This window comes from Ranitomeya imitator, chromosome 3 (genome assembly GCF_032444005.1).
Source record: "Ranitomeya imitator isolate aRanImi1 chromosome 3, aRanImi1.pri, whole genome shotgun sequence".
In the NCBI taxonomy this organism is placed as follows: domain Eukaryota; kingdom Metazoa; phylum Chordata; class Amphibia; order Anura; family Dendrobatidae; genus Ranitomeya; species Ranitomeya imitator.
Window position 1 is genome coordinate 38,883,384 of NC_091284.1, and position 144,179 is coordinate 39,027,562.

Genomic DNA, 144,179 nt, shown 5'->3' on the forward strand with positions numbered 1-144,179 from the left:
TAGTGAGTGCAGCTCTGGAGTATAATACAGGATGTGACTCAGGGTCAGTAATGTAATGTATATACACAGAGACTGCACCAGCAGAATAGTGAGTGCAGCTCTGGAGTATAATACAGGATGTGACTCAGGGTCAGTAATGTACGGTATGTGCACAGTGACTGCCGCAGTACTGGGCGTTCTATCACTGAGGGACACTGGATTTATGGCTGTTAAGATGTCAGAAAACTTTCATTTGGTGAGAACTTCTAATTAGTTCCCTCTATTTTTGGAGGAAAGTGTTCTGTACATTACATGTGCTTCTAATCCTGCCTTCGGCATTACGGCTCCAGGCTTTTCTCATGAGGCTGGAAGTCCCCGGAGGTGATGAAGCCACCAGTGTGAGAGCTTTCAAGGTTACCCATATCTCTATCTGAAAAAGTCACCAAACACTGAGCTGATTACTAAGAGTGGGAGGAAGGCGGTGGGGACAAATCTGTCCTCAAGGAGTTCTCTGTAGGAGAATGATGTACACATGTACACACAGGCATTTAAATCAGGAGCCCAAAAGCTACAGACTACCTCCACCCAAAATAGGGTCCACATAAGAGCCAGCTAAATTACCAACATAAGTGCCAGCTAAATGACCAACATAAATGCCAGCTAAATGCCCAACATAATTGCCAGCTAAATGCCCAACATAAATGCCCAGCATAAGCAGTGCCAGCTAAATACCCAACATAATTGCCAGCTAAATGCCCAACATAAATGCCCAGCATAAGCAGTGCCAGCTAAATACCCAACATTAGCAGTGCCAGTTAAATACCCAGCATAAGCAGTGCCAACTAAATATGCAATATAAGAGCCAGCTAAATGCCCAACATAAGTGCCAGCTAAATCCCCAACATAAATGCCAGCTAAATGCCCAACATAAGCAGTGCCAGCTAAATGCCCAACATAAGTGCCAGCTAAATGCCCAACATAAGCAGTGCCAGCTAAATGCCCCACATAAGTGCCAGCTAAATGCCCAACATAAGTGCCAGCTAAATGCCCAACATAAGAGCCAGCTAAATGCCCAACATAAGTGCCAGCTAAATGCCCAACATAAGAGCCAGCTAAATGCCCAACATAAGTGGCAGCTAAATTCACAGCATAAGCAGTGCCAGCTAAATGCTCAACGTAATTGTCAGCTAAATGCCCAACATAAGTGCCAGCTAAATGCCCAACATAAGCAGTGCCAGCTAAATGCCCAACATAAGTGCCAGCTAAATGCCCAACATAAAAGCCAGCTTAATGCCCAACATAAGTGCCAGCTAAATGCCCAACATAAGTGGCGGCTAAATGCACATCATAACCAGTGCCAGCTAAATGCTCAACATAATTGCCAGCTAAATAACAAACATAAGCAGTGCCAGCTAAATGCCCAATATAAGTGCCAACTAAATGCCCAACATAAGAAGTGTCAGGTAAATGCCCAACATAAGCAGTGCCAACTAAATGAACAACATAATTGCCAGCTAAATGCTCAGCATAAGCAGTGCCAGCTAAATACCCAGCATAACCAGTGCCAACTCAATACGCAACATAAGAGCCAGCTAAATGCCCAACACAATTGCCCATAATATGTAAATAAATTGGGCATCCTGGACAGCGCAAAAGCATTAGCGTTCTTATGCCCCGCTCGGTACTTGATGGTAAACTCGTAGTTGGACAGCTGGGCCATCCATCGCTGTTCCAATGCACCTAGCCTTGCGGTTTCCAAGTGAGTCAGCAGATTATTGTCCGTGAACACAGTAATCTTCGCCGAAGCCAGGTAGTGTTTGAATCACTCGGTCACAGCCCAGACAATGGCGAGAAACTTGAAGGAACTATAGTTGTTGGGGTTCCTTTTACTAGGACGAAGCTTCATGCTGGCGTAGGCAATCACTCTCTCTCTGCCTTCCTGCACTTGTGACAGCACTGCTCCCAATCATACAATACTGGCGTCAGTGTAAAGTATGACTGGTTGGTCATAGTCAGGATAGGCCAGGACTTCATCTCCCATGAGAGCCAACTTCAACCGGGTGAAGGATTCTTCTAGCCTGCTGTTCCACTTGAACAGAGGATTCTTGTTCTTGGCCTTCTTGGATTGGCCCACTAGAAGGTCTTGCAGGGGTGCGGCTATCTTAGTGAAGCCCTTGATGAATCTCCAGTAGTAGCCTACCAACCTGAGGAACTGCCATACTTCATGAATGGTGTTGGGTTTTGGCCAGTCACTGATAATAGTGACTTTGTCAGGGTCTGGTGCCACACCTTCGGCGCTTACAATGTGACCTAGGTACTACACTCAGGGCTTCAACAGGTGGTACTTGGATGGCTTCACTTACAGGCCAAAGTTTGACAGGGCTTCGAACACCTTGGCCAGGTGCTTCAAGTGGTCTTCATAGGTTTTAGAGAAAACGATGACATCAACCAGGTACAACAGAACGGTTTCGAATTTGTTATGTCCTAGGCGGTTCCATTAACCGTTGGAACGTTCCCGGTTCATTGCAGAGCCCGAACGGCATGCAGTTGAACTCGCAGAGGCCCATTCGTGTTGTAAACGCTGTCTTCTCTTTATCTGCCTCTGCCGTGGGAACCTGTCAATACCTACTGATGAGATCTAACGTGGAGAAATAGTTAGCGGATTTCAGTGCAGCTAATGATTCCTCAATCCTGGGTAATGGGTAGGCGTCCTTATGTGTAATGTGGTTAATCTGCCTGTAGTCAACACATATCCTCATTGTACCATCTTTCTTTCTAACGAGGACTAACGGAGCTGCCCAGGGGCTATAACTGTCTCTGATCACCCCAACCTCCTTCATCTCCCATAACATACCCTTGGCATATTGATAATGAGCTGGGGTACAGGCCGGTACCTCTCTTTAATGGGCAGATGATCTCCGGTGGGGATATGGTGTCGGACCCCTTTTACCTGCCCAAAGTCTAGAAGGTGTTTGCTAAAGACCGGCTCATATTCTTGGACCACCCGGTAAGCCCCATGCAAGGGGTGGAGTCAATACCTATCTGCAGCTTCTGACACCTTCAGCTGTTCTGCAGAGCCATTGTCCTCTGACTAGTCGGACGGGACCAGGGGTTCTACTGCCTGGATTGCGTTGTTACTGACAGTGAACAGCTTAGCAAGGGTGGAGTATCAGGGTAGTTTGACCTCGTTTTCCCCACAATTCAAGATGTGTATAGGTACCCTCCACTTATGGACATCGACTGCTCCTCTGGCTGTCAGGATGGTGGGCCTACTATCAGAGTACAAGGGCTTTACCAGGGCCTGGTAGTCTTGACCCCTGAGGCCTATTGCTGCTCGACACCAGATTAACATTTTACTCCTTAGGGGTATTGCAATTGGGATTGGATCACTCACTCTGACACTGCGGCCTTCTCCAACAGACAGTTCTACCTGTTGTCTCTGCACCAGGGCTTTGATCTCTTTCTGCAGGACCTGTTGCTCACCGGAACTGGCAGTTTCGGCTACCTGCTGCAATAAAACAATGACCTCGCCAAGACAATTTTCTATCACATTTGTACCTAAGGTCATCATTGGGTTACATTCTCGCCGGTCAATATCTATAATTATCAGACCTTGGGCTTTCAACTCTACTCGCCCCACCTTAATAGTCACCTCCTTATACCCCACTTGTGGCAAAGGCTGACCAGTGCTGGCAACTATTGTTAGATCATTATCTGGGCCGCGGGTAATATCAGAGTCAGCCCAGTACCGTTTATAAAGAATATATGGCATAGTCGTCACCTGGGGGCTGGTGACCAGTAAAGCATTCATCGGGATGCCATCAATCACGACGGGCAGGACCGGCCGTCCTCTGACATACTTGTCTTGCCAGCTTTGTGGGCCTGGTCGTCTTACTCCTGGGGGTTGGCCCTCTGCCCCAGGGGTTGCTTGTTTAAATTTCAGAATCTTGCGATATGCCCCACCTTGTTGCAGCGGCGACAGATGGGCTGTCCGTCCTCATCGTAGTGTAGGGGATATAAATATGTTATTGTTCCCTCTTCTCCCCAACCCCTTTAGGTGTGCATAATGAATATTATTAACGTGTTCGTACACGATGGTACAGCTACACATAAAGTGTATTACCACCATGTACAAGAGCATCGCTATACTGTCTGTATATTGCTCTGTATATATATATACAGTATATATGTTTGGCACACTTTGGTTTAGGGAAAGTTTGTCCCCGGGCCCAGTATAGTGATAGGGGCGTAGCGTCCATAGTTGGCCATTGGAGGGGGGCACTGTAGCATATGGTTAGAGTAGGAGGGGCACAGTGGCATAAGAATAGTTAGGCTTCCTGGTTGTAGTCAGTCAGGGCCTGGGCACCCGTGCAGCTCATAGGGCTGCCTGGCCCGAAGTCACTGTGCCCCGCAATGTCACAAAAGAGGGGCCCAGCATAGAGCAGCTTGGAGAGAGGTTCCTTTAGGAGGAAGAAGTGTGGCAGTGCTGCGGACGCAGCTAAAGGAATCTGTCCCCATAGAGAGAAAGAGAAGTTTGTTCAGCTGGGCAGGACAAGCAAGGTGTGGCAGATTTTTGCCTGGGAGGCAGTTCTTAGAACCAGGCCGAAGCGGTGTAAGACTCCCCCATGTGGGAAAGAATTCCGGATGGAATAGATTCAGCGGGAGCGGAAGATACGGTCAGATCCGGGGCTGAATATAGAGAAGGAGAGGACCGGGCAGGGACAGAGAAGAAGGTACTGACTGTGATACCCAAAGTGCCTTTATTTGAGCAAGTTGTGCTGAGTAAACAAGTCCATACTGAAGTAAAGTCAGAGTGTGTCTCCTTTATTTCGGACACCATCTGTGAGGAATACATCCCCGTACCGGGCAAGTCCAAATGGCACAGAGAGTCAGCACGGAGGTAACACAGCAGAGAAATGTGAATTTATGCAGGAGGGTGTTCAGGGAGTGATACCGGGATTGCTGTCAGCCATGGCTACCTCCCTGGCCTCCCCTTCCCACACTTGGCATATGGCGGTGAAGCCGGCGCAGTGATGAAGAAAGAAGAAAATGTTTTGGACGTGACTGACGCCGCAATTTCAGGATGTACGGATGCCCTGGAGTCGGCGTAAAACCTGGATATGACCGTAAATTTACTAAGAACTGACACAGCAAGGATGGCGACCCAGATGGCGATGAGTGGCACCAAAAAGAAGGACTATTGCTATAATTGTACCCTCTGTGGGTGTATCTGCGCTAAAATGGCGCGAAGATCCTTTGAGCGACGCCTCTGGAGGATGCGCTGGAAAAATTTACCTCCATGCCTACTCAAGCGACTTTAAAAGGAATGGGAGGAGCGACGGGAAGTGACCCCACCCTGGAACAGGTGGGGCCCAGAAGAACATCATGGGTGCAGCTGCGCGGTGTCATTATGGGATTCGGCATCGGCAGGCATGCATCTGTCCTGTGGCGGTGGAGGAGTGGGCCGCATTGAGTGTAAATGGCATATAGAAGATACTCAGCACACTCCAAAAAATCTGATGCAAAAGGGTGTTTAATACATACAGTATTCACAAACGTTTCGGTCTGCAAAGACCTTCATCAGCGTGCTCTATAATTTGAGCCAGTCATAAAAACCTTAGTCCTTTATTTACGAATACTTTCCATGGACAAGGTGTATGTATAAGGGCAGGACAAATGTGGTCATGCAGGCAAAAGAACAGGACTACGGCCGTTTCGCGTATAACACGCTTCCACAGGTCCACATACAGTATATACACAGAGTAGGTAGATATATAGATGTCAGTCACATATACAATTAGTACAGTGTCTGTGCAGCTTACCGTACATGTATTTTATTACTAAATGATTATTTTTCTGGAAAAAAAATTCTCGTGGGCTCCAATGTAATTTTCCAAACCAGCAGAGGGAAAACCGATGGCTGGGGGGGGATTTTTCTAGCCCGTCAAGGGGGTAATACGCATAGGGGGACCACCCAAAAAAAAATTACGTAGGGTCCCCATATAATTAATAACCAGCAAAGGCTATGCAGACAGCAGCAGGCTGATATTAATATATTAATATCCTAGGAAGGGGCTGTGGATATTGGCCCCCTCCCCTCAGACTGAAAGCATCAGCTCTCAGCCACCCAAGAGAAGGTGCATCTCTAAGATGCGCCAAATCTGGCACTTAGCCTCGCTCTTCCCTCTTGCCCTGGTGCAGTGACAAGTGGGGTGATAGTTGGGGGGTTTATGTCACCTTTGTATTGTCAGGTGACATCAAGCCCAGAGGTTAGTCATGGAGAGGCGTCTATTAGATTGCTCTGCTGGTTTTCCTCTACACGGCACTGTTGATTTCTGGGATTTTCTCATGGTCCTGTCACCGCACCTCTGCCTCCCGGGTCCTGCTTGCTGGGGGGGTTGCACTCCTGAAGACTGACAGTTCAGGCAGAAGGTGCTTGATCCCTGCCTAGGAAGCTGGCCAGCGCTAGGCAAACAGAAGGACACTATAGAATAAAAAAATCCTTTTTCCTGAGAACGGAGAGAGTTTTTCATAAAAGATAAATTGCAAAGTTGCTTATTTTTACCGACACTTTTTCCAATTTTTACCCATTTCATAAAATGAGACAACCACTTTTTCTGGTTTATCTCCCTCCTAAAAATACAAAATATAAAAGAGATCAAATATCTTATATACTCCAAAATGGTACCAATAAAAACTACAGATCGCTGCGCAAAAAAAAAAAAAAGCCACCAATCTCTCACAAAGAAAAAAGTAGGTGTAGGATTGCTGCTTCCAACAGATGGTGCTATAGAGTTCAATTTGCACATGAAAAATACAGGAAAGCTATATATCTTGGTACCGTGTTAGCCGGTAGATAGAAAAATATTTAGAATCGAGAGTCCTCAGTGGTTGATTAACAGTTAGCCATTAAAAGGTATCAACCACTGAGAGGACTCTCAGTTCTAAATATTTTTCTCACATGAAAAATAAAAACTCTAGGGGTAGTTTTCTTTTGTGAGAAGAGAAGGAAGAGAATGAAAACGCAAAAAAATAGAAATTGGCTGCATTCAGATTCAAAATGACACTTTCAGGTGCGGTTTTAGCGGCTGTAGTTGTCCCTGATCACCGGCAGGTGTCGCTGTCCGTTCTAGGATCCTGCAGCGGTACTTACTCCGTTCCAGCAGCAGATGTCGCTGTCGCCTAATTTCCAATCAAGCGGACAGCGCTGCAGTGGTAGTTGTCATCAGTCCCCAGCAGATGTCGCTGTCCGTTCTAGGATCCTGCAGCGGTACTTACTCCATTCCAGCAGCAGATGTCGCTGTCGCCTAATTTCCAATCAAGCGGACAGCGCTGCAGTGGTAGTTGTCGGCAGTCCCCAGCAGGTGTCGCTGTCCGTTCTAGGATCCTGCAGCGGTACTTACTACATTCCAGCAGCAGATGTCGCTGTCGCCTAATTTCCAATCAAGCAGGCAGTGGTAGTTGTCATCAGTCCCCAGCAGATGTCGCTGTCCGTTCTAGGATCCTGCAGCGGTACTTACTCCATTCCAGCAGCAGATGTCGCTGTCGCCTAATTTCCAATCAAGCGGACAGCGCTGCAGTGGTAGTTGTCATCAGTCCCCAGCAGATGTCGCTGTCCGTTCTAGGATCCTGCAGCGGTACTTACTCCATTCCAGCAGCAGATGTCGCTGTCGCCTAATTTCCAATCAAGCAGACAGCGCTGCAGTGGTAGTTGTCGCCAGTCCCCAGCAGGTGTCGCTGCGGCGCTGTGACGTCAGCGTGCGGTAAGAAGTTGACACATTGGATCGGGCGATGTTCCGGCCGCCGCAGACGGGTTTCCGACAGTGATGTCATCGTGATTGACGTCCCTTGCTGCTGACGTCATGGACCAGGCCCTGCGGGAGTTCGCTGCCCACCTCGGGGTGTGTGAGGAGGCCCCCGGCTCTCAGCTGGCCGGAAACGACTGGGATTTCCTGGATATCGATATGGCGGCCATCGACCTGCGCTCCCTGCCGATGTCCGTCATCTGCTGCAACCTGGAGGTCGGGGTCTTCTATGACGGCCGCTGCAGGGTGAGTGCAGTGCGGGGGGATGGGCGCAGATAATGCCCCCCGAGCCCTCACTGTGGGGATATCCTATGGAGAAGCGACCCCCGCCCCCCTGACCCGGCCGAGCTGGTGAATTAGTGTTATCCATTGTGATGTTCCTCTGTTTATTCCTCCTGGAAATGTCTGACTTAAAGGGACGGTCCAGCCCTGCACCGACGACTGATCTATACATTTGTCGCGTATAGTCGCCCTACCTGGTCCAAGATGGGTGATTCGGGGGTCCGACCTGTCACTGCGGAGGGCGCATGTCACTTTTCAGTGCCGGAGTGGACTGTCGCGTTAATTAGGGTCAGTCAGGTGGTCGAGAAGGGTCCACAGTGCGGCCTGGGGTCAGGAGAGCCGCCGTCCAGTCCGTCTGCGCCCTTATGGGGTAACCTCCCCCTCTATCCTGTATTCATGCATCCTATATAGGGATCGCCGTATCTTGCCAACCGTTTTCATTTAGCCGCTTAAAGGGTCTTCCCATCTCCAAGACCCTATCCTGATATGTTCTAAGTGTAATAATAACAATATATTACCACCTCCTTCCAATTAGTCATGTATAGTTCTTCTGATTAGCTATGTCTCTTTCTTCATGTGCAGGCACCGCAGTAGCAGGTAACCATGGTGCTGCTAGCTGTCATTACATCAGTGGTCGTAACCATGGATACCTAATCTGCTGCAATGCCTGCACATGAGGAAAGAGACATAGCGAATCAGAAGAACTATACATGACTAATTGGAAGGATGTGCTAATATATTGTTATTATTACCTATCAGGATAGGGTCTTGGCGATTGGAATGGCCCTTTAAATTGCCCCTGACAACAGGATTTAAATGACGCGGTCATCCCGGCAGCTATTGTCCCCTTCCCCTCCCATCGGTCACTGTCGCCGCCATCTTTGTGCTCCCATAAAGCCGGATTTCATAGAGGACAATAATAAAAAAAAATATAAAAACTCGTAAAAATAAAATCCCCCAATAGTATAAATTTCCAACTGACCCCTTTTCCCAATTGAAAAATAAAAATAAAAAATGTAAAATAAATGTTGTCCGGTCTGTAAAAATCCAATCGCGGAAAAAGTTTATTTACCCGTACGGTAAAGCAAATATTAAATAAAAAAAAAAACGAATCAGTCAGGAAGGGGTTAAAGGGCCCCGTAACTAGATCCCTGTGCTGTTCTTTGTCACCTGATGTGACCCCTTACCTTAAAGGGACCTTCACCCTGCACCAGGGCATGCTGGGAAAGCTTCACTATAAGAGCGTGTCAGGAGGATTGTGGAATTATGGCTGCTGGTGCCAGACCCGGACCCCGATGCTGCCAGTCACGGCCCCTGGTTGGGAGGGCACTGGCGGAACGACCCCTCTCCTCCCCCAACATCTTCATCCTCTTAGAAATGTGTTCATAAAGTGACAACTGGGCGTTACCATTTCCACTTAGATGTACCCCCTCACACACCAGCAAAGATCACGTTGTGTCTCCCAGAGCTCATGTGAGCGCTGCAGCTAATCAGTGGCTCCTGATGGGCTGCAGCGGTCAGAAGAGCATCGGGAGCCAGTGTCTGGGAGGGGGGAATACCGTGTGTCTTCTTTGGTATATATTGGACTATAGTATTTAAAGGGTTACCAGCATTTTTATTTCATAAATCGATATTACATGTGAAAATAATGGCCTTTCTCACCCTCCCCTGGTCCAAGCAAGGGTCAGAGCCCAGCGTCTGGTATTGTCTGCAGCGTTATAATGACGGCATGAGCTCACTGATTGTCTGCAGTGCTGCTGAAATGACATTAATGCTGCAGACAATAATAGATGCCGTGAGCAGCGGAGACTCTGCGGTGGACCTGGGGAGGGTGAGTAAAGCCCAGTTTTGTTTTTGTTTTGTTTTTTTGTTAAACTACCACCAACATTGCAAAACCCCTTTTAGAAGGGGGAGGGGGTTGTACAGTATCGGGCACTCTTTTAATTCCCCATATAATATCTGATGGTCTGGAGGATCTCGCCGTGGACACCAGAGGGCGCTGTGTGAGCATGCTCTTGGCTGGCAGGACACTATTTGGCTGGGATAGTAATCCTAGTTCTTGTAGTGCCCGTGTATTTGCAGTAGGGGGCACCATCTGCCTTATTTTTTATGGCACCGCATAAGAGGGGGAGATGTATTTATTAACGCAGCGGTGACACTGGTGTGCCTGTATAGTTATTACATATCCGACCTTGCCCAGAATTTTTCCCAAACAAAATCTGCCAAATATTGAAATTGGGATACACCGGGTAATATAAATAAGTTGACGCACAAGATGGCGGTGGGAAAAAAAAAGTCTTATGGCGCTGGCCCTTTAAATCACTGATGCTCCTGCACAGCTGGATTGCGGATCAGTGTGCGAGAAAATCCGACCGAGAACATCTGAGATCTCCTAATAGGAGAAAATAAATATTTCCTGCATTAAATATTAACATTGCGGGGAGTTAATGGTTTCTCGTCTCCTCTTCCTCCGCTTCAGCTGGAGTCTGTCAATTTAACTCCTTCTTCTCTGTTCTCCTTAATTTGCTGCGATCGTTCAGGTTCTGGATTACCAGATGCTAATGTTCTATCAGTGTAGATATGTTCCTGCCGGACCACCATAGTCCTCCAGGTCAGGCTGATAACAGGGAACAGTAGCTGGCTCTTTGGTGCACGATGGTCCGGTGCAGAGGATTTAAGCAAACGCTCTCTCCAGGGACTTCTGGGAGGCTCCTGAAATAAAGGAAAGGCTCCTGGACGCCCAAGAGAGGAAGTAAATCCGGAAAAAATAGGGGGCGCCGTATACTCCTTTTGAGGGATGGATTTTGGTCCCAAATCTCACATAACTGTCAATAGTACCAAACGGGCCGTAACTTCCGAATTTTTCGGAAATAAAGGGACGAGCGAGGTTTACATGAACTCTGCCCAAAAAGTGGGTAATCCCAGGGCAGTTCTGGGGGTGTACTGACTTCTCTAACCAAGATTTTGGTATGTGTGTCGTACAACCTCACCCACCTTCAGAACGGGGTCTACCAATAGTGAGGTATGACGTGACCGGAAAAAGTGGCGCTCCGTGTAAGGGATCCTCCCGGATGCAGGGTGCTGTCATGGGGAACATTTCTAGCGTAGGACTTGTAGATGTGGGGACTGAATGACGAGGGGCTTGTGCTCTTGCCATATGGGGGTGATGGAATTGGCCTGGCGGTCTGCTTTACTGATTCTCATAGAAGTGAATGGTGAGGGCTATGCACACGCACGCCCATGGAGGCGGCACATTGCCCCTGGTGGTGTAGAGGACTGGAGATGTGAGTCTACTCCAGAAATGGCCATGTCATAAATGCACCTTTTAAAGGTTGAGCGACTCTTATGATGTGTTGTTGACTGGTGGCCCCCCAAATGTGTGCACGGCTGGCAGGTACCCCTGGGCATCATCCGCTCTGCCCACCCTGATTTTGTAGTCCCTGACCAATATGATATGGAGGCGCATGTGACCGAGGTTGCCCAGGTTGCTCTTTTCTTGCCACCCATCCTAATTCCGTCCGTGCCTGGCTCCACCGCTCGCCAATATCATTAATTATAAACTTTTCTCTGAGTTTCCCTTTAATTAGTGACTTTTTTCCCCCTCCGGATCTGCAGGTCGTCGGCCATTGTGACATTTTTCCTTTCCATTTATCCGTCACCGGATTCATTCCTCTCCTGAAATTGTTCCATTTAATATAATCGGAAAACTCGTAATTTACAGCCGATTCGTGGAATGGAGTCCTGCCCGATTCCATTACTGAATGACTCCGAGGTTAATGACGGAAATAATTCTACTTTATATTTATAAGGTGAGGTAGATGTTCTGCTGATCTGTTCCTGGGGAGGGATTGCTGCACACGCTCCACTATTCTTACCCCTCGCATATTTTGGGATTTCGTACCCTCTGTGTGATGACGGAGAGGCGACCAATGCGTTTTATGCTCTTCGACCACTTTATAGAAAAGGAGCAAATTTGTATTCGTGCCGAACATCCAGACGCCATGAAGGTGCCGCGTTGTGGCACATCGCGTCCGCTCCTACCCTGTCGTCGTATCCCACTGCGCCCCATTGTATTCTGGATATACAGATCTGTAGACTGCGCTCGTAGATCGCCAAGACACCTGTCGCCTTATCCTACTGCGCCCCATTGTATTCTGGATATACAGATCCGTAGACTGCGCTCGTAGATCGCCAGGACACCTGTCACCTTATCCTACTGCGCCCCATTGTATTCCGGACATACAGATCCGTAGACTGCACTCGTAGATCGCCAGGACACCTGTCACCTTATCCCACTGCGCCGCATTGTATTCTGGATATACAGATCCGTAGACTGCAGTCGTAGATCGCCAGGACACCTGTCACCTTATCCTACTGCGCCCCATTGTATTCTGGATATACAGATCCGTAGACTGCGCTCGTAGATCGCCAGGACACCTGTCGCCTTATCCTACTGCGCCCCATTGTATTCCGGACATACAGATCCGTAGACTGCAGTCGTAGATCGCCAGGACACCTGTCGCCTTATCCTACTGCGCCCCATTGTATTCCGGACATACAGATCCGTAGACTGTAGTCGTAGATCGCCAGGACACCTGTCGCCTTATCCTACTGCGCCCCATTGTATTCTGGATATACAGATCCGTAGACTGCAGTCGTAGATCGCCAGGACACCTGTCGCCTTATCCCACTGCGCCCCATTGTATTCCGGACATACAGATCCGTAGACTTCGCTCGTAGATCGCCAGGACACCTGTCGCCTTTTCCCACTACTCCCCATTGTATTCCGGACATACAGATCCGTAGACTGCAGTTGTAGATCGCCAGGACACCTGTTGCCTTATCCTACTGCGCCCCATTGTATTCCGTACATACAGATCCGTAGACTGCAGTCATAGATCGCCAGGACACCTGTCGCCTTATCCTACTGCGCCCCATTGTATTCTGGATATACAGATCCGTAGACTGCAGTCATAGATCGCCAGGACACCTGTCGCCTTATCCTACTGCGCCCCATTGTATTCCGTACATACAGATCCGTAGACTGCAGTTGTAGATCGCCAGGACACCTGTCGCCTTATCCCACTACTCCCCATTGTATTCCGGACATACAGATCCGTAGACTGCAGTCGTGGATCGCCAGGACACCTGTTGCCTTATCCTACTGCGCCCCATTGTATTCCGTACATACAGATCCGTAGACTGCAGTCATAGATCGCCAGGACACCTGTCGCCTTATCCTACTGTGCCCCATTGTATTCCGGATATACAGATCCATAGACTCCAGTCGTAGATCGCCAGGACACCTGTCGCCTTATCCCACTGCGCCCCATTGTATTCCGGATATACAGATCCGTAGACTGCAGTCGTAGATCGCCAGGACACCTGTCGCCTTATCCCACTGCGCCCCATTGTATTCCGGACATACAGATCCGTAGACTGCAGTCGTAGATCGCCAGGACACCTGTCGCCTTATCCCACTGCGCCCCATTGTATTCTGGACATACAGATCCGTAGACTGCAGTCGTAGATCGCCAGAACACCTGTCGCCTTATCCCACTGCGCCCCATTGTATTCCGGATATACAGATCCGTAGACTGCAGTCGTAGATCGCCAGGACACCTGTCGCCTTATCCTACTGTGCCCCATTGTATTCCGTACATACAGATCCGTAGACTGCAGTTGTAGATCGCCAGGACACCTGTCGCCTTATCCCACTACTCCCTATTGTATTCCGGACATACAGATCCGTAGACTGCAGTTGTAGATCGCCAGGACACCTGTTGCCTTATCCTACTGCGCCCCATTGTATTCCGTACATACAGATCCGTAGACTGCAGTCGTAGATCGCCAGGACACCTGTCGCCTTATCCTACTGTGCCCCATTGTATTCTGGATATACAGATCCATAGACTCCAGTCGTAGATCGCCAGGACACCTGTCGCCTTATCCCACTGCGCCCCATTGTATTCCGGACATACAGATCCGTAGACTGCAGTCGTAGATCGCCAGGACACCTGTCGCCTTATCCCACTGCGCCCCATTGTATTCCGGACATACAGATCCGTAGACTGCAGTCGTAGATCGCCAGGACACCTGTCGCCTTATCCCACTGCGCCCCATTGTATTCTGGATATACAGATCCGTAGACTGCAGTCGTAGATCGCCAGGACACCTGTCGCCTTATCCCACTACTCCCCATTGTATTCCGGACATACAGATCCGTAGACTGCAGTCGTAGATCGCCAGGACACCTGTCGCCTTATCCCACTGCGCCCCATTGTATTCCGGACATACAGATCCGTAGACTGCAGTCGTAGATCGCCAGGACACCTGTCGCCTTATCCCACTGCGCCCCATTGTATTCCGGACATACAGATCCGTAGACTGCAGTCGTAGATCGCCAGGACACCTGTCGCCTTATCCCACTGCGCCCCATTGTATTCCGGACATACAGATCCGTAGACTGCAGTCGTAGATCGCCAGGACACCTGTCGCCTTATCCCACTGCGCCCCATTGTATTCTGGATATACAGATCCGTAGACTGCAGTCGTAGATCGCCAGGACACCTGTCGCCTTATCCCACTACTCCCCATTGTATTCCGGACATACAGATCCGTAGACTGCAGTCGTAGATCGCCAGGACACCTGTCGCCTTATCCCACTGCGCCCCATTGTATTCCGGACATACAGATCCGTAGACTGCAGTCGTAGATCGCCAGGACACCTGTCGCCTTATCCCACTGCGCCCCATTGTATTCCGGACATACAGATCCGTAGACTGCAGTCGTAGATCGCCAGGACACCTGTCGCCTTATCCCACTGCGCCCCATTGTATTCCGGACATACAGATTCGTAGACTGCAGTCGTGGATCGCCAGGACACCTGTCGCCTTATCCCACTGCGCCCCATTGTATTCTGGACATACAGATCCGTAGACTGCAGTCGTAGATCGCCAGGACACCTGTCGCCTTATCCCACTGCGCCCCATTGTATTCCGGACATACAGATCCGTAGACTGCAGTCGTAGATCGCCAGGACACCTGTCGCCTTATCCTACTGCGCACCATTGTAGGTGAATGAGGCTGCAGTTCCAGGCATGGCCACTATGTGGGCTTTATGGACAAGATGAAGACCCCAGTCCTGGTTGTCCTTACCCCGTGGCTGCAGCAGATGTGAGCGGCGCTGATTCCAGCTGTTCCCGTGTCATTACGGAGCTGGGTGCAGCGCCCTCCTCTCGCAGCCTCTGATCATATATTTAGCTGGATCGGACTTTTGAAGCTAAGATTAGTCAGTTCTCTGTAAAGTTACGCTAGGCAGCACATCATAGGCAACACACCAGTTTCCCCTAACCACAGAAGGAACAACATGTTTCTGGTTTTCGGGGCGCGGCGTGCTCTGCTGCGGCACCGGGTGGGATGTTCTGCAGGTCACATCTGTACATACACTCACATGGATGAACGCCGTCCTGGGCTGTGTTCACACAGGGTGTTTATGCACCCAAAACCTGCTCCCTTGGCAGTAAAAAGGCTCCATTTTTAGTTGCTTTTTTCACCAATTAGATGCGATTTTTCTACTGTACATGTTTTATTCACCAAAAACTCTACAAAGGTGTTCGGTGCCTTTTTTTCATAGCTTTCTATGGCTGAAAAAAAGCAGTAAAAACGCTGAACGATTTGACACGATGCAGATGTAAAAAACGCAGCACTTCTCAAATTCTATCAAGAAAAACCGATGTGTGTGCATGAGATTTCTGAAATATGAGCTTTTTGTAGTACTGTGAAAAGCAGCCTCTTATTCACGCAAAAATAGCTGTAAAAACTCTGCCTTAGGGCTCCGTTCACACGTTGCTTTCTTCCTGCAAAACAAAAGCTACTTAGTTTCAGCAAAAGCTCTGTGATTTCAGGAATCTCACATACATGCTTGGGTTTTTTTTTTTTCCCCCTGACTGAATTGGAAAACCGCAGCGTTTTTAAAAATCTGCAGCATGTCGAATCTTTGAGCGTTTTGACAGCCTTTTGCAAAAATGCATTTAAGCGTTTTTACAGCTTTTTTTTGGTAAATAAAAGTAACTTTATTAAACGTAACGCAAATGCAAATATGCAATGTGGGAATATATCTTTGCAATCAACAATGGCAGTATTGTGTCCTTAAAGGGGTGGTCCAGCAAACGAAAATTAAAAGCGCTCAGACAGGTATGAAAAATGATCAGGTGCTGAGTGACTCCGGCGTGCTCGAAAAAATGTTCGTTGGGCAATTCCTGCACGTGACATGAAGCCACGGGGACTCGAACATATTATTCGAGCACGCAGAAGACACTGTTGGCACCCGAGCATGCTCAGATAACACTTTATCGATCAGCACTAATGGGTAAACCAACGTCGCCCCCCCACCGCTCCCATTCTGATGGTTTCCCGTCCTGGCCGGTCTCTACTTCTCGACTCCATCTCCACACATGAACGATTTATCTTTTATAGAACATCATGTGCCTGGCGATTTCTGACTCTGCCGGCGGTGAGATGACTCCGCTACCGTCCATGTCCTGAGCCCTTCTCCCGCCATCTGCGCCTCCGTGCTGACACTTCTTTTTCCACCTTCCATCATCTGGGATGAAGGTCAGGTCTCTGTGAGCAAAGTGTTTGTTTTCCATCGGAGGGATCATTGACCCTTCCTGCCCTCCTGGACTCTGCCCAGGACTTGTTTTTTTTTTTTATCTCCCGTCAATTGTTTTACAATTTTTTTCCATCCTTACAAACTAATAAAAATCCCGAGCACCAATCAAGATGAAAGGCTAAAGAGTGACCTGAAGAAAGCCGGAGAGAAGGTGGCATGCGAGGGCTTTCTCATACCTCGTGCTCCATATCATCATCATTATGATTATTATTATTATTATAGCGCCATTTCTTCCATGACGCTTTGCATATGTATTTCGGGTTTTCTGTCCTTATAGTGAGATTTTCGTTCATGCTTTCCTAAGCGCCGTGTATGTTCTACGTTTGCCATATAGAAATAATAGGACTCTGCAAATAGCTTAGAAGGGGTTCTATTTATTTATTTTTAAAATGTCTCCACGGTAACAGACTACAAACAAACCCAGTGTAGTCTGACGTGTGCATATCTGTAGGATCTGTCAGTTACTCGTCATTCGCTAGGTTAGGCCCCTTTCACACATCGTTTTTTTGCTATCAGTCACAATGCATCGAATTATGAAAAAAAAACGGATCCGGCGGCATCATTTTTTCTCATAGCGATGGATAGCTTCACGTTTTATCCGTCGTTCGCCGGATCCGTCGAAAATTGTTTGTCCGGCAGCCGCAGACAGCAGACAAAGTAACGTTTTTTGTCTCCGTTGAAAAAACGGACAGCGACGGATCCGTCGCTTGCTAGAATGGAAGCCTAGGGGCGCCGGATCAGTGAAATGATGGAATCCGGCGACGGATTCTGTTTTTTTTTTTTTTTTTTTAACTGGGCATGCTACGATTTTTTTCGGATCCAATTAGGTAGCACCCCTAGTTGGATCCGTCGAAAAAACGAATCCATCACATCAGTTTTTCACATTCTGCGACGGATCCGTCGATCTGTCGAGTCAACGGATTGTGACTGACGGCAAAAAACTGATGTGCGAAAGGGGCCTTAGGCTACTTTCACACTTCCGTCTTTTCAGATCCGTCGCAATCCGTCGTTTTGGGCAAAAAACGGATCCTGCAAATGTGCTCGCAGGATGCGTTTTTTGCACATAGACTTGTATTCGCGACGGATTGCCACACGTTGCGTCCGTTGTTAGACGGATCCGTCCTGTTTTGGCGGACCGTCGTCACAAAAAAAGTTCAATGTTATGTTTTTTTGTCCGTTGTGTCCGCCATTTTCTACCGCGCATGCGCAGCCGGAACTCCGCCCCCTCCTCCCCGGACTTCAGAATGGGCAGCGGATGAGTCGAAAAACTGCATCCGCTGCCCACGTCGTGCACAAATTTCACAACGTACGTCGGCCCGACGCATAGTGACCGACCCGTACCGACACAAGTGTGAAAGTAGCCTTAGAGAGAAGGTAGCATGGCTGCATGATTAGATTAAACCACAGGAGCTGATAACCCAAAACGACAAGATTTGTTTGTTTGGGGAATATTGGAGCAAAACAGAAAAAATCGCTGCAGACCATAAACACCAATTTTTTTATTTTATTATTTTTTTATTTTAAATCTAAGTGGTTTAAGGATAATGGGAGCCATCACTTGCCATAAATATGTAAACTATTTACCTGGTGTAGATGCCGCCGTTCTCCCGAATCCGACTTTGCCGACCCCTAAATCTAGTTTTGTTAGCCAAGGGGGTGTGGTCTTTAACGTTTCTCTATCCTTCATGAAGACTGCGCCCACTTGTCTAACAAGACTACATGTGTATACTTGAAAGTAGAAGCCATATCCCAGGAACAGAGGCGCAGGCGCAAAATGACGCCAGATTCAGGAGGACAGCGGCGTTTACACCATTACATGTTTAAGGCGAGGGACTGGTCCTCTTTAAAGGGGTTGTTCACTTGAGGGTGAATTTCCATCTCAAACATTCTGTAGATTTGCCATAAATGTCTAGTTAATGTATGACTTTTTGGACCCGCACCTGTCTTTCCTTCACGGCTACCCCCACATAGTCCAGCAAATGTGTTCAACAATTTTCAGAACTCCCATAGAAGTTAATGGAGAGAGCTGTGCATGCGCGCAGCGCTGTGGAGTCTGTAAGCCAAACACCGACTCCACGACTCTGACTCCCGTAGGGATCCTGGGGGTCAGATAATCCTTTAATGTACAAGTCTCCTTTAAGAGCAATGAACAGCAATTTTTTTTTTTAAATTGATTAACCCTTTGTTGGCTTCAATAATTTTTTCTTAGAATTTAACTGGTTGTAAAACCTGCGGTGTGATTACATTTTAATTGCTCGCAGCTTGTGACCACAGCGTGCACCGTACAGTACAGTCGGCGTCACCTAACCCGGGGCAAGAAGCGGCCAAGTTACCGCCGTCCCGGAGTCGGCACCGTCCGACTTTCCACGCCTCTCAATGAAACTATGCAGCTTTTTAAATCTAAGCATTGGGGGGCGTCGTAAAATCCCACCGAATGGAAAATCACCTGCAGGACGGCAATGTGTGTCGCGTTCACCGGTAGCGAGTGCGGACGGCGGCGATGCATCAATACCTTCTTATTCATTGCAGATCTTGACCTGGATCATTTACCGGCTGGCCCCCGTCCAGAGGTTTCCACCTCGTATTTTCCATGTGTTCCTAATAATTTACCCTTGTAAAATCCTCGCTACATTACGGCTCATAAATCTAACCGCGGTAACATAGGAAAGAGTGATACCTAGGGGGAGGTGTGCGGAGTACCATATCGCTTACATTCTTTTTTTAAGGCATGTTCACATGGGGCAGAAAATCTGCAACATATTACATTTAATTAAAGCAAAGCGGATGGAATTGTAACAGATTGCTGATCGTTTGGTCCCCATACTTGTTGCATGTTGTCAGTAGCAGATGCCCCGGTATCCACAAGAAAATGTGGGCTCGATGGGTGGTAGCTCGCAACGGGTTAGGGGGCTCAACATGATGTCTGGTAGCTGGCCACAGAGTCTCATCAGCTGGTAGCCCGCCATGAGAAGACTTGACTCGATGGCTGGTAACCTGTCACGAGGGGAATCGACTCAATGGCTGGTAACCCCTGATGAGGGGACTTGACTCGATGGCTGGTAACCCCTCACGAGGGGACTTAATTCAACAGCCGGTAGCCCGTCACGAGGGGACTCGACTCAACGGCCGGTAGCCCGTCACGAGGGGACTCGATGGCCAGTAGCCCATCACGAGGGGACTCCACTCGATGGTCAGTAGCCCATCACGAGGGGACTCAACTCGATGGCCGGTAGCCCGTCACGAGGGGACTCGACTCGATGGTCAGTAGCCCATCACGAGGGGACTCAACTGGATGGCCGGTAGTCCGTCACGAAGGGACCCGACTGGATGGCCGGTAGCCCGTCACGAGGGGACACGACTCTATGGCCGGTAGCCCGTCATGAGGGGACTCAACTCGACGGCCAGTAGCCCGTCACCAGGGGACTCGACTCTATGACCGGTAGCTCGTCACGAGGGGACTCGACTCGATGGCCGGTAGAAATGAAGGGACTCGATGGTCGCTAGGCCGCCTCGAGGGGACCGGACTTGACGGCTGATCAATTTTGATTATTGGCGAAAGATTGGGAATGATCAGGAGGTAACGCTCGTTCAGCCAATTATCAGTCCATGTAAAACCTCCAGTAGCCCTTAGCTGCCTCCCGGGATCATTTCGCGCTCGCTCTGTGCAGATTTTGGGTGTAAGGACCATTAGATGTGCACAGAATGTTCCATCAGAGATCTCTCATGCACGGTCACATACACAGATTTGCTCTTTGTGTACAGAGGATTCATCTCGGTGGTCACATTTTTCTGCCAGACATGATTTTTCCAGCCTATTTCCATATGATGACCTTCTCAGTATGGAAATCTAAACAGATACATGCAGATAGTCCTTCCATTCACGGCTAGTTTCCATTATTTGGCTATGACTTTATTTTTTTTCCTTAATACATTTCTGAAATGCAGATTTATTTATTTACTTATTTGCCTTTACAAAATTGCATCAAAATTAAAAAAGTAAAAGGGTCCGGTAACCTGAGTTTGGACTTTTTGGGACCTTTAGTGACAAGGCTGTATATCGTACCCTTTAGTGATTAATTAGTTTAGTATAAAGGAAACCTCCCTTTAAGGCCAGTGTGAGAGAAGGACGGATTGCAGTCAGGTCATCGAACCTGTTGGATCGCCAACTTAGTCAGGTCCAAAATCCACTGTTACATTCAGTACCAGGCCTAAAGTTTAAGTCTAGCCTTAAAGGGGATGTCACTTTAAAGCCGAATGTAGACGTCCGTGAAACACGGTCCATGTACGGAAAAAATAAAGTTCTACAAAAATGGCGTCCTGCAGAAAACAAGCTCTCGTATAGGCATTGTTGGAAAAATAAAAAAAAGTTATGACCCTTGGAAGAAGAGGAGATAAAAAATGAGTGCAAACATGACGATTAGCCCAGTGAAGCAGAGGTTAAAAGGGTTATATACGGTATATATTTTCAACTGTTTTCTCGCAAGGAGTGAGGCTGAGCTGCAATACCACTCACAGCCTGGAGACAGGGGTGGCGCTGTTTGTGAAAGTTTTAATCCTAATATATGACCATGTTCTCATCTAGAGGGTGATAAAAAGTGGGTGTGGGTGAAAGATGGAGTTATTTTAGGAACTTTTAGTCAATTACTGTCACTTATCAGTGTCGGAGCCAAGTGGTTACGCCATATCTGTCTTAAGTAATGCGAATATAATATTAAATGAAGTTTTAATTGCTTGAGCTCGCATTCCTGAAAGTGTGAAGCCGAAACAAACATTGTAGCTCGGGTATTGAAGAGGGACCGGTGACATTTTCCATGAGGTCATCATCGCGGGAGCTCGCTCATTAGAGGTGTGTCAATGGAAAAAATCTCTCCGAGGACGGGCCTTACGCCGTTACAAGCTTTGTTGTTTGGCATAGCCGACTGCTAAGTAATTGGAAAACCAAATTGCAGGGCTTGACTCCGTGAGACTGAGGTTAGGTTATGCAATCACAATGTCTGGCCGCTCCGGGGCGAGATATAGAAAGAAGCCTCTTTTTGTTGTCATACCTTGGCAGCCTCGGTGCTGCGGAGGATTAGGTGCTGGTCCTCGGGGCTTATTGGAGGGTTTCCATGTTTGTTTCCTTCGTAATTGTTCGTAAGATAGGTGAGGTTGTACAGGGTTAGAAAAACATGGCTACTGGTGTCCAAACAGCACCACACCTGTCCACTGGTGGCTTGTGGTATTGCAGTTTTGCTGCAGACATGGGAGGAAAGCCTGGTCATGGGAGGAAAGCCTGGTCATGGGAGGAAAGCCTGGTCATGGGAGGAAAGCCTGGTCATGGGAGGAAAGCCTGGTCATGGGAGGAAAGCCTGGTCATGGGAGGAAAGCCTGGTCATGGGAGGAAAGCCTGGTCATGGGAGGAAAGCCTGGTCATGGGAGGAAAGCCTGGTCATGGGAGGAAAGCCTGGTCATGGGAGGAAAGCCTTGATGGGGGAGGAAAGCCTGGACATGGGAGGAAAGCCTGGACATGGGAGGAAAGCCTGGTCATGGGAGGAAAGCCTGGACATGGGAGGAAAGCCTGGACATGGGAAGAAAGCCTGGACATGGGAGGAAAGCCTGGACATGGGAGGAAAGCCTGGACATGGGAGGAAAGCCTGGACATGGGAGGAAAGCCTGGACATGGGAGGAAAGCCTGGACATGGGAGGAAGGCCTGGACATGGGAGGAAGGCCTGGACATGGGAGGAAGGCCTGGACATGGGAGGAAGGCCTGGACATGGGAGGAAAGCGTGGTCATGGGAAGAAAGCCTGGTCATGAGAGGAAAGCCTGGTCATGGGAGGAAAGCCTGGTCATGGGAAGAAAGCGTGGTCATGGGAGGAAAGCCTGGACATGGGAGGAATCCGAGGAAAGCCTGTCACCCCTTTAATCACAATAATCAGTAGATAGAATAAAATATATTCCTAATCTGTCATTTTTGTGTTTCTATTATCTAGTGCGCCCCATGAAACCGGCCGTGTGCTGCATGCAGATGAACAAGACCTAGGAGACCTCCCCATTATGTGAACGCTCTAAGTTGTCGTCTCTCATGGGTCTGTCAGTGTGAATCTCCGGACCTGATTTGGGTCCCAAAATTTGGCTTTATTGGCCACTTAGACAGGGAATGTTGACTCCTTCTTTTAAAGGGGTATTCTGGTTGGGTAAGTGATGACCTTCATTATTGTTGGAACGGTGCACTCTTCACCCCATTAGGATGGAGTGACAGTGTGCTTACTCCACCGCTACTACTGTAATTGCTGGAGCGTTGATCTCTGCTTTCTCCTGCCATCCCATGAATGAATGAAGTGGTGGTCCCACACGCACACCGCCTCTCTATTCTGATGGGTAGAAAAGTGACCCTTTACGGCGATCGGTGGCGGTGCCATCAGTCGGACCCCCGCTAATCGATTGTCGCAGTTCTTGTGAATAAGTGATGGCTTCTTCCAACCAGAATAGTTCAGAAGCGTGAAGCTCGTTTTCTACCTGGCTCTTGGGATGAGCTGTAACTGTAGATGCAGGGTAGGACCCCTTTGATTGCGTCCCATCGATGACTTACTGTTTCGCCCGGTCGGTGTCCATCTCCATAAATGTAACTCCTATCTGAGATCGGCTTGTAAATCGCTGTAGATGCTGCTACGAGCCGCGCTCTTGGATCCCGCACACTTTTTCCATCCGCTTCAGCAGCAGCTGGTTTACATATCACTCCCGAGCCTTTAACAAGCTGCCTATATAATCAGTGTTTCCATGAGGACCGCTCTATTTTCTATCAAACCCCAGTGACCGAGCCAAAATAGCAGGAAGTCTTAAGTGGGGAGTATCGTTCCCGACTCTTTCCTTTGTTGAGATTCTTGGTTTCAGCGCTCGGCGAGCAGATAAGATTCATGGATGTTGTTTTTGTCTTTCCTTTCTATATCCAGGGCGGCACAGACACAGTATCTATGCATCTTCCCCATAGCGCCCGTATACACCAACTCCAGGGTGATGTGGGTCCCTGATCGACTGTCTGTGGGGCGCTCTTCACTTTTGATTTTTCTTCCACCTCTCTATAATGCATTCCTTTTTTGATCACAAAAAATGCACCAGGGCTTGTTGTTTTTTTATCATGTGAACTGTAAGTTTTATCATTCACATATTGGAATCCATAGGACTTTTATCTTCGTTTTTTTTTTTTATATATTTTTGTACTTACGTCTGCGTTAAATAGAAGTTATTAGCTCAGAAAGTTGTGCACTAGTGATGAGCGAGCGTGCTCGGATAAGGTGTTGTTTGAGCATTCTTGTGTGCTAACCAAGTGTCTTCTGCATGTTCGATAAATATGTTCAAGTCCCCTCGGTTCATATATTGCGGCTTTTTGACAGCCACAACACATGCAGGCAGGGCTATCGAGTTGGTAAGCCAAACCTCCAACTCCTCAATTTCCATGACACCGAATCAGACTCCACCAAAATGGGCTCCGACTCCTCAATTTCCATGACACCGACTCAGACTCCACCAAAATGGGCTCCGACTCCTCAATTTCCATGACACCGACTCTACTAAAATGGGCTCCGACTCCTCAATTTCCATGGGTCCGACTCCACGACTCTGACTCCACAGCCCTGCATGCAGGGATTGCCTATTTGTTAGGCAATTCCTGCATGTGTTGCGACTGTCGAACAGCCACGAGGCATGCAGCCGCTGGTACTCGAAAAATCTTTTCGAGCACGCTGAAGACACGCTGTTATCCGAGCACGTTGGGTACGTGTCAATCCCATCAGCACCCAATTTCCACCCTCTTAAATGCCACTATCTCAATATTAAATGGCTGCTATCCGAGTTACCTTTGATTGCAGCACTTTGGCTCCTGTGCTGGCTGTTCAGCACAGCTGGCACCTGCGCTATATGGAGCAGGCTCGATCCCTGAATCCTCTCCATTCTCGCATTGTGCACATGGCACATGCCAGGATTTGCTTAGTGCTAGCCCAGCTCCCCATTTATTCATGGTCAAAAGGTGTTGCCACCCTTTAAATTATTCCAGAAACGGTAGTATTTTTCCCAGAAAATTATTGCAATTACACATGTTTTGTTATACGCATGTTTATTTCCTTTTTGTCTATTAGGACAACACAAAAACAAAAAAACAGACAAAAAAAGGCAAATTGGACATACCGTAATTTCGCACGAAACTCCAAAAATGGACCTGACAAAATTGTTGGCACCTTTCCTGGCCGCTGATTTGAGATTTCAATTGGCCTACAGATCCCATCATTGTGTGCTACAAACACAATTATGGCCATACAAAACACCATTTTATATGGGCCGAGGATCACTCTATAAACTTTAGGATTTGGCTAACTAAATAACTAAAATCAGAAAAGGAAAACTACATGTAATCAAAATGTCCAAGTATCTGGAGATTTGAAGAAGAATGTTACCAGTTAGCAGCCCTTGGTCAATAAGGGTTGGATGTGGTTTTGTTTTGGATAGTGTTTTTTTTACCTATTTTATACCTTATGTTGTCCAATACACATCTGGCCAGAGATGTCTGGTAGTGACAGGCTGTAAATTGGGTTGTTTTACAAGATTTCAGGCAAAGTTAGGCATCTCTCCCTGTGCAATCTAAAGGAAGCGTCTTATAGACCAGGAGGCGCAGAGAAGATTGATTATATAAGTTTGTGAGGAAAAAAATATTAAAGGGGTACTCTGGAGAGAGAAAACATTTTTCTACTGTCCCTGCCTTCATGAACTATAAAGATGAGATGCCCAGTGCAGTTCTATTATCTTTAGAACACTTGCAATTCAATGTGACAGGAGCTGCTCCTCACTGCTTCCCACTCCCATTTTGGACATTACGTCATGCAGCAGTGTGAAGCTCCCTCTGTGAGTACTAGCCTGTCCGAGAACAGGGGGCATGCTGTTATCAGGAAATTGGCTGGCATGGTGCTGCACTTCTGTAACGTCTCAGACTGAAGGGGGAGCAGTAAAGAGCAGCTCCTGTCACAGCAGTCCCCTGATAATGTCTCCTTGTCTGCAGTCTGAGATGAGGCGGTGTGTTGGGGGCATGGTCTGCCCCCTCTTCTCGGACTGACTGTTACTCACAGCGGGGAGCTTCATAATGTTATATGACGGAACATCCCATCCGTTAGGGGGGAACAGTGAGGAGCAGCTCCTGTCACACTGAATTACAAGGGTTATAAACATAATAGAACCACATCGATCATCTCATCTTTATAGTTTGAGGAAAAGGAAAGTGTAAAAAAGTGTTATCTCCTAGGAATACACCTAAAAAAGCATATAGCCATAACTTTATGAAAAAATAAAATGTTCCTAAGCACTAACAGGCAGATATTTGCTACCTACCAGCCTGTTGTGCATGGCGCCTTTCTTCACCATCACAGATCACTCGTACGGGGATTCAGCTGCCTCTGCTGACGTCACGTTAACAGAGCGGTGGCTTCTTCTCCGCTTCGCTCTATTGATAGGGCGGGGCTTCCAATGTCATTTTGGTAGCCATATTCCCACTGCCTAGCTGGGGGAGCCGGCTGTCAATCAGAATGATGCCAGAAGTCACGCCTCATCATCAGAGGCAGCCGAATCCCCAGCAGGAGCGGTCTGTACCAGAGAAGAACTGCGCTGGCCACAACAGGCAGGTAAGTAGCAACTGCCCGCCTGTTAGTGCTTTGGCACATTTATTGTTTTTCATAAAGCCCCGGATATACCCTTTAAGCATAACTTTTATTTTACTCATGAAAATCCCTGCTCCTCGTGGGCGGTCCTAACCAATGACAGCAGGGAATTGCTGATTAGGACCACCCACTCAGCGACTATGTCCAGAAATGAGCAGGAAGTTCACTTGATATAATACAAATTATTCTGAAATTTTACCCAGAAAAAAATATAGCCAGAAAATAATATATCTCTCTGCTGGGCACATTCTGCTCTATAACCTGGTGGCAAAAACTGCACACAGAAGATAAGAAGCTGACCAGAAACCACAAAAAGGAGGAACGTGCCTTGTGCCCATGCAGATGTTGTGTCTTTGACTTGTCATCGTCAGATGTAGTATACCACATGTGCTTACATACAAGCTGAGTCGTCGTTTTTTTTTTTTACTTCCTCTGCCGCTGTTTGCTTTTTTTATTTCCTCTTGAATTATTTGTGAACTAGGGAGCGTAGCTCCAGGATTGTTCTGTCCCTAGCAGGTACCGCTGTTTTAGTCTAAGCTCAAGGCTAAGTGAACCCGGAATTGATGAGAGAATAGGAAGCAAATAAAGGAATGATGCTTCTAGGGGACCGATCACCAAGTCAAGTTCCAATTGTCTTTTCTTCTTTTTTTTATCATCCAACTTATGGTTCTAGAGGTATTGGCCTTTTTATTTAGTGATAATTTTCATGTTCTTTTTTTTACTAAGGGGGCAGGGCTCATATCATTCTTTGGGGGGGTCTTTAGACTGTTCTGCATTATTGTCCTGTGACCCATACCCCCTTAAAAAGTAAGCAAAGAAGAAATTGGAAAAATAAGAGCTTCCCCCCCCCCCCCCCCCAATAAAGGCCACTTTTGACCTGGTGACGAGTTCTCTTTAATACAATTGATTTCCCTAAATGATAGAAGAGAAGTACAACTCTGTGTCCTCCCCACCCACCTTCTTATACTTTGCTAATACTGATCCTTGGGAGTAGGCTGAAAACACATACAGTACCTTCCGCGGTCAGGCCATACGGTACCTGCCATGGTGTGGCCATACGGTGCCTGCCGCGGTGTGGCCATACAGTACCTGCTGCAGTGTGGCCATACGGTGCCTGCTGCAGTGTGGCCATACGGTGCCTGCCGCGGTGTGACCATACGGTGCCTGCTGCGGTGTGGCCATACGGTGCCTGCCGCGGTGTGGCCATACGGTGCCTGCCGCGGTGTGACCATACGGTACCTGCCGCGGTGTTACCATACGGTACCTGCCGCCGTGTGGCCATACGGTACCTGCCGCGGTGTGGCCATACAGTACCTGCCGCGGTGTGGCCATACGGTGCCTTCCGCGGTGTGGCCATACCGTACCTGCCGCGGTGTGGCCATACGGTGCCTTCCGCGGTGTGGCCATACGGTGCCTTCCGCGGTGTGGCCATACGGTGCCTTCCGCGGTGTGGCCATACGTTACCTTCCGCGGTGTGGCCATACGGTGCCTGCCGCGGTGTGCCCATACGGTACCCGCCGCGGTGTGGCCATACGGTACCCGCCGCGGTGTGGCCATACGGGTGCGTGTATCCTTATACAGAGGCACGAGTCCCTCCATAGTACACGCTGAATATTGGCTCCTCACTGTATGTGTGATCTCCTATGAGTAACTTAGTGGCCTTACCCTCTATAAAACGTCCCCGCACTGATGTCTGCAGCACAACTTCATGGAAAGTTCCTGAAGTTCCTTTATTTTCTCCAAATTACATTATTTAATTATTATTGAGACATTTTTTCCGTTCCGCTTTAATTTCCTGGATTTGAGCTGAGCTCTTTTTCTTTTTCTTGTGAAGTAATGTACGGTTTAGTCGTGCTTTAAAGTCGCTGCCAATTAATCTAATCCTTATTCGATGGCTGCAAATAATCTTCTATTCATTTTTACTAAGTAATCCGGCGATCAGACTGTAGGAAGCCGGGAAATAACGGACGGTTATGTGTAAAGCTGCATTTGTAATTGTGAGTAGCAGGGATGAGGAACCGATGTAGCAGAGCTGAGTTTGCTATAGTGGTAGCAGAGCTGGTAGAGTGATGTAGTAGGGATGAGGAACCGATGTAGCAGAGCTGAGTTTGCTATAGTGGTAGCAGAGCTGGTACAGTGATGTAGTATGGATGATGAACCGATGTAGCAGAGCTGAGTTTGCAAGGATGGTAGCAGAGCTGGTAGAGTGATGTAGTAGGGATGAGGAACCGATGTAGTAGAGCTGAGTTTGCTATAGTGGTAGCAGAGCTGGTAGAGTGATGTAGTAGGGATGAGGAACCGATGTAGCAGAGCTGAGTTTGCTATAGTGGTAGCAGAGCTGGTACAGTGATGTAGTATGGATGATGAACCGATGTAGCAGAGCTGAGTTTGCAAGGATGGTAGCAGAGCTGGTAGAGTGATGTAGTAGGGATGAGGAACCGATGTAGTAGAGCTGAGTTTGCTATAGTGGTAGCAGAGCTGGTAGAGTGATGTAGCAGGGATGAGGAACCGATGTAGTAGTGCTGAGTTTGCTATAGTGGTAGCAGAGCTGGTAGAGTGATGTAGCAGGGATGAGGAACCGATGTAGCAGTGCTGAGTTTGCTATAGTGGTAGCAGAGCTGGTACAATGATGTATCAAGGTTGAGTCTGGGATGAGGAACTGATGTAGCAGAGTTGAGTTTACAGTGGTTGTAGCAGAGCTGGTCCAATGATGTAGCAGGGTTGAGACAGGGATGAGGAACCAATGTAGCAGAGCTGGCACAGTGATGCAGCAGAGTTCATTTAGTGATGAGAAACCACTGAATAGCAGGAACGAGGCGACATTTTGGTTCCCAGCACTGTGATCAGCCAACTATCTGGGTAGTCTGGCCGTGCTTTACTATTTGAGCCAGTCTAGATTACAAGGAAGGTTAACGTCACAGGAGTAGAAAACCTTGGCCCGAGGACGATGGAGGACCCAGTGCTGGAGTTAAGAGAAGTAAGACCTCCAAAGTATCTCTGTACATTACTACTCAAAAACCGCACTTGTCTGCTATGTTTTCTGAATTACTCCTGGACGATGTAGCCGAGTGGAAATCTCCAACTCCAGGAAGAATTGGTAAATGTCCCGGGCACCACAGATTCCTCCCGCTAGGCCAGCTTTCCCTTCCATCAGGGTCATGGGGCAGACCAGATATCGGAGGGAACGGCAATGCGCTTTGTTATGTTTGCTAATGACAGGTGTTATGAAGGCAATCCAGAAACACAGTGTGCTTAGCGATCAGAGCGCACACAGTGATCTGACAAATACCCAAAAATACAAGAACGAGCTCTGAGACGTGGAAACTCTGTAGACTGCACACCTGATCCTATCCTAAACACAACTAAAAGCGGCTGTGGATTGCGCCTAACAACTACCTAGGCAACTCGGCACAGCCTAAGAAACTAGCTAGCCTGAAGATAGAAAAATAGGCCTGACTTGCCCCAGAGAAATTCCCCAAAGGAAAAGGCAGCCCCCCACATATAATGACTGTGAGTAAGATGAAAAGACAAAACGTAGGGATGAAATAGATTCAGCAAAGTGGGGCCCGATATTCTAGGACAGAGCGAGGACAGTAAAGCGAACTTTGCAGTCTACAAAAAACCCTAAAGCAAAACCACGCAAAGGGGGCAAAAAAAACCCACCGTGCCGAACTAACGGCACGGCGGTACACCCTTTGCGTCTCAGAACTTCCAGCAAAACAAAAGACAAGCTGGACAAAAAAAAAACAACAAAAAAGCAAAAAGCACTTAGCTATACAGAGCAGCAGGTCACAGGAACAATCAGGAGAAGCTCAGATCCAACACTGAAACATTGACAAGGAGCAAGGATAGCAGCATCAGGCGGAGTTAAGTAATGAAGCAGTTAACGAGCTCACCAGAACACCTGAGGGAGGAAGCTCAGAAGCTGCAGTACCACTTGTGACCACAGGAGTGAATTCAGCCACAGAATTCACAACAGCGCTTGCATGACTACCCCTTAGTTGTGCAGTAGGGGGGAGGGCACCTTGGGACCCCTGTTCTGGTGATTGTTGGTGGTCTTGGCCCCCTAATGGTGGCTGGAGCAGATACGAAGAGCTAATTTGCATACGTTTTTCCCAGGGATCACTGCCAGTCCTATAAGTCTCCATGAGGAGAGACAGTACTGAAGATCTATGTATCGGGAACATCTACTCGTAACTGTATCAATAGAGCGATCCTGCTGAAAGAAAAGGCTCTTAGCGGTGACCATTTGGTCCTTTATCTGCAGTGTTTCTTCACTATCGCTTCTCCTTGTAGGTTGCTGAGAGCTGCTGGCTCGTCTATTCTTTTACTGACTGTTCTTTAGCACGTTTTCCCCTTCGCTCACCTCTCGCTTATTGCATCTTGGCCGTGGGATTTTGCACTGTAAAGTCTGATGCTCACCGGGGCGCATTATGTAAGAGACCGAAGACCGAGCTCCACACATTGGAAATGTTTTACCTATTAGGTCTGTGATCTATGTCTGTTATAGAGCATTAATTAATACAAAATATCAAATTACTAGCACCGACCTGGAACCGTTCTTGATAACGATCCAACAGCAGAACATCGCAGCAGGATGGAGGTGCAGAAGAGCGACGACTCCTCAACATGGTTCCTTATGGATTGCTATAGGCGGCAAATGATTTTCTCATACAGAGCACCAAACCCTCTGCACTGAGTCTTTATTCTGGGGGTTCACTGTTATCACTGGAGGAATTTACCGTGTGCTGGATTATCGTTCAGTGCAATGTATAATGTGTGAGATTAAGGAGTAACCGGCATTTGTCATTTCTATTTCATACATCAATAGACACATGGAAATAAGCCGCTCTATAACCATCTTATCGGGGAAATCCGCTTCTTCCTCCTCCTGGGTTGTAACATCACTGTCATTTCTTGTGTACAATCTGTATTATGAAAATCATATACGGCAGAGGTGTCAAACTGCATTCATCGAGGGCCGCAAACGGGTCATGTTTTCAGGATTTCCTTGTATTGCACAAGGTGCTGGAATCATTCTGTGCAGGTGATTAAATTATCACCTGTGCAACACAAGGAAATCCTGAAAACATGACCTGTTTGCGGCCCTCGAGGAATGCAGTTTGACACCTCTGATATACGGTATGTATTATCAAAGTGTAAAAATGAAAAGTTCGGTCGTTAAGGACAAAGTGCCACCTAAGGGCTATTGGGGGGCAGCCAGAATGTTACCAGGTAAAGGGGACCTGTTAGCTAGAAACCACCCTGGCCACCATACAGGATCTCACTGAAGATATATCTCTTTATCGTCTCACGCTCTCTGTCCCTCTCGCCCTCTCTCGCTGTCCCTCTCGCCCTCTCTCGCTGTCCCTCTCGCCCTCTCTCGCTGTCCCTCTCGCCCTCTCTCGCTGTCCCTCTCGCCCTCTCTCGCTGTCCCTCTCGCCCTCTCTCGCTGTCCCTCTCGCCCTCTCTCGCTGTCCCTCTCGCCCTCTCTCGCTGTCCCTCTCGCCCTCTCTCGCTGTCCCTCTCGCCCTCTCTCGCTGTCCCTCTCGCCCTCTCTCGCTGTCCCTCTCGCCCTCTCTCGCTGTCCCTCTCGCCCTCTCTCGCTGTCCCTCTCGCCCTCTCTCGCTGTCCCTCTCGCCCTCTCTCGCTGTCCCTCTCGCCCTCTCTCGCTGTCCCTCTCGCCCTCTCTCGCTGTCCCTCTCGCCCTCTCTCGCTGTCCCTCTCGCCCTCTCTCGCTGTCCCTCTCGCCCTCTCTCGCTGTCCCTCTCGCCCTCTCTCGCTGTCCCTCTCGCCCTCTCTCGCTGTCCCTCTCGCCCTCTCTCGCTGTCCCTCTCGCTGGCCCTCTCTCGCTGGCCCTCTCGCTGGCCCTCTCTCGCTGTCCCTCTCGCTGGCCCTCTCTCGCTGTCCCTCTCGCTGTCCCTCTCTCGCTGTCCCTCTCGCCCTCTCTCGCTGTCCCTCTCGCTGTCCCTCTCTCGCTGTCCCTCTCTCGCTGTCCCTCTCGCCCTCTCTCGCTGTCACTCTCGCCCTCTCTCGCTGTCCCTCTCGCCCTCTCTTGCTGTCCCTCTCGCCCTCTCTCGCTGTCCCTCTCGCCCTTTGTCCTGATCAGTCTTTGCTTCTGGCCCATTGATTGTTATATGGCTGAATACCAGTACAGTTTTACTTTTTTTTTTTTTTTTTTTTTTTAAGTCATTAACTTTGGCCTTCACTTGCACCTGTCCTGAGGCCAGATCCAGGTCATCAGAACTTGCCTTGTGTGCTCCCAGTATTCTGCGTATGTGCCGGATTTGGGCTTCACCATGGCAGATTTGGTGCAGCCTGTGGCTACACATCAGTCAGCAGACTAGTCGTAGGCTAGCAACAAATGACCCCCGAGCCAGGTGCATTAGGTCTCAGCCCTCCAGATTTGGGCCGTGCATTACTTTCACACCTTGTTATGCCATTCTTGTCTTGCATTCTCCTTCTTGCAGCTTTGAACTCGCTCGCAGGTCGCGTCTATTTTCATTCTTCAGCTATTTTCCATTGCTTAACAGGTATCTCCAGTCCTGGGAGATAATTGCAGGGTTTAGAGCTGGAGCGGCGATGTTTCATACTTGGGTTTGGCCTGTGATCTTCCGCCATCCTCCTCGTGTCCTGATGCGAGCGGCCTCCCGTTACCTAGTAATTCTGTATACCGGCGGCTGACCTTGTGAATTCAGGTCGGTATAGGAGCTATGACAGCTATGTTCTGTCCGGCCGGTGTCTGTTACAGAAAGCGCTGCCACCTTGTAGGGCTGCGAGGGTCACTCCGCGTTAATATTTTCCATCTGATACTTTTCACTTCTCGTCGTCTTCCAGCAAATGCTGCTTTATCTCCATAGATAGGGTGGAAACAAAACTTATGGAATAAGGTCATTTAAAGGGGGCGCTAATATAAAAAAATAATACAGTAATAAAGTTAAATTCGAGCTGGTATAAGTTCCTCTCCTAGTGGACCGTTGACGCGATGCATTAAACACTTTATTTTAAGATTTTAAGGCGTGTTTTCTTTATTTTGAGATTTTAAGGCGTGTTTTCTTTATTTTGAGATTTTAAGGCGTGTTTTGATGTCCAAAAGATCCGCTCAAATTCTGAAATTTCCAGAGCTTCCATAGGATTGAATAACGAAAACTGCGCATGCGCAACCTCCTCTTTATTCCTGTCTGTGCGCAACTGGACCCCATGCTTCAGATAAATATTAACACTTGTGGTATATTCTTTTGATATATCATAAATGTCGCAGATGGGAATACTCAAAAGCTGTATCTGTTTTTTTTTATTATCTATCTATTTTCATTGTCTATATGACCAGAGGAAAGGAACAATTTGTATTCTTCATAACCCTATTTTGGGGAACATATATTTTTTTTATTATATAGGTACGGTATATATGTTTTTGCAGCTTTTATATGTAGGATAAAAATTATTTCTGTTTCACCAAGAGCTATGTTATTTATTATTATTATTATTATTATTATTATTATTATTATTATTATTATTTGTTAATAATAATATTTTAACAGATTTCAGGTTGTCACTTTTGCTTAAAAACCAAATATTTGTTTGTTTTTTCCTTGTTTTTTGCTTCTTCTTTTTTAACTTTATTTTTATTTTATGCCAGTAAATACCATATATTTGGGCAACTCACTTAATCATGTAAACATAATATTATTATTATTATTATTATTTTAACAAGAGTTCTGGTTGTCACTATTGCTTAAAAGCCAAATATTTGTTGTTGGTTTTTTTGTTTTCCTTTTTTCCTTTTTTTTTCTTATGATTTACTTTTCCACTTTATCTTTATTTCATGCCGGTAAATACCATATCTTTGGGGCGACTCACTTAAACCTGTAAGACGCATTTCCTTAAACATATGACATGAGTCTGGACCAGGAAGAAGCGCTTACTAGGGCGAAACGGCCTTTGGTCCATACTTTCTAGTAATCTGAGTAGAGAGGGTTAATACTGGTACTGCCCAAAAAACATTATTCCCCATAGACTACGGTGTTGCTCAGCAAGGGTTCGTGAAAAAAATGATCAATTTCCAATATAGAGAAGAAGAATGAACATGTGATACTCAACCGTAACTCAACAACAAGAAAACTTGAGCAGACTTTATTACAGTCAAGTAACATTGCAGCTTGGTAGCATGCGGAACACTATAGAGCATGCACAACTGCCGTTTCGCCCCGAGCAGGTGCTTCTTCCTGGTCCCTTTGTTGTTTTTGTAGTTTTCTGTTGAGTGAATGTTCTATCTTTTTGCTCCCTGATCCCCACGCGTTTCGCAGCAATCAGTAAATCCACCTGTAGATTGTTGCAGATCGTTCTTCTATATGATGGAACAGTGAATTTTCTTAGTCCGGTATGCAAACCTCAGTCCGTTACATAATGCGGTTGGTGTTGAGCAACACAGCCTTGTGTAATGGAGCACGCTGTATTTTTAGTCTGTGCAGACTACTGGTGGAAAAAAAAAAAAAAAGTTTCGATATGCGTCTGTATGTCCTTTGCTAATTTTCCAGAAAGAGATTATCACTTAAAGGGGATGTAATATATCGTCTGGAACAGTTTTACCAAATTTATTTTATATACCCCGCACACTGAGTGGAGTTACAAGTGTAAAAAGACACCTTTTTTCTGAATAGAGCCTTTTTTTTGCGTTTTTTTTTCAGGATATTTCTTCAGGGTTAGGTACTGTGCTTTATTATAAGGGCTAATAATGGAGACCCCACATTATACAATGGCATGGTAAGGGCAGTTTCTGCTTTGGCGCACTCAACCCAACTGTGATCAACCATTTTATTTTATTTTTTTTTCAATGGGCACCATGTAATACTACATTTTTCCTGTAGTGGCCGCTGTAGGAAAACTCGTATGGCTGCATGAAGCTTTCCCAATGATAATGATATTAGATGGAGTTCGGTCTAACCGGCCCGTTTTGGTGGCACCCCTCGGCCATCGAATGTGTCTGTACAAGTGATGAGTGAACGTGCTCAGATAAGGTCTCAGGCCGAACAGATCTGAATTCAAGATTTTGAGATTTTCAAATGGAAACTGTTCATATACAGTTGTGCTCAAAAGTTTACATACCCCGGCAGAATTTTTGCTTTCTTGGCCTTTTTTCAGAGAATGTTAATGATGACACCAAAACTTTTTCTCCACTCATGGTTAGTGGTTGGGTGAAGCCATTTATTGTCAAACTACTGTGCTTTCTCGTGTCTGCGAATTGAGATACTGATTTGACTTTTATCCTAAGTCATATTGCACAACAAGGGTTGATTGTGACTTGTAGGATCGCTACTTCCAACAGGTGGCGCTACAGAGTTTAAGTCCTCTTTTTGTCTGAAGAGGCAATTTGCATATTATATCATAATGACAACCCAAAACATCCAAATGACCCATATCAAAAGTTTACATACCCCATTTCTTAATACCGTGTATTGCCCCCTCTAACATCAATGACAGCTTGAAGTCTTTTGTGGATGAGGTTCTTTATTTTCTCAGATGGTAAAGCTGCCCACTCTTCTTGGCAAAAAGCCTCCGGCTCCTGTAATTTCCTGGGCTGTCTGGCATGAACTGCGCGCTTGAGATCTCCCCAGAGTGGCTCAATGATATCGAGGTCAGGGGACTGAGATGGCCACTACAGAATCTTCACTTTGTTCTGCTGTAGCCAATGACAGGTCGACTTGGCCTTGTGTCCAAGTATGTCCCATGTTCAGCTTCTGGGCTGATGATTGCAGATTTGCCACAAGTATTTGCTGATAACGTGCTGCATTCATCTTTCCTTCAACTTTGACAAAGTTTCCTGTGCCTTTGTAGCTCACACATTCCCAAAACATCAGCGATCCACCTCCATGCTTTACAGTAGGAATGGTGTTCCTTTCATCGTAGGCCTTGTTGACCTCTCTCCAAATTACCTTGTTCCAGAAGTTTTGAGGCTTGTCTCTGTGATGTTTTGCGTATTGTAGGTGAGCTACATTATGGCATTTGCGCAGTAATGGCTTTCTTCTGGTGATTCGACCATGCAGCCCATTTTTCTTCAAATGCCTTCTTATTGTGCATCTTGAAACAGCCACACCGCTAGTTTTCAGAGAGTCCTGTATTCCAGCTGATGTAATTTGTGGGTTTTTCTTTGCATCCCGAACAATTTTCCTGGCAGTTGTGGACAACATTCTTGTTTGTCTACCTGACCATGTTTTTGTTTTTACAGAGCTCCTGATTGTTCATTTTTTAATCACAGTTTGAATCCTGCTGACAGCTTGATCAATTCCTTGGATATCTTTGTGTATCCCTTTCCTGTTTTACACAGTTCAACTACCTTTTCCCGTAGATCCATTGACAATTCTTTTGCTTTCCCCATGAATCACAATCCAGAAACGTCAGTGGCTGGATTAATGATGGAAGAGTCTGTCTGGATCCCAGAAACTCACTCAGCTTTTATGCACACACACTGATTACAAGCAAACAGGTCACAGGTGAGGATGTTACCTTTAGTAGCCACACAAACCCATTTGTGTCAACTTCTGTGCATGTTAACCCAACCACTAACGATGAGTGGAGAAAAAGTTTTGGTGTTATCATTCATATTCTCTAAAAATAGAGAAGAAAGCAAAAATTTTGTCGGGGTATGTAAACTTTTCAGCACAACTGTAGTTTTTTTTTTTATTTTTGATCCCTTTGAGATCCCAACTGGAATTTTGATACAGATGTGGCTAGGAGCATACAAGGCGCATGTGAATTTTTTGAAAATTTTAGATCCTATATATTTTTTTTTTTCTGGTAATGCTTTTCAAAATTTTGTGTTTGAGTCCACATGGGTAAAATCGGTAAAATATTAACAAAATGTACTCTGCATATGTTACTAAGTAGATCTCTTAGACCAGGTGAAGCTGGTGTACTCACTTTGAAAATCTATGTTGCAGCCTCAGTTAGACTAAGTGCTCATTTTATTATCAGGTGTTTTGGCTGTGAGGGGGAAATTTAATAGGAGTATACAGCTAATCTGTACAGTAAGCACACCAGCCTCATCAGGACATGAGATCTAAATCTGAGTATTAGTGTTTTCCAAGGGGAAAGAAAGGTTGTCCCAGGTACCTCTGTCCCCTCAATACAGCTCTGGCAGCAGTTTTTCTTCGCTAAACACAAAGGATCAGGTGTTAAATTCCAATGGACGATCCCTCTCTCCCCCAACATCATCTGTCGGGGAACAGTCCTACAGATCAGTTGGTTGGTGGTCCTGGCTAAATGGCAAGTTTGTTTGACATTCGACTTGTGTATGCGGGCCTCAATGGGGTTGTCCACTTCTAGGAAAATGAGACTAAACTATGTAAAATACTTAAAATAACGAACTCAGCAGGTACTCTCTCTCTCTCCCTCTCCCTCTCCCTCTCCCTCTCCCTCTCCCTCTCCCTCTCTCTCTCTCTCTCTCTCTCCCTCTCCCTCCCTCCCTCCCTCCCTCCTCGCTGAAACTCTAGTCTCTTGTGTTTTTTGGCTGCAGTGGTGACATCACGTGAACAGCACACTCTAGCCAATCACTGAGCTCAGCAGCACATTCTAGGCAGTCACTGAGCTCAGCAGCACACTCTAGCCAGTCACTGAGCTCAGCAGCACACTCGCCAGTCACTGAGCTCAGCAGCACACTCGCCAGTCATTGAGCTCAGCAGCACACTAGCCAGTCACTGAGCTCAGCAGCACACTAGCTAGTCACTGAGCTCAGCAGCGCACTCTAGCCAGTCACTGAGCTCAGCAGCGCACTCTATGCAGTCACTGAGCTCAGCAGCGCACTCTATGCAGTCACTCAGCTCAGCAGCGCACTCTATGCAGTCACTCAGCTCAGCAGCGCACTCTATGCAGTCACTGAGCTCAGCAGCACACTCTAGCCAATCACGGAGCTCAGCAGCACACTCTAGCCAATCACGGAGCTCAGCAGCACACTCTAGCCAATCACGGAGCTCAGCAGCACACTCTAGCCAATCACTGAGCTCAGCAGCACACTCTAGCCAATCACTGAGCTCAGCAGCACACTCTAGCCAATCACTGAGCTCAGCAGCACACTCTAGCCAGTCACTGAGCTCAGCAGCACACTCTAGCCAGTCACTGAGCTCAGCAGCACACTCTAGCCAGTCACTGAGCTCAGCAGCACACTCTAGCCAGTGACTGAGCTCAGCAGCACACTCTAGCCAGTGACTGAGCTCAGCAGCACACTCTAGCCAGTCACTGAGCTCAGCAGCACACTCTAGGCAGTCACTGAGCTCAGCAGCACACTCTAGGCAGTCACTGAGCTCAGCAGGACACTCTAGCCAATCACTGAGCTCCGCAGCGCACTCTAGCCAATCACTGAGCTCAGCAGCACATTATAGGCAGTCACTGAGCTCCGCAGCGCATACTGTCAACCTCATCACAGCCGCTGAGCTCAGTGATTGGCTACAGTGTGCTGTTGACGTGATGTCACCACTGCAGCCAAAACTCCCAAGATCGGGGCAGCAGCAGGCAACCGGGGTTGGACCTAGGAAGGGTAAATGCCAGCTGAGTTTATTTTAAGTATTCTACAAAGTTTGGGGCCCTTTTTCCTAAAAGTGGACAACCCCTTAAGGACTGTGCAACAAATACACAGTGGGCTTACCCTGCTAGCTGAATTACGGTATATAGGATAAAGGTTTTACAGACCGGTCTGTATAAGGGTGGAGTCGTGAACGCATGGACCTGATGATGGAAAAACAGAATGATTGATGAGAATTATAGACTTTACAGCTCGTCGTCTTATCTCCATTATCTCTCTGGTGGCAGAAGATAATCTGTGATGGAAAAATTGCTCAGTGGAAGAATTTCGTCAGATATTACTTCTGACTGCTGGAGTAAGGGGTCCGTGTGAGTGACCCCGGCCTGGTACACGTGTGGCGGTATTACACACAGAGGATGTGTCCTATATGAACAGTTTCGTCGATCACCGAAAACTCTCAAAGCCAGGTAACCAGAAACCCACCAGACAGAAGTGGTGAGACCCTCAGGTTTACAGTAGGCCACAAGGGTCAGATTTTTGGGTTAAATCCATCAGCTACATAGTTGGATTGGGATTTGTAAAAACTCTTAACACAGAGACTCACAGCCTCAGTTTATTTTAATATGTGAAGGTTCTGGCGGTAAGTGTTACATTTCCCTGCAGCACCCCAACAGGAGAAGTGGAGTATTACACAATGTCCATTCATTTCAAAAAGGTATTCTGGGTCCTCCGGAGAGAGAACGAGACACTCTTTTTGTATCCTCTCTATTCCCTGAGCAACATGTACGTATAAAAATGAGTTTTTCGAACTCATCGACTGTCACATTTGACCTACAGCTACTCATTCTGGCCCTATACTTATGCATGATCAGTTTGGTCAAGGGTGCATGTGTTTTTAATTGTGTGGGATTAATCAACTGCCAACCACCTCCGCTGATGGACCTGGTTTATTAATTTCACATGACGTCTGTCAGGGGAGAATTTGGAGGTGGCAATAGATGTCAGTCCTACTGAAGATAAAGAGTTTTGCTGTGTTTTTAATGGGAATCTGTCACTGTCAAGTTGTTTGCTACTCTTTCTGAGAAAAGCACAATGTAGGGGCAAAGACCCTGATTGCAATGATGTGTCACTTACTAGGCTGCTTGCTGCACTTTTGATAAAAAATCACTTTTATTTGCTGCAGATCTAGCAGTTCTTTAATGCTGAGCTCTGTATAACCCCACCCACACGGCTGATTGGAGTATAGGCAGAAAGCTTCCAATCAGTGGTGGGGGCGTGGCTGGACTACCAGGGTGCAGGATTACTAGTCCTCTAGTGATAATCTCCTGGTGATAAATCAGTGATTTCATCAAAACTACAGCAAGCAGCCCAATAAGTGACACATCCCTGGAATCAAGTTCTCCGTCTCTGCATTATGCTGCTCTCAGAATGTCTGGCAAAAACCCGCTAACAGATTCCCTTTATTGTGCATTAGCACCTTACAGTTTCCCATAGATAGGGGATGATCCACAGATGGACAACTGGCTTTACTGAAATCACCTTTTCTCTAGTGTGTATGAGCCTTTAGGCTTGCAGTGGCCTCAGTTTATATAAATGATCTAATTTCAAAATTTAAATGTGGCTGCCCCATTGAAAGAAAATATACATGCTCACCGGAACCGATCATACATGATTATGGTCTAGTTTCTGAGAACGATGTTGGCCTTATTGCTGGGCAGATCGTTATGTAAAGTGTGTAGATTTAAAGAAGCATTCCCGTCCGGTCCTCCGAGAAGCTCGCACGGCTGCCAGCTGTGTGTGAACCCGCTCTTTGTTGCTGGGCACGACGCTGCGCCAGGGAACAGCTGACGGCGGCTGCCCGGTATATATTGCAAGCGTTTGACATCTCCGAGGATATATATCTCATGACATATGCACCGTAAAGAAGCGATCACTGATTTTGGCCGTTGCACAAGAACATGAATTGGTTCAAATTAGAAGAAAACGCTTTTACTACGCGCTATTAAATCGCTGGGTGAAACTTTGGCAAGCGACAAGAGCGAGGTTAGTCATCCGTGATAGATGTATGAGATCAGATGGTGGTAACGGGTAAACGGCCGTAATCTCCTAAAATAAGACAGAAATAAAAGAAGAAAAACTTGGCTAATCAAAAGTAAGGTTGGAAAGATGAAATAAAACAGCGCCACTCTTCTCTGTGGGCCGTTTCTGGTATTACAGCTCAGTGCTGTTCACTTAGGACTGATTGTGCTTGATAGGAAAGCATAAATATGCCAAGTCACTTGTCACAGCCCTTCCCCCACTTCACTTGGCAGCTCATACAAAGTCTATTACTCCAGATGTGACTTTTAGTGGCCATACTGAAGTTTTTTTGTCTTCTGGATTCCATTAAAATAAATAAATAAAAATTAAATTACTGATAAGGAGAAATGAAGTCTCAAAATCCCCATTTTTTTATTGTGGTGTTACTGAGCATGTGCGACCACTGATCCATTCACTGTGTAGAGGAGTTGTGGTCGCACATGCTCACGACTGCGTCATCCACACCTGTTTTCCGGATCTTTGGCGGTCTCGGCATTCTGACACCCTCCCCAGTGATCATACATTTAGCATCTAGATTGAACAGGTGATAAATGTTTATTGAAGTTGATGCCTTGGAAGGGGGGGAAAATGAGATGGCGTAAAGTTTTTGATGGTCTTACGACTTGGTCACAGCATCTCCAAAATGGCAGGACCTTGTGGTTAGTACCTCTCAAGTGATTTGAAGGAAGGCCACCTGGAGAACAGATTCTTGGCTGCCCCAAGGTTCTTTGAGTCCATAAAAAATCTTCTGTAGCACAAATTGCTGAAGAAGTCATAGCTGTCTTTGATATAAATGGCTGACAAGTAATACCACGTTTCTCCAGCAGTGGCCACTACATGAGAAATTCACGGCTGCTCACAGCTTTCCCGGCGATCACAGATGATCGGTGGAGGATTCACGCATTAACTTTTAGATTGGCAGGGAGCCATATTGGGGCAGCGATGATTTTCATGACGTGCTACCTTTCCGCCTACTGGTGAGTGTCTAGCCTGGCATCCTACCCAACCTACAGATGTTCAGTGGCAGGACACTTGGAGAACAATAGTCCATCTGTTTAGGAAAATGTAAAAAAAAAAGAACAATGCGGTTATTATTTCTTAATTGTAGCGGAGTTAGCTAAAGCAGAGATCAAAGACCACGATGCAACCTGCAGATCTGAGTGTCCCTGGTTGACTTCACCAGGGTAATGTACGGTAATTGTCCTCGGCCCGGTGACTGGATGTGACTTCTCAATCGGGAAGTTGGCCTCCAAGAAACCACAAGTAGAACGCGTCCTGGACACAAGTCTAAAAACTTACGGGACATGGCCCTCAGATGTGACTTAAGATCATTACACCTTCTTGCGCATGTGTCACTTGCCACCACTTTTAGGACCTGCCCCAATCGGCAGAACGAGAGGGCAGTGGAGCAATACCTTAGTACCAGGCAGAGTGACGAGACCGCATCCGTAAAATAATAAGTGTAGTATGTAATGAGAAGAATGCTAAGAACACTGTAACATAAGATTGCTTGCTGTCAAGTAGTGGAAATATTTTTGTGGATATTCAAGGGCTAAAATCCTGTCCTGAAGAAGTACAAAATGTTTGACGCATCTCTACAGCAAGTTGCACCAAGTATCATGCTTCACGCTTGCCATAACTAAATATTTCTCAAATTGTGAAGTAGTCTGACGTTAAATAGTGAGGTATTTAAAAAAATTCTAGCTGACCGTTTCCCCTACATCGACCACTACAGGAGACACGAAGTATTGCATGCTGCCACACAAATCTCCGGTTTGCATTTAGCACTCAAATCTGGAAATCTAGATCAAAGTTGGTTTTCTGAGAAGTTTGACCCTCTTTGTGTTGTTTGTATTCCCAAATAGATCATATGGATAGGGATTGTTTTGGGAAAGCAACCCCCTGTCGCCATTCACGTACACTTACAATACTAGAAGTTGGTCTGTAAATGTGGCCTGTGCGGTTGGTGCCGACTTAGAAGCTGAGTACCATATGCCTGTCACCTTTCTTTAAACTTTTTTTATCCAGGTAGTATAACCCTATAGATGCCATGGTCAATAACCACTGCGGCATTTGTTCGGTTAGTCAGAGAGGCGGTGCCCTCTCTTGCTCCATGAGATCTACTGTCATGTACGGTAATTTTAGTGTGCCTATGCATTTTCATGTCAACCAGGGTGCTAATTTCCCCCCCACTCAGATTTGATAGTTTTGTCTGCCTCCTTACACATTCAATAAAAGTTGGCCAAAGCCTGTGAGATCGACTGAACATCTATTATGTACAGTTGTGTGAAAAAGTATCTGCCCCTTAAAGATTTCCTATTCTTTTGCATGTTTGTCACACTTAAATATTTCAGATCACCAAACAAATTTAAATATTAGACAAAGATAACACAAGTAAACACAAAATGCAGTTGTTAAATTAAGTTTTATTAAGGGTAAAAGAAATCCAAACCTACAGGGCCCTGTGTGAAAAAGTGATTATACCCTAACTGGCTGAGCCGCCCTTAGCAGCAACAACTGTAATTAAGCGTTTGCGATAACTGGCAATTAGTCTTATACATCGCTCTGGAGGAATTTTGACCCAGTCTTCCTTGCAATATTGTTGTAATTTAGCCGCACTGGAGGGTTTCTGAGCATGAACCGCCTTTTTTAACATCATGCCACAACATCTCAATAGGATTTAGGTCAGGACTTTGACTAGGCCACTCCAAAGTCTTTGTTTTTCTTAAGCCATTGTGACAGGGTCACTGGCACTGTATGTGAGGGGAGATATGTGTCACGGAGATTGCTTTCCTCCGTGATCTATCTAGAAACCCATAAGTTTCTTTACAGCATGCTATGTGCTGAAGGAGTTAAGCAGCCATGTTATGGGCGGGTTTTTAGGTGAGTAGGTAAGAGATGGGCGGGACACCTACTCCCCATATCTCCACCTCAAGGGTGTGGCTGAGGAAATATCCAGCCATTTTTTTTCTCTGCCTGTGTTGTGTGGAGGCAAGGAAGCCTCCAGGCTGACGCTCCTGCGAGCGCTGCCCTATGTGTTGTCCCAGAAGTACTGGACAGGACTTTGTGTGAACTGTTTACTTTCTTTTGAGCAAGAAAGGCTGTTTTTCTATTACCATTTTGGTTTTGTGATGCAATAAACCACCTAGAAACTTGAACACCTGTGTATACCTCGAGGAGCAGCTAAGTGAGCTGACCTTCTACACCATTCAGAGGTGAACTTGCTGGTGTGTTTTGGATCATTATTCTGCTGCTTAACCCAAGTGCGCTTCAGCTTGAGGTCATGAAATCCTTCAGGATTTTTTGGTAGACTCCAGAATTCATGGTTCCATTTGCCACAGGAAGTCTTTCGGGTCCTGAAGCAGCAAAACAGCCCCAGACCATCACACTACCACCACCATATTTTACTGTTAGTATGATGTTCCTTTTCTGAAATGGTGTGTTACTTCTACACCAGATGTAATGGGACCGTACACCTTCCAAAAAGTTAAACTGTTATTGCGTCAGTCCAGAGTATTCTCCCAAATATCTTGGGGATCATCAAGATGTTTTCTGGCAAAACTGAGAAGAGCCTTTATGTTCTTACTGCTCAGCAGTGATTTTCATCTTGGAACTCTGCCATGCAGACGACTTTTGCGTAGTCTCTTTCTTATGATGGAGTCAAGAACATTGAATTTAACTGAGGCAAGTGAGGCCTGCAGTTCTTTGGATGTTGTTGTTTGGTCTTTTATGACCTCTTTGATGAGTTGTTGCTTTGCTCTTGGGGTCATTTTGATCGGCCGGCCACTCTTGGGAGGGTTCACCACTGTTCCTTGTTTTCGTAATTTGTGGATAATGGCTTTCACTCTGGTTCGCTTGAGTCCCAAAGCTTTAGAAATTGCTGTCTAGCTTTTGAGGATATTTTAGTCTACTTCACTTTGTAAGGCAGGTCCCAGTTAAAGGGACTCTGTCATCTGAATTTGGCGGGACTGGTTTTGGGTCATATGGGCGGAGTTTTCAGGTGTTTGATTCACCCTTTCCTTACCCGCTGGCTGCATGCTGGCTGCAATATTGGATTAAAGTTCATTCTCTGTCCTCCGTAGTACACGCCTGCGCAAAGCAATCTTGCCTTGCGCAGGCGTGTACTACGGAGGACAGAGAATGAACTTCAATCCAATATTGCAGCCAGCATGCAGCCAGCGGGTAAGGAAAGGGTGAATCAAACACCTGAAAACTCCGCCCATATGACCCAAAACCAGTCCCGCCAAATTCAGGTGACAGGTTCCCTTTAAGTGATTCCTTGATTAAGAACAGGTGTGTCGGTAATTAGCCTGGGCATGGCTAGGGAATTTGAACTCCGCTTCCCAAAGATGTAATAAACCGCAGTTAATTTTGTGCTTTAAGGTGGGGAGGGGGCAATCGCTTTTTCACACAGGGCCCAATAGATTTGGATCTAATTTTTCCTTGATAATAAAGACCTGTTATCTTTGTCTAATATTTACATTTGTTTGGTGATCTGAAACATTTAAGTGTGACAAACATGCAAAAGAATAGGAAATCAGGAAGGGGGCTAAAACTTTTCACACAACTGTATATTGATCTCAGGACAGAGAACAAAAGGATTGGTAGATTGGAAATCAATGGCCCAAACCTTTTGTTTGGCTTGGAGATGATTCTGGCCACAGCTCTCTCATAGAGCGCAGAGGAACACTCGGCATCCCGAACATCCCTATGTATGGAGGAGTTAGCAGTAGTTTCAGTACAGTGAAAAGAAGTTCACCATCATGTGCCATTATTACTGTAGCCAACTCCTGGCGGCATACCGGACTACTGGATGCTAACGCTTTAGCCAAGAAGTCCCAGAACAAAGGAAAATCTCGACCTATAATAATAGCATGCAACAAGTCCTTGACCATTCGTCTTTCATACTCACAAGAGGCCTCATCCCACCAGTCTTGGTATCCCCTTCAGCCCAAGATGCAGCATCTTCCAGTGCCAAACAGAAGTGTTCAACTACGGCCACAGTTTAAACTGAACAGGCTGCAGTTTCCACATGGGTCTCCAACACGCAGACTTCTCAGCTTTCCTAGCTGACCCGTGCAGCCTCCATTCAGAGAGAGAGACCCTGGCATGTCTCTCTCCCAGCTACAGCTCACATTTTGGCTTGACACTCGCCATCTTCAGCACACTTAGCTCTGCTTCATTCAGCAGACTGACACCTAGTGAACACAGGCCAGGTTCTTAGTTATATCAAGTCAGATGCATCTAGTCAAGACCTGCAGTGCTAGGATTTAACTCAAGCCTACCTGGCTATGCTACATTGTATAAACATGAAACACCTAAAATTAGGAGAAACTGTGAAAACACCACAAACCAACCCCCCAAAATGGACTTTTTAAATATATATATCTTTATAATATAACTAGATGGTGGCCCGATTCTAACGCATCGGGTATTCTAGAATATGCATGTCCACGTAGTATATTGCACAGCCCACGTAGTATATTGCCCAACCACATAGTATATTGCCCAGCCACGTAGTATATGGCCCAGTGACGTAGTATACAGCCCAGAGCCACTTAGTATATTGCCCAGCGACGTAGTATGTTGCCCAGTGATGTAGTATACAGCACAGAGCCACGTAGTATATTGCACAGCGATGTAGTATATTGCCCAGTGACGTTTTATATTGTCCAGCCACGTAGTATACAGCACAGAGCCATGTAGTATATTGCACAGCGATGTAGTATGTTGCCCAGTGACGTAGTATATTGTCCAGCCACGTAGTATACAGCACAGAGCCATGTAGTATCGTATGTCACAGGTTAAAAAATAAACATACACTCACCTTCCGAAGGCCCCTTCTAGTCCTGTCGCCTGTGTACGGTGCACTGGCAGCTTCTGGTCCCAGGGTTGGTAGCGCAGGACCCGTGATGACGTCGCGGTCACATGACCGTGACGTCATCGCAGGTCCTTCTCGTGCAGGCGCGCAGGACCTGTGATGAGGTCGCGGTCACATGACCGTGACGTCATGGCAGGTCCTTGTCGCATACCATCCTTGCCACCGGAACCTGCCACTTGTATGGAGCGGTTACCGGAGCGTCGCGAGGAGCAGGAAAGGCCGCGGAAGGTGAGTATATAATGATTTTTTAAAATTATTTTTAACATTAGATCCTTTTACTATTGACGCTGCATAGGCAGCATCAATAGTAAAAACTTGGTCACACAGGGTTAATAGCGGCGGTAACTGAGTGCATTACCCGCAGCATAACGCGGTCCGTTACCGCTGGCATTAACCCTGTGTGAGCAGTGACTGCGGGGAGTATGGAGCGGGCGCCGGGCACTGACTGCAGGGGACTAGGGAGGGACTAATCGGACTGTGGCCGTCGCTGATTGGTCATGGCAGCCATGACAGGCAGCTGGCGAGACCAATCAGCGACTTGGATTCCATGACAGACAGAGGCCGCGACCAATGAATATCCGTGACAGAAAGAAGGACAGACAGAAAGACGGAAGTGACCCTTAGACAATTATATAGTAGATTTTCCCCTGGGTAGCCTTAACAGAGCACCACCTTCTACCTCTTGAGTGTCACCTATCGGTCCTGGCATTCCGCCGCGAGCACATAAATCCTTCGCATTTCGTTACGCCACAGACTTGCACTATACAGTATTGTTTCCACAGCCCTTTTACATCTAGATCAATCACATGGCAGGTCGCTCGCTGCTAACCTTTCATAGCAGATATTGTTAACTTATGGAAACATTTCAAAAAATAGAGAAAGCTGGAACCGGTTCGGCTTGTTTCTGAGGATTAGACATGGATGCGTTGGCTGCGGCAGACCTGCGTGATTCATTTATAATCCGTCTTTAAAATCGGCTTCATAAAATAATATGATGCAATTTACTATGTCATTAAATAGATTATCCGTAAGAATGTTCCATCACATATTCAATGTATATGTGTCTCCCGCATGTCTGAACTTTGTGTATGATGCAGCCTCCTACATGCTTGTTCCGTTTGTCGTCTTCTTTTCAAATCCAAAGAGCTGAAAGTCGATTTGAAAAAAAAAACTGCAATTCTGTATTCTATTCTGTAATTCTATTATTTTTAAGCTTAATTTTTCTGATACAGAGCTCCATATCACCTGTAAAAATGTGACGTTAAACTTTGTATTCTCTGTCTTGTAATGAGATGGCACATATCTAGCATATTTTTACAATACATACTGCATAAATACCTTAGCCCAATTTAGACCTGATGTGGCTGGTGAACTTACTTTGAAAATCCCATGCCCCTTTTGAACTGCATAGGTGACACAGGTGATGTAGTGGTTCATACTTCACATCTATTCATCACAGTAACACTATTAACCATTGTACTAAATGTATGTAAGTGTAGTGTGTTTGCGAGTGTTTATATATGTGTCTGTGTGTTTGTGTTATACACTTGCTCATTTTCTTTGTGAGAAAAGGCAAATTGGACATCATGTCACACAGAACCCAAAAAATGGTCCGGACAAAATTGTTGACACCTTTCCAAAATTGTGGGTAAACAGCTTTGTTTCAAGCATGTGATGCTCTTTCTAACACGCATGTGGCGAGTAACAGGTGTGAGCAATATGAAAATCGCACCTGAAGCCAAATTAAAAGGGGAGAAGTTGACTCAATCTTTGTATTGTGTGTCTGTGCGTGCCAGGCTAAGCATGGAGATGGGAAAGAGAAGAACTGTCTTGAGAACAAAAAATGTTGAAAATAGCAACAATCTCAAGATTACAAGTCCATCTCCCGAAATCTTTTTCTTTTGTCCATATTATTTTGAAGGCGATATAGGCACGTGTCAATTGGATTTCTCAAATTCGTCCCAATGTGTTGTTTTTACTTTTATAAGTTTAGGATTGTGATGGATTTACATAATTGATGATCCAGTAGCTTGGGCTCTATATGTGCCATTTTACCGTGTATGTCGGCTTGTTTATAGACTCATAACAGTCAGAACGTCGCTGTTTTTATTTGATGTAATAAAAAAGAATCATTTTATATTTATCCATTTGGAATGTTGTGGTCTCCATTTAAAGAGTAACCATAGTTTATCATTTTTTTGTGTAATTCAAGGCTACATGTGAAAATTAGAAACTTCGTAAACTATCTTATCGGATATATATATGCTCCTTTCTCCTCCTGGGCTGATCTTTTACTCAATTCATTGGTAAAAACAGACAACTCAGCACTGATGCACTGCAGAGCCGGCTGTCAGTCATTTTAGGGGGCGTGGTTACAGCCACCACTCACTATCTACTGATTGGTGTCTGAAGCCCCACCTCCATGACTGAAAGCTGGATGCTGCCTAGAGGAATAAAGTTAATTTCCTCCCGTTAGCTGGGCTTTCAATGCGGCTGCTTCGGAACACTATTAACCTGTCGATTAACCCCATATCTGAAGGTTAGCAGTGTTTTTTGACATTCCAGGCTCCCTTTAAGACTCCTGGGAAAATTGTTCTAATGACTAGAATTGTGCTTTACAAAAGCTGCCCTCCTATTATTTTGCGGTTTTTAGGACTTTTGCTGGTAATATTCTTAGAAAGTTTTCTGTTTTGAATTTTCTAAATTAAGAAACGAGAGATTTTACGCCCAATTACCGTAAGTTAATGGCTTTTTGGACAGCAGAGGTTACTTTTTCCATATAATACATGTATATAGATGGATATAGCAACTTGCCAATTTTCCTACATGTAGTTTGGAGCCATGGGAAATGAGCCCCCATGATATCATTCCCCCCCCCCCCCCCCCCCCAGAAACATGTGTCTCTTATTAGTCTGGGTGCTGTAACTCTGCACAGAATTATGGACTTTAATAGATCCGAGGAAATGGTTTTTATTGTAGTTGCTGGAAAAACAGAAATATTTTTGCAGTTATTTTCCCATTGCGGCTGCTGAAGAGCGGCTCTTACATCTCCGAGTGTTTTCACTGAATGTTTTGGATTTTATACTTTTACCCATGTGCTGATCTACAGAAAATTAGACACGGAGACAAAAAGAAATTCACCAAAAAAGGATCATTATGTGCATACTGAGCGCTCTCCAGGATGTAACCTGAAAGGTAATCTTCAAGACTCGGATACTTTTGGCCGATCCTGAAAAAGGGCCATCAATATCTGGATCCGTGGGGTCCAGTACCCATCACCACCACTGATTGGATGTTGGTGGGTCCCTTGGCCTCGGGACCTGAACTGTTTTAGGAGCTGAGACACCATGGCCCTGTAGACTGAGTAGTGTTTGTTCTCGGGTATTTCAGCTTGGTGCCTATTGAAGTGAATAGGAGCTAAGTTGCAGAACCTGAGAATGGTCACTGCGCAGGGAGCGGAGCTGTGCTGTTCTTGCTCCTAACGCAGTTTAATTTCCATCCATCACGGGACCTGTAAACAGCTGATTTGTTGGGGGGCAATGGGTGTCAGATCCACCCAATCCTTGACATTGATGACCTAAGTCAGAAAAGTCTAAAATAAGGTGAACCCCATCTCTGTGACCTTCTAATAGGAGGTGAAATTTCAATGGAAACCTGAAAGTACCTGTTCCATTTCCCTGCAGCACCCCCAGAGGGGAAATGAAGTATAAGTATCGTATCTAAGTATAGTATCCATGGACTATTCGTATCCATGGACCGTCTTTGTACAGGACTGGGCCTCCAGAGAGGACCGTCTTTGTACAGGACTGGGCCTCCAGAGAGGGAGATATTGATTTCTGCTAACCATTGGGGGAAAAAAAGCTGAGTATATACTGATCTGACTTGTGGGGGTCTAGTGGGTCCAGAGAGTGGGGTTCTCTTAGTCCTTAAACATGGCTAAGAGAAGGCTGTTCATCCATGGTTGGAGCTTCTAGAACGAGCGAGTGACTTTCCATAACCTCCACTCAATAGTGTGAGGACTAGGTGTGACGCATGGTGCTCTCGTGATCGGCGAGGGTCCCTCAGGCCCACAGATGAGTGACCTATGACCCTTAATACACTTTAAAACAAGGCATTGGAATGTTTTCTTCCAACCAAAGTGTCTTTTCCGTCAGCATCTTCCTGTGTTTTGAGTGAGTTTTTTTCCCAATAGGTCAAAGACCTACGATTGCCTTCATCTGAATTGGCCTTGACGTTTGTTTGCCTCCGGTCGGAAAATTCCAAAGAGTTCACGTCTCCGATAGTAAATGTTCTAGGAAACCTTATAAGGTTTACAACGCAATATAAGCTTGTGATGATGGAAATGTGAAAGTGGTAATATCGATCGCATGACCGGCACTGGGAATGGGAGATGTTGGTGTGTGGCCAGTATGGAGCCAACACAACCAGTATGATATGTGTCATGACGAGATTGACCCTAGTGTGAGTCTTATCGACCAGAGGACGGTGGATAAATGCCCTGTAAGACTGAGCCATGTAAATAGAGCCGGTTGTTAACGGTCGGTGCAGTCAGAAGGTGTTGCGTCTATCGGTAGCGCGTCATCAAAAATCTGATCTGCTGATTATCTACTTTTTATGTTGGGGCATACTTCCATTTGATTTCTCCTAGGCCATGGACTACAAGTGAGCAGTGTATATTCTATATACTGTATACACCAACAAACCACAGACGCTAATCATTTCGGCTGGAACTAACCTGCATGACCGAAATAAAACTTGCTGTAATTGGCCATTACGCTGCTGTTTAATTGTCAGTTCATAGAAATTTCATGCCTGGAAGGGAAACCGGTGTTTGCTTTTATATAATCACTAAGGAAACTGAACCTACACATAAAACCCCGCAATTATCCTATTCAAAGGGGGATGGACCTGGAATTACGTAGCCTTACGTAAGTGGAGATAATTTTATATCTGTCCAGTGAGATCCGTGTAAAATCACTTTTTGGTGCATATTCGTCTATTCCTTCCGATCTCCCTTGTGCACACTTTTGGCTGAACATGAATATGTTCAATGGGGAGAGGAGAGTAAACTGGGACAAACCCATACACCGTAGGATAGTCCGCCATGGGCTTGTTGACTCGCCATGCTTCCAATGGGTGTGAGCTACTTCAGCTGGATCTGCTGATAAATATCCATTATCTAACTTAACGCTAGCTGAAGATTTAAAGGGACGATCAATGATCACGAGAATCTGATAGCTGGGCCCCCCACCAATTACAAGTGGGTCTTGTGTGAACGGAGCGGTGCTTCACATGCGTGGCTTCATTCTTGGAGGCAGTAGTTACGCATGTGTCCTACCGGTCCATTCACACTAGACTCTTGGACCTTTGTGTTCAGGGTCCGCAGGATTTTAGGGAGAAACCAGGCCAATGTACAAAAAAGATTCAGTATAAATCCCAACTACTATGCTTAAGGCCGCCCGCTGGAGGGCTATGTAATGATTGACCGCCATCTATGCGCAAGAAAGGCTGTCAGTCCCTAAATAGGACTGCCGCCTGGACTCTGTGCGAAAAGATTCTTTTCTTATGATCAGGAGTCCAGTGGGTGGTCCTATGTAGCGATTGACATTTATTGATGCACACTTCGACATGGAAGACAGACAGTCACTAATTAGGACCACCCAGTGGACTCCTATGCAGTTCCCCCATTATATATCCGTCTGCTCAGCTCCTGTTGTTCTATAACCCGCTGTTCGTGCCCCTGACCTGTGGCTGGCAGCTCCTCCTGGCATTGTGGTGTTTCACATGAGAAGTGTGATCACAGCTCTGAATAGTGGCACACCATGTGGCAGTAGTATAGGGGCACAGCCAAGGGGGGGGCAAGAATAATTCCGGGAAGCTAGAAGATGTCTAAAGATGCGATACACACTTGCTGCAGCAGAGCCTTTACATGATTGCTTTTGAGGGAACGTCCATGATCTGTATCACTCTTCTGTATACAAAATAGAAGCAAAATGTAAAAATGTCACCAAACTGCCCAAATTCACGACATGTGTGTTTTGGCCACGACACAAAGTAACTAAACCTCGCACGTTACTCGGGAAGCCCCACACAGCGTTTCTCGCTCTCTTTGTATTGTTACACAAATGCATAATGTACAATTCCTTAAAATATTGTCAGGTATTAGAAGAAGGGGGAGGGGATGACTTTCTGGCCAGGATTGTCACCAGCCTTGTCCTTAACTATACAAGTGGCGGGACCGAGCTGTAGTACCAGACACAGCCAGTAAGCAAGAGTGGCGCTGTAACTTGGTGGAAAATAGACAGACCTAGTCTCCTGATCCCAGAAAGACCCCTTATTCTGACTTGGTGGCTCATTTTAATTGAATCTAGTCTCTGACCCAATTGACAGGGAGGTTTAGATGGTAATGACCAAAATAGGCCATGCTGGCTGTTTTGACGGGGGTGGGCTGTCTACCACATGCTTAGCCCTAAGTATGGGAATATATATATATTAGATATAGATATATATATTAGAATAAATCTTCAAAGCTCAGCATATAATTCCCAATCCATAAGATGGGGATAGCTTCTGATCGCTTGGACCCGCATCGATTCCCACATCGGGACTTTGCAGCCTTGTCTTGACTGGAGCTGAAGTGCACATTGTCCATCTCCACTGCATTCATTATGTATGGGACTGGTTAATTTGGGAATAATCCTTTTTTATGGGATATTCACATGTTTAAAAGTTATCCCTTATCCACAGGAAAAGGGGATACATTTCTGATCATTGAGGTTCCGACAGCCGTGGCCTTCACCGACCCTGAGAACCACGGGGGCTCTGAAAAGCCCCTCTAAAGAGGGGAGTGGAGGTCGATCAAGCCCATCGCTGTTCCATTCATTCTTAATGGGAGCGCTGGAGATCGCTGGGTGCGGATATTTGGCACTCCCATTGGAATGAATGGAGCAGCAGCGCGTATGATCAACCTCCGCTCCATTAAGTTCTCTGGATTGAGGGCTGCCACGGCTGGCGGACTCTTGGCGATCGGCAAGTTATTGGAACTTTTAAACTTGAGAACACCCCTTAAAGCAAGTTAGTTTCTATTAGTCTGCCTAACATCCATTGATGACGCGGCTGTCTGTTGATCGCGCATCTGTTGATCGCGCGGCTGTCTGTTGATCGCGCGGCTGTCTGTTGATCGCGCGGCTGTCTGTTGATCGCGCGGCTGTCTGTTGATCGCGCGGCTGTCTGTTGATCGCGCGGCTGTCTGTTGATCGCGCGTCTGTCTGTTGATCGCGCGTCTGTCTGTTGATCGCGCGTCTGTCTGTTGATCGCGCGGCTGTCTGTTGATCGCGCGGCTGTCTGTTGATCGCGCGGCTGTCTGTTGATCGCGCAGCTGTCTGTTGATCGCGCGTCTGTTGATCGCGCGTCTGTCTGTTGATCGCGCGTCTGTCTGTTGATCGCGCGTCTGTCTGTTGATCGCGCGTCTGTCTGTTGATCGCGCGGCTGTCTGTTGATCGCGCGTCTCTGTTGATCGCGCGTCTGTTGATCGCGCGTCTGTCTGTTGATCGCGCGTCTGTCTGTTGATCGCGCGGCTGTCTGTTGATCGCGCGTCTCTGTTGATCGCGCATCTGTCTGTTGATCGCGCGTCTGTCTGTTGATCGCGCGGCTGTCTGTTGATCGCGCGGCTGTCTGTTGATCGCGCGTCTGTCTGTTGATCGCGCGTCTGTCTGTTGATCGCGCGTCTGTCTGTTGATCGCGCGTCTGTCTGTTGATCGCGCGTCTGTCTGTTGATCGCGCGTCTGTCTGTTGATCGCGCGTCTGTCTGTTGATCGCGCGTCTGTCTGTTGATCGCGCGCCTGTCTGTTGATCGCGCGCCTGTCTGTTGATCGCGCGGCTGTCTGTTGATCGCGCGGCTGTCTGTTGATCGCGCGGCTGTCTGTTGATCGCGCGGCTGTCTGTTGATCGCGCGGCTGTCTGTTGATCGCGCGGCTGTCTGTTGATCGCGCGGCTGTCTGTTGATCGCGCGGCTGTCTGTTGATCGCGCGTCTCTGTTGATCGCGCGTCTGTTGATCGCGCGTCTGTCTGTTGATCGCGCGTCTGTCTGTTGATCGCGCGTCTGTCTGTTGATCGCGCGGCTGTCTGTTGATCGCGCGTCTCTGTTGATCGCGCGTCTGTTGATCGCGCGTCTGTCTGTTGATCGCGCGTCTGTCTGTTGATCGCGCGGCTGTCTGTTGATCGCGCGTCTCTGTTGATCGCGCATCTGTCTGTTGATCGCGCGTCTGTCTGTTGATCGCGCGGCTGTCTGTTGATCGCGCGGCTGTCTGTTGATCGCGCGTCTGTCTGTTGATCGCGCGTCTGTCTGTTGATCGCGCGTCTGTCTGTTGATCGCGCGTCTGTCTGTTGATCGCGCGTCTGTCTGTTGATCGCGCGTCTGTCTGTTGATCGCGCGTCTGTTGATCGCGCGTCTGTCTGTTGATCGCGCGCCTGTCTGTTGATCGCGCGCCTGTCTGTTGATCGCGCGGCTGTCTGTTGATCGCGCGGCTGTCTGTTGATCGCGCGGCTGTCTGTTGATTGCGCGGCTGTCTGTTGATTGCGCGGCTCTCTGTTGATCGCGCGGCTCTCTGTTGATCGCGGGTCTGTCTGTCGATCTCCTGTCCCTTTGCATTTCTTTGTTATATAATCCCATTATCCTGAGTGACCTGTTAGTATTGTGGGTCCCTGTGACTTGGAAATCCTGAGACTACCCGGATTATCTGGGCAGGGAAGCGCCTTCTGTTTTTTAAGCCAATGACACATCTCTAATACCGTTTTGTCAGAAAAACGATTCAGTTGTTAAACTTCCTTGTAGGTGTCCGCCGCTGTCCTTCCTCCGGAGCTGCGCTTCCTCATCACTTCTGCAGTAGATGGTCTAGTTTTCGTTTGCACGCTTTATCTCCCTGTGAGACCTGACCTCACGCTGGGTGTTTGGATACACAGGTAATTATAGGCGTGGGGTGTGTCACTTTTTCCATTCAGGTGAACCCATAAATATGTAAGATGTGCAGATTTGCTGGCTGCGTCTCATGTCGTTCACCTCGAAGGAACTTTTGAGAAATTGCTGTAAAATATAAAACAAATTTTTCACAATTCACCGCAGCGATGCCAGATTTTTCCACAGATGTGCCCACTCACAACCAAACCACTGTGACAAGGTTGGCGGCCATACCAAGAGCAAAAGTTTGTAACCATCAATGTCTGAGCTGCTTCAAAAAGTTAGCAAGTCTAATATCTAAAATGGCTGATATCAGAGAACAGTAGATTGCACTTATCTGTATGTCTAATGAGGAGACAATAGACTTGTATGGTCATATATGCAGCAAATATGCTGAAAAATTCAGTGAGAGATCAGGTCTGGTCTCCTGAATTGTCAGTTGATGTAAGATCTGGTCCGAGACAGTTTTAGGCCGCCGTCACACATGCGAGTTTTACGGACGTAAGAGCGCAGAATCTACGTCCGTAAAACTCGCAAAAAATACGGCACAATTATTCTCTATGCCCCTGCTCCTATTTGCCGTATTTTACTGATCAGTATTATACGGCTTTCTACGGCCGTACAAAATCGCAGCATGCTGCGTTTGTCACCGTACTGCGCAAGAAATGCGCCAATGAAAGTCTATGGAAGCGTGAAAAATACGGATTACACACGGACAAGCAGTGTGACTTGCGAGAAATACGCAGCGCTGTTAGAGAGAAAAGCCGGTAATTCAGTGCGGTGTACAGTAAAATCACACTGACAGCTTACAGTAGAATAGGTAGAATAAATGTGTACACATAGAATAGGTATATATATATATATATGTCATTAGACACATATATGTATATATATTAATATTTATTCCAGCGCTAGACAGCTTGAAAGCCGGTAATTCAATTACCGGCTTTTTCCTTCTCCTTCCTAAAACCCGACATGATTTGAGACATGGTTTACATACATTTAGCATCATTTGCGGTGAGGCGCCCTCTGCTGGCTGTTCATAGATCGTGGGAAATTACCTAGAAAGCTCCCTGGCTCCCTGGCTTTCTAGGTAATTTCCCACGATCTATGAACAGCCAGCAGAGGGCGCCTCACCGCAAATGATGCTAAATATAGATCATTGATCTATTTTTAGCCTCATTCCCTGGGGTTTTGCAGCGAGGAGCAGCGTGCATTAGCACAGCTCCTTGCTGCAAAATGTTTTAACCCCTTCAGAAGGATTTACATCGTTGGACGTTACAGATCTGCGGAGGGTAAGTATATTGTTGGTTTATTATGTTTTGTTACTCACAGAACGAGGGTCTTCAGTGACTGGATTGGGCGTTGAATAAAATACTGCAACAACCATTGTTTTTATTTCATTAAAATAATTTTAAAAAATGTGTTTGTGTTTTATTTAACCCTTTACTAGTATTGGATTAATAATGGATAGGTGTCATAATTGACGCCTCTCCATTATTAATCTGGCTTAATGTCACCTTACAATAGCAAGGTGGCATTAACCCTTCATTACCCCATATCCCACCGCTACACGGGAATGGGAAGAGAGTGGCCAAGTGCCAGAATAGGCGCATCTTCCAGATGTGCCTGTTCTGGGGTGGCTGGGGGCAGATATTTTTAGCCAGGGGGGGGCCAATAACCGTGGACCCTCTCCAGGCTATTAATATCTGCCCTCAGTCACTGGCTTTACTACTCTGGCGGAGAAAATTGCGCGGGAGCCCACGCCAATTTTTTCCGCCATTTAACCCTTTATTTTAAGAGCTAGAACGGCCAAATTTTGCAGATACACACTACTGACATTAGTAGTGTGGAATCTGCAAAAAAAATGGAGAGAAGACATGGTTTACTGTATGTAAACCATGTCTCAAATCATGTCGGGTTTTAGGAAGGAGAAAGAAAAAGCCGGTAATTGAATTACCGGCTTTCAAGCTGTATAGCGCTGGAATAAATATTAATATATATACATATATGTGTCTCACTGACATAGAATAGGTATATATATATATATATGTGTACACATTTATTCTACCTATTCTACTGTAAGCTGTCAGTGTGATTTTACTGTACACCGCTCTGAATTACCGGCTTTTCTCTCTAATATATGTGTCTACTGACACATATATATATATATATATATATATATATATATATATATATATACATATATATATATATATATATATATATATATATATTTTCTTTTCTTTTTGGGACACATGGATCACTTCTATAGCGGTATGTTGGTTTTGCTAGCCTGCGAGAAAACCACGCAGTACGGATGCCATACGGATTACATACGGAGGATGCCATGCGCAAAAAACGCTGACACACCCTGCCTACGGAGGAGCTACTGACCACTTTTTTCGGGACTTTTCAGCGTATTACGGCCGTAATATACGGACCGTATTGTTTTACGCTGTGTGTGACGCCGGCCTTAGGGTTGGACGACCTGGGCCAAAGACACTTGTCCGGCCATTCCTCCCGTAGCCCCATTACTTGCTTTGGCCGGAGGTGCTTATCTCATGAATGGCGGAGAGCAGCATGAATGAACTCCAGACACCTGACTGCATCTCCTCTCCTCCGAAAACACAATAAATGGGCATTGACATCAAAGCCCAGTTTTTCTTTCCCCAATCCTCTGTGATGAGAGAAATTGGAGCCTCCATCCCTCCTCCATAGGATAGTCAGCTGGTCCTGCCGATATCAGGTCAGGAGGTTTGACCAGTATTAATGTGTGTATAGGAGCTTTAAAGATTGATCCAACACATGTCTGTACTGATCCTGACGGACGTCCTATACATACATTACATTACTTATCCTGTATTATACCCCAGAGCGGCACTCACTATTCTGCTGGTTCAGTCACTGTGTACGTTCAGTGGGTACGGAAAGTTTCAGACACATTTAAATTTTTTACTCTTTGTTTCATTGCAGCCATTTGGTAAATTCAAAAAAGTTCATATTTTCTTGACTGAAAGTCATCTTGACTGAAAAAAAAAAGAAAAGTAGAAATATTTGCAAATATAATGAAAAAGAAAAACTGAAATATCACATGGTCATAAGTATTCAGACCCTTTGCTCAGACACTCATATTTAAGTCACATGCCGTCCATTTCCTTGTGATCCTCCTTGAGATGGTTCTACTCCTTTATTAAGTCCAGCTGTGTTTAATTAAACTGATAGGACTTGATTTGGAAAGGCGCACACCTGTCTATATAAGACCTCACAGCTCACAGTGCATGTCAGACCAAATGAGAATCATGAGGTCAAAGGAACTGGCCAAGGAGCTCAGAGACAGAATTGTGGCAAGGCACAGATCTGGCCAAGGTTACAACAGAATTTCTGCAGTACTCAAGGTTCCTAAGAGCACAGTGGCCTCCATAATCCTTAAATGGAAGAAGTTTGGGACCATCAGAAGTCTTCCTACACCTGGCCGTGCAGCCAAACTGAGCAATCATGGGAGAAGAGACTTGGTGAGAGAGGTAAAGAAGAACCCCAAGATCACTGTGGCTGAGCTCCAGAGATTCAGTAGGGAGATGGGAGAAAGTTCCACAAAGTCAACTATCACTGCAGCCTCCACCAGTCAGGTCTTTATGGCAGAGTGGCCCGACGGAAGCCTCTCCTCAGTGCAAGACATATGGAAGCCTGCATAGAGTTTGCTATAAAAAAAACGCATGAAGGACTCTCAGACTATGATAAGATTCTCTGGTCTGATGAGGTGAAGATAGACCTTTTTTGGTGATAATTCTAAGCGTTATGTGTGGAGAAAACCAGCCACTGCTCATGACCTGCCCAATACAATCCCAACAGTGAAACATGGTGGTGGCAGCATCATGCTATGGGGGTGTTTTTCAGCTGCAGGGTCAGGACGACTGGTTGCCATTGAAGGAAACATGAATGCAGCCAAGTACAGAGGTATCCTGGATGAAAACCTCTTCCAGAGTGCTCTGGTTCTCAGACTTGGCAGAAGGTTCACTTTCCAACAAGACAATGACCCTAAGCACACAGCTAAAATAACAAAGGAGTGGCTTCAGAACAACTCTGTGACCATTCTTGACCGACCCAGCCAGAGCCCTGACCTAAACCCAATTGAGAATCTCTGGAAAAACCTGAAAATGGCTGTCCACCAACGTTCACCATCCAACCTGACGGAACTGGAGAGGATCTGCAAGGAAGAATGGCCGAGGATCCCCAAATCCAGGGGTGACAAACTTGTTGCATCATTCCCAAGAAGACTCATGTCTGTTCTAGCTCAAAAGGTGCTTCTACTCAGTACTGAGCAAAGGGTCTGAATACTTTTTCTGGATTCTTGGCTGTTGAGCGCTTCTTCCCTACAGTCCTGCTTCATGTGGGTGTGTGGTACATAATGGCTCACACTTGTCCTGCTTCTCAGAAACACAAGCATGCGTCCTCTTTCCTGCTTTGTGGCACATTCTGTACAATCCTGCTGTAAAGGATTATGTGAGCTTCTTCACTAATCTTCTATATAAACCATTTTTTCTGTGCTCCAATGAATGAAATAAATGGAGCCTATCTTCATAGTCGTTTATCCTTCTCTGTACACGGCTCCTGTGCGCTACTGGGTGATGCAACTACTACCCCAAGGTTAACATTTTGCTTACTCCCTCTTGGACAATGAAGAGACCTCTGGCCAGATTAGGGTCTTGTCTTTCCCCGACTGCAGTATATATATACATTCCTTTCTCTCAGCCATGTCTTTGGGAGAGTACGGAGAGAAGACCCCGACATACATGCCCCATAGCCCAGGCACACTAAGCTCTGAACTTGCAGATCCATAAGCAGGCTTGTCAGAGAAAGCAAAATGAAAAATAAAAAAAAAATATGATCATAATCATTATTTATATAGCACCCGCATATTCCAAAGGTACAAATGTAACAAATACATGATGGAGTGAATGCCCTGCTCCCAAGAGCTTACTATCGAAGAGGTAACCAGCATGGCTTCGTTTATGCTAAATAGTGCACATAAAGCAACGTCACTCTAGGAGTGTGGGGAATACAGTTGAATATAGGGATGAGGTTTTGAGAAATAATGGTAATAAAAATACAGAAATCAGTTTATGAAATGCGATAGGCCAGTCTAGAAAGAATTGTGTTTTTTTTTTTTTAAGGTCCCACTTAAAAATGTGGATTTTGGGGATTAGTTTTTATAATCTCGGTTAGCGCATTCCAGAAAAATGGTGCAGCACAAGAAATGGAGATGGGAGTGTGAGGTGTGAATTATGGAGGATGTTAAGGTACTGTCACACTGATCAACTTTTGAACGATAACGATAGCGATCCATGACGTTGCAGCATCCTGGATAGGGATATCGTTGTGTTTGACACGCAGCAGCGATCTGGATCCTGCTGTGACATCGCTGGTCGGAGCTAGAAGTCCAGAACTTTATTTTGTCGTCAGGTCACCCGCTGTCATCTCTGGATCAGCGTGTGTGACGCCGATCCAGCGATGAGTCCCCGGGTTACCAGGGTAAACATCGGGTTACTAAGTGCAGGGCCGCGCTTAGTAACCCGATGTTTACCCTGGTTACCATTGTAAAAGTAAAAGAAAAAAAACAAACACTACATACTCACATTCCGGTGTCTGTCACATCCCTCGCCATCAGCTTCCCGCACTGGCTGTGAGCGCCGGCCATAAAGCACAGCGGTGACGTCACCGCTGTGCTCTGCTTTACGGCCGGCGCTCACACAGTCAGTGCGGGAAGCTGACGGCGAGGGACGTGACAGGCACCGGAATGTGAGTATGTAGTGGTTTTTTTTTGTTTTTTTTTACATTTACAATGGTAACCAGGGTAAACATCGGGTTACTAAGCGCGACCCTGCACTTAGTAAATCGATGTTTACCCTGGTTACCCGGGGACTTCGGCATCGTTAGACACTGGAGAGCTGTCTGTATGACAGCTCCCCACGACCACACAAGGACTTTCCAATGATCACGGCCAGGTCGTATCGCTGGTCGTGATCGTTGGAAAGTTGATCAGTTTGAAGGTACCTTTAGTGTTGGAGCATGGGTGGGGGGGTGCTAGACCGAAATGTAGAGCAGCACATCCCTCTAGAGCGCCTTTTGGGTGATTGTATTGTATTGTGTAGTGGTTTGGCAACAAGTAGAGAGGAGCAAATCAATTTGAACAGCACAGTGACTCAGTGGGGTCCTGTGTTCAAATCCCACCAAGGACAACAACTGCAAGGAGTTTGTATGTTCTCCCAATGTTTTTGTGGGTTTTCACCAGGGTCTCCGGTTTCTTCCCACACTCCAAAGCCATACTGGTAATTTCAATTGTGAGCCCTGATGGGGACAGCAATGATAATGACGATCATTCCTGTAAAGTGCTGTGGAATTAATGGCGATATATGAGTGAGTAAAATAAATAAGACCATGGTCCACTGGTCCTATCACTAATCTGTGAGCCTTGCGAGCCACCACTTTCATATCGGCTTTCGCACCACCTCTTATTAGCAGGAGAGGTTGCGCCGGACCGGGGATGCCGGCAGGTAGGAAGCCGTTCGCAGGGCCCCCATCCGGCAACTGCAGACTACTCATGTGGCAGCTGAACCAGAGTCCTGTGAATTTATTCATTCATCTCTAAAATCCAGTGCAATGACAGTGATATGGTGGAGGCATCGCTTAGGTAGGACAGAAATATGAGCCTGGCTGAAATCACAGAAAAAAAAAATTAAAATTCTTCTTGCCACCACTTGTTTTGTAGACATTATGGGTTGGGGCCGCAGTGCTCATATTTGATCAGTAATGACTCCTGCTCACCCAGGACATGTTATTTTTACTACCGGCAGCATTGATCTGTCTGTTTGAGATAGCGGTGTCTCAGTCTACATTCCTAGCGGATGGGAGGTAGATCACACGGCCTCTGACTGCTCCAGTGATAACGGCTTTGGACAATCACATCAAACACTCGCTGCATTCCCACGTGTCTGAAAGCGAAGATTCTAATTTCCTAGATTAGGAAACTGGTCTGGGCATTTTCCAATGCAACCAACCTGCCAGCGCTCCAAACTCGTCACCATGCCCCTTTTGAAAAGCCACATACTCTATATCAGTGTTCCCCAACTCCGGTCCTCAAGAGCCACCAACAGGTCATGTTTTCAGGATTTCCTTAGTATTGCACAGGTGATTGAATGCTTGCCCGTCCAGGTGATGCAATTATCACCTGTGCAATACTAAGGAAATCCTGAAAACATGACCTGTTGGTGGCTCTTGAGGACTGGAGTTGGGGAACACTGCTCTATATCCTACCCCCTAAATCTCCATCTGGCGGACACTGGGCTCTCTCTGGTGACATCTTGGAGCCAAGCATTGGAAACCCTATGGCAGTATTGCTTTTCGGGAGGCTTCGGCAGCACCCTATATCTACCAGATCTTCTTGGAGTTCACCTGCAGTATTAGTAGCTTGGTGGTATAGTTCTCAACAGCAATGATCTAGCGCAGCTCTTTACAGTGTGAGACGGTGATGGACAGGGACGTGACTTGTGGCACTCCATCATTCAGAAGAGTGGGCAGCACTTACCGTGGAGCAAAAAACCTCAACCATGTAGTAGTAAATGACCTAGAGTGGGCAACACTTACCGTGGAGCAGAAAACCTCAACCATGTAGTAGTAAATGACCTATCAGCCCCTTGTCCGTTATGTTATGCACATTGTATATAAAGTGGCCAGGATGGGCCAACTACTTCTGACCTTAGGAGATGTGAAGGCCACTCTTTTAAAAGTTCCAACAGAGTTTTGTAATAAGTCAGGTGTTGGGTTAACAAACAGATGTAATTTCATCCGCTACAGAAAGTAACTTGTCACAACTTGATCCCGGATTCGAGTGCACAAATATTTACCCAAGGATGACCGTGCCCTCTCAACGAGATGATTACAGTGGTGTCCGTCTTAGTATAGTGTTTGTGAATCGGGGCCAGAGCTGTAGGGGGTGCCGAGGTGCTGAATGAGTTGCACTTAGACCCATGAGCCTAAAGGTTCTCAATAATGTAAAAACTTGTCTAAAGGAAGCTAAATCTATATGAACCCCGCTTCCGTTGTATCCAAAGTTCCATCATATGGAATGAAAAATAAAGGGAATAGTCCTCTGTTGCCTGAACCCGCCTATATCAACGCATTTAGATCATGGTCTATTGTGTATGGCACTGGACGGCTGATGGTCTGGATGGATGTCGATCGTTGGACTGCTGGTCGTATTGTTCTCCCTGAGGAACGCACTGCGGTGTATGGAAGTATCGAGTGAGATGGTTGTGGGTCAAACGATTGGCCAAATCATTGTTTGGTCAACAGCCATCTGATGTGTATGGCCGGCCTAATGGATGAGGGCGGTAACCCTAACTTGTGTTTATTATAAACTACTAGATAAGATAACTGCTACTACCACAGCTAACTTTTGCCGAGAACTACCGTAGTCTTCTGGTTCCATATTGACCTCAGAGTCTACCATAAGTCGACAGACAGAGGTCTCTTCTCACTTCAAATGACAGAGCCATGAGCTGTCAAGGCATGTTAAGACTAATTGTACATCTCTGGCAAATTGGGTGTTCTGATGGATTTGTACCTTTGTTGACCCTCCACCATAATGCAATGTATGGTCATATAGTGTATACATATCTGTAACATGTAGTGCCGAATTCTAGGCACCATGCTGATACAGGAAAGAAATATATCTTGGTACCGTGTTAGCCAGTAGATAGAAAAATATTTAGAAATATAAATCACAGGACAATAAAACAATAACAATAATAATCACAGGACAATAAAACAATCCTTATCTAAAAATTGGACAATATTTATGGATGTAACTGTTTATCACCCATGGTAATTCTGCTTCATGTCACCTGTCTTATCAATGCTTTTTCTTTTTTTTTTCTATACTATGTTGTGCATAAATATGTTATTCTTCAGAATTTGTTTTAGTCTTTGCCTGATGAAGAGACCTGAGTAGTCTCGAAAGCTTGGAATTTGTTACCATTTTTTCAGTTAGCCATTAAAAGGTATCAACCACTGAGGACTCTCAATTCTAAATATTTTTCTAGGCATCATGCTGTCATACATTGGCCCATTATCTTTTTTTTATACATTTTACTTAAAAATAATTGCGCTAAAGCAAATTGTCGCTATAACATGCCAGACGTTTTGATTGTTGGGGGCCATGTGCCAAGAACCTTTACTGCTTGCTGAAATTAAAGAGCAAAACTGCTGAGTGGTAGGTGGGCTCACAGAAAGATTTTGGACAGCTGTCAATCTCGGACAGCTCCGATTAATGGTTTTGATGTGTGTGCATGACCTCGGGATGCAGATTAGTTACCGTGACATGTAGGGTACCTGTTGATGCCATCTTTGTACCAGGGCTGTGGAGTCGGTAGGCCAAACCTCCAACCCCGACTCCTCAATTTCCATGACTCCGACTCCACCAAAATGGGCTCCGACTCCACAGTCCTTTTTTGTACTTCCCTAAAGTCCAGCCTGAGCTTCATAGATCATCATTTTTACAATATAAATCACGCAAGTATTTCGGTATACAGCTCAAGACTGCAGATTTAAGTTTCCTAGTGGGATTACATTACATTTTTTGTAATTTAATTAACAAAAGAAATTAAAATATATATATATATTTAAAAAATAAATATATGATGTACATTTGAAAGAATTTAAAAAATAAACGGATTTGATAGAAGTGATCTAGAAAAATATAAAATTAATTAACCCGTGCAAGAAAGGAGAAAAAAAATGAAACTCCTAAATTTGTTTTTCAGTCCTCTTGGTTCCCAAAAACATTAAGTAAAAAAGTGAGTGAAAAGTTGTATGTACACCAAAATGGTACCAATCAAACCAATGCATTTAAACAAGCCCTCCCACAACTACGTGGATGGAAAAATAGAAGAGAGATAAAACGCACATATTAAGTTTCTGATTTAAAAAAAACAAAACAATAAAAATAAACATTTGGTTTAACTGTAATTGCACTGGAAATGAAGAATCCTGTTAACTGGAACACCGTCAAATTTGTCTGTAGTTTGATTTTTTTTTTCTTTCCGTTATCTACTATATAATTGTCTAAGGGTCACTTCCGTCTGTCTGTCTGTCCCAGGTATTCATTGGTCGCGGCCTCTGTCTGTCACGGAAATCCAACTCACTGATTGGTCGCGGCAAAACAGCCACGACCAATCAGCGACGGTCACACTCCGGCGCCAAAATGGCGGCTCCTTCCTCCCCGCAGTCAGTGCCCGCTCCATTATCCTCTCCAGTCAGCGCTCACACAGGGTTAATGGCAGCACTAACGGACCGCGTTATGCTGCGGTGTAACGCACTCCATTAACGCTGCTATTAACCCTGTGTGACCAAATTTTTACTATTGATGCTGCCTATGCAGCATCAATAGTAAAAAGATCTAATGTTAAAAATAATAAAAAAATAAAAAATCATTATATACCCACCTTCCGCTGCCTTTCTTGCTCCTCGCAAAGCTCCGGTGACCGCTCCATGCAAGCGGCAGATTTCAGTGGCAAGAATGGTATGCGAGAAGGACCTGCCATGACATCACAGTCATGTGACTGCGACGTCATCACAGGTCCTGCGAGAAGGACCTGCCATGTCACGGTCATGTGACTGTGACGTCATCACAGGTCCTGCGAGAAGGACCTGCCATGTCACGGTCATGTGACTGTGACCTCATCACAGGTCCTGCGCCCATACCAACCCTGGGACCGGAAGCTGCTGCGTGCACCGCACACAGGACCAGGACTTCAATGGGCTTTCGGAGGGTGAGTATATGTTTATTTTTTATTTCAAGTCTGTATACTACGTGGCTCTGTGCTGTATACTCCGTCGCTGGGCAATATGCTACTTGGCTGGGCAATATACTACGTTCGTGACTGGGAAATATACTACTTGGCTGGGCAATATGCTACGTGGCTGGGCAATATACTACGTGGCTGGGCAATATAATACGTGACTGGGCAATATACTGCGTGGCTGGGCAATATTCTGCGTGGCTGGGCAATATTCTGCGTGGCTGGGCAATATTCTGCGTGGCTGGGCAATATACTGCGTGGCTGGGCAATATACTGCGTGGCTGGGCAATATACTGCGTGGCTGGGCAATATACTACGTGGCTGGGCAATATACTACGTAGCTGGGCAATATACTACGTGGCTCTGCTGTATACTACGTCACTGGACCATATACTACGTGGCCGGGCAATATACTGCGTGGCTGGGCAATATACTGCGTGGCTGGGCAATATACTACGTGGCTGGGCAATATACTACGTGGACATACATATTCTAGAATACCCGATGCGTTAGAATCGGGCCACCATCTAGTTTGGTAATATGAACGGTAGAAAAAAAGCCATCATAAGGCGATATAGACGGGTAAATAAAAAAAAAGGCTCTTGGAAAAAGGGGAGCAACCCCCCAAAAAGTGAAAAACTAGATACGCCCAATATGAAGGGGTTAAACAGCAATGCTATACTCCATACACTGCAAAGAATCCTGTACAATGCCACCAAATAGCAACCCCATATATAAAGTAATCTGATGGTAGTGCTATATAATTGTCACCGTAATTAAAAGCCACGGGCAGGTGGCAGTTTTGTGGCTGCCCTTCAGGAAGGTCCGCTCGTTGATCTTGCCCCTTTAAGGCCGGCCTTAATCATTGGTCTGTGCCGCCTATCGTCATTCTTCCATTTTGGGGTTTGTTGACCCCTTTTTCCGTGTGTGGTCTTGCGTCGTCCTCTTCCAGGATGTTCATCTGAGGTCTCTCGGCCTCCCGGTGCCTTGTGTGCTCTGCAGTCTCCCACTCATTCTATTATGTCGATGATCTATTAACAGTTTACCTGCAATTTGCCATTAAATTCAGAAGCTCAGAAAACAAACCATGAACCGGCGGTTAATGTTCTGTGTTTATCGTGTGCAACATTCCCACTCGCTCTTGTAGGATCTTGCCGGTGCTCAGGGTGGAGTCGGCGCAAATCCAGAGAAAACTGCACTATTCAGTTATGGAGACACTAGAAGTCCGCTAATGAAATGTTGTCCTTTCTTATTTCAGAGAATCGCCCTGCCGTGACCGGTTTCCTTTATTTGTTTTTTCTCTTATTCAGAACCTGTGCGGCCGCTTGTATCGGTGCAGAGGTCGTCACCAGTAGGGTTGAGCGAAACGGATCGTTCATTTTCAAAAGTCGCCGACTTTTGGCAAAGTCGGGTTTTATGAAACCCGACCCGATCCCTGTGTGGGTCGGCCATGCGGTACGCGACTTTCGCGCCAAAGTCGCGTTTCGTATGACGCGCTTGGCGCCATTTTTTTAAGCCAATGAAGGGGCGTGGGCAGAGTGATGACATAGGTCTTAGGGGCGTGGACGCCTATCGCCATGTTGTCGCTTGTGCGCTGTAGCGATTTGCACTGTGTAACACCAGCTTTTCAGTTCAGGGACGGACGAGAGAGAGAGAGAGAGCGAGAGAGGGGGAGGGAGAAGGAGAAGAAGAAGAAGATTTAGCAAAACTGGTGCAGCAGAAAATAAGAGCCGCTGTACAGGGTTAACGAGGGAGATTTAGCAAAACTGGTGCAGCAGAAAATAAGAGCCGCTGCCAATGACAACCAATCAGGTTACAGCTGTTATTTGAAAAAAGGTATTTGAGCAACGAGAGCTGGATGCTGATTGGTTGCTATGGGCAACTGCAAATTCTGACGGAAAACGCAGCACTGATGCCTTTTTAGTTCAATGGATTGGTGGGAGTCTCAACAGTCAGACCCCCTACAGTCATTATGTGATGATAGATCCTAGCCATATGTCTTATTATTCATGGTGGAAAAAAACACTTACGGATTTACTGCCACAATACTGTGACCCCCTACGGATTTACTGCCACAATGCCACAATACTGTGACCCACTAAGGACTTACTGCCACAACACCGTGACCCCCTAAGGACTTACTGCCACAACACCGTGACCCCCTAAGGATTTACTGCCATAACACTGTGACCACCTACAGATTTACTGCCACAATACCGCAACCTTCTATAGATTTACTGCCACAACACCGTGACCCCCTACAGATTTACTGCCACAACACCATGACCCCCCACAGATGTACTGCCACAACACCGTGACCCCCTACAGATGTACTGCCACAACAACGCGACCTTCTACAGGTTTACTGCCACAACACCATGACCCCCACAGATTTACTGCCACAACACCGCGACCTTCTACAAATATACTGCCACAACATTGTGACCCCCTACAGATGTACTGCCACAACAACGCGACCTTCTACAGCAGTGGTCCCCAACTCCAGGCCTCGAGTGCCGCCAACAGTGCAGGTTTTCAGGATTTCCTTAGTATTGCACAGGGGTTGAAATCATCACCTGTGCAGATGATCACATTACCACCGATGCAATACTAAAGAAATCCTGAAAACCTGCACTGTTGGCGGCCCTCGAGGCCTGGAGTTGGGGACCCCTGTTCTACAGGTTTACTGCCACAACACCATGACCCCCACAGATTTACTGCCACAACACCGCGACCTTCTACAAATATACTGCCACAACACTGTGACCCCCTACAGATGTACTGCCACAACAACGCGACCCCCTACAGATTTACTGCCACAACACCGTGACCCCCCACAGATGTACTGCCACAACACCGTGACCCCCTACAGATGTACTGCCACAACAACGCGACCTTCTACAGGTTTACTGCCACAACACCATGACCCCCACAGATTTACTGCCACAACACCGCGACCTTCTACAAATATACTGCCACAACACTGTGACCCCCTACAGATGTACTGCCACAACAACGCGACCTTCTACAGCAGTGGTCCCCAACTCCAGGCCTCGAGGGCCGCCAACAGTGCAGGTTTTCAGGATTTCCTTAGTATTGCACAGGGGTTGAAATCATCACCTGTGCAGATGATCACATTACCACCGATGCAATACTAAAGAAATCCTGAAAACCTGCACTGTTGGCGGCCCTCGAGGCCTGGAGTTGGGGACCCCTGTTCTACAGGTTTACTGCCACAACACCATGACCCCCACAGATTTACTGCCACAACACCGCGACCTTCTACAAATATACTGCCACAACACTGTGACCCCCTACAGATGTACTGCCACAACAACGCGACCCCCTACAGATTTACTGCCACAACACCGTGACCCCCCACAGATGTACTGCTACAACACCGTGACCCCCTACAGATGTACTGCCACAACAACGCGACCTTCTACAGGTTTACTGCCACAACACCATGACCCCCACAGATTTACTGCCACAACACCGCGACCTTCTACAAATATACTGCCACAACACTGTGACCCCCTACAGATGTACTGCCACAACAACGCGACCTTCTACAGCAGTGGTCCCCAACTCCAGGCCTCGAGGGCCGCCAACAGTGCAGGTTTTCAGGATTTCCTTAGTATTGCACAGGGGTTGAAATCATCACCTGTGCAGATGATCACATTACCACCGATGCAATACTAAAGAAATCCTGAAAACCTGCACTGTTGGCGGCCCTCGAGGCCTGGAGTTGGGGACCCCTGTTCTACAGGTTTACTGCCACAACACCATGACCCCCACAGATTTACTGCCACAACACCGCGACCTTCTACAAATATACTGCCACAACACTGTGACCCCCTACAGATGTACTGCCACAACAACGCGACCTTCTACAGGTTTACTGCCACAACACCATGACCCCCACAGGTTTACTGCCACAACACCATGACCCCCACAGATTTACTGCCACAACACCGCGACCTCCTACAGATTTACTGCCACAACACCGTGACCGCTAACGGATTTACTGCCACAACACCGCGACCTCCTACAGATTTACTGCCACAACACCGTGACCTCCTACGGATTTACTGCCACAACACCGTGACCTGCTACAGATTTACTGCCACAACACCGTGACCTCCTACGGATTTACTGCCACAACACCGTGACCTCCTACGGATTTACTGCCACAACACCGTGACCTCCTACGGATTTACTGCCACAACACCGTGACCTCCTACGGATTTACTGCCACAACACCGCAACCCCCTACAGATTTACTGCCACAACACCGTGACCTCCTACGGATTTACTGCCACAACACCGTGACCTCCTACGGATTTACTGCCACAACACCGTGACCTCCTACGGATTTACTGCCACAACACCGTGACCTCCTACGGATTTACTGCCACAACACCGTGACCTCCTACGGATTTACTGCCACAACACCGCAACCCCCTACAGATTTACTGCCACAACACCGTGACCTCCTACGGATGTACTGCCACAACACCGCAACCCCCTACAGATTTACTGCCAAAGCACCGCGACCTTCTATGGATTCACTGCAACAACACCGTGACCACCTATGGATTTACTGCCACAATGCTGTGACCACCTACAGATTTACTGCCACAACACCGTGCCCCCTACAGATTTACTGCCACAACATTGTACATATGAGGTAAGTGACATAGCGAATCAGAAGAACTATACTACATTTGCTAATATTATTATTATACCTACTACGTCTTGGCATTGGATCTTGGAGATGAAAATACCCCTTTAATGTTATGTGGTAACCTTCTCTATATACACACATAAACACATGTGATTCTAAAGGTTAGTACAAGTACACAGATACCAAATGTATAGGTTTTTTTATTTAGGTGATGAAAAAGAATTTTGTAAATTTGTTAAAAAATAACTAAACAATTTTGTTTTTGTCGCTGTTTTCCGAGACCTGAAGCATTTTCATTTTTTAGGAAGTGGGTCTTATTTTTTGCGCCCTGAGCTGAAAGATATGGGCTCAGCATGCAGCTCACATCAAGAGCAGGGAAACTACTTTTGACATACATGTACTGCACGTCAAAGGTAGTGAAGGGGTTAAAACATTTTTTATTTTTTTTGTCACTCCAAAGCAAAAAGAAAATTCACACTTTTGCTTTAATTTTAAAGCATTTATTATTTTTCTTTGTTTTGTCTTTTTGCCAGATTGGCTTTTTTTTTGTTCTTCTCTTGTAACGTAATGGCATGTCCTAGCAATGTCTGATCGGTGGAGTTCCAAAAACTGGGATTTGTGCTTTCTTCTATGTATTTCCTGCACATTGCCCGGTAATACCTGTTTATTTTGGCAATTCTGACTGCATATTTGTTCAATGGGTGGCAGCCATCTAACGTCAGCTGATGGGTGCCGGCAGTCGCCTCTCAATCTCCATCACATGACCGCTGCTCCCAAGCAGCATCAGACGCATGGGGCAATCCCAGTCCACCGCTGAATTTTAACCTTTTAGCGCGACCTTGATGAGGGAGGAGGACCTGGTTCCTTGGATATATTTTGTTTTTGTTTTTTTATTATACTGGTGCCCATTGCGCCTGAAATTTCCCACTACAGACCAAACAATGAGAAACCTTTAGTGGACATGGTTGGTCCGCCGCTACTAACGTTCACGAAAACTGAGCAGAAAGGAGTATTAAGATACATGAAAGGCTGTAACGACAGATCAATGGATAAACCCATTACCCCCCAAAATTTCTATTTCTAAGATGGGAACCTCGCTTCACAACTGAATAGAGCACATGACAAATCTGGCTCAAATTTTGTCTGCGACACCCACACTGACTCCCCTTGTCACCCCCCGCTCCGCACCACACTTGAAATTATATTAGCATCCTGGATGCCAATACAGTTGAAAGCAAGGATTGAAGAGGGAGCAATCAGCTGATGCCCCCCCCCATCATTCTGTCTCTGCGTCTGACGTCTGTCTCTGCGTCTGACATGCCCACTGTGCTGAGCGGTGAAGAGGATCAGAGTGCTCGCTGCCAAAATTGGAGCAACAGGGGAACGAGGGGAGGTGAATATTATTATTTTCTTTTTTTTAATGTGGGGTTCATTATACTCTATGAAGGACTATGTTGGGCCCATTATACTGTATGAAGAACTATGTGGGGGCCATTATACTGTATGTAGGACTAAATGGGGCCCATTACACTGTATGTGGGCCCATTATACTGTATGGAGGAGAATGTTGGGCCCATTATACTGTATGGAGAACTATGTGGGGCCCATTACACTGTATGTAGGACTAAATGGGGCCCATTACACTGTATGTGGGCCCATTATACTGTATGGAGGAGAATGTTGGGCCCATTATACTGTATGGAGAACTATGTGGGGCCCATTACACTGTATGTAGGACTAAATGGGGCCCATTACACTGTATGTGGGCCCATTATACTGTATGGAGGAGCATGTTGGGCCCATTATACTGTATGGAGAACTATGTGGGGCCCATTACACTGTATGTAGGACTAAATGAGGCCCATTACATTGTATGTGGGCCCATTATACTGTATGGAGAAGAATGTTGGGCTCATTATACTGTATGGAGAACTATGTGGGGCCCATTATACTGTAAGTAGAACAAAGTGGGGCCCATTACACTGTATGTGGGCCAATTATACTGTATGAAGGACTATGATAGGCCATTATTCTTTGCGGAGGATTATGTGGGTTCATTATACTGTATGGAGGACTATGTGGAGGCCATTATACTGTATGGAGGACTAAGTAGGCCCATTATATTTTATGGGTGGGTGTGGGGGCAATTATACTGTGAGAGGGCTGTGTTGGGGATCGTACTGTATTGGGATTGCCACACTGTGCGGGGGGGGGGGGGGTGTCAGTAAGGTCATCACACCATGTGTGGAGGAGTTCACTGTGGACGTGTCACACGGTGTTTGGGGAGCAGTTTTGTTGACATCATACTTTATCCGTATTATTTATTAATTCAAGGTTGTGTTTTTTTTGTGTTTACATATTTAAATTAGGCCATTGCTCCATATGCTTTTTACTGCTTTTACATAAGATATTATATTATTCCAGTATGCCACATTTGTGATTGTGTTTAATTTATTCTAAGATATATTAATTAAAACGTACCGGTACGTTGTTCGTGGGACAACCCCTTTCATTATGTTTCCATATGAAAAGGTTCACCATTAAAATTGATTATAAGGGAAAACGTCCTCAATTGTAGACATTTTTTTTAATAACTATTAAGGTTGGCCCTCAAATGTATCCAACTTTTTAATTTTGTCCCTCTGTGTATTTAAGTTTGACATTCCTTGGACTATATGATAGATCTGGTCCTAGAGCACGTATCACAGGCAGGAAAAATCAGGAAGGGCCGGAAGAGCTGGATAGGCCACATATTTCCGGTTATCAAATCGGACACATCAGCAAGAACCATGCTAAATGCAAAATCTCTCAGCAAATTTGGTAAATAAAAATGTTTTCGGCCAAAGAACCGCAAACCTAAGGTTCCTTTTACAAAAACTTTTTTTTTTAGAGGTATGTTCACACGTTCAGGATTTCCATCCTTTTTTTTTCAGGACAGTTTTTTTTAAAAACTGCAGCTCTTGGCAGAAAACGCAGGTCCTTTTTTTGGTCCTTTTTTTGTCCTTTTTTGATACGTTTTTTGATCCTTTTTTTGATCCTTTTTTTGATCCTTTTTTTTATGCAGTTTTCTATGCAGTTAAAATGGCTGAAAATACCCTAACCCTACCCCTAACCCTACCCCTAACCCTAACCCTATCCCTACCCCTAACCCTAACCCTACCCCTAACCCTATTCTAACCTTAGTGGAAAAAAAAAAAAAAATTCTTAATTTTTTTTTATTGTCCCTACCTATGGGGGTGACAAAGGGGGGGGGGTGTCATTTACTATTTTTTTTATTTTGATCACTGAGATAGGTTATATCTCAGTGATCAAAATGCACTTTGGAACGAATCTGCCGGCCGGCAGATTCGGCGGGCGCACTGCGTATGCGCCCGCCATTTTGCAAGATGGCGGCGCCCAGGGAGAAGACGGCCGGACGGACACCGGGACGCCGGGTAAGTATAAGGGGGGGAGATTAGGGCACGGGGGGGGGGGCATCGGAGCACTGGGGGGGGGGCATCGGAGCACGGGGCGGTGGGATTGGAGCACGGGGGGCGGGATCGGAGCACGGGGGGGCAGCCACACTCCGCCCACGCACTTCCGCCCGCTTCCCCGCACTTCCTGCTGCAGCGGTTCGGCACCACAAACCGCAGTAAAACCCGCAGATATATTTTTCATCTGCGGGTTTTACTGCGGGTTTGACCTCACAATGGAGGTCAATGGGTGCAGAACCGCTGCGGCTCCGAAAAAAGAAGTGACATGGTACTTCTTTTTTCCCGCAGCTATTCAGCGCGGTTTTTTTTTTTTTTTTTTCCGCATTGTGGGCACAGCAGTTCCTGTTTTCCATAGTGTACAATGTAATGTACCCTGCATGGAAAACAGCTGCGGACCCGCAGCGGGAAAATCGCGGCAATTCCGCATGAAAAAAAGGATCGTGTGAACATGGCCTTAGGGTATGTGCACACGATGCAGATTTAGTGCAGAACTGCAGCAGATTTTTCTGCAGCAGAAACGCTGCAGAACTGCACTGTGATCACAGTACAATGTAAATCAATGTGAAAAAAAAAAAAGATGTGCAGAAAAATCTGCGCAGAAACGCAGCAGATTTCAAAGAAGTGCCTGTCACTTCTTTTGTGCAGTTCTGCAGCGTTTCTGCACCCCTCCATAATAGAAATCTGCAGGTGCGTTTTTGATGTGTTTTTTATGCGTTTTTTGTGCAGATTTGTGCTCAAAAAACGCATCAAAAACGCATCAAAAACGCACCTGCAGATTCTGCAAGGAGATGCAGATTTAGTGCAGAACTGCAGCAGATTTTTCTGCACCAAATCTGCATCGTGTGCACACAGCCTTAGTCTTTAAGGACGCTTTTCATTTGAATTAGGTAGCCCCCAATCACAGGCATCTACGTCAGACCTAAAACGGAGACCTGACTTGCCGTTGGCGTATAATGGCATTTGTCCTCTCCTGTGCGAGATACATAATCCGTGTGCACTCACATGAGTTTTGAAGGTGAGTGCCATGAGCAATACTGCATGTGCGGAGCTGGGCCTGTTCCATATACTCCATACTCCAAATTATTATGCAAATGGTATTTTTCTCGGATTTTCCGAAATGGTCGGTGCGAATGACAGTCAGTCTACTAAAAGTCATCACCCGTTAGAATATACATCGAATTTTATTGAAGAAACCTCCCAATGATAACAGTATAATCTCCAAAATCAATAAAAACTCAAAATGCACTGTTCTTCCAAATTATTATGCACAGTAGAATTTCTAAACATCTCCTTTTATGCCCATAGCAGCCAATGACTCAGAGGTTTCTTTGCAGCATGAGATGGGGCATTGTCAGCATGACGATGATTTTGCTCCTGAAGGCACGTTTCTGCTTTTTAGACCATGGAAGAAAGTTGTCAGTCAGAAACTCTATATACTTTGCAGAGGTCATTTTCACACCTTCAGGAACCTTAAAGGGCCCTACCAGCTGTTTCCCCATGATTCCGGCCCAAAACATGACTCCTCCAGCTCCTTGCTGACGTCACAGCCTTGTTGGGACATGGTGGTCATCCACCAACCATCCACTACTCCATCCATCTGGACCACCTAGGGTTGCTCGACACTCATCGGTAAACAAGACTGTTTGAAAACTAGTCTTCATGTATGTCTGGGCCCACTGCAACCGTTTCTGCATGTGAACACTGTTTAGGGGTGGCCGAGTAGTAGGTATATGCACCACAGCAAGCCTTTGAAGGATCCTACACCTTGAGGTTCAAGGGACTCCAGAGGCACCAGCAGCTTCAAATAAATGTTTGCTGCTTTGTAATGGTATTTTGGCAGCTGCTCTCTTAATCCAATTAATTTGTCTGGCAGAAACCTTCCTCATTATGCCTTTATCTGCATGAACTTTGTCTGTGCTCTGTTTCAGTCACAAATCTCTTCACAGTATGATGATCACTCTTAAGTTTTCGTGAAATATCCAATGTTTTCATACCTTGTCCAAGGCATTGCACTATTTAACGCTTTTCAGCAGCAGAGAGATCCTTTTTATTTCCCATATTGCTTGAAACCTGTGGCCTGCTTAATAATGTGGAACATTAGTACCGTATATACTCGAGTATAAGCCGAGATTTTCAGCCCAAATTTTTGGGCTGAAAGTGCCCCTCTCGGCTTATACTCGAGTCAAGGTGGGTGGCAGGGTCGGCGGGTGAGGGCGCTGAGGCATACTTACCTAGTCCTGGCGATCCTGGCGCTCCCCCTGCCGTCCCACGTTCTTCTGTGCTGCAGCGTCTTCCCCTCTTCAGCGGTCACGTGGGACCGTTCATTAAAAAAAATGAATAGGCGGCTCCACCTCCCATAGGGGTGGAGCCGCGTATTCATTTCTCTAATCAGCGGTGCCGGTGACCGGTGATAGAGAAAGAGGCTGCGGCACCGAAGACCAGGCAGAGGGAGCGTCAGGATCGCTGGGACCAGGTAAGTATGTAATATTCACCTGTCCGCGTTCCAGCCGCCGGGCGCCGCTCCATCTTCCCGGCGCCTCCATCTTCCCGGCGTCTGCGCTCTGACTGTTCAGGTCAGAGGGCGCGATGACGCATATAGTGTGCGCGGCGCCCTCTGCCTGATCAGTCAGAGCAGAGACGCCGGGAAGATGGAGGCGCTGGGAGCTGCAAGCAAGAGAGGTGAGTATGTGTTTGTTTGTTTTTTTATTGCAGCAGCAGCAGCGGCACGGATTTATGTGGAGCATCTATGGGGAAATATGAACGGTGCAGAGCACTATATGGGGCACAGCTATGGGGCACAATGAACGGTGCAGAGCACAGTATGGGGCACAGCTATGGGGCACAATGAACGGTGCAGAGCACTGTATATGGGGCACAGCTATGGGGCACAATGAACGGTGCAGAGCACTGTATATGGGGCACAGCTATGGGGCACAATGAACGGTGCAGAGCACTATATGGGGCACAATGAACGGTGCAGAGGACTATATGGGGCACAATGAACGGTGCAGAGCACTGTATGGGGCACAGCTATGGGACAAAATGAACGGTGCAGAGCATTGTATATGGGGCACAGATATGGGGCAATAATGAACGGTGCCGAGCACAGTATGGGGCACAGATATGGGACAATAATGAACGGTGCAGAGCATTGTATATGGGGCACAGATATGGGGCAATAATGAACGGTGCAGAGCACTATATGGGGCACAGCTATGGGACAAAATGAACGGTGCAGAGCACTATACGGGGCACAGCTATGGGACAAAATGAACGGTGCAGAGCACTATATGGGGCACAGCTATGGGGAAATAATGATCTATTTTTATTTTTGAAATTCACCGGTAAATGCTGCATTTCCACCCTAGGCTTATACTCGAGTCAATAAGTTTTCCCAGTTTTTTGTGGCAAAATTAGGGGGGTCGGCTTATACTCGGGTCAGCTTATACTCGAGTATATACGGTAGTTTTCCTTTAATTACAATCACCTGTAATTGTAATCAGTCGAGGGGTTCAAGAGAGGCCTGGATGTCTTCCTGGAGCAGAACAATATTGTATCATACAATTATTAGGTTCTGTAGAAGGACGTAGATCTGGGTATTTATTATGATGGAATATAGGCTGAACTGGATGGACAAATGTCTTTTTTCGGCCTTACTAACTATGTTACTATGTTACTATGTTACCTGGAAAACTAATTATCACATGTGTTTAAGATTGATTTCAGTGATCCATTGAGCCCTCAGACACAATACCATCCATGAGTTTATTTGAAAAACAAAACAATTAAATCTTTATGACACTTAAATCCAATTTGCTTAATAATTTAGAACACTGTGTAGTACGGTGCCAGCTGTGTTACACAGTCAGCATTGGAGTCTTAACTGATGCAATGGGAGCTAATTCTGATCTCAACTGTTTATGCACTTAGATGCCTTTGTGATAGCTGCCTTTATAGAGAATGGAAATGGTGTGCCATTTAAAATATAAGAAAATGTACCATCTGGTATTACCTTCTGTCTTTTAGAATCATAGAATGTTAGAGTTGGAAGGGACCTCCAGGGTTATTGTGTCCAACCCCCTGCTCAATGCAGGATTCACTAAGGCATCCCAAACAGATATCTGTCCAGCCTCTGTGTGAAGACTTCCATTGAAGGAGAACTCACCACCTCTCGTGGTAGCCTGTTCCGCTCATTGATCACCCTCACTGTCAAAAAGTTTTTTCTAATATCTAGTCTGTCTTGTCCCTTTCAGTTTCATCCCGTTGCTTCTCGTGTTTCCATGTGCAAATGAGAATAATGATGATCCCTCTACATTGTGACAGCCCTTCAGACATTTGTAGACAGCTATTAAGTCTCCTCTTAGCCGCCTTTTTTGCAAGCTAAACATTTCCAGATCCTCTAACCGTTCCTCGTAGGACATACATTGCAGTCCGCTCACCATCCTGGTAGCTCTTCTCTGAACTTGCTACGGTTTTTAAATGTATTTTTTTTTTAAATTTGGTGCCCAGAACTGGACACAGTATTCCAGATGGGGCCTGACCAAGGAGGAGTAGAGGGGGATGATTATTTCACATGATTTAGACTATGCTCTTAATACATCCCAGAACGGTGTTTGCCTTTTTTTGCTGCTGCATCGCAATGTTGACTCATGTGCGTTCTGTGATCTATTACTATACCGAAGTCTTTTTCACACGTGCTGTTGCTTAGGTCTATTCCTCCCATTCTATAGATGTAATTTTTGTTTTTCTTGCCCAGATGCAGAATCGTGCATTTCTCCCTGTCAAATTCTATTCTATTAGTCATTGCCCATTGTTCAAGCTTATCTAGATCTTTGTGAACCTTTCTCTGTCTTCTGTAGTGTTATCTATCTCTCCTAGCTCTGCATCATATGCAAATTTGATCAGTTTACCTTCAATTCCCTTATCTAGATCATTTATAAAAATTTTGAACACTGGAGCCAGGACAGAGCCTTGTGGTACTCCATTTGAAACACTTTCCAATTGGATGTGCAACCATTTATTACCAGTCTTTGAGTACGATCACTGAGACCGTTATGAATCCACCTACCGTAGCCTTGTCAATCCCATACTTGGTAATTTTTTCAATAAGGAAAGTATGAGATACTTTATCAAATGCTTTGCTGAAGTCGAGATATACTATATCTATCGCATTTCCCTTATCCACCCAGTCAGTTATTCCATCATAGAAGGAAAGTAGATTAGTCTGGCATGACTTGTTTGCTACAAACCTGCTCTGGCTAATTGGTTTATTACTGTATTCTTACCCAAGGACTGACTTACATGCTGTTTATTAATTTGCTCAAATATCTTTTCTGGTATAGAAGTAAGGCTCACTGGCCTGTAAATTCGTGTGTAACTGTCTAGAATAATAAAATGTTGTACTGTAATGCTAAAGAATTTAAAAAATGGTAGAATAATCGCTGAAAACCACCTCCCAGAGATCTGAAAACGGTGTAAATAAAACTACAGCTCGTACCACAAAAAGAAGCCCACATACAACTCAATCAAGGGAAAATAAAAAGTTTTAGTTTTTGGAAGGCAAGAAGGAAAGCCAAAAGCGAAGAGGAGCTCAATGGGAGTTTGTTGCCCAAGGCCCAGCATATACCTGGAGCTGATCCTGTTCATATCTACCATGTATATTTTATATTACTGGTGTTGTTTTGTGTATTAAAGGGTCCTAACTTTGAGTACCGAGGCTTGGGTTCAGCTACTACCTCTACGCCTCCTAGATTTCTGGTTTTGCCATGTATTATGGTGCGGTCCTGTTCATATCTACCGTGTGTTTTATATTACTGGTGTTGTTTTGTGTATTGGAGGGTCCTAACTTTAAGTACCGAGGCCTGGGTGCACCTACTACCTCTACGCCTCCTAGATTTCTGGTCTTGTCATGTATTATGGTGTGTATGTTTGATTTATGTGCGTGTCCTAGCTTCTGGGAGTGGTGTGTTATGTGTCCTCTGGAATATGACAGGATTTCACTGGAAATAGTTTAATAATGAAAACATAATGACTGTCACCTCTGAATTAAACTGGCTCGGGTGCACCAGGGGCATGAATGTATCACAAACATGATCGCTGTATTCCTTCATTACAGATTTGAAAAATTGAAAATTGCTGGTAAATCTAGGGTCACATTGCGTTAGTGCAACCCGTTTAGCGCTAGCGGGTTGCGCTAACGCAATGTTTTTAATGTGGCCGCGTCCCGGGGGTCGCGGTAACGTCCCCGCTCTCGCAGATCCCCGATCTGCGAGAGCGGGGAACGGACCGCAGGCGCACCTCGGACGCTGCAAGCAGCGTCCGCGGCGCGCCAGGAAACACCGGCGCGTCGCTAGCGCGTGCCGAACATGGCACGCGCTAGTGCTGCGCGTTCCCATTGCCGTGAATGGGCGCGCTAACGGACGCGTTGCACGGCGTTAATTTCGCCGTGCAACGCTGTCCGTTAGCGCTTTCCCATTAACGCAATGGGAACCAAGCAGACAAGCAGTGACCACCAGAGTGATAGGTGATTCACTGGGTAACTTTTTGTTATTTTTTTCTTTGTGACACCCCTCTATAAATTTTGTAAAATCCTGTAAAACTTTTAACGTTTTTATCTTTTTTTGGAGGCCGTATCTGTATTTTTTGAGAACCAATATGGCTGCCAGTATAGCTCTTACAGTGGTTGTATCTCGGCTTTCCTTGAGTCCCCAATAGCTTTAGTCATGTACCATTCCCATCTTTCTAGGCAAATTTCCTAACCCATCAATGTCGTAGAGGTTCATGAGCATAGATGACCATCCATTTGTATGGCCACCATGAATATAACGGCCGCTGGAGGAGAAATTCATGACTGGTCAGAACTTTCCCTGGTGACCACAGAAGCTTTTTAATGGTTTCCAATTAGCAGGAGTATGAAAACAAATTAAAAATCTTTAGTAAGGCTCATGAAGCTCTATTATAAAGATGCTTGGTTTTACATTTACAGACTACAGACATACTGGATGCAAATGACTGAAATCTGTTCTACCGACAGGTCGTAGGGATTGCGGTGTAGGAAACTGTTAAATCTTCCGTTGTGGAGCGGTGATACCAGTATATAGCTGTAATTACTGTTTGCTGGTAGAACATATTTTCCCTCGGAGCATTAATATTTCCTCGAGTGTCCTCACAGCACATGCATTAGTAACCTGTGGTCAATAATTCAACGCTTGTTTCCCTGCCCGAGGAGACCAGGCCTTAAACCCTCATTTCCTGTCCAGAAGATGATCCGTCCCTCGTGGACCAGTTGGGATGCTGCAATATTTATTATATTTTGTGTAATAACTTCCTCACTGTTCTCTACATCTCTGCTCGCCCGGCGTCATTCATTAGGCTTCTAATTGTCTTGGTCCTAAGATGGACACACACGTGCACGGCTCCTATCAGAGCGTCTATGCGTCACGTGCCCTGAGCCGATTTTTAGCCTTTGAAAATTAAACCCTAATTTAATTGTTGAGCGACAACAATTGTATATCTTGAAAATGATGAGAAATTGATGATCCATAGTTTTCTACGACTCAGAAGGTGAATGTTAAGAGATTTTTTTCCGCTTCATTTGAAAAAATAAAGTAATTTTAGAAATCGACGGAAGCGACACATCTCAAAAACTGTTAAAACGGAGTTAACAAAAGGCTGGAAAAGTAGTGCTAATGAAAACAACTGTAGTGTTAGAGAGGCAGAGTCTCTCAGAAGCAAAGATGGTCGGAGGTCACCGATCTGTGAACAACAAAATGTTGTAACCATTTTAAAAAAAAGTTCCATAATGTAAAAATGCAAAGACTGTGAATATTCCACCATCTACAGAACATAACATCAGAAGATTCTGAGATTCTAGGGAAATCCATGTGCACAAGGGACAAGGACAATGGTCAATATTGGATGCTCGTGGTCTACGGGCTCTCGGGCGCTGCTGCATTAAATAACAGGCATGATTCATATGTACAAATCAATGCATGGGCTCAGGAATAGTCCAGAAATCATTGTCTGTGATCACAGTTCTGTGTAATCCACAGATGCAAGTTACAGAAGCCAAATGTCAACACAATCCAGAAACATCTACCTTCTTCTCTAGGCGAACGCTCATTTATAGTGGACAGAGGCAAAATGGAAAACTGTTATGTGGTCAGGGGAATAAAAATATTAAATTCTTTATGGAAACCAGAGAACAGGGACCATCCAGCTTGTTATCAGCACACAGTTCTGCGTCTGTGATGGTTCGGGGGGCATTAGTGCCTATGGCAGGGGCAGCACACGTGAAAGATGCTATCAGTGCTGAGTATTATATGGAGGTTATAGAACAACATCTGATCCATCCAGACAATGTCTATTTCAGAGAAGACTTTATTTCAGCAGGACAATGGTAAACCACATTCTTCCTCCACCATACCCGCATGGAAGAGTTCGGGTGATCCAGCGTCCTGCAGTCCGGACCATTCATCAGTACAAAACATTTGGAGCATTATGAAATTAAAAATCCGGCAAAGATCCCGAGAATTCGACATCAGGGAAGAATGGGACAACGATCCTCTCCCAAAAGTCCAGAAATCATCTCCTCACTTTCCCAAAGTTTATAGCCTATCGTAATAAGAAGAGGGGCATGCCACACAATGGTGGACATGGGCCAAATATTTTTGAGATGTGTCGCTGCCATTAATCTCTAAATGAGTTATTTTTTTTCAAACGAAATGGGAAAAATGTCCAACATTCACCTTCTGATCTGTGTGCTATGTTCTGTGGCGAATAAAACATGGTAGAAGAGATTTCCAAATCATTGAATTCTTGTTTTCTTTACACTTTGCACAATGTCCCAACGTTTTGAGAATTGCGGTTGTACATGACATTGTCTATCCTGTACTGATGCCGAGTTCCGTCCTGTATTACACCCCAGAGCTGACCTCATTATTCTGCCGGTATTGTTCTTGGCAGCACGTATCCTGAATACACAGGAGGATGTGCAGCTGAAAACAATGATTTATTTTTTATGTGAGGTTAAAAATCATTTCACCGTTTTGCTTGTTCTTTGGTGGCCTGTTTAGACAGACCGATAATTAAGAATGTGCGTTCTCAGGAATGCTTGTTTCACAATTATCAGCTACTTTCGGTGCACCCTTACTGTCCCACAGCGTTGTAATAGCTCAACTAAGCTTTTTTGGGATTTGTATGATGAACGTTTAACTGCTTCCACTAACATCTGGGAGTGTTTTGAATGCAGCTCTGGAGCATAATGCAGGACGTTGTTCTGCATCAGCCTTTACCAGCAGAATAGTGAGTGCAGCTCTGGAGTATATTACCGTATTTATTTTCAAAGCACCATTCCGTAGTGTTGTACATGTGAAGAAGGTTTGCTTACAAAATAAATAAAGGCCGGGGGTTTGCAGCAGCTCTGGTGGTGGTGAGATGACAGCTGGGTTATTGCAGGCTGTACGATTTAGGCTCTAGGAGACATAGTATTGAATATTGTCCGCTAGCTTAGGCGGTTTGTAAGTCGTTAATTTTTGTTGGGGCAGTTTCATCAGAGTGGTTGAGATGGAAGCTGGATTGTAGGTTGTCGGAAAAGTGAGCTGGATGAGAGGTTGGAGGAAAGGTCAATGTGGACATGCTGTTTGAGGAGTTTTGAAGTGGAGTAGTGATATGGGATGGTTCTTGGCCATAAAGTTTGGGTCCAAAGGTGGCTTCTTCAAGATAGTCGTGATTGTTGTGTGTTGAAAACGCAAGACATCAGAGGTTAATAAGTTGTAGAGATGGGTTATGTTTTGGATAGGTAGGGTGATGAGGATAGAAAAGAAGTGGGATGGGATGGGGTCAAACGCCGAAAGTGATGAGGTGTGATTTTGTAGAGAAGATGAGAACATTTTTCTTCAGTGATGTTGGGGAGGAATGTTGTGGGGAAAAGACATTGGACTATTATATCGAGGGGTTGTGGTGGTTGAATAGTAAAGACTTGTCTTGGTTTGGTCAATCCTATTTTTTTAAATGTGCTGCAGTCTTCTGCAGAAATTAGAGAGATCGGAGGTGGCAATGGTGGACCGACGAGGGAATTAATTGTTGAATAATTGTTTGGAGGTATGTTGTAAACAAGATGTGAGAGTTGCGAAGAAGTCCGGGTAATCAGAGTTGATGGCAGACGTGAATGTGAGAATTGCTTGTTTGATTGTGGAAAAGTCTTCCTGTAAGTGCATGTTCTTCCACCTCTGCTCCGCAACCCTGGACACTTGGCGCAGCTTTTTTGAGGTTTATCTGCCAGGGTTGTCTATTGATTTGACCCCTTCTGCTAAGCACGAGAGGAGTGAGGGCTGATTTAATAACTGATGCGAGTGTGACGTAGATAGCGGTGACACCGTCTGTGTAGTAGTGTGAAGATATGTTGGCGAGTGGTGGAAGACTGACAGTGTGTGTCTAGGTTGTGAGAGGTTTCTGCAGGAGTGTGCCAACTGCTGGACTTGGGGGACAGGTAAAGATAAGAGGGAAGAGAACATGAGTAGATTGTGGTCAGATAAGGGATCAAGTGAAAATATGAGGTTAGAGAACTGAGGAAGGTGAAGATGAGGTCTAGCGTATGTCTGTGGAGGACCATTGCATATGGCCAAAGGATGAAGCAAGTGATGAGTTTGTAGGCTGCTGACTCACTGATGTCAACTAGAGGTTGGTATATGGCCATTGTGTGAGCGTGGATACGGACAGAGTGCACGTAGAAAGGAGGTGAGATTGGGTAGAAGGTGCAGTTAGAAAGAAGGTCAAATCCTCCACCATGTTAATGGTCTGGATGAGGAGTGTGGGTGAAGTAAAGGCCATCCTTACACAGCGCAGCAGGGGAGGCTGTCAGCCATATTTCTGGGAGGCCCAATAAGTATAGATTGTGATAAGTGCAGAGGATGTGAATGACTGCTATGGGGTTTATTACAGATGGAACAAGTGTTCCGTAGTGCTCCAGAGAGAGGGAGCGGGGAGTCAAGCGAATGGGATTTAGAACGTTTGTGGGGATTTCAAGTAGCTGCGGAGTGATCTGTAGGAGAAATAATAGAGGATAGAAACTGAGGACCAGGATTGGGAGAAAGATCATATTCAGTGAGGAGGAGGAGGAGGTCAGAGAAGGAGAGAGCACAGCTTGTTTTGTGTTTTTAAAAAGATCTGAGGTTTGGGATCATGTCAGCATGTGGGGTCAAGTGGGTATGTGTGGGTAAGAGGGAAGGAGAGATAAATATTTGTTTAGAGGGTGATGGGGTTTGAGAATAGGGAAGGAAAGTAAAGATTAACAGAGCAAAAACTAAGAGCAGATACAAGCATGATAATGGAGGAGTTGTGGAAAAATAGGAGGTGCTGTTAGTAATCGGTGGTGGCTCTTATCTTCTGTTCACTTCTGGTACATTTCTGTTAAGCAATTAACAATCTGTACTTAAAGGAGCTGCACACATAGATCACGGTCCGAAGAGTACAAGCCACGGGTGCAGCTGACGGTCCGAATAATACAGGATATTATTCATTAGAGGATACGTAATGTATGTACACAGTGACTGCACCAGCAGAATAGTGAGTGCAGCTCTGGGGTATAATACAGGATGTAACTCAGGATCAGTAATGTAATGTATGTACACAGTGACTGCACCAGCAGAATAGTGAGTGCAGCTCTGGGGTATAATACAGGATGTAACTCAGGATCAGTAATGTAATGTATGTACACAGTGACTGCACCAGCAGAATAGTGAGTGCAGCTCTGGGGTATAATACAGGATGTAACTCAGGATCAGTAATGTAATGTATGTACACAGTGACTGCACCAGCAGAATAGTGAGTGCAGCTCTGGGGTATAATACAGGATGTAACTCAGGATCAGTAATGTAATGTATGTACACAGTGACTGCACCAGTAGAATAGTGAGTGCAGCTCTGGGGTATAATACAGGATGTAACTCAGGATCAGTAATGTAATGTATGTACACAGTGACTGCACCAGCAGAATAGTGAGTGCAGCTCTGGGGTATAATACAGGATGTAACTCAGGATCAGTAATGTAATGTATGTACACAATGACTGCACCAGCAGAATAGTGAGTGCAGCTCTGGAGTATAATACAGGAGGTAACTCAGGATCAGTAATGTATGTACACAGTGACTGCACCAGCAGAATAGTGAGTGCAGCTCTGGAGTATAATACAGGATGTAACTCAGGATCAGTAATGTAATGTATGTACACAGTGACTGCACCAGCAGAATAGTGAGTACAGCTCTGGAGTATAATACAGGATGTAACTCAGGATCAGTAATGTAATGTATGTACACAGTGACTGCACCAGCAGAATAGTGAGTGCAGCTCTGGAGTATAATACAGGAGGTAACTCAGGATCAGTAATGTAATGTATGTACACAGTGACTGCACCAGCAGAATAGTGAGTGCAGCTCTGGAGTATAATACAGGATGTAACTCAGGATCAGTAATGTAATGTATGTACACAGTGACTGCACCAGCAGAATAGTGAGTGCAGCTCTGGAGTATAATACAGGATGTAACTCAGGATCAGTAATGTAATGTATGTACACAGTGACTGCACCAGCAGAATAGTGAGTGCAGCTCTGGGGTATAATACAGGATGTAACTCAGGATCAGTAATGTATGTACACAGTGACTGCACCAGCAGAATAGTGAGTGCAGCTCTGGGGTATAATACAGGATGTAACTCAGGATCAGTAATGTAATGTATGTACACAATGACTGCACCAGCAGAATAGTGAGTGCAGCTCTGGGGTATAATACAGGATGTAACTCAGGATCAGTAATGTATGTACACAGTGACTGCACCAGCAGAATAGTGGGTGCAGCTCTGGAATATAATACAGGATGTAACTCAGGATCAGTAATGTAAGGTATGTACACAGTGACTGCACCAGCAGAATAGTGAGTACAGCTCTGGAGTATAATACAGGATGTAACTCAGGATCAGTAATGTAATGTATGTACACAGTGACTGCACCAGCAGAATAGTGAGTGCAGCTCTGGAGTATAATACAGGATGTAACTCAGGATCAGTAATGTAATGTATGTACACAGTGACTCAGCTTTTCATGTAGATTACATTTATATATAAACTGTAAAATTTTGTTCAATCCGTTGGCGTTTCACTTGCAGTTAATCCCCAGAACTCCTCCATTTCTGACTTGGTTACATTGTTACGCCTCATAATTTACTAACATCAGTGTGTTTTTATTTTCTTCCCTTGTCTCACATAATGCCCATTTGTCCAGCCGGGCAGCATGCATTAACATTTTCCATCTTAAGACAGGCTGAAGTGGAGAGAGCATGTAGCCTGAGTGTTGAATGGAATTACTAGCTGTGGAAACTATGTAGACAGAGGTCCTGATAAAGGAACTGCTATGCAAACCTCAGCTGTTTTTCCATCCTGCAAAGCAGGAAAAAAAAAAGTGAATTAGCATAGGGAAAGTGAGTAATGCTGACGTCACCGCCTTCCCAGCCAGTTCTGCAGGCTTCTTCTTCCCAGTTACTTGGAACAGAACCTTCCTCAGGAATGTGCTGCCCCATAGGACCCAGTGTGTAGAGTTTGGTGGGGAGGAGTTGTGGCCGCTGCCTTATAAACCCAGTTTAGTGTAGTCTCTGCTTCTCTAAGTGTCCTGCTCTGGTCTTCAGACTTCATAGTCCTCTCCGCTCTGCCCTCAGCTAACACTCAACATGCATTTCAGAAACTTTAACTACAGTTTTGCTTCCTTGGTGGCCTGCGTGGCGGAAAACGACATCTTCCATCAGAGCGATGTCCGGGTAAGGGGAAATATTATTATTGATTTCTCTTTTTAATATTTTTGTATATTATTTTTTAATGATTTATTTAGTTTTTGTTCATTTTTTTTTTCTATATTAATTATTGCGTATTTAGATGTAGCCGTGCCGAATCTTTCGTTAAACTTTTGTTCCTCTCCACTAACACGTAACAAGTGGGCATTGCAGTAGGTCACGTGAAAAGTGACAACCCAGCTCTGCTACACCTGAAATGCAGAACTCCGCTTGTTCGTTCATTGGTTCCGATCTGCGATTTCGTGTTTGCACACTAAGTTTTTTGTTTTTTTTCCCCTCTCGCTTGCTCTCGACTCAATGGGCCTTCTTGTTACATCATTCACCTCGCTGTTCCTTTAAAATTAATTATCCAGAATTATTATTATTATTTTTTACTATAATTATCCAGAATTATTATTATTATTTTAACTATAATTTCTGTCTTTTAATTTGTCACTCTGTGGTGCGAAAACCCTAGTACATTTGTCATTGGATTACCGGCTCTTCTTACGTTTTGACTCCTGGGTCCAGTAGTTTCTGATGATGTCCCTCATGGGCACTGGTGGCGAGGACATGACCATGCTTATATTAGGTTGTCTTCCCTGTCTTCCCGGAGGATCGCTTTAGATTTTTACTGTACAAGTGGGCTATGGGTCTTTCACTTGGACAAACACAGGATTGGGTACCAGTTATACACCCATTACTATGCAGAGATCAATGGCAGTCCCTGGTGCTGGCAATGAATGGTGTCACCAGGGAGAAAGCAAGCTATCCGAATGTGTCATGTCCAATCATGAAAGGAGTGGGTCGCATGAAGATGACCCCTGTCTATATTCCCCTTTATGACAGATAGTCATCAGTTGTGCTTCATCATACCTGACACCACTGCAGCTCATTAGTGATTTCTATTGCACCAAAAACGAGTTCACGGACTGCAAGCAAAGATCTTGAAAATGGTGAATTTAAAAAAAAAATTAAAAAATCTATTTTTATTTTTTTCGTTTTTGCATTTTTTTAGAAATATTTTACACTGGTGATATTTTTTGTCTCACTTGAAACTGCCATAATGCCCCCGAGAATGAGAAAGGACAAAAAAAAAAAGGCGAAAAGGACGTTTTTAGATTTGTTTTAATTGGGTAGCGGGTCTGCAGGCGATACACAGACACTATTGACATTCGGCTGTGTCAAAAAGTCCGATGTTGCACAAACCGAGGTGTAAACCAGAATTTTGGGATTTTTGTAAGAATTCCGTTCTCTGCACAACTCTATTGTTATAGGGCGGCCATAAAGAGAAGTCAGGTCTGACCATTAGTATGTGCAAAGGAATGCTAAGTATGTGAAGACTAACTGCCCCCTACTGGTCGATGCACAGGAGTGCGCGATAATGAGGACATGTACGCGGGCCAACAAGTTATTGTGTCTTGTACGGTTACTCCGGTCAGGGTTGTCGAGCTCACTGAGCCATCCTGTGTGTAAGATGGCCGTCATAGAGAATAGTTCTTAATTCGCTGCTTGTGTGGTCCTACGTTAATAGGGGGCCACAGTATGCTGGTTCTGGCCCCATCGCATCCAACCGTACTTGTAATGGCAGATTGGGTAGATCAGTTGTTAACGGTTGAATAGATATGTGATAGGTGGACATTGGATAGGGAGACATAAGAGATACATAAAACAGGGAATCTGGTTTCCCGTGAGTTCGGTTGTGACGAAACGTTCACACCGTCTGTAGAGCCGGGTTCACACAGTGGGTCTTTGGAGGAGATCCTCTCCAAGGACCACCTCAAAAATTACTTCAAAATGCTTAAAGTTAAACTCCCTAGGAACAGGAAAGCAGGTTTCCAAAGGAACTGAATAGGAATAGATTGTTTTAGAGGGTTTTTTGCCGTTGTCCGAGTTTAGAGTGCGATGCCTGGACCGGCCGACCCCAGTCTGACCACCTCATTTACCACATATGCCCATGAGGTTGTGGAGTTTAGGGCGAGAGGCCCGAGGACGATCCGTAAATCAGGGACCTAGACACGGCAGATTCTTCCTGGAGAATCGACTCCAAACATGGCACATCAAGTCAAAAGGCTGCAAAATAAAATCCCCCCAAAAATGAAGCTTTTCCTGAGCCATTTCTGCTAGAAAATCTTTTCTGTTTTGTCCACCTCTAAAAATAAAAAATAACACCTTGGCTTTTTTCACACCATGGTCTAAGTTCCCTTCTGGGCTTTCCATGAGGAGACATATTGATGGTATACTTTTAAGTGGCGTCCATCTTTTATTTCCGGTACTACATAAATTCCTTTTTTTAACGGATGGCACTAATTGGAATAATTCAGTCTGCCTCACTATCCTATACAGCTATACAGCCCCCAAAAATCTATAACCACGACTTTTAAGATCTTTTTTGCCTCCATCTGGTGAATTGAGAGTCTGCAGATCCATTTAATGACAAGCGTAGATTTCTAATACTGTGACAAGGGCCTAATGTTTATTTCTCTGAAGTTGTTGACATTGGTAATCACCGCCTCCATCTTAGTCCCAGAGATTTATCAAAACAGTCATTGTAGCCCATAGCAACCAATCACAGCTCAGCTTGTATTTTACCAGAGCCGTTTACAGAATGAAAGCTGTGCTCTGATTGGTTGCTATGGGCAGTAAAGGCAGGTTTGATAGAAGGCTCAAAAAGTTTACATTTTTATTATTTTTTTACCACAGACTGTCGTAAAACTAAGCCCGGTGTTCAAACTTTTAGGACTGTAGGTTTAATGACTCTTTAGACATCAGCCTTCGGCCTAGGCAAAATAAAAGCGGCCATTTTGTGAGGCTGAAGTGGTGTTGTGCGCCCCAGCCGGGGTCTTGTGAGGAGCAGTGCGATCAGTGACAAGGAGCCTCATAAAATGAAATTAGGAGGGCGCATTTGGATGCGTTTCCCCCTCTTTAGCGTAGACATTCTTTCCACGGGGGGAGTGACAGCTGCTCTTTTCAGCAGGAGAGTGACAGCTGCGACAGTGGAAAACGTATTAATTTATCGTGCGGGAGATTTGTCATCGCCTCTTTGTCAGTGCACGGTCGTTTCAGCTCCTAATCGGTGTTTTTTTTTTTCGCTCGGCGCGGTGACTGGCATTGATTTGTCACACCACACTGAATGCTGAACGCGCGCTCTGTTCCCTCAGGCAGAGGGGGCTCCTATGACTTGCAAGAAATTGTCGCCAAGCGAGGGTCTGCTTCATGGAAATTTTACGTGACGCAGGCGAACAGCAAATCATAACGAACGGAGGCTGAAAATATGCGTCGTAACCTTTATCTGTTGTGCTGACTTGGGGAAAAAAGTGTCAGAAATCCAACAAGTTGTATCAGTGGGAAGTGGAAGCCATCCAGTCCTGGAGTGAACCAAACAAGTCTGTGCAGCCAGTAGACAGAATGCATTATACTGCAGATTCAAGTTATAGCCATTGTAAAAAAAAAAAATGTGTGGGTCACGTAGTATTTTTATTTTTCTTTTTTGCAAAGATTTTGTGTAAAAAATGTATTTTTGTAGTTCAGCACTGGAAAGACCTAAACAAGTCTGTGCATCCAGTAGAGGCAGTGTATTGTAATGCAGTGAAAAGATGTGTGGGTTCAATTGGATTTTTTAATGCAAATGTTCAAGGATAAAATAAGATAATAACCTTATAATCCACCTCTGGAGAGACTTAAACAAGTCTGTGCATCAAGTAGGGGCAGTGTATTGTATTGCAGATTCAAGTGAAAAGATGTGCGGGTTAAGATTAATTTTTTTTTGCAGAAGCTCCAAGACAAAACAAGAGTATATCCCTATAATCCACCTCCGGAGGGACGTAAATAAGTCTGTGTATCCAGTAGAGGCAGTGTATTATACAGTAATTCTCAGATGTGAAAAGACTCAAAAAAAAAAGATTTTTTGGGGGACAGGTCTAGGGCAAAATCAATATATTGATTGCAGGTCACCAAGGACTAGGAGATGTTCAGAAGGCAGCATGGCTAAAGAATCGGACTAAACTTTCTTTTTTAGTCTGCAACAATGAACCCACCAGCTGTTTACAGCAAACAGTAGGATATGGTTAATCGAGATTATTTGCAAATTTCTTTTTTTAGATGCTGTAGACCAAAATAAGAACAACAAAAAAAGATTGCAAATGTTTACAAGCTTTATAAATGTATTTTCTTCTGGTGATTTAGGTCTAAGCGGTAGTAACGTTTCTCCTTGTGGAGAGGGACTAGCCAAGCCTGGCATGTCAGAGCGAGGAGACTTATAAGCCATGCATGCTCCTCTGGGAAATTTAAATATGGAAATTGCTAGAGTTCTAGCCGTCTTTCTCTCTGAAGAAGTAACTAGAATATTTAATTTCCTAGAGGAGCATGCATGGCTTATAAGTCCCCTCGCTCTGACATGCCAGGCTTGGCAATATTGACGTTTAGGATTTCTACTTCCAATCCTAAACGTCAATATTGACTTTTTAACGAGCCTTGCAATATGACTTGAGATTTTGGTTTGGCTTTTATCCTAATGTGCAGACGCGATGTTTCAGGGTGTTGCCCCTCCTCAGTGCAAAGTATGAGATCTGATTTGGGTAGGGGAGAGGCTCTGGACAAGGGTCTTTTGGTGATTTGAGTTATTTGTATCCTGTGTACTGGGAATATAACGTTCAGTGTTCACGTTTTGTTTCCTCTCTTTCAGACCAAGTTCGAATCTCTGTTCAGAGCGTACGATAAAGACGCCACCTTTCAGTACTTTAAGAGTTTCAAGAGGGTGAGGATCAACTTCAGTAACCCGCTGTCAGCGGCCGAGGCCAGAATCCAGCTACACAAGACAGAATTCCTAGGGAAGGAGATCAAGCTGTACTTCGCACAGGTCTGTCCGAGCCGCCATCATAAAGTGTGAGCTATAAGCGAATACCCTGCCGAGACGTAGGGTTAGAATTCTGTCTGCTGCCACCACTAGAGGGAGCTCACTGCATACTGTTTTATCATTGAGTGCAATGTATAACCTGTATACAGTAACGTCCCTCCAGGGAAGAATGCAGGAAGACAGCATGAGATTATAGATAAAAAATATAATTCTTTGTATGAGAGAAGCTTCGATCCCAGTTTTTCATAAGCACTTCATTTTTGAGTTATGAGATGGTTTCGTAAATGCAAGTTTTTGGGGCTTAAAATAATTTTTGCAGTTTGGCTCCATTTGGATTTTCGAGGCTCTTTGTTTCTATGCACATTCAACTTCATAAATCAGCTGGGAGGAAAAAGACAGATAAGAGAGTTAAAGGCTCTCCCATCTGAACTTCATAGAGGACTGACTTAAGATCTACTTTGTTAAAAGGGTTGTCCACTACTTCTCAATTGCTATGTTCCTCCATGTAAAATTAAAAACCGCGATCCCGATCCAGCGATGTTTGCTCTGGGTCTTCAGGGGCTCGCGTGACCTTATAAGGAAACGTGAACCCCAGAAGACTCGGCGTCACCGAAACAGTGTCTGCTCTGGAAGGGGGGGTCATCTTACATAGAAGAACATAGTAATTAGAAGGAGTTGCCCGATTCATGTGCACCGTTTAACTCATTCTGGAGCCAGCAATAGACAGTGCAACTCAAAGACTATTGAAGGCAAAAGGTGCAATATTTTTAATGAAACCCCAAAGCTCGAAATACATAAATCTAAGTTTAAAAAGTATATAAATTCTGGAAAGATGGACATCCCTAGTCACTGTGCCTCTGACCTGTCCTTGTATTAATGTCATCCTTGTATTTCTTTTGTAGACATTGCACATAGGAAGTTCACACCTGGCGCCACCAAACCCAGAGAAACAGTTCCTCATCTCCCCTCCCGCTTCCCCTCCGGTGGGCTGGAAACAAGCAGAAGACTCCACCCCGGTTATTAACTACGATCTTCTATACGCCATCTCCAAACTTGGTCCAGGTAGGAGCTGCTGCATGTGTCCGTACCCTGAATAATAAGCCATAGAGCTCCTGAGGTTTTATTGGCAGGGGCGAAACACTTTGGTGTCTCTGTGCGGTAGGTTTCCCTTCTCCCATGAAGAAGTGAACCTTAGCTACATCAGTATGATTCCCCGCTTTGCTTCGTCAATGCCAGATAGCAGTAAGAAGCCCGCAGCGCTGGAGATCTAGCCCAGGCCGTGGCGTTACACGCTGGTCCTTACCGCCAGGGGACGTTTCCTCGGAGCTGTCCAGAAATAGCTGTCTGATTATACAATGTGCGCGAGGCCAAGTTTCCATTCTTTCCAGACAAAATCACTCCGTTATTTTTTCTATGCAGCACATTTTTCCTACATTAGCCTAAGGGGGAAAAATATCCCAGGACAGCGCTGACAAATATCGCCATATATATATATCATTATTATTCATTTACATTGGCCTCTGATATGTTCCGAGTGACAACCACCAGCGTTAAGCTGTATAATACCCAGGCTGGGACTGGCCCACAGGAGAAGAGGAGAATTCCCTGGTGGGCCCCTCTTATATGAGCTGTATACTTAATCCACCATGTACAGACAAAGGCAGCATCTTTTTTTTTAGTCTTTATTGCTATATACATTTGGGAATGAGAATAAAGTCCTATTTGCATGTAGCTGAAAAGTGGGGCCCCGGAGTTGATTACCGGCGAGCCCTTAGCCCCTCAGTCCGACACTGATAATGCCCATTGATATGGTAGTCCTGCTTTCCACAGACCCTGATGGAGAAATTAATATCCCAAAAGAGTCGGGTTGATACCGTTTTGAAAAGCCCATTTTCATATCCAAAGCGGGAACTCTAGTTAATAGGGCTGGGTCCGGTATTCTGGATCCACATCTATGTGGGGAAAGCGGTCACCTAAAGCGTCTCTCGCTCTGAACGACCCGTCCTGTCCCGCATTGGACAGCCCATTGATGTGAATGCGCAATACTTACGCCATCTATGGTGGCGCTGCTGAGATGTCCAGCACTTAAGGCCCCATTCACCATTTTCAGGGTTTAAGCCCCTTTTACTTATTTAGTTGGTGTTCACGGAGAGTTTTTGAGCAAAACTCATGCACACAGTTTATGATTTTGCACAAAGTAAAAAAAACAATATATAGCTCTTATTTATTTATTTTTTTTACTTATGACTTTTTGCACTAAAATGTCACAACAATTGCACCAGAAAAAAACAAAACCTGACTTGCTTAGAGTTACTCCAGGTTATGACTGGAGTACATTTTGCGACACATTTATAGACTTTTTTGAAAAGTTGCAGATGATTAATCAGGTGAAAACATCTGGAAACCCCAAAACTCCATCAACAGTAGCGAAAGAAAAAAGAAAAGGCGAACGCATAAAATAGACAAAAATGGAAAGATTATTTTATTGCAATTAATAAAAAGCACAAAACACCAAACACTTGACACAATACAGGCACAAATCCAACAATAGATGGAGCCCTAAAGGTACCTTCACACTGAACAACTTAACAACGATAACGCTAGCGATCCGTGACGTTGCAGCGTCCTGGATAGCGATATCGTTGTGTCCGACACGCAGCAGTGATCAGGATCCTGCTGTGAGATCGTTGGTCGGAGCAGAAAGGCCAGCACTTTATTTCGTCGCTGGACCACCCGCTGACATCGCTGAATCGGCGTGTGTGACGCCGATTCAGCGATGTCTTCACTGGTAACCAGGGTAAATAACGGGTTACTAAGCGCAGGGCCACGCTTAGTAACCCGATGTTTACCCTGGTTACAAGTGTAAATGTAAAAAAAAAAACACTACATACTTACATTCCGGTGTCTGTCGCATCCCCCGGCGTCCGCTTCCATGAACTGTGTCAGCGCCGGCTGGCCGTAAAGCAGAGCACAGCGGTGACGTCACCGCTCTGCTTTACGGCCGGCGCTTACACAGTGCAGGGAAGCGGACGCCGGGGGACGCGACAGACACCGGAATGTAAGTATGTAGTGTTTTTTTTTTTTTACATTTACACTGGCAACCAGGGTAAACATCGGGTTACTAAGCGTGGCCCTGCGCTTAGTAACCCGATGTTTACCCTGGTTACCCGGGGACTTCGGCATCGTTGGTCGCTGGAGAGCTGTCTGTGTGACAGCTCTCCAGCGACCACACAACGACGAAACAGCGACGCTGCAGCGATCTGGATTGTTGTCTAGATCGCTGCAGCGTCGCTTAATGTGACGGTACCTTTACTGTCAGGTTTCCTCGCAGATTATACCTGGTAGGTGGAGATCTCAGCAGGGCAGAGGCATTGTGAGCATCTTCTCTAACATAGGGATTTATTATAGGGGAATATTGACAGTTTCACCTTTTCCCCCCCTCACAGGAGAGCAGTACGAACTACACGCCGCCACAGACACCACCCCCAGCGTGGTCGTCCACGTCTGCGAAAGCGATCCCGAAAATGAACTCGAGGTGGAAGAAGACGAGGACGGCATGAGCAAACCCAAACCAAAAATCATCCAAACGAGGCGGCCAGACTACATGCCCATCCACCTAAGCTGAAGAGGACGGCGAGCGCGTTTTGAGGACAGACGCCATTTTCACTCCATGAAATTTTTGTAACCTGAGGACGAGAAAACTCAGTGTGTGGCACCGCGGCGGAAGAGGCCGAATTTATACACCACTCGGCTCTTCCAAACCGGTGTATTTTTTTAGGCTTGTTTTTATTTTTTTCATTTTTTTAGGTCGAGCAGCAGCGCCCTTGCGTTTTGGAGAGTCCATTGGGCCTTAAACAACAACTGTTAAGGGGGCAGATTGCTGGTTTCGAGGCCTCTTTTTTATTTTTTTCTTGCTTTTCCAAAGCTTTTACGTTAATGGAATAGTGAGGGTTTGTTGCTAGTCGGCCTGTCGCGTGCAGAGGCGCGTGGGCGGCTTCACCGTGACCCATCTTTCTACATATTTGCTGGTATGCGCACACCTGTCCATTGCAAGCTGGGAGGAAGAGTACAACATTTTTTTATTTTTTTTGTTGTTAATATTATTTTGCATGTGATCTCGATGCTGACTTTTTCTATCATAGGTTTAGTTTTAGATTTATTTTCTATTTTTTTTTATTTTATTTTTTTCCCGGTGAACTGTGTGACTGTACTCGCAGAACGAGCTGGCGGCGATTTTAGTGTTTTTTTTTGTTTTTTTTAATTCTGTTGTACGGAACATGAGATCGAAAGTCAAAAAAACAAAACAAAAATAAGACAAAAAAAAAAAAACTTTGGACTTTCTACCTTACTGGTTTATTAGCTATTGATCGTATTTACAATCTGATATCGTGTAAATGACTTTTACTTTCGCAGTCTAATAGCTTTTTATGAATGTGTATGATGTCCGTGTGATCCTGGAAAGACCGTGAGATAAAGTATGCAATACCTTGCGTCCTGTCTGCTGCTTTTGGAGTCCACATTGTGACCTACAGTATCGTTTTTTTTTCAATTTCAAAATGGCGTCGGTCTAGTCACATGACCCAATATTATGTTAATGTTTTAGGTGGGTTTACAATAGATTTTCTCTATTCGAGGCCTGGATTCTGTCACTGCTAGGTGAGACTACAAATGGCTGCCTCTATTGGGCTTGGTGCTACTCCCCAAATTACCCCCTTTAAATGCAAATGAGCATAAGCTCCTCCCCTTCGCGGTCCAGGTCACATGACTATACCATAACAATTTGGTGAGTTCTATATTTCACATGTCCATTCTGAATTCACGTCACGGGACCTAGTCTACACTGTGCGTCTCCGGAGCTCAGCCACGTCCTCCCTCCTTCTAGCGGTCCTGGCTGCAGCAGGAGCCTCCCCCCTCATTTCCGCCTGCACTATTACAAACTATCTCTAAGCCACACCCATAGGCAAGGGGGCGGAGCTTCAGTCTGATACTGATTAAAAGTAGATTTAAGGATAAAACCAAAATTATACAAAGGTTGTTCCTGAGTACGGCCACCAGGACAAGCCCCTGATAAGCCATAGAAAGGGTCCATGCACCTCTTATACATAGGACAGATGCTAAACCGAGACCTTTCACTATACTTCCAACAGTTGGCGCTATAGAGTCCTCTTTTTCTCTGAAGAGGCAATTTGCATACTATAGTACATTAATACATGTATGGGGAGATTTCCATTTGTAGCCTATGGACACAATGTGAAGACGGTCTTTATTTACTAAGCAGTGGATAATGTTTTACAAGAAGTACCACCCACTGATCAGGTGACGGAGCCTCAACAGCACAGTTCTGTCCTTGGTGTCCTGTTGAAGTGAATAGGAGCTGAGGTGCAGTACCCAAAAATGGCCACTACACTGTGAATGGCGCTGTGCTGGGTTGCAAATAGTGTCGGACCACCACCAATCTCATATTGATGTCCTTGGCGGCCCCCTTTAAGTAATGCAGGGAATACAGAGGAGGGTACCGCTTCTCATCAGAGACCCAGTTGAAATATGGAGACTTTGCTTGCATGCTCTATTGAGAAAAAAAAATGTGCAAATTACTATTATTCCTTCCTTTCATCAGACAAACCATCTGTACACAGCTGTTTCTGGTTTTCTGTACCTGTCACATTTTTAAAGGGTGATGGAATGAGGAGAATAACATCCCGTCAGTCCTCACTGCACCTCTGGCAGAACCAGGAAGCCCCGGATGAACGATGCTGTCACCCTGGGAACATAAAATGTGATTCTGATATGTTTTGTTGATGACACAATTGATTTCTTGGTGGATTTTCTCTCCGGCAGGAACCCGATCTTTTGTTTTTTTCCTGTCTTTGTATTTCATCTGTTATGTAAATGTTCCCTGACAATAAACTCCCTTTGTATTCATGTCTGTATCTGCCAGTTTTGATCCTTTTTGTTTTGTTTGTTGTCTGCAGACAATCCCTTTTATTGCAAAACTAATATAGACCACTTACTATACCATGTGTGCTAACCGTAGCTCTCTCATTGACTACTTCAACCCTAGTTGCCCTCTTAAAGGGAACCTGTCCTGTCCCCACACTCTGTTTATTTGCAGATATAGGGTGCAGGTTAATAGCATTTCAGTGTCCGACTGACATACAGAAAGCCCGACAACTGAGAGATGCTGATTTTTTTCCCTGTGGCTTTCAGTCTCAGGCTGGTTTCACATTTGCGTTTTTTGCCGCTGCGTTTTACCGCAAAAAAAGCATGTGTTTTTTTTCCTATACTTAACATTAAAAACGCATGCTTTTTTTGCATGCGTTTTGCCGCCGCATGCGTCTTTTGTATGCATGCGTTGTGTTGCAGAAATGCATGCGTTTATTTGCTGCAAAAAAACGTATTGCTGTCTATGTAAACGCATGCGTTTTTAAGCACATGCGTTTGGTTGCGTTAAAAACGCATGCGTTTTTATAGAAAAAAACAAGAAAACACTGATACGCCACCCCCCACCATAAAATTGATAAAGGGATCCTAACCCTGGGGACCCTACCCCTAAGGGTATCCTTACCTAACCTTAACCCTAGGGATCTTACCCCTAACCCTAGGGATCCTAACCCTAAAGGGATCCTAACCCTAAGGGTTAGGATCCCTAGGGTTAGGATCCCTTAGGGGTAGGGTCCCTTAGGGTTAGGATCCCTTAGGGGTAGGGTTAGGGTCCCTAGGGGTAGGGTCCCTTCGTGTTAGGATCCCTTTAGGGTAAGGGTTAGGTTTAGGATCCCTAGGGTTAGGGTTAGGATCCCTTAGGGGTAGGGTCCCTTAGGGTTAGGATCCCTTAGGGGTAGGGTTAGGGTCCCTAGGGTTAGGGGTAGGGTCCCTTCGTGTTAGGATCCCTTTAGGGTTAGGGTTAGGATCCCTAGGGTTACTAGGGATCCAAACCCTAACCCTAGCTATTTCTGTTTATAGTGGGTTTTCTTGTTGATTTTGATGATTGGCAGCTGTCACACACTTCTCATCATGCGTTTAAAAAACGCAAACGCATGAAAAAAGTCAAAACGCCGCGTTTGTATTAAAACATGCAAAAACGCATGCGTCAAAAAAACGCAGCGTTTAAACACGTTTACATGCGTTTTTTCACCAAATGCGTTTGCGTTTAAAACGCTGCATTTTTAAACGCAAATGTGAAACCAGCCTTAGATGCGTGGCTTTACTCGCTCATCCTTCAGTATACAGCCAGTAGAGGCTGTACGCGCCCTCCAGCACTTTGACAGCTCACTCTGCACTGATGCACTGCAGATCGAGCTGTAAATCAAAGTATTGTGACGTTCTTACAGCCTCTACTCACTGATTTCCTTTTTTTCCAATGGAAATAATAAAAGGGTTTCTTTTAATTAGTGAAGAAATTGTTTATATAATGTCAACCTCGTAAGATACCGCGTTGCAAATTATTCTGCAAATTGGATTTAAAGATGTAATTTTTTTTTGTTTTTCACAAACTCATGGATGGTTTGTGTCTCAGGATCACTGAAATCAATCTCAAACACCTGTGATAATTATTTGCCAGGTGAGGACCAATTACAGGAAAACTACTTAAGAAGGATGTTCCGCATTATTAAGCAGCTACAGATTTCAAGCAATTATGGGAAAGAAAAATGATCTTTGCTCCTGAAAAGCGTCATGTAGTACAATGCCTTATGAAAGGTATGAAACCATTAGATATTTCACAAAAACCTAAGCGTGATCATTGAACTGTGAAGAGTGAAGGTTTTGTGCAGATAAAGGCATAATGAGGAAGGTTTCTGCCAAATTCATTGAATTAAGAGAACAAATGCTAAAATACCATTACAAAGCAGCAAAGAGGTATTAGAAGCTGCTGGTGCATCTGGAGTCCTGTGAACCTCAAGGTGCAGGACCCTCCAGACACCGCAGTTGTGCATAAACCTACTACTCGGCCGTCAATAAACAGTGCTCACAAGAAGAAACATTTGCCATCGGCCCAGACATACGTGAAGACTAATTGTGAAACAGTCTTGTTTACTAATCCGTGCCGTGCAACCCTGGATGGTCAAGATAGATGGAGTAGTGGATGGCCACCATGTCCCAAACAAGACTGCGATGTCGGAAAGGAGGTGGCGGAGTCGTGTTCAGCCGGAATCACTGGGAGAGAACAAAGTATATAAGGCAAAATCATCTTCATTGGCTGTTATGGGCAGAAAAGGAGAGAAACCCATGGTGTGGCCACCATCCTCCCCTGACCTCAGCCCTATTGAGAACCTTGGGAGTATCCTCGAGCAATGCGGGTGGGAGGCCGTTCTAATAAACACAAGCTCTTCGAGGATCACTGACATCCTCCTGTTAATGTTTTTGATTACAGTAAATGTGACCTCAACGCTGCAAATTCTACAAATTTTGGAGTTTTATTTCAGTTTTGAAAAAAAATTCTGTTATCATTGTGAGGTTTTTGCAATAAAATGTGATTCATCCTCTAGCGTTCAATGGTTTGGATATTGTACTGAATCATTGGCATCAACCATTATAGAAAAATCCGAGAAAATTAACGTTTGCATAATAATTTGGAACTTGTGGGCCTATATGTAGCTTTGCAGAAAAGGGGGTGATGCAGCAATTTGTTTCTTTTTTTAACATTTTTAAAAACAATTTTCAATTTTTAGTTTTAATTCTTGAATAAATTGAACAAATGGCGTCATGCGGTGCTGAAATACATACTGTGTGCGGAGCCTCGATATAACGTGTACAGTGCCCATACAGAGTGTCCCTATAATTTGTCACTTGTGACTTTGACCTTTTTTTTTTTGCACACTGTAATGAAGGTCTTGGGACACCAGACAGTGTAGAGATCCTCGCTTTCTGGCAGCAGTATACACATGCACAAAGTCCTTTGTGGCTTATTACAGTTCGTAAACATCCAGAATACAAACAGAAGATGGCCTTTTCTACAGCATAAAAGTTGGTAAAGAAAGAAAACTGTCCATGCGGTAGTACAGTGTCATCCGTATAAATTACATTCCACACTTCTCGGTCTCTGGCTGAGACTAAACCACAGTAATGGTCGTTCCGCTTTACACATCCAGACACAGAATGAGCTTAAATATGCTGTTCCAAGGCTTCGAACTGGAGATATGGGAACAGCCAGTCCCACTCCGCTCTTCTGGACATTCCTAAAGCCTGGACCCCAAACCTGGGCCCATTAAAAAAAAGACCTATTAGCATTATCCATGCTGGAGCCTGCTTCTCCGGGGCTTACATCACTGAGGCTAGCCACCTTGGTGGCACATACCTCCCATCCATGACCTGTCCAGCTCCAGCTTTACAACAGGTACACAATCACTTCTACAACTACAGTAGGATGACCACCCTCCAAGGAACTGGTGACATGAGCCCCTGCAATGTGACCACTAAAGCACTACAGTGCAGGACATTTAAATGTGGAATTTTTAAAAAAATGTTATGTATTTTATACCGATTCCTGTAAAATTAAAAAAAAAAAAAAAAAATGGATTGAGCAGTTTGAGAACGAATATGGCTGCCATCCTACAGCGGTTATCATCTAAAGTCCCTATTGGCAGATTTGACTTAATACATAGTGATCATTTTTACATCTCCCAGTAGTAGCATCCCAATTTGTGGAACAGTTTTAAGTTCCCGTTCCTGTTCTGGGAAAACTCGCTTATGACCCGTCTTGTGGAAAATTCTGAAGGGCAATTTTTGTGAAATTCCACCCAACCCCTTTTAAATGTATTATTTCTGCAGTTTGTATTTCATCCACATGGGGGAGACATTACATCAGTAACGGTGCAGTGATACTTTATTAATGCCCAGCTAGAAAAATATGATGATAATGTTCTGGTCTGCTATATATTTATCACTCCAATATAACTGCACCTTTTTAGAAGGGGTGTAATTTGGCTACTCTGTCATCTTTGCCACTAGAAAAAAAATTCTGTAGCGTCCCAAGGAAAGCTGAGTGATTCAATCATATTTGTCATCATGGCTCCGTGACCTCCTAATTTGCCTTCTAGGAAATGCAAAAACATAATCTCAAAATGACACATCACTTCTCAGCTTTGCTGTATTGATCGGGACAGAACAAGGTCAATTCTCATTTTTGCAAAGCACCGTAATCTTTTTCTTATTTTTCTGTCCTCCTAGCATTATGGTGGCTTGGTCCTTAAGGGACAAGTTGTAGTTTTGAATAACAGCATTCATTTTACTGAATAATGTACTGGAAATGAAAAAAAATATCCAACTGCAGAAAAATAGTGAAAAACGACATATTACCGCCATGTTTTTTTTTTTGTTTTTTTTTTAAGTTAATTTCTCTGGTAAAAAATGACCTGGAAATTTGATTCTCCAGGTTAGTCCGATTACGGCGATATCAAATATATATAGTTTGGTGACTTTTTCTGAGACGTCCTTTTTTTTATTTATCCGTCGAAGGAGCTGTAGGAGGGCTTGGTTTTTACATGGAGGGCTGTAGCTTCTATTGCTGCCATTTTTGGGGACATACGATTTTTTGACCAGTTTTACTTCATTTTTGGGGGGTAGGAAGTGAGGTGAGATGACCCCCCACCCACCCCAAAAAACTGCATTTCTGGTATTTTCATTCTTTATTATTTTTTTTTATTTGCATTAGCAGCCTTTAAATGTATTTTCACAGTAAGAACTTATATGGCCACAGCAATACCAAATTTGATATATAGCTCAAAAAAATAAAGGGAACGCTTAAAAAACAGAATGTAACCCCAAGTAAATCAAACTTCTGTGAAATCAAACTGTCCACTTAGGAAGCAACTCTGATTGACAATCACTTTCACATGCTGTTGTGCAAATGGAATAGACAACAGATGGAAATTATTGGCAATTATCAAGACACCCTCAATATAGGAGTGGTTCTGCAGGTGGGGACCACAGACCACATCTCAGTACCAATGCTTTCTGGCTGATGTTTTGGTCACTTTTGAATGTTGGTTGTGCTTTCACACTCGTGGTAGCATGAGACGGACTCTACAGCCCACACAAGGTTTGCTGTGTCTGTCAGCGTAGTGTCCAGAGGCTGGAGACGCTACCAGGAGAGAGGCCAGTACACCAGGAGACATGGAGGGGGCTGTAGGAGGGCAACAACCCAGCGGCAGGACCGCTACCTCTGCCTTTGTGCAAGGAGGAGCACTGCCAGAGCCCTGCAAAATGACTTCCAGCAGGCCACAAATGTGCATGTGTCTGCACAAACGGTTAGAAACCGACTCAATGAGGATGGTCTGAGGGTCCGACGTCCACAGATGGGGGTTGTGGTGCTCACAGCCCAACATCGTGCAGGATGCTTGGCCTTTGTCACAGAACCACTTTGCCACTGGCACCCTGTACTCTTCACATATGAAAGCAGGTTCACACTGAGCACATGTGACAGACGTGACAGAGTCTGGAGACACCATGGAGAGTGATCTGCTGCCTGCAACATCTTCCAGCATGACCGGTTTGGCAGTGGGTCAGTAATGGTGTGGGGTGACATTTCTTTGGAGGGCCGCACAGCCCTCCATGTGCTCGCCAGAGGCAGCCTGACTGCCATTAGGTACCGAGATGAGATCCTCAGGCCCCTTGTCAGACCATATGCTGGTGCGGTTGGCCCTGGGTTCCTCCTAATGCAGGACAATGCCAGACCTCATGTGGCTGGAGTGTGTCAGCAGTTCCTGCAAGATGAAGGCATTGCAGCTATGGACTGGCCGATTCCCCTGACCTGAATCCGATTCAACACATCTGTGACATCATGTCTCGCTCCATCCACGAACGTCACGTTGCACCACACACTGTCCAGGAGTTGGCGGATGCTTTAGTCCAGGTCTGGGAGGAGATCCCTCAGGAGACCATCCGCCTCCTCATCAGGAGCATGCCCAGGAGTTGTACAGTAGGGAGGTCATACAGGTTCGTGGAGGCCACACACACTACTGAGCATCTTTTCCTTGTTTGAGGCATTTCCACTGAAGTTGGATCAGCCTGTAATTAGATTCTCCACTTTGATTTTGAGAATCATTCCAAATCCAGACCTCCATGGGATATTCATTTTGATTTACATAATTGATATGTTTTATTGTTCTGAACACATTCCACTATGCAATGAATATAAATGTACAACTGGAATATTTCATTCAGAGATATCTAAGATGTGGTATTTGTGTTCCCTTTATTTTTTTGAGCAGTATATATATATATATATATATATATATATATATATATATATATATAATTTTATTATTTTTAGAATGGGAAAATGGGTGATTTTAACTTTTAGATTTTTTTTAACATTTTCTTAATTTTTTAACATTTCTAGAGATCCACTATCCAGACAGAGACATATGCATTCAATTATGGCCATCTATTGTTCATGGCTAGCTCCATTCTATACACACATATATGCGTTTTATATGCATCGTCATCACTTTTATCACATTTCTTTATCAATCATCTCTCATTCTTTGCGGCTGCCATAAAGCATGACTATGGGGTGAATTATGCTGTATAGAGTACTATAGGGAGTACATTATACTGTATGGACTATGGGGAGTGCATTATACGGTATGGAGTACTATGGGGAGTGCATTATACTGTATGTAGGATTATAGGGGTGGATTATACTATATGGAGGACTGTGGGGAGTGCATTACACTATATGGAGTGCATTATTATACTATATGGAGAACTATGGGGTGCATTACAGTATGGATGACTATGGTGAGTGCATTATACTGTATGCAGGGTTATAGGGGTGCATTATACTATATAGAGGTATATGAGGAGTGCATTATACTGTATGGAGGACTGTGAGGGTGCATTATACTGTATTGAGGACTTTGAGGGTGCATTGTATTGTATGGAGAACTATGGAGGTGTATTATAATGTATAGAGGACTATGGGGAGTGCATTGCACTATATGGATGACTATAGGGGTGCATTATACTATATGGGGAACTATGGGGAGTGCATTATTTTACTGCATGGATGACTATGGGGTGCATTATACTGTATGGATGACTATGGGAGTGCATTATACTGTATAGATGACTATGGGGGTGCATTTTACTGTATGAAGGACTGGGAGTACATGACACTGTACAGAGGGCTATGGGGTGTGGTCTACACTATGTGGAGAACTATGGAGTGTGCATTATTATAATAATGGGGGACTATGGGGAGCACATTATACTATATGGAGGACTATGAGGAGCGCAATATACTATATGGAAGACTATGGGGAGTGCATTATACTATATAGAGTAATATGGAGAGTGTATCATAGTATATGGAGGACTATGGGTAATGCGTTCTAGTATATAGAGGACTATGGGGAGTGAATTATGCTATACGGAGGAGTTATGGGTTGCATTATACTGTATGGAGGACTATGGGGACTGCATTATGCTATATAGAGGACCATGGGTAGTGAATTATGCTATATGGAGGACTATGGGAATCACATTATACTATATACGGCGCGCGAATTTTTGCCTGTAGGACATTATTGCAAGAGAGCTTGGCTGAGTAGATTACACAAGAAGGAAAACACAGAGCAAGTCAGCAGGATCTAGGAGCAACATGGCAGATGTGACAACCTACATGGTGAGCTGCAGCATGTGCTACATGTTCACAGATCGACCAGAAGAAGAATCCAATTTCACCTGTCAGAAGTGTAGACTAGTGGCCCTTTTAGAAGAAAAGGTGCGGGGTCTGGAAGAAAGAATAGCAACTTTGAAACTCATCAAAGAGAATGAAGACTTTCTAGACAGAACAGAAGCATCTCTACTGGTCACAGAAGGTGCAAAAAGTGTCAGAGAACCTCCAAAAGCAGATGAGTGGAAGCATGTGACCAAAAGAAGCAAGAAGACCATGGAGAAATCACCAACCACACAACTGAAGAACCGATATCAAATCTTTGTAGAGGATGAAGATGGCACACCTAAGAATGAAGCAATACCAGCAAGCAAAAAAGAAAAGGGCACACAGCAACAAGTGACAGCAAAAAGTACAGCCAAGAAGCAACGAAGAGTGGTGGTGGTGGGAGACTCACTACTGAGAGGCACAGAAGCAGCCATCTGCAGACCGGACATAACTGCAAGAGAAGTATGCTGCCTTCCAGGTGCGATGATCAAGGATGTGACCGATAGGATACCAAAGCTCTTCAGCTCCAAGGACGTCCACCCATTTCTTCTGATACATGTTGGCACCAATGACACGGCAAGGAAGGACCTACCGACAATCTGCAAGGACTTTGAAGAGTTGGGGAAGAAAGTAAAGGAACTGGATGCACAGGTAGTTTTTTCTTCTATCCTTCCAGTAGACGGGCATGGCACCAGGAGATGGAACAGGATCCTTGATGCAAACAACTGGCTAAGACGATGGTGCAGACAACAAGGATTTGGATTCCTGGACCACGGTGTGAATTACTGGTATGATGGACTCCTCGCCAGAGACGGACTACACCTCAACAAACCTGGGAAACACACATTCGCCAGAAGACTCGCTACACTCATCAGGAGGGCGTTAAACTAGAAGAAGAGGGGACGGGAAGAAAAACATTAGACTCGAACAAAGACGACCCAGGAAAACATACTCAGAAGGGAGGTAAGAACATTTCTAAAACAATCCACAGTGAGGAGATTGGAACAAAACAAAATCCTCTAAACTGCATGCTCGCAAACGCCAGAAGCCTGACAAACAAGATGGAAGAACTAGAAGCAGAAATATCTACAGGTAACTTTGACATAGTGGGAATAACCGAGACATGGTTAGATGAAAGCTATGACTGGGCAGTTAACTTACAGGGTTACAGTCTGTTTAGAAAGGATCGTAAAAATCGGAGAGGAGGAGGGGTTTGTCTCTATGTAAAGTCTTGTCTAAAGTCCACTTTAAGGGAGGATATTAGCGAAGGGAATGAGGATGTCGAGTCCATATGGGTTGAAATTCATGGAGGGAAAAATGGTAACAAAATTCTCATTGGGGTCTGTTACAAACCCCCAAATATAACAGAAAGCATGGAAAGTCTACTTCTAAAGCAGATAGATGAAGCTGCAACCCATAATGAGGTCCTGGTTATGGGGGACTTTAACTACCCGGATATTAACTGGGAAACAGAAACCTGTGAAACCCATAAAGGCAACAGGTTTCTGCTAATAACCAAGAAAAATTATCTTTCACAATTGGTGCAGAATCCAACCAGAGGAGCAGCACTTTTAGACCTAATACTATCTAATAGACCTGACAGAATAACAAATCTGCAGGTGGTTGGGCATTTAGGAAATAGCGACCACAATATTGTGCAGTTTCACCTATCTTTCACTAGGGGGACTTGTCAGGGAGTTACAAAAACATTGAACTTTAGGAAGGCAAAGTTTGAACAGCTTAGAGATGCCCTTAATCTGGTAGACTGGAACAATATCCTCAGAAATGAGAATACAGATAATAAATGGGAAATGTTTAAGAACATCCTAAATAGGCAGTGTAAGCGGTTTATACCTTGTGGGAATAAAAGGACTAGAAATAGGAAAAACCCAATGTGGCTAAACAAAGAAGTAAGACAGGCAATTAACAGTAAAAAGAAAGCATTTGCACTACTAAAGCAGGATGGCACCATTGAAGCTCTAAAAAACTATAGGGAGAAAAATACTTTATCTAAAAAACTAATTAAAGCTGCCAAAAAGGAAACAGAGAAGCACATTGCTAAGGAGAGTAAAACTAATCCCAAACTGTTCTTCAACTATATCAATAGTAAAAGAATAAAAACTGAAAATGTAGGCCCCTTAAAAAATAGTGAGGAAAGAATGGTTGTAGATGACGAGGAAAAAGCTAACATATTAAACACCTTCTTCTCCACGGTATTCACGGTGGAAAATGAAATGCTAGGTGAAATCCCAAGAAACAATGAAAACCCTATATTAAGGGTCACCAATCTAACCCAAGAAGAGGTGCGAAACCGGCTAAATAAGATTAAAATAGATAAATCTCCGGGTCCGGATGGCATACACCCACGAGTACTAAGAGAACTAAGTAATGTAATAGATAAACCATAGTAACATAGTAACATAGTTAGTAAGGCCGAAAAAAGACATTTGTCCATCCAGTTCAGCCTATATTCCATCATAATAAATCATAATAAATACCCAGATCTACGTCCTTCTACAGAACCTAATAATTGTATGATACAATATTGTTCTGCTCCAGGAAGACATCCAGGCCTCTCTTGAACCCCTCGACTGAGTTCGCCATCACCACCTCCTCAGGCAAGCAATTCCAGATTCTCACTGCCCTAACAGTAAAGAATCCTCTTCTATGTTGGTGGAAAAACCTTCTCTCCTCCAGACGCAAAGAATGCCCCCTTGTGCCCGTCACCTTCCTTGGTATAAACAGATCCTCAGCGAGATATTTGTATTTTCCCCTTATATACTTATACATGGTTATTAGATCGCCCCTCAGTCGTCTTTTTTCTAGACTAAATAATCCTAATTTCGCTAATCTATCTGGGTATTGTAGTTCTCCCATCCCCTTTATTAATTTTGTTGCCCTCCTTTGTACTCTCTCTAGTTCCATTATATCCTTCCTGAGCACCGGTGCCCAAAACTGGACACAGTACTCCATGTGCGGTCTAACTAGGGATTTGTACAGAGGCAGTATAATGCTCTCATCATGTGTATCCAGACCTCTTTTAATGCACCCCATGATCCTGTTTGCCTTGGCAGCTGCTGCCTGGCACTGGCTGCTCCAGGTAAGTTTATCATTAACTAGGATCCCCAAGTCCTTCTCCCTGTCAGATTTACCCAGTGGTTTCCCGTTCAGTGTGTAATGGTGATATTGATTCCCTCTTCCCATGTGTATAACCTTACATTTATCATTGTTAAACCTCATCTGCCACCTTTCAGCCCAAGTTTCCAACTTATCCAGATCCATCTGTAGCAGAATACTATCTTCTCTTGTATTAACTGCTTTACATAGTTTTGTATCATCTGCAAATATCGATATTTTACTGTGTAAACCTTCTACCAGATCATTAATGAATATGTTGAAGAGAACAGGTCCCAATACTGACCCCTGCGGTACCCCACTGGTCACAGCGACCCAGTTAGAGACTATACCATTTATAACCACCCTCTGCTTTCTATCACTAAGCCAGTTACTAACCCATTTACACACATTTTCCCCCAGACCAAGCATTCTCATTTTGTGTACCAACCTCTTGTGCGGCACGGTATCAAACGCTTTGGAAAAATCGAGATATACCACGTCCAATGACTCACCGTGGTCCAGCCTGTAGCTTACCTCTTCATAAAAACTGATTAGATTGGTTTGACAGGAGCGATTTCTCATAAACCCATGCTGATATGGAGTTAAACAGTTATTCTCATTGAGATAATCCAGAATAACATCCCTCAGAAACCCTTCAAATATTTTACCAACAATAGAGGTTAGACTTACTGGCCTATAATTTCCAGGTTCACTTTTAGAGCCCTTTTTGAATATTGGCACCACATTTGCTATGCGCCAGTCCTGCGGAACAGACCCTGTCGCTATAGAGTCACTAAAAATAAGAAATAATGGTTTATCTATTACATTACTTAGTTCTCTTAGTACTCGTGGGTGTATGCCATCCGGACCCGGAGATTTATCTATTTTAATCTTATTTAGCCGGTTTCGCACCTCTTCTTGGGTTAGATTGGTGACCCTTAATGTAGGGTTTTCATTGTTTCTTGGGATTTCACCTAGCATTTCATTTTCCACCGTGAATACCGTGGAGAAGAAGGTGTTTAATATGTTAGCTTTTTCCTCGTCATCTACAACCATTCTTTCCTCACTATTTTTTAAGGGGCCTACATTTTCAGTTTTTATTCTTTTACTATTGATATAGTTGAAGAACAGTTTGGGATTAGTTTTACTCTCCTTAGCAATGTGCTTCTCTGTTTCCTTTTTGGCAGCTTTAATTAGTTTTTTAGATAAAGTATTTTTCTCCCTATAGTTTTTTAGAGCTTCAATGGTGCCATCCTGCTTTAGTAGTGCAAATGCTTTCTTTTTACTGTTAATTGCCTGTCTTACTTCTTTGTTTAGCCACATTGGGTTTTTCCTATTTCTAGTCCTTTTATTCCCACAAGGTATAAACCGCTTACACTGCCTACTTAGGATGTTCTTAAACATTTCCCATTTATTATCTGTATTCTCATTTCTGAGGATATTGTCCCAGTCTACCAGATTAAGGGCATCTCTAAGCTGTTCAAACTTTGCCTTCCTAAAGTTCAATGTTTTTGTGACTCCCTGACAAGTCCCCCTAGTGAAAGACAGGTGAAACTGCACAATATTGTGGTCGCTATTTCCTAAATGCCCAACCACCTGCAGATTTGTTATTCTGTCAGGTCTATTAGATAGTATTAGGTCTAAAAGTGCTGCTCCTCTGGTTGGATTCTGCACCAATTGTGAAAGATAATTTTTCTTAGTTATTAGCAGAAACCTGTTGCCTTTATGGGTTTCACAGGTTTCTGTTTCCCAGTTAATATCCGGGTAGTTAAAGTCCCCCATAACCAGGACCTCATTATGGGTTGCAGCTTCATCTATCTGCTTTAGAAGTAGACTTTCCATGCTTTCTGTTATATTTGGGGGTTTGTAACAGACCCCAATGAGAATTTTGTTACCGTTTTTCCCTCCATGAATTTCAACCCATATGGACTCGACATCCTCATTCCCTTCACTAATATCCTCCCTTAAAGTGGACTTTAGACAAGACTTTACATAGAGACAAACCCCTCCTCCTCTCCGATTTTTACGATCCTTTCTAAACAGACTGTAACCCTGTAAGTTAACTGCCCAGTCATAGCTTTCATCTAACCATGTCTCGGTTATTCCCACTATGTCAAAGTTACCTGTAGATATTTCTGCTTCTAGTTCTTCCATCTTGTTTGTCAGGCTTCTGGCGTTTGCGAGCATGCAGTTTAGAGGATTTTGTTTTGTTCCAATCTCCTCACTGTGGATTGTTTTAGAAATGTTCTTACCTCCCTTCTGAGTATGTTTTCCTGGGTCGTCTTTGTTCGAGTCTAATGCTTTTCTTCCCGTCCCCATTATTTCTTATTTTTAGTGACTCTATAGCGACAGGGTCTGTTCCGCAGGACTGGCGCATAGCAAATGTGGTGCCAATATTCAAAAAGGGCTCTAAAAGTGAACCTGGAAATTATAGGCCAGTAAGTCTAACCTCTATTGTTGGTAAAATATTTGAAGGGTTTCTGAGGGATGTTATTCTGGATTATCTCAATGAGAATAACTGTTTAACTCCATATCAGCATGGGTTTATGAGAAATCGCTCCTGTCAAACCAATCTAATCAGTTTTTATGAAGAGGTAAGCTACAGGCTGGACCACGGTGAGTCATTGGACGTGGTATATCTCGATTTTTCCAAAGCGTTTGATACCGTGCCGCACAAGAGGTTGGTACACAAAATGAGAATGCTTGGTCTGGGGGAAAATGTGTGTAAATGGGTTAGTAACTGGCTTAGTGATAGAAAGCAGAGGGTGGTTATAAATGGTATAGTCTCTAACTGGGTCGCTGTGACCAGTGGGGTACCGCAGGGGTCAGTATTGGGACCTGTTCTCTTCAACATATTCATTAATGATCTGGTAGAAGGTTTACACAGTAAAATATCGATATTTGCAGATGATACAAAACTATGTAAAGCAGTTAATACAAGAGAAGATAGTATTCTGCTACAGACGGATCTGGATAAGTTGGAAACTTGGGCTGAAAGGTGGCAGATGAGGTTTAACAATGATAAATGTAAGGTTATACACATGGGAAGAGGGAATCAATATCACCATTACACACTGAATGGGAAACCACTGGGTAAATCTGACAGGGAGAAGGACTTGGGGATCCTAGTTAATAATAAACTTACCTGGAGCAGCCAGTGCCAGGCAGCAGCTGCCAAGGCAAACAGGATCATGGGGTGCATTAAAAGAGGTCTGGATACACATGATGAGAGCATTATACTGCCTCTGTACAAATCCCTAGTTAGACCGCACATGGAGTACTGTGTCCAGTTTTGGGCACCGGTGCTCAGGAAGGATATAATGGAACTAGAGAGAGTATAAAGGAGGGCAACAAAATTAATAAAGGGGATGGGAGAACTACAATACCCAGATAGATTAGCGAAATTAGGATTATTTAGTCTAGAAAAAAGACGACTGAGGGGCGATCTAATAACCATGTATAAGTATATAAGGGGACAATACAAATATCTCGCTGAGGATCTGTTTATACCAAGGAAGGTGACGGGCACAAGGGGGCATTCTTTGCGTCTGGAGGAGAGAAGGTTTTTCCACCAACATAGAAGAGGATTCTTTACTGTTAGGGCAGTGAGAATCTGGAATTGCTTGCCTGAGGAGGTGGTGATGGCGAACTCAGTCGAGGGGTTCAAGAGAGGCCTGGATGTCTTCCTGGAGCAGAACAATATTGTATCATACAATTATTAGGTTCTGTAGAAGGACGTAGATCTGGGTATTTATTATGATGGAATATAGGCTGAACTGGATGGACAAATGTCTTTTTTCGGCCTTACTAACTATGTTACTATGTTACTATGTTACTATGACTTGGGGATCCTAGTTAATGATAAACTTACCTGGAGCAGCCAGTGCCAGGCAGCAGCTGCCAAGGCAAACAGGATCATGGGGTGCATTAAAAGAGGTCTGGATACACATGATGAGAGCATTATACTGCCTCTGTACAAATCCCTAGTTAGACCGCACATGGAGTACTGTGTCCAGTTTTGGGCACCGGTGCTCAGGAAGGATATAATGGAACTAGAGAGAGTACAAAGGAGGGCAACAAAATTAATAAAGGGGATGGGAGAACTACAATACCCAGATAGATTAGCGAAATTAGGATTATTTAGTCTAGAAAAAAGACGACTGAGGGGCGATCTAATAACCATGTATAAGTATATAAGGGGACAATACAAATATCTCGCTGAGGATCTGTTTATACCAAGGAAGGTGACGGGCACAAGGGGGCATTCTTTGCGTCTGGAGGAGAGAAGGTTTTTCCACCAACATAGAAGAGGATTCTTTACTGTTAGGGCAGTGAGAATCTGGAATTGCTTGCCTGAGGAGGTGGTGATGGCGAACTCAGTCGAGGGGTTCAAGAGAGGCCTGGATGTCTTCCTGGAGCAGAACAATATTGTATCATACAATTATTAGGTTCTGTAGAAGGATGTAGATCTGGGGATTTATTATGATGGAATATAGGCTGAACTGGATGGACAAATGTCTTTTTTCGGCCTTACTAACTATGTTACTATGTTACTATGTTACTATATGGAGGACTATGGGGTGCAGCTCACTGGTTAGCACTGCAGCCCTGGGGTCAAATCCCACCAAGGACAACATCTGCCAGGAGTTTGTATGTCCTGCCCATGTTGTGTGGGTTTCCTCCTGGTACTTTGGCTTCCTCCCACACTCCAAAGACATACTGATCTTACTGTGGTACTGTGGAGGAAGTCAATGTGGGGATATGGTACTGTGTTTGTGGGGCGCTTTTGTTAACATCATACCGTATAAGTGCAATGAAAGGGGGGTGTAGGTCTTCAGTAGGAGGAAATTTACTTTGCAAAGATTGCAAAGTTGTGAGTTATGCTAGTTGTTGACCCTGTAAATTTTTTTGTTTTTTTGGTGTGTGTGTGGGTGTGTGGGTGTGTGTGTGGGTGTGGGGGGGGGATTTCTATGTATACCCCTGTTTCTGCCTCTACAATATGCTGCTCTCAGATTACTTGGCAAGAACTTGCTGACAGATTCCCTTTAAGTCCCCAATTAATCAAGCCATTTTTACCAAAATTTTGGTGTAAAACTTGAAATATCAAAAAATATTTGCCAGTCTTAGCAAGCTCCAACTACTTTTGGAAAAGTGGGCATAGCTCGGGTGAGACGAGGCATTGTCGAGCACAGACAAAAGTGGCATCGATTATGTCAGACGTATTCCGATGCCTGATTTGGGATACATCGATCGGCGCATTTTCAGTCGCTGGGATGCTCTTAATTAATTGTGTGTTATAATTACCAAATTACATCTGTAATTATAATATTGTATAAATCACAGAATAATTATAAGGCCGTCAACTCAAAATAGCGTCACCCTGGCATCGAAAAATGTGAACACGCGAATACGATATTCAACACAAACTGCTGGAAAGTGTATGGAGGAATGTAAGAGTTGCTGGAAAAGCAGAGTACAAATCTGGCCTCCTTTACTGCTTCTAAAAGGTAAATATAAAATGATAAGGTGTCCTGAGTGGCAGAGTGGCAGTAATCTTTCTCACACCTCACAACATTAGAGAATTCAAGGCTCCTTGAAAATGGATCTGTCACCATGTTTCACAATACAAACCATGCAAGTTGTTAAATAGATTTATTACAGTTGAGGAATCTGGTGTACTGATGTCCCCCGTCCTGAATTAAATGTCCCCCATCCTGTGCCCCTTCCTGTAATAATAGCCCCATCCTGGTCCCTTTATTTAATTATGTCTTACATCCTGTGGTAATGTCCTTGTCCTGTTAATGTCCCAATCCTTTAATAATGGCCTCATCCTTGGCTCCATCATGTCATAATACCCCATCCTGGCCCTTTCCTACAAATAATGTCCCCCATCGAGTAATAAAGTCGCACATCTTAACCCCCATCCTGTAATAATATCCCCTATCCTGTAATGTCCCCCTGTCTGGCCCTTATTTAGTAATAATGTCCTCCATACTGGATTCCGTCCTGAAATAATGTCCCCCATCCTGGCCCCTGTTTTGTAACAATGTCCCCCATCCTTTCCGTTTTGTAATAATATCCCCATCCTGAAATAATGTCCCCTATCCTGGCCCCTCTCTTGTAATAATGTCTCCATCCTGAAATAATGTCCCCATCCTGTAATAATGTGCCCCATCCTGGGCCCTGTCCTGAAATAACATCCCCCATCCTGGACCCTGCCTGAAATAATGTACCCCATCCTGTAATAATGTTCCCATCCTGGCCCCTGCTTTATAATACTGTTCCCCATCTTGACCCATGTTTTGTAATAATGTCCTCCATCCTGGCCCTCATCCTGTAATAATGTCCTCATCCTGTAATAATGTTCCCCATCCTTTATTAATTTCCCCCTTCCTGGCTCCCATCCTTTAATAATGTCCCCCAACTTGGCCCTCTTCCTGTAATAGTATCCCCATCATGGTCCTCTTCCTATAATAATGTCCCCCATCCTGGCCCCTTCCAGTAATAATGCCACCCCTGTCCTGGCCCCCTTCCTGAAATAATGTCCCCCATCCTGGCCCTTGTCTTGTAATAATGTCCCCCTCCTGGCCCCTGTTTTGTAATTATGTCCCCCATCCTGGCCCTCATCCTGTAATAATGTTCCCATCCTGTAATAATTTCCCTCATCCTGGCCCCCATCCTTTAATAATGTCTCCCAACTTGGCCCTCTTCCTGTAATAATGTCCCCCATCATGGTCCTCCCCCAGTAATAATGCCACCTCTATCCTGGCCCCTTCCAGTAATAATGCCACCCCTATCCTGGCACTTTCCAGTAATAATGTCCCCCATCCTGGCTCTTTCATCAACACACATTTAAACATGAGAAAATGATTCTTTTGACCTGTCATCACTAGTGTTGAGCGATACCTTCCGATATCCATAAGTATCGGTATCGGATTGTATCGGCCGATATTCGAAAAATATCAGATATCGCCGATACCGATACCCGATACCAATGCAAGTCAATGGGACCAAAATATCGGAATTAAAATAAACCCTTTCTTTCCTTGTAGGTTAATTCTACATGAAGGAAAACAACTAGGAATAATGTAGGATGTATTGGGGGAGGTGGCGGAGACATTAAAGCCATAGAGGTTTGGCCCAATCAAATGGAATAGCAGGAATTAAATTTTTTTTTTAAGACATTCGGAGCTAGAAAGCTATTGACTATGTTACGATTTTTCATATTTAGTCAGATATTTACAGTGCCTACAAGTAGTATTCAACCCCCTGCAGATTTAGCAGGTTTACACATTTGGAATTAACTTGGCATTGTGACATTTGGACTGTAGATCAGCCTGGAAGTGTGAAATGCACTGCAGCAAAAAAGAATGTTATTTCTTTGTTTATTTTTTTTTTAATTGTGAAAAGTCTTTTCAGAGGGTCATTTATTATTCAACCCCTCAACCCACCAGAATTCTGTTTGGTTCCCCTAAAGTATTAAGAAGTAGTTCAGGCACAAAGAACAATGAGCTTCACATGTTTGGATTAATTATTTCTTTTTCCAGCCTTTTCTGACTATTTAAGACCCTCCCCAAACTTGTGAACAGCACTCATACATGGTCAACATGGGAAAGACAAAGGAGCATTCCAAGGCCATCAGAGACAAGATCGTGGAGGGTCACAAGGCTGGTAAGGGGTACAAAACCCTTTCCAAGGAGTTGGGCCTACCTGTCTCCACTGTTGGGAGCATCATCCGGAAGTGGAAGGCTTATGGAACTACTGTTAGCCTTCCACAGCCTGGACAGCCTTTGAAAGTTTCCTCCCGTGCCGAGGCCAGGCTTGTCCGAAGAGTCAAGGCTAACCCAAGGACAACAAGGAAGAAGCTCCGGGAAGATCTCATGGCAGTGGGGACATTGGTTTCAGTCAATACCATAAGTAACGTACTCCACCGCAATGGTCTCCGTTCCAGATGAGCCCGTAAGGTACGTTTACTTTCAAAGCGTCATGTCAAGGCTCGTCTACAGTTTGCTCATGATCACTTGGAGGACTCTGAGACTGACTGGTTCAAGGTTCTCTGGTCTGATGAGACCAAGATCGAGATCTTTGGTGCCAACCACACACGTGACGTTTGGAGACTGGATGGCACTGCATACGACCCCAAGAATACCATCCCTACAGTCAAGCATGGTGGTGGCAGCATCATGCTGTGGCGCTGTTTCTCAGCCAAGGGGCCTGGCCATCTGGTCCGCATCCATGGGAAGATGGATAGCACGGCCTACCTGGAGATTTTGGCCAAGAACCTCTGCTCCTCCATCAAGGATCTTAAGATGGGTCGTCATTTCATCTTCCAACAAGACAACGACCCAAAGCACACCGCCAAGAAAACCAAGGCCTGGTTCAAGAGGCAAAAAATCAAGGTGTTGTAGTGGCCTAGTCAGTCTCCTGACCTTAACCCAATTGAAAACTTGTGGAAGGAGCTCAAGATTAAAGTCCACATGAGACACCCAAAGAACCTAGATAACTTGGAGAAGATCTGCATGGAGGAGTGGGCCAAGATAACTCCAGAGACCTGTGCCGGCCTGATCAGGTCTTATAAAAGACGATTATTAGCTGTAATTGCAAACAAAGGTTATTCCACAAAATATTAAACCTAGGGGTTGAATAATAATTGACCCACACTTTTATGTTTAAAATTTATAAAAATTTAACTGAGCAACAAAACTTTTTGGTTTGTAAGATTTATGCATCTGTTAATAAATCCTGCTCTTGTTTGAAGTTTGAAGGCTCTAACTTATTTGCATCTTATTAAACCTGCTAAATCTGCAGGGGGTTGAATACTACTTGTAGGCACTGTATGTTTCTCTACTTCCATGCTGTTCACCTTTTTTTTTAACTTCTCCCACACTTTCTTCTTCATCATCCTCAGCAGCATGATCTTTTCCATCAACTTCTCCTTCACCTTATTACATAGTAACATAGTTAGTAAGGCCGAAAAAAGACATTTGTCCATCCAGTTCAGCCTATATTCCATCATAATAAATCCCCAGATCTACGTCCTTCTACAGAACCTAATTGTATGATACAATATTGTTCTGCTCCAGGAAGACATCCAGGCCTCTCTTGAACCCCTCGACTGAGTTCGCCATCACCACCTCCTCAGGCAAGCAATTCCAGATTCTCACTGCCCTAACAGTAAAGAATCCTCTTCTATGTTGGTGGAAAAACTTTCTCTCCTCCAGACGCAAAGAATGCCCCCTTGTGCCCGTCACCTTCCTTGGTATAAACAGATCCTCAGCGAGATATTTGTATTGTCCCCTTATATACTTATACATGGTTATTAGATCGCCCCTCAGTCGTCTTTTTTCTAGACTAAATAATCCTAATTTCGCTAATCTATCTGGGTATTGTAGTTCTCCCATCCCCTTTATTAATTTTGTTGCCCTCCTTTGTACTCTCTCTAGTTCCATTATATCCTTCCTGAGCACCGGTGCCCAAAACTGGACACAGTACTCCATGTGCGGTCTAACTAGGGATTTGTACAGAGGCAGTATAATGCTCTCATCATGTGTATCCAGACCTCTTTTAATGCACCCCATGATCCTGTTTGCCTTGGCAGCTGCTGCCTGGCACTGGCTGCTCCAGGTAAGTTTATCATTAACTAGGATCCCCAAGTCCTTCTCCCTGTCAGATTTACCCAGTGGTTTCCCATTCAGTGTGTAATGGTGACATTGATTCCTTCTTCCCATGTGTATAACCTTACATTTATCATTGTTAAACCTCATCTGCCACCTTTCAGCCCAAGTTTCCAACTTATCCAGATCCATCTGTAGCAGAATACTATCTTCTCTTGTATTAACTGCTTTACATAGTTTTGTATCATCTGCAAATATCGATATTTTACTGTGTAAACCTTCTACCAGATCATTAATGAATATGTTGAAGAGAACAGGTCCCAATACTGACCCCTGCGGTACCCCACTGGTCCCAGCGACCCAGTTAGAGACTATACCATTTATAACCACCCTCTGCTTTCTATCACTAAGCCAGTTACTAACCCATTTACACACATTTTCCCCCAGACCAAGCATTCTCATTTTGTGTACCAACCTCTTGTGCGGCACGGTATCAAACGCTTTGGAAAAATCGAGATATACCACGTCCAATGACTCACCGTGGTCCAGCCTATAGCTTACCTCTTCATAAAAACTGATTAGATTGGTTTGACAGGAGCGATTTCTCATAAACCCATGCTGATATGGAGTTAAACAGTTATTCTCATTGAGATAATCCAGAATAACATCCCTCAGAAACCCTTCAAATATTTTACCAACAATAGAGGTTAGACTTACTGGCCTATAATTTCCAGGTTCACTTTTAGAGCCCTTTTTGAATATTGGCACCACATTTGCTATGCGCCAGTCCTGCGGAACAGACCCTGTTGCTATAGAGTCCCTAAAAATAAGAAATAATGGTTTATCTATTACATTACATAGTTCTCTTAGTACTCGTGGGTGTATGCCATCCGGACCCGGAGATTTATCTATTTTAATCTTATTTAGCCGATTTCGCACCTCTTCTTGGGTTCGATTGGTGACCCTTAATATAGGGTTTTCATTGTTTCTTGGGATTTCACCTAGCATTTCATTTTCCACCGTGAATACCGTGGAGAAGAAGGTGTTTAATATGTTAGCTTTTTCCTCGTCATCTACAACCATTCTTTCCTCACTATTTTTTAAGGGGCCTACATTTTCAGTTTTTATTCTTTTACTATTGATATAGTTGAAGAACAGTTTGGGATTAGTTTTACTCTCCTTAGCAATGTGCTTCTCTGTTTCCTTTTTGGCAGCTTTAATTAGTTTTTTAGATAAAGTATTTTTCTCCCTATAGTTTTTTAGAGCTTCAATGGTGCCATCCTGCTTTAGTAGTGCAAATGCTTTCTTTTTACTGTTAATTGCCTGTCTTACTTCTTTGTTTAGCCACATTGGTTTTTTCCTATTTCTAGTCCTTTTATTCCCACAAGGTATAAACCGCTTACACTGCCTATTAAGGATGTTCTTAAACATTTCCCATTTATTATCTGTATTCTTATTTCTGAGGATATTGTCCCAGTCTACCAGATTAAGGGCATCTCTAAGCTGGTCAAACTTTGCCTTCCTAAAGTTCAGTGTTTTTGTGACTCCCTGACAAGTCCCCCTAGTGAAAGACAGGTGAAACTGCACAATATTGTGGTCGCTATTTCCTAGATGCCCGACCACCTGCAGATTTGTTATTCTGTCAGGTCTATTAGATAGTATTAGGTCTAAAAGTGCTGCTCCTCTGGTTGGATTCTGCACCAATTGTGAAAGATAATTTTTCTTGGTTATTAGCAGAAACCTGTTGCCTTTATGGGTTTCACAGGTTTCTGTTTCCCAGTTAATATCCGGGTAGTTAAAGTCCCCCATAACCAGGACCTCATTATAGGTTGCAGCTTCATCTATCTGCTTTAGAAGTAGACTTTCCATGGTTTCTGATATATTTGGGGGTTTGTAACAGACCCCAATGAGAATTTTGTTACCATTTTTCCCTCCATGAATTTCGACCCATATGGACTCGACATCCTCATTTCCTTCGCTAATATCCTCCCTTAACCCCTTCATGACCCAGCCTGTTTTGACCTTAAAGACCTTGCCGTTTTTTGCAATTCTGACCAGTGTCCCTTTATGAGGTAATAACTCAGGAACGCTTCAACGGATCCTAGCGGTTCTGAGAATGTTTTTTCGTGACATATTGGGCTTCATGTTAGTGGTAAATTTAGGTCAATAAATTCTGCGTTTATTTGTGATAAAAACGGAAATTTGGCGAAAATTTTGAAAATTTCGCAATTTTCACATTTTGAATTTTTATTCTGTTAAACCAGAGAGATATGTGACACAAAATAGTTAATAAATAACATTTCCCACATGTTTACTTTACATCAGCACAATTTTGGAAACAAAATTTTTTTTTGTTAGGAAGTTATAAGGGTTAAAATTTGACCAGCGATTTCTCATTTTTACAACGAAATTTACAAAACCATTTTTTTTAGGGACCACCTCACATTTGAAGTCAGTTTGAGGGGTCTATATGGCTGAAAATACCCAAAAGTGACACCATTCTAAAAACTGCACCCTTCAAGGTACTCAAAACCACATTCAAGAAGTTTATTAACCCTTCAGGTGCTTCACAGCAGCAGAAGCAACATGGAAGGAAAAAATGAACATTTAACTTTTTAGTCACAAAAATTATCTTTTAGCAACAATTTTTTTATTTTCCCAATGGTAAAAGGAGAAACTGAACCATGAAAGTTGTTGTCCAATTTGTCCTGAGTACGCTGATACCTCATGTGTGGGGGTAAACCACTGTTTGGGCGCACGGCAGGGCTTGGAAGGGAAGGAGCGCCATTTGACTTTTTGAATAAAAAATTGGCTCCACTCTTTAGCGGACACCATGTCACGTTTGGAGAGCCCCCGTGTGCCTAAAAATTGGAGCTCCCCCACAAGTGACCCCATTTTGGAAACTAGACGCCCCAAGGAACTTATCTAGATGCATAGTGAGCACTTTGAACCCCCAGGTGCTTCACAAATTGATCCGTAAAAATGAAAAAGTACTTTTTTTTCACAAAAAAATTCTTTTAGCCTCAATTTTTTCATTTTCACATGGGCAACAGGATAAAATGGATCCTAAAATGTGTTGGGCAATTTCTCCTGAGTACACCAATACCTCACATGTGGGGGTAAACCACTGTTTGGGCACATGGTAAGGCTCGGAAGGGAAGGAGCGCCATTTGACTTTTTGAATGAAAAATTATTTCCATCGTTAGCGGACACCATGTCGCGTTTGGATAGCTCCTGTGTGCCTAAACATTGGCGCTCCCCCACAAGTGACCCCATTTTGGAAACTAGACCCCCAAGGAACTTATTTAGATGCCTAGTGAGCACTTTAAACCCTCAGGTGCTTCACAAATTGATCTGTAAAAATGAAAAAGTACTTTTTTTTCACACAAAAATTCTTTTCGCCTCAATTTTTTCATTTTCACATGGGCAGTAGGATAAAATGGATCATAAAATTTGTTGGGCAATTTCTCCCGAGTACGTCGATACCTCATATGTGGGGGTAAACCACTGTTTGGGCACTCGGCAGGGCTCGGAAGGAAAGGCACGCCATTTGACTTTTTGAATGGAAAATTAGCTCCAATTGTTAGCGGACACCATGTCGCGTTTGGAGAGCCCCTGTGTGCCTAAACATTGGAGCTCCCCCACAAGTGACCCCATTTTGGAAACTAGACCCCCCAAGGAACTTATCTAGATGCATATTGAGCACTTTAAACCCCCAGGTGCTTCACAGAAGTTTATAACGCAGAGCCATGAAAATAAAAAATAATTTTTCTTTCCTCAAAAATGATTTTTTAGCCTGGAATTTCCTATTTTGCCAAGGATAATAGGAGAAATTGGACCCCAAATATTGTTGTCCAGTTTGTCCTGAGTACGCTGATACCCCATATGTGGGGGTAAACCACTGTTTGGGCGCACGGCAGGGCTCGGAAGGGATGGCACGCCATTTGGCTTTTAAATGGAAAATTAGCTCCAATCATTAGCGGACACCATGTCACGTTTGGAGAGCCCCTGTGTGCCTAAACATTGGAGATCCCCCAGAAATGACACCATTTTGGAAACTAGACCCCCAAAGGAACTAATCTAGATGTGTGGTGAGGACTTTGAACCCCCAAGTGCTTCACAGAAGTTTATAACGCAGAGCCATGAAAATAAAAAAAAAAAAATATTTTCTCAAAAATGATCTTTTAGCCTGCAATTTTTTATTTTCCCAAGGGTAACAGGAGAAATTTGACCCCAAAATTTGTTGTCCAGTTTCTCCTGAGTACGCTGATACCCCATATGTGGGGGTAAATCACTGTTTGGGCACATACCGGGGCTCGGAAGTGAAGTAGTGACGTTTTGAAATGCAGACTTTGATGGAATGCTCTGTGGGCGTCACGTTGCGTTTGCAGAGCCCCTGATGTGGCTTAACAGTAGAAACCCCCCACAAGTGACCCCATTTTGGAAACTAGACCCCCAAAGGAACTTATCTAGATGTGTGGTGAGCACTTTGAACCCCCAAGCGCTTCATAGAAGTTTATAATGCAGAGCCGTGAAAATAATAAATACGTTTTCTTTCCTCAAAAATAATTATTTAGCCCAGAATTTTTTAATTTTCCCAAGGGTAACAGGAGAAATTTGACCCCAATATTTGTTGTCCAGTTTCTCCTGAGTACGGTGATACCCCATATGTGGGGGTAAACTACTGTTTGGGCACATGCCGGGGCTTGGAATTGAAGTAGTGACGTTTTGAAATGCAGACTTTGATGGAATGCTCTGCGGGCGTCACGTTGCGTTTGCAGAGCCCCTGATGTGCCTAAACAGTAGAAACCCCCCACAAGTGACCCCATTTTGGAAACTAGACCCCGAAAGGAACTTATCTAGATGTGTGGTGAGCACTTTGAACCCCCAAGTGCTTCATAGAAGTTTATAATGCAGAGCCGTGAAAATAATAAATACGTTTTCTTTCCTCAAAAATAATTATTTAGCCCAGAATTTTTTATTTTCCCAAGGGTTACAGGAGAAATTGGACCCCAAAAGTTGTTGTCCAGTTTCTCCTGAGTACGCTGATGCCCCATGTGTGGGGGTAAACCACTGTTTGGGCACACGTCGGGGCTCAGAAGGGAAGTAGTGACTTTTGAAATGCAGACTTTGATGGAATGGTCTGCGGGTGTCACGTTGCGTTTGCAGAGCCCCTGGTGTGCCTAAACAGTAGAAACCCCCACAAGTGACCCCATTTTAGAAACTAGACCCCCCCAAGGAACTTATCTAGATATGTGGTGAGCACTTTGAACCCCCAAGTGCTTCACAGACGTTTACAACGCAGAGCCGTGAAAATAAAAAATCATTTTTCTTTCCTCAAAAATGATGTTTTAGCAAGCATTTTTTTAGATTCACAAGGGTAACAGGAGAAATTGGACCCCAGTAATTGTTGCGCAGTTTATCCTGAGTACACTGATACCCCATATGTGGGGATAAACCACTGTTTGGGCACACGTCAGGGCTCGGAAGTGAGGGAGCACCATTTGACTTTTTGAATACGAGATTGGCTGGAATCAATGGTGGCGCCATGTTGCGTTTGGAGACCCCTGATGTGCCTAAACAGTGGTAACCCCTCAATTCTAACTCCAACACTAACCCCAACACACCCCTAACCCTAATCCCAACTGTAGCCATAACCCTAATCACAACCCTAACCGCAACACACCCCTAACCACAACCCTAATTCCAACCCTAAGGCTATGTGCCCACGTTGCGGATTCGTGTGAGATATTTCCGCACCATTTTTGAAAAATTGGCGGGTAAAAGGCACTGCGTTTTACCTGCGGATTTTCCGCGGATTTCCAGTGTTTTTTGTGCGGATTTCACCTGCGGATTCCTATTGAGGAACAGGTGTAAAACGCTGCGGAATCCGCACAAAGAATTGACATGCTGCGGAAAATACAACGCAGCGTTTCCGCGCGGTATTTTCCGCACCATGGGCACAGCGGATTTGGTTTTTCATGTTTACATGGTACTGTAAACCTGATGGAACACTGCTGCGAATCCGCAGCGGTCAATCCGCAGCCAAATCCGCACAGTGTGCACATAGCCTAATTCTAAAGGTATGTGCACACGCTGCGGAAAACGCTGCGGATCCGCAGCAGTTTCCCATGAGTTTACAGTTCAATGTAAACCTACGGGAAACAAAAATCGCTGTACACATGCTGCGGAAAAACTGCACGGAAACGCAGCGGTTTACATTCCGCAGCATGTCACTTCTTTGTGCGGATTCCGCAGCGGTTTTACAACTGCTCCAATAGAAAATCGCAGTTGTAAAACCGCAGTGAAATGCGCAGAAAAAAACGCGGTAAATCCGCCATAAATCCGCAGCGGTTTAGCACTGCGGATTTATCAAATCCGCAGCGGAAAAATCCGCAGAGGACCAGAATACGTGTGCACATACCGAAGCCCTAACCCTAGCCCTAACCCTAACCCTACCCCTAGCCCTAACCCTACCCCTAACCCTACCCCTAACCCTACCCCTAACCCTACCCCTAACCCTACCCCTAACCCTAACCCTATTCTAACATTAGTGGAAAAAAAAAATTTCTTTATTTTTTTATTGTCCCTACCTATGGGGGTGACAAAGGGGGGGGGTCATTTATTATTTTTTTTATTTTGATCACTGAGATATAATCTATCTCAGTGATCAAAATGCACTTTGGAACGAATCTGCCGGCCGGCAGATTCGGCGGGCGCACTGCGCATGCGCCCGCCATTTTGGAAGATGGCGGCGCCCAGGGAGAAGACGGACGGGACCCCGGCTGGATCGGTAAGTATGATGGGGTGGGGGGGTCCACGGGGGGGGGATCGGAGCACGGGGGGGGGAATCGGAGCACGGGAGGGGTGGAACGGAGCACGGGGGGCGTGGAACGGAGCACGGGGGGCTGGAATGGAGCACGGGGGGTGGAACGGAGCACCGGGGGGGTGGATCGGAGTGCAGGGGGGGTGATTGGAGCACGGGGGGGTGATTGGAGCACGGGGGGAGCGGACAAGAGCACGGGGGGGAGCGGAGCACTGGATGGAGGGGAGCCGGAGCAGTCTACCGGCCAGATCGGGGGGCTGGGGGGGCGATCGGTGGGGTGGGGTGGGGGCACATTAGTATTTCCAGCCATGGCCGATGATATTTCAGCATCGGCCATGGCTGGATTGTAATATTTCACCCGTTATAATAGGTGAAATATTACAAATCGCTCTGATTGGCAGTTTCACTTTCAACAGCCAATCAGAGCGATCGTAGCCACGAGGGGGTGAAGCCACCCCCCCTGGGCTAAACTACCACTCCCCCTGTCCCTGCAGATCGGGTGAAATGGGAGTTAACCCTTTCACCCGATCTGCAGGGACGCGATCTTTCCATGACGCCACATAGGCGTCATGGGTCGGATTGGCACCGACTTTCATGACGCCTACGTGGCGTCATGGGTCGGGAAGGGGTTAAAGTGGACTTTAGACAAGACTTTACATAGAGACAAACCCCTCCTCCTCTCCGATTTTTACGATCCTTTCTAAACAGACTGTAACCCTGTAAGTTAACTGCCCAGTCATAGCTTTCATCTAACCATGTCTCGGTTATTCCCACTATGTCAAAGTTACCTGTAGATATTTCTGCTTCTAGTTCTTCCATCTTGTTTGTCAGGCTTCTGGCGTTTGCGAGCATGCAGTTTAGAGGATTTTGTTTTGTTCCAATCTCCTCGCTGTGGATTGTTTTAGAAATGTTCTTACCTCCCTTCTGAGTATGTTTTCCTGGATCTTCTTTGTTCAAGTCTAATGTTTTTCTTCCCGTCCCCTCTTCTTCTAGTTTAACGCCCTCCTGATGAGTGTAGCGAGTCTTCTGGCGAATGTGTGTTTCCCAGGTTTGTTGAGGTGTAGTCCGTCTCTGGCGAGGAGTCCATCGTACAAGTAATTCACACCGTGGTCCAGGAATCCGAATCCTTGTTGTCTGCACCAGATTAAAATTACCATTTGTTATAAAATATGTTACCTTGCTATCTGTGACTTACAATTTATTACTACTTTTTCAGTCTAAACGAAAATTCTTAAAGTATGAACCTACATTGTGTGTTCAGTATTCAATAACGTTAAGAATATTCTATTATATTTAAGCACCAATATCCATCTCAGATTTACAGGTACCGCCATGGGGACATACATTGCCCCTTGCACTGTAATCTCTTAATGGATATGATTGTACTTATAGTAATATTGTTATTTAAAGTTTTAAACTGATTAATTGATTTTTAAATTGATTTTCATCTGCTTATTTTTCACATAACTTTATATCCACTAATCATTTACATCAGATTAGCTTAACAAATTCAAATGAGATATATATTGTTCTATAAAATTATAGTATTTGTGTATTTTAATCAATGCTAGAAACCTTGATAAATTAAAAGTATTTTAGAAACTTCTTTGTAGTTGGTAACTCACTTACTCAAAGCTATAAGGCTAAAAGTGTCACTATTCTGCAGCTTTACTGCTGTGAATACATACTGACCAGTACAGATTAGTGAATATTTTTGAGTGGAATTGAATTCTTAGTTGAATTCCGGCCTAGTGTGAGACCCTGGATGTTTCTGTGCAAGCACTTCTAAGGTCACAACGTCCTGACGTCCTAACAAAAGCCTAATAATTGATCTAGTGTTGGGTGCCACATTAATTATTCAATGTATGTACTGAAAAGATATATATCTTTGTACCGCCTTAGCCAGTAGATAGAAAAATATGCATGTAGACATTTATTTTACCATTAGAATCTTTAGAAGGGTTGCATGTTTTACATCTTAACAATGTTTTATCTTACATAGTAATCATGTAACACAGGTACTTGAATGCAATAAGGCTACTTTCACACTAGCGTCGGACTCGGCCCGTTGCAGTGTGTTAGGCTGAGGTTCCGACGCTAGCAGTGAAACGGAGGCACAACGGAGGCAGCGGATGCATTTTTCCTGCGCATCCGCTGCCCCATTGTAAGGTGCAGGGAGGTGAGGGCGGAATTCCGGCCGCGCATGCGCTGTCGGAAAAAGTGGTTCGTCGGCAGCAAAAAACGTTACATGTAACGTTTTTTGCTCCCGCCGATCCGCCACAACACGGCGCAACCGTCGCACGACGGTTGCAACGTGTGTCAATGTGTCGCAATGCGTCTCTAATGTTAATCTATGGGGCAAAAACGCATCTTGCAAACAACTTTGCAGGATGCGTTTTTTCCCATAAACGACGCATTGCGACGTATTGCAAAAAACGCTAGTGTGAAAGTAGCCTAACACAGAGGCGCTGATCAGTGGTTAACTATTATTTACTTAATTAATAGTAATAAACTCCTCCCAGGGAGATAACAGGGAAGAAGGGGATGCAGGGTAAACAGTATAACTGCTATTCAACTATGCAGTCTTTATAACTTATCATAGCTCTGCTATCCATTACTCTGCGGAGGTCTAACAGGTGATGAGATACCGGCAGGGTCCGATGCAGTGTCTTCAGGCGTCCTCGCCCAATACACGGTCTCACTTCTGGCAGCAGATGGCGGTCACTGGTTTTGCCCACTGAGGCCCTAGTCCATCTAACTACGGAGCTGAAGAGTGATGCTCTCCACAATATTCCAATCACCGTATGTGCCTCTGAGCAGCCGCTGTCACCTGAATATGTGCACTGCAACCATCTGCCCGGCGCGCGTCTCCCTCCTGGTACTTGTGAGTCTTCACTGCGCCTGTCCTCGATCTGTGCTCTGCGGCCAGGAGCCTTTCCCAACAAACTCCTGCTTGGCGTGCTCTGACCCACGTGCTCGGCGACGCTCCCCGGGTCCTTACTGCACCCTTATTGCTGCTGCGCGGCCAACACTGCTTGCGGCGCGGTGCAGGTCATCTCTCAACCCTCTAGTGGGAAGCTCCTCTCTTTTCCAGCGCAAACCCCCTTATACTTCCCTGACTCACAACGCCCCCTCTCTGCAGGTCATGGGTCTCCTCAGTCCTCAAATTCCTTCCCCCCTGCAACAGGAGGTTCGGCCCCAGCAGTTCCGGACCCGACGCTTCAGCAGCACTTGCGGCCTGGTTCTCTCTTCTACATTAACACGTCACATTAAAGGACAGTACTAACTGTCATGCTGGTGTAACTGGAAAGTCTAGTTAGACTTTGCTTCAATGACACTTGCTAGTTTAATTAAGGATCCTTGAAGGCAATTCCGCAAGGCATCATCTGAGGATTAAAGGCTACATTTTCCTCTGATCGCAGACTTTAATGGTCAATAACGCTTTAGATTACCTTCAATAGATTTACTCACCAGGCTGATTTTATGGGACATAAAACTTGAGGTCATGTAATAAACACATATATTGCTCAAATAGTCACCTAATCATCTGAGTTATAGGAGTTGTACAAGCTCATAAACTCATTTTCAAACATCATTTTTGTGAAATCTGAGTTAATATACTGTCGGGTATATCTCACTCTGATGGACCCGTCTTGTTCTGTATGGCAAAGACAAACTATGGAATGGGCACGGTGTGATGCTTCACCCCCTTCACACCAGGGCGATTTTCTATTTTTGTTTTTCCTTCCCTTCTTCCAAATTCCATAGCCTTTTTTTTATTTTTCCAGCCATATAGCCGTATGAGGGCTTGTTTTTTTGTGGGATGAGTTGTACTTTTGAATGACACCATTATCATGTGATACACTGGAAAGCGGGAACATTTTTGTATTGTAATTGCTAACAAAAGACAATTCCATCATTGTTGTTTGGGTTTTTTACCCACCATGTTCACTATATGGTAAAACTGACCTGACAATATGATTTTCCAGGTCAGTACAAGTATGCAGATACCAAACATGTAGGGTATGTTCACACGTTCCTGATTTCCATCCTTTTTTTTTCAGGACTGTTTTTTAAAAAACTGCAGCTCTTGGCAGAAAACGCAAGTCCTTTTTTTGGTCCTTTTTTTGTCCTTTTTTGATGCGTTTTTTGATCCTTTTTTTGATCCTTTTTTTGATCCTTTTTTTGATCCTTTTTTATGCAGTTTTCTATGCAGTTAAAATGGCTGAAAATACCCTAAGGCCATGTTCACTCAGTGCGTTTTTTACCGCGGAAACGCAGCGGTTTTGCTGCTGCGGTTCCGCGGCTGTTTTCCATGCAGGGTACAGTACACTGTACCCTATGGAAAACAGGACCCACTGTGCACATGGTCCTGAATTGAAAAAAAAAAAACCGCACTGATTAGCTGCGGTAAAAAAGAAGTACCATGTCACTTCTTTTTGTAAAACAGCAGCGGTTCTGCACCCATAGACCTCCATTGTGAGGTGAAAGCCGCAGTAAAACCCGCAGATGAAAAAAATATCTGCGGGTTTTACTGCGGTTTGTGGTGCAGAACCGCTGCAGTGTGGCTGCCCCCCTGTGTCCCAATCCCACCCCCCCCATGCTCCGATGCCACCCCCCCGTGCTCCGACGCCCCCCCCGTGCCCCCATCTCCCCCCATCTCCACCGCTTATACTTACCCGGTCCCGTTGTCCGTCCGGCCGTCTTCTCCCTGGGCGCCGCCATCTTGCAAAATGGCGGGCGCATGCGCAGTGCGCCCGCCGAATCTGCCGGCCGGCAGATTCGTTCCAAAGTGCATTTTGATCACTGAGATATAACCTATCTCAGTGATCAAAATAAAAAAAATAGTAAATGACCCCCCCCCCCCCCCCCCTTTGTCACCCCCATAGGTAGGGACAATAAAAAAATAAAGAATTTTTTTTTTTTTTTTCACTAAGGTTAGAATAGGGTTAGGGTTAGGGTTAGGGTTAGGGGTAGGGTTAGGGGTAGGGTTAGGGGTAGGGTTAGGGTTAGGGGTAGGGTTAGGGTATTTTCAGCCATTTTAACCAGGGATTCAAGCTTCAGGAGGCTAATTTGCATATTCCAGGTGCCTTCTGGGAGAAGCGAAGTCTCCCTAAGCTAGAAGATCGTTGGGTACAGCCGGGACCAGCTGCTTCGAAAGCATCACCAAACCAGGGATTCAAGCTTCAGGAGGCTAATTTGCATATTCCAGGTGCCTTCTGGGAGAAGCGAAGTCTCCCTAAGCTAGAAGATCGTTGGGTACAGCCGGGACCAGCTGCTTCGAAAGCATCACCAAACCAGGGATTCAAGCTTCAGGAGGCTAATTTGCATATTCCAGGTGCCTTCTGGGAGAAGCGAAGTCTCCCTAAGCTAGAAGATCGTTGGGTACAGCCGGGACCAGCTGCTTCGAAAGCATCACCAAACCAGGGATTCAAGCTTCAGGAGGCTAATTTGCATATTCCAGGTGCCTTCTGGGAGAAGCGAAGTCTCCCTAAGCTAGAAGATCGTTGGGTACAGCCGGGACCAGCTGCTTCGAAAGCATCACCAAACCAGGGATTCAAGCTTCAGGAGGCTAATTTGCATATTCCAGGTGCCTTCTGGGAGAAGCGAAGTCTCCCTAAGCTAGAAGATCGTTGGGTACAGCCGGGACCAGCTGCTTCGAAAGCATCACCAAACCGCGCGCCTTACGGCGCGCAAATTTTTGCCTGTAGGACATTATTGCAAGAGAGCTTGGCTGAGTAGATTACACAAGAAGGAAAACACACAGCAAGTCAGCAGGATCTAGGAGCAACATGGCAGATGTGACAACCTACATGGTGAGCTGCAGCATGTGCTACATGTTCACAGATCGACCAGAAGAAGAATCCAATTTCACCTGTCAGAAGTGTAGACTAGTGGCCCTTTTAGAAGAAAAGGTGCGGGGTCTGGAAGAAAGAATAGCAACTTTGAAACTCATCAAAGAGAATGAAGACTTTCTAGACAGAACAGAAGCATCTCTACTGGTCACAGAAGGTGCAAAAAGTGTCAGAGAACCTCCAAAAGCAGATGAGTGGAAGCATGTGACCAAAAGAAGCAAGAAGACCATGGAGAAATCACCAACCACACAACTGAAGAACCGATATCAAATCTTTGTAGAGGATGAAGATGGCACACCTAAGAATGAAGCAATACCAGCAAGCAAAAAAGAAAAGGGCACACAGCAACAAGTGACAGCAAAAAGTACAGCCAAGAAGCAACGAAGAGTGGTGGTGGTGGGAGACTCACTACTGAGAGGCACAGAAGCAGCCATCTGCAGACCGGACATAACTGCAAGAGAAGTATGCTGCCTTCCAGGTGCGATGATCAAGGATGTGACCGATAGGATACCAAAGCTCTTCAGCTCCAAGGACGTCCACCCATTTCTTCTGATACATGTTGGCACCAATGACACGGCAAGGAAGGACCTACCGACAATCTGCAAGGACTTTGAAGAGTTGGGGAAGAAAGTAAAGGAACTGGATGCACAGGTAGTTTTTTCTTCTATCCTTCCAGTAGATGGGCATGGCACCAGGAGATGGAACAGGATCCTTGATGCAAACAACTGGCTAAGACGATGGTGCAGACAACAAGGATTTGGATTCCTGGACCACGGTGTGAATTACTGGCATGATGGACTGCTCGCCAGAGACGGACTACACCTCAACAAACCTGGGAAACACACATTCGCCAGAAGACTCGCTACACTCATCAGGAGGGCGTTAAACTAGAAGAAGAGGGGACGGGAAGAAAAACATTAGACTCGTACAAAGACGACCCAGGAAAACATACTCAGAAAGGAGGTAAGAACATTTCTAAAACAATCCACAGTGAGGAGATTGGAACAAAACAAAATCCTCTAAACTGCATGCTCGCAAACGCCAGAAGCCTGACAAACAAGATGGAAGAACTAGAAGCAGAAATATCTACAGGTAACTTTGACATAGTGGGAATAACCGAGACATGGTTAGATGAAAGCTATGACTGGGCAGTTAACTTACAGGGTTACAGTCTGTTTAGAAAGGATCGTAAAAATCGGAGAGGAGGAGGGGTTTGTCTCTATGTAAAGTCTTGTCTAAAGTCCACTTTAAGGGAGGATATTAGCGAAGGGAATGAAGATGTCGAGTCCATATGGGTTGAAATTCATGGAGGGAAAAATGGTAACAAAATTCTCATTGGGGTCTGTTACAAACCCCCAAATATAACAGAAAGCATGGAAAGTCTACTTCTAAAGCAGATAGATGAAGCTGCAACCCATAATGAGGTCCTGGTTATGGGGGACTTTAACTACCCGGATATTAACTGGGAAACAGAAACCTGTGAAACCCATAAAGGCAACAGGTTTCTGCTAATAACCAAGAAAAATTATCTTTCACAATTGGTGCAGAATCCAACCAGAGGAGCAGCACTTTTAGACCTAATACTATCTAATAGACCTGACAGAATAACAAATCTGCAGGTGGTTGGGCATCTAGGAAATAGCGACCACAATATTGTACAGTTTCACCTGTCTTTCACTAGGGGGACTTGTCAGGGAGTCACAAAAACACTGAACTTTAGGAAGGCAAAGTTTGACCAGCTTAGAGATGCCCTTAATCTGGTAGACTGGGACAATATCCTCAGAAATGAGAATACAGATAATAAATGGGAAATGTTTAAGAACATCCTAAATAGGCAGTGTAAGCGGTTTATACCTTGTGGGAATAAAAGGACTAGAAATAGGAAAAACCCAATGTGGCTAAACAAAGAAGTAAGACAGGCAATTAACAGTAAAAAGAAAGCATTTGCACTACTAAAGCAGGATGGCACCATTGAAGCTCTAAAAAACTATAGGGAGAAAAATACTTTATCTAAAAAACTAATTAAAGCTGCCAAAAAGGAAACAGAGAAGCACATTGCTAAGGAGAGTAAAACTAATCCCAAACTGTTCTTCAACTATATCAATAGTAAAAGAATAAAAACTGAAAATGTAGGCCCCTTAAAAAATAGTGAGGAAAGAATGGTTGTAGATGACGAGGAAAAAGCTAACATATTAAACACCTTCTTCTCCACGGTATTCACGGTGGAAAATGAAATGCTAGGTGAAATCCCAAGAAACAATGAAAACCCTATATTAAGGGTCACCAATCTAACCCAAGAAGAGGTGCGAAACCGGCTAAATAAGATTAAAATAGATAAATCTCCGGGTCCGGATGGCATACACCCACGAGTACTAAGGGAACTAAGTAATGTAATAGATAAACCATTAATTCTTATTTTTAGGGACTCTATAGCGACAGGGTCTGTTCCGCAGGACTGGCGCATAGCAAATGTGGTGCCAATATTCAAAAAGGGCTCTAAAAGTGAACCTGGAAATTATAGGCCAGTAAGTCTAACCTCTATTGTTGGTAAAATATTTGAAGGGTTTCTGAGGGATGTTATTCTGGATTATCTCAATGAGAATAACTGTTTAACTCCATATCAGCATGGGTTTATGAGAAATCGCTCCTGTCAAACCAATCTAATCAATTTTTATGAAGAGGTAAGCTATAGGCTGGACCACGGTGAGTCATTGGACGTGGTATATCTCGATTTTTCCAAAGCGTTTGATACCGTGCCGCACAAGAGGTTGGTACACAAAATGAGAATGCTTGGTCTGGGGGAAAATGTGTGTAAATGGGTTAGTAACTGGCTTAGTGATAGAAAGCAGAGGGTGGTTATAAATGGTATAGTCTCTAACTGGGTCGCTGTGACCAGTGGGGTACCGCAGGGGTCAGTATTGGGACCTGTTCTCTTCAACATATTCATTAATGATCTGGTAGAAGGTTTACACAGTAAAATATCGATATTTGCAGATGATACAAAACTATGTAAAGCAGTTAATACAAGAGAAGATAGTATTCTGCTACAGATGGATCTGGATAAGTTGGAAACTTGGGCTGAAAGGTGGCAGATGAGGTTTAACAATGATAAATGTAAGGTTATACACATGGGAAGAAGGAATCAATATCACCATTACACACTGAACGGGAAACCACTGGGTAAATCTGACAGGGAGAAGGACTTGGGGATCCTAGTTAATGATAAACTTACCTGGAGCAGCCAGTGCCAGGCAGCAGCTGCCAAGGCAAACAGGATCATGGGGTGCATTAAAAGAGGTCTGGATACACATGATGAGAGCATTATACTGCCTCTGTACAAATCCCTAGTTAGACCGCACATGGAGTACTGTGTCCAGTTTTGGGCACCGGTGCTCAGGAAGGATATAATGGAACTAGAGAGAGTACAAAGGAGGGCAACAAAATTAATAAAGGGGATGGGAGAACTACAATACCCAGATAGATTAGCGAAATTAGGATTATTTAGTCTAGAAAAAAGACGACTGAGGGGCGATCTAATAACCATGTATAAGTATATAAGGGGACAATACAAATATCTCGCTGAGGATCTGTTTATACCAAGGAAGGTGACGGGCACAAGGGGGCATTCTTTGCGTCTGGAGGAGAGAAGGTTTTTCCACCAACATAGAAGAGGATTCTTTACTGTTAGGGCAGTGAGAATCTGGAATTGCTTGCCTGAGGAGGTGGTGATGGCGAACTCAGTCGAGGGGTTCAAGAGAGGCCTGGATGTCTTCCTGGAGCAGAACAATATTGTATCATACAATTATTAGGTTCTGTAAAAGGACGTAGATCTGGGGATTTATTATGACGGAATATAGGCTGAACTGGATGGACAAATGTCTTTTTTCGGCCTTACTAACTATGTTACTATGTTACTATGTTACTATGTTAACCCTAAAAGAATTCCTAGAAAACACACAGACTCTGGCTAGAAAACTGCATCAAAAAACGCATCAAAAAACGCATCAAAAAACGCATCAAAAAAGGACCAAAAAAGGACCAAAAAAAGGACCTGCGTTTTCTGCCAAGAGCTGCAGTTTTTTAAAAAACAGTCCTGAAAAAAAAAGGATGGAAATCAGGAACGTGTGAACATACCCTAACCCTACCCCTAACCGTACCCCTAACCCTAACCCTACCCCTAACCCTACCCCTAACCCTACCCCTACCCCTAACCCTACCCCTAACCCTACCCCTAACCCTACCCCTAACCCTAACCCTACCCCTACCCCTAACCCTACCCCTAACCCTACCCCTAACCCTAACCCTACCCCTAACCCTATTCTAACCTTAGTGGAAAAAAAAAAAAATCTTAATTTTTTTTTATTGTCCCTACCTATGGGGGTGACAAAGGGGGGGGGGGTGTCATTTACTATTTTTTTTTATTTTGATCACTGAGATAGGTTATATCTCAGTGATCAAAATGCACTTTGGAACGAATCTGCCGGCCGGCAGATTCGGCGGGCGCACTGCGCATGCGCCCGCCATTTTGCAAGATGGCGGCGCCCAGGGAGAAGACGGCCGGACGGACACCGGGACGCCGGGTAAGTATAAGGGGGGAGATTAGGGCACGGGGGGGCATCGGAGCACTGGGGGGGGGCATCGGAGCACGGGACGGTGGGATTGGAGCACGGGGGGGCGGGATCGGAGCACGGGGGGGCAGCCACACTCCGCCCACGCACTTCCACCCGCTTCCCCGCACTTCCTGCTGCAGCGGTTCGGCACCACAAACCGCAGTAAAACCCGCAGATATTTTTTTCATCTGCGGGTTTTACTGCGGGTTTGACCTCACAATGGAGGTCAATGGGTGCAGAACCGCTGCGGCTCCGAAAAAAGAAGTGACATGGTACTTCTTTTTTCCCGCACCTATTCAGCGCGTTTTGTTTTTGATTTTCCGCATTGTGGGCACAGCAGTTCCTGTTTTCCATAGGGTACAATGTAATGTACCCTATGGAAAACAGCTGCGGACCCGCAGCGGGAAAATCGCGGCAATTCCGCATGAAAAAAAGGATCGTGTGAACATGGCCATATAGTTTTTTTTTAATTGATAATGTGCGCAAACTGTAAAGTGCTGTGGAATATGTTAGTGCTATATAAAAATAAAGATTATTATTATTATTAAGTGGTGCCATTTTTTGTGCTTGTCCTTCTGCTTTTGTTGCCATTTTCCGAGACCCGTAACATTTTCATTTTTCTGGATATGGGTCTTATTTTCTGCGCCTTGATCTGATCTTTTTTCTGATACCAGTTAATAATAATAATAATCTTTATTTTTATATAGCGCTAACATATTCCGCAGCGCTTTACAGTTTTGCACACATTATCATCACTGTCCCCGATTGGGCTCACAATCTAGAATTCCTATCAGTATGTCTTTGGAATGTGGGAGGAAACCGGAGTGCCCGGAGGAAACCCACGCAAACACGGAGAGAACATACAAACTCTTTGCAGATGTTGTCCTGGGTGGGATTAGAACCCAGGACCCCAGCGCTGCAAGGCTGCTGTGCTAACCACTGCGCCACCGTGCTGCCCAGTTTGGAGTACATACGATGTTTTGATCGTCGCTAATCGCATTTTTTGCAATGTTGTGGTGGCCCCGAAAACCCCTAATTCTGGAGTTTTGATTTGTTTTTATCTGTTATGCCATTTACCAATCAGATTAATTTATTTTACATGTTGATAGATTGGACTTTTGCGAAAACGGCGATACCATTTTTTGTATTTTTTGTTTTAATTTTTTTCATGTTTTTAAAAACTTTTATTTTTTTTCACTTTTTACTGTATCTAATAGTCCCCTTAGGGGACTTGAAGCTGCGATTGTCCGGTCGCTTGTACTGTAGCAGGGCTCCAGCTCTGCTATATTTAGCAAAAATTACAATCTTTTGTGAATGCCAGCTTGGTTTTCACAGAAGGATTGTCACATCATGAGAAGCATGGGGGTCTTCAGAAGACCTCAGGCTGTCATTGCAACCCATTGGCGCCCTGTGATCACATCACATGTGTGCAAATGGGTGCGTGAAATGATGTGCTCCCTGCACGTGTTAAATGCCGCTGTCAGAGATTGCCAGCTACATTTAACAGGTCACCTGCCAACTTTCCCTTGAGATTACACCTGATCACTGGGGGTCTCAGCAGCCATACTCTTTGTAATCCACTTATTTTCCAGGGTCCCTTCTAACAAGTTGAAGATAACCCAAAGCAGACAAACCCTTAGAAGGTAAGTCTGATCCTGCGCTCCCTTCTGTTTGTCCCTTTGAGTTGCCCCGTGGGCGTGGGGTACTCGGTACCGGGCCCGGTACTTCACAGGGGGATGTCACGGTGACTGTGACCCGGTCTGTGGCCCTGGGCGCCCATGTAAAATGGGAAAGGTCTTTAAAGGGATAAGGTTTATGTTCGTGACGCCACCTGCGTAAAGGGGTCCACTGGGGTGATGTTATGGCAGCTAGATGGTATATCTTCCCACAGGTGAAGTATATCCCCAGGGCTCCTGTGTGTAGATGGTGGTATGGTGAGAGGTGCAGATAAGAACGAGGACACAAGGTTGTAGTCTCTTTACCTTTACTGAAGACCTCAGCATCCACAGTCCAGGGCACCAGACCACAGGGCAGGCAGAGAAGTCCGGGCAGTCCAGAGACAAGCAAGTTCCCCTGGGTAAGTCAGGTGGGAGCCTACCACTCTGCACTTTATGTCTCTAAGTCCCTGCTGCCACTAAGTGTCTCAACAAGGTCTTTAATCGTTCTGCTGTCCTAGGACAGGTACCTGTATGGCAGGCAGCTCGGGCCGTGTGAACTGGGGTCTGTTCTTGGTGACTCCAGGCTCCTACGTGTTGCTGTGCCACAGGTAATTATGGACAAAGTCCTTGTGGAACATTACTCTCTGGATCTGCTCTGTGTTTTATAATTCACAAAAGCCTCGGGCTCCCGGTACCCGGATTCTTACGCTGATACTCTTCAGAGGCATGCTCGTGGCCTCTTGGAGCTTTCATTTTCCTCTGTGCTCGCACACAGACTTCTGCTACCAACTGAGCTGTCTCCGCCTCCAAACCAGGATCTTTATTGAGGGAAGCTGCCCTAAAACAGGGCTTGGAACTCCCCCTCCTGGCCTGGAAGTGGAAGGTGTTGCGTGTAAACCTACCAAAGGAAATCTCACTTGTCTCCAGACATTGCACTATCCTCCCCGTGAGCAAAACAGCACTACTATGGTACCCGAACTCCTGGGGTGCCACACCTTACTTCTTGCTAACATAGATTTGATAGATTAGCAATACAAAGGGGATAGATGGCAGAGAGTAACACGTAACTACGGAATCAAACTACACATGATTTGATTGTCGTCTGTAACCATAGAGACACATAGGGTTTGCATAGGAGCTGTGTACACAAAACGGTAAAAAAAAATCAAGTTTGATTAAGCTGCATTTATCCCCGGGTCTTTGTACAGACAGAATATCTACCCCTAATATATTAGTCTTTATTATCAGCATGTATTCTCTGTAGCTTTATGCACAATTATACTCTGCTGTTTGTCAAGAGAGAACGTTTTTCGGTCAGACTTACCAATGGCCCAGCGGCCATGTAACAATATTATCTTGATTACTCCCCTAATTTATCTTTGGTTAATGAAGAAACTTAGGGGTCAGCATGACCCGACGTTCCAGTGAAGTGAATAAGATCACTTTGTGGGAGCGAATTACCATAAATCCTTTGTTTCACAAAGAACTGAACATCATCTGTACAATATAAAAGTTACAAAACTTTATAACTCTTCAGGGGCAGCACGGTGGCTCAGTGGATAGCACAGCAGCCTTGCAGCGCTGGAGTCCTGGGTTCAAACCCCACCAAGGACAACATCTGCAAAGAGTTTGTATGTTCTCTCCGTGTTTGCGTGGGTTTCCTCCGGGCACTCTGGTTTCCTCCTACATTCAAAAGACTGATAGGGAATTTGGATTGTGAGACCCATTGGTGATGATAATGTGTGCAAACTGTAAATCGCTGCGGAATATGTTGGCGCTATATAAAAATAAAGATTATTATTATTAAGAGGAAGAGAACGCAAACTCTAGCGCCACCTATTGCAAGTAGCAATCCTAAAAGTCAATATTGACCCTTTAAGGCGCTTGCCACATGACTTAGGATATATGTGCGATGCCCACTAGGGCCGTGGGGTACTAGGAACCCCACGATTCTTAAAAGGGTGGTCACAGCAACAGTGACCTGGTCCTTGGCCCTGGGCGCGCAATAAAAGTGATGAGGGAATGTTTGTAAGGGATTTCACGTGACGCCACCTGTGGTGTTCGGCAATGGGTAGCCGACGCTGCTTAAGGGGACTGCTGGGGCTGATGGTGTTGTAGCAGAGATGGTTCTGCTCCCCACAGGTGGAGCAAGGCCCCAGGGCTACGAGTACAGTCTATCAGGGATCGTGGACGTTGGGGTGCAGGATAGAGGGTGCGGGATAGGACTGGAGGACACAAGGGCTGTAGTTTCTTTTGCCTTTAACCCCTTCAAGACCCAGCCTATTTTGACCTTAAAGACCTTGCCGTTTTTTGCAATTCTGACCAGTGTCCCTTTATGAGGTAATAACTCAGGAACACTTCAACGGATCCTAGCGGTTCTGAGATTGTTTTTTCGTGACATATTGGGCTTCATGTTAGTGGTAAATTTAGGTCAATAAATTCTGCATTTATTTGTGATAAACACGGAAATTTGGCGAAAATTTTGAAAATTTCGCAATTTTCACATTTTGAATTTTTATTCTGTTAAACCAGAGAGATATGTGACACAAAATAGTTAATAAATAACATTTCCCACATGTTTACTTTACATCAGCACAATTTTGGAAACAAAATTTTTTTTTGTTAGGAAGTTATAAGGGTTAAAATTCGACCAGCGATTTGTCATTTTTACAACGAAATTTACAAAACCATTTTTTTTAGGGACCACCTCACATTTGAAGTCAGTTTGAGGGGTCTATATGGCTGAAAATACCCAAAAGTGACACCATTTTAAAAACTGCACCCCTCAAGGTACTCAAAACCACATTCAAGAAGTTTATTAACCCTTCAGGTGCTTCACAGCAGCAGAAGCAACATGGAAGGAAAAAATGAACATTTAACTTTTTAGTCACAAAAATTATCTTTTAGCAACAATTTTTTTATTTTCCCAATGGTAAAAGGAGAAACTGAACCACGAAAGTTGTTGTCCAATTTGTCCTGAGTACGCTGATACCTCATATGTGGGGGTAAACCACTGTTTTGGCGCACGGCAGGGCTTGGAAGGGAAGGAGCGCCATTTGACTTTTTGAATCAAAAATTGGCTCCACTCTTTAGCGGACACCATGTCACGTTTGGAGAGCCCCCGTGTGCCTAAAAATTGGAGCTCCCCCACAAGTGACCCCATTTTGGAAACTAGACGCCCCAAGGAACTTATCTAGATGCATAGTGAGCACTTTGAACCCCCAGGTGCTTCACAAATTGATCCGTAAAAATGAAAAAGTACTTTTTTTTCACAAAAAAATTCTTTTAGCCTCAATTTTTTCATTTTCACATGGGCAACAGGATAAAATGGATCCTAAAATGTGTTGGGCAATTTCTCCTGAGTACACCAATACCTCACATGTGGGGGTAAACCACTGTTTGGGCACATGGTAAGGCTCGGAAGGGAAGGAGCGCCATTTGACTTTTTGAATGAAAAATTATTTCCATCGTTAGCGGACACCATGTCGCGTTTGGATAGCTCCTGTGTGCCTAAACATTGGCGCTCCCCCACAAGTGACCCCATTTTGGAAACTAGACCCCCCAAGGAACTAATTTAGATGCCTAGTGAGCACTTTAAACCCTCAGGTGCTTCACAAATTGATCTGTAAAAATGAAAAAGTAATTTTTTTTCACAAAAAAATTCTTTTCGCCTCAATTTTTTCATTTTCACATGGGCAGTAGGATAAAATGGATCATAAAATTTGTTGGGCAATTTCTCCCGAGTACGCCGATACCTCATATGTGGGGGTAAACCACTGTTTGGGCACTCGGCAGGGCTCGGAAGAGAAGGCGCGCCATTTGACTTTTTGAATGGAAAATTAGCTCCAATTGTTAGCGGACACCATGTCGCGTTTGGAGAGCCCCTGTGTGCCTAAACATTGGAGCTCCCGCACAAGTGACCCCATTTTGGAAACTAGACCCCCCAAGGAACTTATCTAGATGCATATTGAGCACTTTAAACCCCCAGGTGCTTCACAGAAGTTTATAACGCAGAGCCATGAAAATAAAAAATAATTTTTCTTTCCTCAAAAATGATTTTTTAGCCTGGAATTTCCTATTTTGCCAAGGATAATAGGAGAAATTGGACCCCAAATATTGTTGTCCAGTTTGTCCTGAGTATGCTGATACCCCATATGTGGGGGTAAACCACTGTTTGGGCGCACGGCAGGGCTCGGAAGGGATGGCACGCCATTTGGCTTTTTAAATGGAAAATTAGCTCCAATCATTAGCGGACACCATGTCACGTTTGGAGAGCCCCTGTGTGCCTAAACATTGGAGATCCCCCAGAAATGACACCATTTTAGAAACTAGACCCCCAAAGGAACTAATCTAGATGTGTGGTGAGGACTTTGAACCCCCAAGTGCTTCACAGAAGTTTATAACGCAGAGCCATGAAAATAAAAAAAAAAATTATTTTCTCAAAAATGATCTTTTAGCCTGCAATTTTTTATTTTCCCAAGGGTAACAGGAGAAATTTGACCCCAAAAGTTGTTGTCCAGTTTCTCCTGAGTACGCTGACACCCCATATGTGGGGGTAAATCACTGTTTGGGCACATGCCGGGGCTCGGAAGTGAAGTAGTGACGTTTTGAAATGCAGACTTTGATGGAATGCTCTGTGGGCGTCACGTTGCGTTTGCAGAGCCCCTGATGTGGCTTAACAGTAGAAACCCCCCACAAGTGACCCCATTTTGGAAACTAGACCCCCAAAGGAACTTATCTAGATGTGTGGTGAGCACTTTGAACCCCCAAGTGCTTCATAGAAGTTTATAATGCAGAGCCGTGAAAATAATAAATACGTTTTCTTTCCTCAAAAATAATTATTTAGCCCAGAATTTTTTAATTTTCCCAAGGGTAACAGGAGAAATTTGACCCCAATATTTGTTGTCCAGTTTCTCCTGAGTACGGTGATACCCCATATGTGGGGGTAAACTACTGTTTGGGCACATGCCGGGGCTTGGAATTGAAGTAGTGACGTTTTGAAATGCAGACTTTGATGGAATGCTCTGCGGGCGTCACGTTGTGTTTGCAGAGCCCCTGATGTGCCTAAACAGTAGAAACCCCCCACAAGTGACCCCATTTTGGAAACTAGACCCTGAAAGGAACTTATCTAGATGCGTGGTGAGCACTTTGAACCCCCAAGTGCTTCATAGAAGTTTATAATGCAGAGCCGTGAAAATAATAAATACGTTTTCTTTCCTCAAAAATAATTATTTAGCCCAGAATTTTTTATTTTCCCAAGGGTTACAGGAGAAATTGGACCCCAAAAGTTGTTGTCCAG

General features: G+C 44.9%; 2 protein-coding genes across 3 annotated transcripts; both read left to right on the plus strand.

The window, feature by feature from the left end:
- Positions 1 to 827: 827 nt before the first annotated feature.
- LOC138671543 (PAX-interacting protein 1-like) lies at positions 828 to 1,598 on the plus strand. Its single transcript, XM_069759721.1, has one exon. It carries the CDS (start codon positions 828 to 830, stop codon positions 1,596 to 1,598), a length of 771 nt encoding a protein of 256 aa, XP_069615822.1.
- Positions 1,599 to 7,585: 5,987 nt separating this feature from the next.
- Positions 7,586 to 99,459, plus strand: RCAN1 (regulator of calcineurin 1). 2 transcript variants are annotated; one of them, XM_069760779.1, is made up of 4 exons: positions 7,586 to 8,030; positions 93,367 to 93,540; positions 94,440 to 94,599; positions 96,984 to 99,459. In XM_069760779.1, exons 1-4 carry the CDS (start codon positions 7,842 to 7,844, stop codon positions 97,160 to 97,162), a joined length of 702 nt encoding a protein of 233 aa, XP_069616880.1. In that variant the 5' UTR covers positions 7,586 to 7,841; the 3' UTR covers positions 97,163 to 99,459. The 2 variants fall into 2 exon arrangements, with proteins under 2 accessions (XP_069616880.1, XP_069616881.1); XM_069760780.1 differs by lacking the exon at positions 7,586 to 8,030 and adding an exon at positions 88,386 to 88,670.
- The last annotated feature ends 44,720 nt before the right edge of the window (positions 99,460 to 144,179 follow it).

What these genes read in the sequence shown, in the direction of transcription:
- LOC138671543 (XM_069759721.1), top strand. Translation starts at nt 828, where the DNA reads ATGCAATATAAGAGCCAGCTAAATGCCCAACATAAGTGCCAGCTAAAT.
- RCAN1 (XM_069760779.1), top strand. Translation starts at nt 7,842, where the DNA reads ATGGACCAGGCCCTGCGGGAGTTCGCTGCCCACCTCGGGGTGTGTGAG. An exon ending in TCTATGACGGCCGCTGCAGG is followed by an intron (nt 8,031 to 93,366) that starts GTGAGTGCAGTG and finishes CCTCTCTTTCAG; the next exon opens with ACCAAGTTCGAATCTCTGTT. An exon ending in TCAAGCTGTACTTCGCACAG is followed by an intron (nt 93,541 to 94,439) that starts GTCTGTCCGAGC and finishes TTTCTTTTGTAG; the next exon opens with ACATTGCACATAGGAAGTTC.